Source organism: Mesoplodon mirus (genome assembly GCF_964341445.2).
Source record: "Mesoplodon mirus genome assembly, chromosome: 10".
Classification (NCBI taxonomy): domain Eukaryota; kingdom Metazoa; phylum Chordata; class Mammalia; order Artiodactyla; family Ziphiidae; genus Mesoplodon; species Mesoplodon mirus.
The window spans coordinates 99774968-99919146 of NC_138986.1; the positions used below are offsets into that span (position 1 = coordinate 99774968).

Below are 144179 nucleotides of genomic sequence, written 5' to 3' on the forward strand. Positions count from 1 at the left end.
AGTCTAAGGGAAGGGGCCGCACACATGTGCTGGTTTACCTAATGGCTCTGCAGTTGCATCAAATGGGACACACCCAGCACTAACAAAGGCATTGACCTCTGTTGACGTAAACAAGAAGGTGGAGCCTTTTCCTAGGAGTTTTCTCAGGGTCTGCACGATGGACCTCAACTCTTAGAGGACGTACTGCCAGCAGCTCCTTCTCGGCAGAGAGAGCCAGGAGTGGTCTCAAGAGAGGACAGGGGCTCTTGCAGGACCAGAACTTTGAGGTCTGAGAGCCTTGAGCCTGAGCCGAGATCTCACCCTGACCACTGTACCTAGCCTTCTGTGACAAAGGGGAATAGGAAAGAGAGTCACGTGGAAATGAGGTCCCCCGAGATATGGAAATGTTCCAGAACCTTCGTGGCGTGGTAGTTGATCTGGAGCCAAGCTCACTGTGGTGTGTGTGGCTCTGAGCATTAAGGCAATGCTGGAGGGTAACCCTGACCAGCAGAGCTTGGAGTGCTTCTTGTCTCTTCCTGTTCTACCTCATTTGCTTTATCCCTTCCAGGGAGAAGAAAGGACCCTCGGGAGAGTAGCAGACAGAATGCCGTGGTCTGAAGGAGGATGAAGGGACCGGCACTCAGTCTAACATCATATGACAATAGAAGCGTCCTATGCAATAAAGGGCATTTTCCAAACCTTTCCTGGAGTTTGATTTAATGACATTTTTCTATCTATGCATCTATCTGTCAGCTACATCTGTATCTTTCAAGGTTTGTGAACCAGCTTTCACATAAGCACTAGAGACGTCCGCCAGCATTTTCCAGAAGAGGCCTGCAAATTGCTGGGGACTCCTCACAAATAGGGAACGGCCACAACCCCTGCCACACAGACTCTGCGCGTGGCCCTCCTGACGTACTCCCACTCTCTCTCTGAATTTCCCAACGTCTGAGATGAGGGTGCTGGCTGGAGGCAATGATCACGTGCAGGCTGAACCTTCTCCAGATTCTGATTCTCTTCCTGGGCCTATCGTCCTCAAGCACAGTTTCCATGTCCCTGGCCACACTGATCTCTCTCCTTCAGTCCTTCCCTCCCTCCCTCTCCTGCCTCCCAGTGCAGAGAATACTTTTTTGCATTTGAGACGACATTTAGTTTTTGTTCACAGAATTCTCACCTGTTTTACTGTGGCCTCCGTTGTGAACATTCCAAAGCTGAGAATTTTCTTTTTTTCTCCCTCATTTCTGCTGAGTCTTTACCTTCCTAATGCAGTGAGCTCACAGTGCCTAGCTGACTGGATGAGGAAAAAAAATCCAGGGAGCAAAGAGAAATAATAAAAGAATATATCAGTTAATTTTTCATAGTGTTATCCAACTACATATTTTTAAAATTTTGGAATAATATTAGGAAACTTCTCTTTATAAAAAACTGAATTATTGGGCTTCCCTGGTGGAGCAGTAGTTAAGAATATGCCTGCGAATGCAGGGGACATGGGTTCGAGCCCTGGCCTGGGAAGATCCCACGTGCCACGGAGTAACTAAGCCCGCACGCCACAACTACTGAGCCTGCGCTCTAGAGCCCGTGTGCCACATCAACCGAGCCCACGTGCCACGACTACGGAAGCCTGCGTGCCTAGAGCCCATGCTCCGCAACAAGAGAAGCCACTGCAATGAGAAGCCCGTGCACCACAGCCAAGAGGAGCCCCGGCGCACTGCAACTAGAGAACGCCCGCTAGCAGCAACAAAGACCCAATGCAGCCCAAAATAAATTAATTAATTTTAAAAAATTGAATTAGTTTCAAGGGTACAATGTATAAAAGTACAATAAAAGCCCCCCTTCATAACCCCCCAACCCCACTCTCAAGATGGAATAGATATGCTGTGATACAATTTATAGTCGTAGTACTACTACTCCTCCCACCGCATCCGAAATCCTCTGAGCCAGGTGCAGCAGCTTCCTCTCACAATGCTAGGACCCGCCACAAGACCGATGATAATCCCTTTGGACATTTCAAGGAGCGGCACAAGGCAACAGTACCTGGGAAATGCCACTGACAGCTCAGAATATCCATGGCATTTCTAGAGCCTCGGCACTGCTCTCGCTCTGGGAATGAAGGTCCAAAAAGCACATCGGAGAATGTTCATAGTTGTAAACAAGCTCCACCTTTGAAACACAATCTACATAGAACCACATATACAAGCCTGCACAATGGATGAAGCCAAGGTCTCCTCCATGATTTCCCTTCTGACCACCTTATTGTCTCCTCAACCATAAAAGGTGAACTTGAAACTCAGGACCTTGCCTTGTCACCAGAAACATCCAAGCTTGGATCAGTCTTTCTAAGACCAGATACTTGCTCTCTGAACTATTAGAGACTTGTCACATACACACAGGTAGAACAGGATTATTTCTATCTACCTGGGGACCTGGAGTCTTTCACATTGCTCCTGTTAAAACTCTCACAACAGCAAAACTTTACCTACAAAGGGTTCAAGCTATGACACTCCCAATTTCCACAAACCTCCTCAGCTCTTGTGAGTCACATGCAGCCAATTCCAGGAATTGGAAACATGGTTGTGAGGATGAAACTGACTTTGGGGCTCCCCTTGGATATGGTCTTCCAGACTTACCAAAAGGCCATTAAGAGGAAGGTTTACCCCACCTCAGGGAAACCCGAGGCAGTACTTGCAGTCAAGGGCTGGCCATGGCTTCTGAGCTACATCCAAAAAGAATTTCATACTGTACCTGGATCTGCTGAAGCCATTTCTGACTGTCCGAGAGCCAGCATGTACCGCTCCTCAACTGCCTCCATTGTGGATCATCAGTAGGGCTGTCAGATTTAGTAAATAAAAGTACAGGATACCCAGTTAAACTTGAACTTCACATGAATAATAAGTCATTATTTTTAGTATAAGTAGATCCTATGAACTATTTGGGGCATACTTATCTTAAAAATATACTTGTTGTTTTTCTGACATTCATATTTAACTAAACAGCCTCTATTTTATCTGTCAACCCTACCCTTCAGAAATGATGGAGGCTCATAGAGATCCAGGAGACGCCTCAGCGCCTCCTCAGCTTTTATTTCTACGTCCTGGACAGCGAGCACGCACCTTCCACTCCCAGTCATTGGCTAGAATGGAGGATATTCTCTGTTTTAGAGCTTTTTCTACTTGTCATTGTTATTATCTTCCTTATTTTAAAGAGATGTTTATTTTCTCCCAAACTTAATAGCTCATCCAAAAGTATTTCAAAGTTCATTAGACAAGGGAAAAACAACATGGTTCTGAAAAGTGAAGGAAACCGCCTGGTGTTTAGTCAAGAAGTAGTAGGGAGATTGAAAAAGCCAAACTTAATAAGCAAATCTCTCCAAGGGTATTTTCAGAGCTTGATACCCTCCCACACCCTGAAAATATTATTACATCAAGAATGTAGAACTGCTAACCAAATGTAAGGCTCCCATATGATTCTATCAAATTGAGGATGCTTCTTTACTAAGCAGTGAGCACACTTGCTGCCCCAGGGACCTTGGCAGTTGCAACGTAGGACTCTTCCCTTTGGGATGGAAACAGCAAGTTTTCCTGTGGTCTACACACTGGCCCCCAAAATACTACACTCCCAATACTTGTCAACTTTAAGTATTTTTCTACATATCTCCATTTTTCTGTTACTATTTGGACTACATCCTAGACTTGACACTACGTAAATTGCATTCAAGAAGCTATTTTTAAAAGTTGGTAGGAAACCTTAAATCTATAGCTTGCAGTCCCTGGCTTACTTTCATCCAGGTGCATAAGGGTTTTCAAAAGTAGTCAGGTTAGTTACCCCATATCACAGCCCCACGCTTGTGTCACAGGTATAAAAATGGAACATGCTATTTAAGGTTTTAGTTGCCAACTCATCAAGCCTCCCAGACAGACGCAATAGAGCAAAATGATTACAGAGGCATGGATTTTGATTTGCTCCAGTGTCTTGGGCAAGTCACTTGGCCTCTGTATTTATTTGTACTTATCTGCACTTATCTGTCACTTGGGGGTCATAATTGTACCTGGTCCATGGGTACGTTGTACAAATGATCTGTAAGGTAGTTACAAGAAACCGACACAGAGTAAGCACTCCACAGACATTGGCTATTAGCTATTGGAAATAGTTCTCCGTGAAACAGATGACTTTATCAGTGGATGACACGGTGGGAGACAGTGAATCACAGAATCACAGCATGTTGAAAGTGACCTAGTTCCCACTCTTATGTGAAAAGAAGAAAAGTGTGCATGGGCAGAAAATGTCTGAAACTTTACCTAACAAATAGTTCATCATGTTAGCATGGAGGATTAGAATAAATCAGGAAAGGAGGAAAGAAAAACTTGAGTGTCATTCAATTTCTCTATCATTTGTGTTTCTACACTGAGACTCTGAATACACTGGAAGTGAAATTTTTTTTAATGTGGCGGGATAAATGTTTTCAAGTTTTCCTGATCCATCCATATTATTATCTCAGAATTGCCGGCAGTTCTTGCCATCTTCGGATCTACACCCATGTGAGTCAGTGGGCCATTCTGGACGGAGGAGATAATAGAGCAGAAGTGAAGTGAGAGGAAAGGAGAGAAAATATTTTCTCTTTTCTCTTCAAAGAGGAAAGGTCTTTGGAATGGGAACAACTCACAACCAAACTTTGGGGAAAGGATGTGATGGAAAATGAGACAAACATCCTACCCCTGTGATGAGAAGGATTCCCTGGGCTGGATGGAGGGAGGTCACAGGTGGCTGGACAAGGAAACCAACTAGGGAGAAACACACACAAGTGCAGGGCAAACACCCTGAGGCCACTCAGCCTGACTCCATGCAAACATGTGTCCAGCAGACAGCCCTTCACCTGTGGCTCCCCAGCAAGACAGGTACCTCGGGGGTGCCAACTCATTCTGAGTCCATTATGCCTGGCCATTCAAAAACCTCTGTCTAACGTGTGAGGAATAAACTCTCAATGTTTATGAGGAAATTGGGGAAGGAGATTGAAAGGTTACATAAGCGAAAAAAAAAAAAGAGTTCAGGAAGGCAAGATGGTAGAGAGACAAGAAAAAGACCTTAAAAGATAGAAAGGATTTGCCAAAGAAGAGAAAGAAAAAGAAATGATTCCGAATGGGTTAACCTGCAGCTAGGAAGTTAAGGAAGATGATTGATGGGTGAAGACTATGGAATAAAGTGAATAAAATTTATCAGAAGTTGCTGAGAATATGGTAAGCAGCATGATTATCAAATTATGAATTGGCTGCAATGGCATTCTAGGGGGACACTAGGAAGGGGAAGCAAATGTTCATGAGATGACAGTGGCAGGTGGAAAGTTGTTTCAGGGGAAGATCAGTCTTGCAGAGGGTGTATCAGAGGAGGGCAAGTGTGAGCAAGCAAGGAAATACTAAGTGTATACGGTTCCTTCACTGAGTGCACCCAGCCCTGCGGTCAGCCTTGAGAACAAGCAGGACTTCAGGTACTGGAGCTACATTTCAGTCATCAGGAATTGAGAAGACACCCTTAACTCAGGTCTTCTCTTCAAACTCCATCTTTCCTTCTTGACCTTCATTTGGCCTCTTCCCTTACCCTCAAGCTGTGGACGGAGGCCACAGAGCAAGATGGGTCACTACTGTCCTCCATCCCCTGGCGACTGTGGTTCACATCAGTGGAGTACCAAAGGCAATAACCAAGTAACAGACACAAGAGTGTATGAAGAAGAAGAGATTCTGATAAGGCTTTCTGTGACAGTGTGGGCCAAGTCGGCTCTATATGTCTGGTATCACGTGAATTATGAGCAGCCTTAGGGGAGAAGTTCTCAGAAGGCTGAGCCTGGCTCTCTAGAGGCTCTGCGTGCTCACAGCCCACTCCAAGACCTCAGTTACAGCTTCGGCCCCCAATATCTCTCCCTCTGCCTGCTCACAGTTTTTGAAGTCTTCTTTCCTCCACATTTCTCTTGAGAGGTGGAGGAGGAAGATGAGCTTCAGGCCAGCTCAGACTCCCCTGGGATCCCAGCAGGATGCCTATCATGAACCTCCCACCTTCTAGGAAGCTCCTAAGATCTTCACATTTGGGGCAGTTCTCATTTCAGCTGTGCTTCAAATTGCTGGCTGGAGACGGCCTGTTGGAAGGTGGCTAAAAGCAAGTAGCCATCCTTCGGGCAGCCTGACCCTTCTCGACTATCAGACATCTTCAGGGATATTCTAGGAAATGTTGTTTGTTCTAGAGAAGGGAGGGAAACAATCCAATTGTCCAATAATGCTTGAATGGAAAATAAATGATGCTATATGCATGTGATCAAATAATATCAAACAGTCAAAAATCAAAGACCTAGATCTATATGGATTCACGTGGATAAATCTTGAAAACATAATATTGATTGCAAGAAAATAAGATAAAGAATGTTAGATTGTGATAACAGGTATGTAAGTATTTAAATATTTAAATCAATTCAACATATTGCTTCTATATAGAGAGATGCAAGAAAATAAACTTTATCCAAAGAACACATTATTTACATTTAATATGCTCATTTATTTGGAGACCCAAAAGAACCCACAGATAAACTAGCAGGAACTAATAAGACGGTTCAACAAGGCACACACATACAAGATCAATAAATTTTAAAAGTCAATCAGGCTCCTCTACACTGGCGATAACAAATTAGAAACTGTAAAAAAAAAATAAGAAAAAAAGAAGATCTAAAAATTGTCACAAGAGCCATATAAATTGTTTAGAGCTAAGCATATGTAGAAGGCAATATAACTAACAAACTGAGTACGAACAGATAAACTCCGCCCAACCCAAGGTTAGGAAAAGACTGTTGTTACTTTATGAGAACAGACCCTCTTCTTAAGGAGCAGATCAGTAAGTGAGAGTGAATCAAAGAAACACAGCATTTGAAAAGTCAGCTAGTCCAAGCCTCTTGATCGCACATACAGAAGCTGAAGCCCAGATAGGTTGAGTTACTTGCTAAAGGGCCCAATGTCCTGACTCAAGGACTAGCATTTTTCACTCAGTCGCAAGACACAATCAAATGCAGTACCTTGGAAAGAGATGGGGAAGAAATGAAGAAATCAATTATATAGTTCCTCATCTTTAAGTACAGAAATAGCCGTGACAAAATTACACGTATTGAGGGAAAATTAAAGTGCAGAGTTTAAAATGTCAATAATCCACAGGGAAACTGGAGACCATTTAAAATATTCATATTAAATCTCTCTAGAGAAGACATTAAAAGATCTCCAATCAAAATGTGAATTTTATAATAGACATGGTATGATACAATTTATAATAGATATGGTATGAACCTTTCCCTTTCACGGGAAAGCTTCGGCTGGGAAAAAGGAATTGTTCTTGAAAATGGGGCCTGTGCTACTGCAGACACTGTGCTCAACCTAGGTCCACCGAATGCTCTGATGTCATCACTGAGGTCACAGAATTCCACTGTGCGCCTGGCAACCTTGCAAACATAACAGCCCTGGTGAGCACTAGGCAGTACTGCTGGTTCACTAAGTGGTACAAGTTTTTCAGCCATTTAGGAGACTTGATCATTTTTATTTGTATTGAATCATTTCAACGGATTGCCCAAGAGTCAAGAAGGGCCAACCTGTAGGGAAGAGGAGGAGTTGGACATCTCTTGAGGCATCTTCTAAGGGAGACTTCTAGTTGGTACGATGGAACAGCGACAAAAGAGGAAACATCTGGAAAATGAAGAGTCCCAGGAAACTGCCGAGAACGGAGGAGGTATGTGGGGGGCAACTTGTCTGGGGCACATGGGTTTCTGCCAAACTGAACCTTCTCTAGGAAGCGGGGGACTGAGAACGTGTCACCTGTGAAGCAGGGAGCGAGAGACCTGGTCTCACTGATGCTGCCGTATCTATCTGGAGGGCCCCTGTTGTCTGAGACGGCACAGAAAGGCCAGATGGCCCCTGGGAGATGGGAGGTCAGCTCCGCTGGTCTGAGGACTCTCTCCTGGGGCAGCCGGGCCTGGAGCTTTGTCGGACTCACAGCAGGCTGCATCCTGCTTGCACAGACCTAGAGGTGCAGCTTTCCTCAGTCCCCGATTTCTCTCTTATTCTCTTGGATCTTTCCCTGGGGTCATGAGGTGGGGGATGTGAAGGATGCAAGGATGCTGAGAGAGACCCATGAGTTGCTTGGCCTCTTTTACCAAAGTGGAAAGAGAAGCCCCATGAGTTGAAGGCCCTGTTGAAAAATATCTTGACAAGTGGAATGCACTTTGAAAGAAGATTGTTTGTCTAGGGATGGTGTCATATTGAAAGCAAGGAGGATTTATTCCTTCAACAGGAAGAATTTCCCAAAGGAGATCAAGGGAAGGGAAGGGTTTTCCAGAGACTGAGACCGCGTGAGCGGGGGTGAGAAATGTCCTCAGGGTCCTGCGGGGAGCTCTGAGAGCCACGGGCCACGTGGTGCCTGCGTGCATTAAATGTAGGCGAGTAGCCTGCCCTGGGAGAGGGGTGGTCACCCCAGAGCTCCAGCTAGAGGCCTCTGCCCCAGATTAGAGCCCAGTAGCTCCTACCAGGCGCAGGGCCCTGGAGACTGTAGGATGGGCCCTGGGAATGGAGCTCTAGACAGCACGCAGATTTCCAGGCAGTGGCTGGGACAGGCTGGGGAAGGCAATGACTGCCCCTGACCATTCAGAATATTTTGCTCTATGTTCCTGTGTGTGTGTGGCTGTGTGAGTGTGTGTGTCTGTGTGTGTGTGTGTGTGTGTGTGGTAGTGCAGAGAAGAGCGAGATGAATGGGGGTAGAGTGCTTACCAGATATAAAGTCTGCGTGGTAAAGTTCTTGTCACCCTGCCTGGACCTGGCTGACACTCGGTGTACGTAAGAGTGTATACAGAATTCTTGTTAGGGGTGTTTTATGAGACAGTAACTCATACAACCATGTGCACTCTGATACAGCAAAAATATCACACACCCCACATATAACTTCCTTATTAAACCACACACAGCACATGGAGGTATATACACGCATCCCTCCTATACTACGTTCTCATACAACCCACCTGTATCACAATCCTCTCCTCCAACACCAAACGCTGGAGATGAGATATGTATATAGACACACACACTATATATATAGGACACACACACACACACACACACACACTATATATACATGTATCTCCTCAACTCTTGCACAAACACAGCTAACTTCAGCCATCTCTAAATACCTCTATAAGAACCAGTCACGTGTCATACACACCACACTTATAACACATTCTTGAGTAATGCCAGACCCGCTTTGTACAAACCACCGTAAGCCACAGTCTCAGTAACCCATGTCAGGATTGCCAGAGAAAATATGGGCTATCCAGTTCAATTTGAATTCCAGATAAACAACAAGTAATTTTTCAGTATCCGTATGTCCCACATATTGTATGGGCCCTACTTACACTAAAACTAAGTCAGGCCAAATACTGCATTGGAATACTTACACTAAAAAATTATTCTGGGTTTATCTGAAACTGAAATTTAACTGGGTGCCTTGTATTCTTGTTCGCTAAGTCTGGCAACCCTTATATACTTACCACCAGCTGATGTATTATATATTTATTGTAGTTTTGTTTAGTGTGTGTCTTCCCCTACTAGAATGTGCAGCGTTACCAAAGACTACAACCATGGAAGAGTGCCGGATACACAGGAGTAGCTGCTTACTGAATCTTGGTGAATGAATGAATGAACACGCACCATAAGTACAAGCCACACCATGTAATGAGGAAAAGTTACATGTCCCAGAATTCCTGACTTGTGAACAGAAACCATGCACACAAAGGCCACAGACACAGATAGACACGTCTGCACTGTGCTCCCCATGCCAACCCCACACTTACCACAGACTTAACTGATACACATCACTCACTCTTCCCACACACTCACAGTCACCACCGAGGCCTACATTACCAACAAGACAGTGAGAGAATAAGTATTGATTGGAATTAAATCCTGGAGGATCCACTGGGAACCACACTCTCAACTGTGTGTATTCACTGCACCTGACACGTGTCACACACTCAGTAAATATTTGTGGACAGAGGACTGATGAACCCACCCTGAGCCTTTCATTCCTCCCTCAGGACTCTCGAAGTCACAAGAGGATCCCCCTCGTCTTGGGTCCACTGTGGTGGCCCAAGGCTGCAGCCCAGGGGCAGGGGAGGTCTCCTCTCCACCTAAACACTTCTCCTGTGCTTCTTCTCCGTGCAAGCTCATCTATGCCGGTAAGGGCGCGGGGCTCCTCAGGTGAGGGGGTGCTTGGCTGTGAGGCAGGAGGCACACAGATCCCAGGGAGGCTGAGAGGAAATCCAGGGTCATCAGAGGTGATGAGGGCTCTGTGGAGGAGCCTGGGCAGGATGGCTGAGCTGTTATGAGGGCGTGGATCCCAGCTGAGTCATTGGTGGGGGGCGTGTGTGAATCCTGGTACTACCATGGTGGGGAAGTCAAGGAGCAGGGGCCGGAGAGGTCTGGGCTTGAGGTGGAGGGAAGAGGGACCAGAATAAGCATCTTCAGAGGAAAATGTAGTGTTTCTCTTTGCCTCTGCTTCCAGAGAAGGACAGAGTTCTGCATCATAGTCCTGCAGCCTGAGAGCAGCACCATCCAGCTCAGGTCCACACAGCTCACACACACATGCGCCCTCCAGGCACAGCCCTTCTCAGTGCACACATGAACCCCAAGCACGTGATCCACAGTACTCTCCTCCTGCACCACCGCCCCATTCCACAAGGAATGCACCACCGATATTCCGAAACTCACACTCCTCGTCATACACGCATCCATCCGCATCCCTCACATACCACAGTCCTCACCACTGTACTCCACACCCGTGTGTACAGACACCGCTCCAGTATCCCCCAACACGCAGAAAAAAGCCCACAGATGACACCAGATACACCACTGCCTACAACGGCCAACAGACACCAAGCTCACGACATAGCTACGTCATGCAAATGTCAAACTCTCGTCTACCACACCTTCTCCCTCAGCTTCTGGCATGGCCCATGCATGTTATTATGATTTTCATTTCCTTTTTCAGGAATCCGGAGATCACATCGAGACACTGCCCAGCCTACCGCACCCCTAGCCCAGGTTCAGGAAAAAGGGGAGACCGCTCCCCCATCACACTGTGTCTCCTCCTCACTCTCTTCACCCTGTAAGAACGATCTGCACACAGACAAAGAGGAAAGGGGCATGAAAATATACTACATGCAGGTACAAGTGAACAAGGGTGTAGCTGTCTCCTGGAAGACAAAGAAACCCTTGGAGTTGCCTGAAAAGCAGCTGACAATAGAAGAAGTGACCCTTCCTGAGGATGCGTGCACATTAGGCACTTACCCCTCTGATGTGTCCACCGAAAACCTCCTGTCTGACAGTGAGCCCACTGGGGAGGAGAAAGAGTATGAGGAAAGGGCAGAGCCAGGCAGCCCATCAGGGTCACCTGCCATCGAGGAGACACCCAGGGCCAAGACACCGGACTGGATGGTGACCATGGAGACCGGCTTCAGGTGCATGGCCTGCTGCTGGGTCTTCCCCACCTTGGAGGTCCTCCAGCAGCACGTGAATGGCGGCATCCTGGAGGGCTTCAGCTGCCGTATCTTTCATCTCAACATGGCCCAGTGGATGGGCAATGTGGAATCCGAAATCACCCCGAGGAGGAGGACAAGGAGGACGAGGAGGACGAGGAGGAGGAGGAAGAGAAGCAAGAAGGCCCCAGCCCAAAGAGACCCCATAGGCAGGCTCTTTCATCTCTTTTGATTTCAACACAGCAACTGAGATTCATGGGACAGAAGATCCTGGAGACGGTGTGGTCTTGGAAGAGGTAAGGCTTGAGGCTGGCAGTCTTCTGAGCCTATGTCACGAGGGCCCAGAGGAGTCTAAGGGAAGGGGCCACACACATGTGCTGGTTTACCTAATGGCTCTGAAGTTGCATCAAATGGGACACACCCAGCACTTCCTAAGGAATTGAGCTCTGTTGACTTAAACAAGAAGGTGGAGCCTTTTCCTAGGAGTTTTCTCAGGGTCTGCACGATGGACCTCAACTCTTAGAGGACCTACCACCAGCAGCTCCTTGTCGGGAGAGAGAGCCAGGAGTGGTCTGAAGAGAGGACAGGGGCCCTTGCAGGACCAGAACTTTGAGGTCTGAGAGCCTTGGGCCTGAGCTGAGATCTCACCCGGACCACTGGACCTAGCCTTCTGTGACAAAGGGGAATATGAAAGAGAGTCACGTGGAAATGAGGTTCCCCGAGATATGGAAGTGTTCCAGCACCTTCGTTGCGTGGTAGTTGATCTGGAGCCAAGCTCACTGTGGTGTGTGTGGCTCTGAGCATTAAGGCAACGCTGGAGGGTAACCCTGACCAGCAGAGCTTGGAGTGCTTCTTGTCTCTTCCTGTTCTACCTCAGTTGTTTTATCCCTTCCAGGGAGAAGAAAGCACCCTCGGGATAGTTGGTAGTAAACCAGGGTATATCCTCCCTCAAGGGGACACGGTCTGCCCTTCATTCAAGATGCTCTGGAAATGGGAACTGACTCATGTTATCGAATTGGCTGAGGGAGCACAACTCCCATGTTGATTCCGGTCAGACATGTTCATCAGACCTAGAGCTTTTCTCCTGATTCAAATCAAGTAGGGTATTAGTAGACTTCCCATTTATTTCAGCCCTAGAGATAGCACATGAGCAAATATAAAAAATCTCTGTTTATCAAAGCATTCTAATGAGCCCTTTCATTTTGCTGTTCATTGTGAAAAACACGCTCACTTTATCTCTGCCAATGAAGTGTTTCCAATTGACCCATGATGCCCCACGATCCCATTAGCCTCACTGAATTTAGGGAGGCCATTATGATGACATAATTTCCCTCTCATTCCTGGCCTGCAGAGAAGAGCAGCTACAGAGCATTCCAAGACTGCTAACGCTCCCCTCACAAATACGTTTCTTAAACCTCTGGCAAAGGAAGTGTCCTCTGAGCCCTCCCAGGGCACATAGGGGGTTTGGGTGAGCAGATCTTATGTGATAAACCCACTCCAGTGGTCTGGCATTCCTATGCCTTTGTAAACCTTCTACAGTGGTGGTTCTCAGCTGGGGACACTTTTGGTCCCCCCTCCCAGGAAATATGTGGCAGTGTCTTGAGACTTTTTTTTTTTTTTGTGGTACGCGGGCCTCTCACTGTTGTGGCCTCTCCTGTTGTGGAGCACAAGCTCCGGATGCACAGGCTCAGTGGCCGTGGCTCACGGGCCTAGCTGCTCCACGGCATGTGGGATCTTCCCGGGCCCTGGCACAGACCCATGTCCCCTGCATCGGCAGGCGGACTCTCAACCACTGCGCCACCAGGGATGCCCCTTGAGACTTTTTTCTTTAAGGAGCTGTGTTATGAATGAGCCCCACGTGGCTGGTGCACACGGATGTATCAAGGCACTTTTTTTTTTTTTTTTTTGGTACACGGGCCTCTCACTGTTGTGGTCTCTCCCGTTGTGGAGCACAGGCTCCGGACGCGCAGGCTCAGCGGCCATGGCTCACGGGCCCAGCTGCCCTGCGGCATGTGGGATCTTCCCGGACCGGGGCACAAACCCGTGTCCCCTCCATCGGCAGGCGGACTCTCCTTCACTGCGCCACCAGGGAAGCCCTCAAGGCACTTTTTATTGTTACAACTAGGGTGGCAGGGAAGAGTATGTGCCACTGGCCCATCTTACATTGCACAGGACAGCTCCCAACAACAAAGAGCTATCCAGTTCAAAATGTCAGTCATGCCAACGTCAAGAAATTTTGCTACAACATACTTAGAAAGTCCTGGCATTTTGACTTTAGCATACGCTAACTTTGGGTACAGGTGTCAGTCATTTGAGCAAACTGTTGAAGGCATTCCCAGGTAGCCAAGCTAACACGCTGAGTCTGGAATGGGTGTTGAATGCACTCGTATCAACAAATCCAGCCTAACCCAATATTACATTACTCCCACCTGCTTCAATACCTACAAAATCCACACACATTATTTCTCAGGTTTCTATTGATATAAATTATACAATTCCTTATTTTAGCAGAGAGTGTCTCCTCATGGTCATCCTTTATACCCGGTGGGTACCCACCCCTTCCCTGCTCCCGTCCCCATTTCAAGGACTCTAGTCTGATTACTAGGTCTGGAAAAACGAGAGGTAGTGGAGGCAAGTCTTGAGGATCCACAGACCCCTGCAAGGAAACTATCTCAGAGTAGAGGCAGACTTCCTTCTAATAGCACAGAAGGCTCAACTAAGAGGTCACAGGTCAGAGGTCACAGGCCTCAGCTTTGTTGGAATCTGCCCATGTATTTCCACCTCAAATTTCCAGGATTCTACTCCTTCCCACTGATGCCCTAGGACATAAGAGAATCTACAAGGTTGTGAATCAATGTGTTGTCATTCAGCCACTGACTGAATTTGACTTTGGATCCCCTTAAAAAAATAAATAAATAAAAAGGAAGGAAAGAAAGATAGAAATGCTGATTATAACAAGTCCCCCAAAGTGTTGCTATGTAGCCAAGCTCAAAGCTAAGACAGAAAATCCCCAACGGTAAAAACAGATTTCGAGCTCAAGCTATCAACTGGGAGTTGAAACTGAAGGCCCTACAAAGGCCAATGGAACTGGATACAAAGCTAAAGATTTAGTCTTTAGCATAGGTGGGAGTCAAGGTTAGAGGAAGCCATGCACTGGGAGTGAGTTGTGAACTACTCAACACTAAGAATGGAAGAGCAGCTCTTTCATTGAATGTGAAGAAAGAAACAGGTAGTCCCTAGTTGCTACCACTGTCTTTGAACCAAACTAAAGAACAAGGTCAACCAGAAGGGCAGATATGAGAATCAAAAAGGAAACCTCTCTGGAATCCTCACTGAACCAAGTCTAAGTTCTGCTCTACTTGTGGTCTTTCACTTACAGAGACAAACCTTTTGGGCTTACCACAGGGATCAACAGACTTTTTCTCTCAAGGGCCAGAAAGTAAATATTTTAGGTTTTGTGGGCCATCAGTGCTCGTCACAACCACTGAACACTGTCAGCACAATGGGAAACACTCAAAGATGGTAAATAAATGGATGGGCCAATAAAGAGCTTTTATGTTCCAATAAAGCTTTAAAGGCAATGAGCCAGGTTGGGCTCACAGGAGGTAGTTTTCCAGCCCTTGACTTAACTCACTAAACTACAAATTACCTTGAGAGTTGGTGGTTTGATATCTACCAAACCAAACCAAACAAGAAAGCCCTAGGATTTCTGACATCTAATGCAATGCAATTTGAGGTAGCATGGACTTTACATACACATGTGAAGGTGTGGTCTAGGAAACCAATCTTGGAAACCTGCCTCTCACATTAAATACATCTTTTGCTGAGTAAAGCCCTTTAACCAAGTAAGTGTTAAACATCAGTGAAATGACTAAGAAGTAGGAAATGGTATGCAAACCTCCTCCTTAGCAACTTGTTCCCATCATTCTAGGTTTCTTCCCTATGCACATTTTTCCTTAGGGAATCGTTGATAAATTTTACCTCTAAAACTTACCTATTTCCACTCTCTATCTTCAGGATTTGCCCAATCACTGTTACTTTGTAAACAATTTTAAAAAGTTTTTTTGGGGGTAAGTTCCTTTTTCCCCACAGCTAATGGTTCTCTGTGTCATAGTGTCTGGAACGACCCAGCTACTTCTCCAGTCAGACCAAGCACTTGAAAGGACAAGCCGGTACCCCGAGCTATCCATCCATTCACCCAGTAAGGAAGCCTGATGAGGAGAACTAGGATGTGTAAATTTCTACTGTTGGAATTAAAACAGAATATTCTGGGCTGCATGGATTTATCCTAAACTTCAAATGCATTAATTATAAATAGACCGTTACACTGACTACTATTCTGTATCTTTGAATAACCATATACATTTTTTCTTTTTATAACTGATTTCTAGAGGTCTATTCCTTAATTTTGGCCATATATATGTATACCTCATGATGATAGGATTTCTTACTGTGAGGGATTAATATGTTCTTAGTAATTTTTAATATTATATTTTACATTATTTTACTACCTATGTTACTATAAAAGTAACAGTATTTTACTGGAAAATTGATGCTCAATGAAAAATTTAAAATATGGAAGTTACATGTGGAAAAAATCCCTGAAAACCTTGCCACTGTTTACCTAAGGGTGAATATCCCTTTACAGATGATAGGATGCATTAACACACACACATACATGTTTGATTAAGGTATGTGATGTACCTACCTAAAATACATTAAACTGTTACATGCTTCTGTCATTAAGTTTAAGCCATCATTTTAACAGACCTGTTATTACATAACTATCTTAAAATATAAAGACATTCCTATTGAATATTTCACTTTTACAAAATTTAGTAACATTGACATGCTACTCACCTTTTCTATTTGAATTTCCTAATTATAAGGTCCTATTCTGTGATTTCTATATCAAAGGGACGCACGTTCTATGTTTTGATATGTACTCAGCAACTTCACTTTGAAAATCAATTTTTCAATCCACCGCTAGGAAAAAGTGTGCAAGTCAGTCGTTGAATAAATATGTTTGATGAAATTACCAGATTTCAACAAATAATTTTTTTCTTTTTATCTCAGGCCAGAGAGGAGTAAGGAGATAGAGAACTTGACAAAAGTAATCTACTTCAAACAGCCTCTTTTCTCTACTTAAGAAGTCTTGATGAAAGTAATGCTAAAACCCTTGGGAGACAATCACATCAAAACCTAGACGGAAATGTGGTGAATAAGAAACCAACGATCAGTTCATTTACTAAGAAATGTTTGTCCTCTGTCACTGTCATTAGTAACTCTTTCTGACACTTAAACCTCTGCCTTGACATTCCTGAAAAAAGGGTCAACAGTATGCTTTCTGTATTGCAAGATGAACAATCCATTTTCAGTAAGTCTATACTGTCACAAAAGATAACTAAATTTGTACTGTATAAGATTCACAGAATATTAGATAGACAAAGTCCAAGATAAGATCCAACTTGAAGCGAGGCTGGGGGGAGACAAATGGAGCTCATCATAACAGGACGATGCCACATTAATATTACAAATTGCAATACTGAGTGGTTTTCTAACACTTCAAATTTTTGTCTCCCTGAATTACTTTTAAGGCCAGATTTAGGTTAACTGCTCTGAATACAAATTTTTATGAAATTTTGGAGGGGATTGCAACATAATTTTCAAAAAGTTTTTCCTCATTCATTAACTGAACAAATATCGAGCACCTACAAAGTAGCTGACAATGTTCAGACTGTAGATTCAGAACAAACGTCGCTGCATTCGTGGAATTTACGTTGTAATCGGCATACATTTTGGCATGTTCATCATACTTTTGTACAAGGCCTGCTAAAACTCACACTAAGGCTTCTCCCCTAATATTTAATAGAGGTCAAAGTTCCAACTTACTACACCATTTACCAGAGTTCTCTGCCGTGTGGCCTCCTGACTACTGGGACATGTTGAGCTATGGCTGAAACACCGACTTTAATGAAACAAATGATTTTTTTTTCTTTTGAACTTGATGACTGGAAGAATTCACATGACACCTGAGTTGTTTTTGTTTTTGTTTTAATCATTTTATGGAACTTTTCTCGTGTGTGGGCTCTCTGATGGTCTTACCACTCCTCTCACTTTTATAGGATTTATCAGCAGCATGGATTCTGTGATGAACTGTTAGACTGGAGCGCCAACTGAAGCTCTTACCACAGGTCTCACACTTGTAAGGCTTCTCCCCTGTGTGCACTCTTTGATGAGACTGTAGCTGTGAAGGCCGACTGAAGACCTTACTGCATCTGTCACATCTGTACGGCTTCTCTCCAGTGTGGACGCTTTGATGAAGCTGAAGACTTGAGGCCTGAATGAAATGCTTCCCACACTCCCCACACTTATATGGTTTCTCTCCTGTGTGGACCCTCTGATGCATGTCGAGGTTCAGGCTCCACTTGAAGCCCTTCCCACACTCCTCACATTTGTATGGCTTTTCTCCAGTGTGGACTTTTTGATGGGCTTGAAGGTGTGAACTCCGACCAAAGCTCTTCCCACACTCTTCACATTTGGTTTTTCTCTGCTGTGGACTCTCTCATGGGCCAGAAGATTTGAGGCCTGCCTGAAGACTTTCCCACACTCCTCACAATTATACGGTTTCTCTCCGGTGTGGATTCTGCAATGAATTTTAAGATCTGCTCTACGACTGAATCCCTTCCCACACTCTTCACATTTGTATGGTTTCTCACCGGTATGGATCAGCTGGTGGATCTGAAGTCGTGAACTCTGATTGAAGCCCTGCCCACACTCCTCACACTTGTAAGGTTTCTCTACACTGTGGGCCTTCTGATGGATTTGAAGATATGAACTCTGACGGAAGCCCTTCCCACATACCTCACATTTATAGGGCTTCTCCCCTGTGTGGACAACCAGATGGACTTGATAATGGGAGTTCCTCCTGAAGCTCTTCCCACACTCATTACATGTGTATGGTTTCTCTCCTGTATGGACTCTTTGATGTGCCTGAAGGTTTGAACTCAGAGTAAAGCCTTTACCACACACATTACGTATGTATGATTTCTCTCCAGTGTGGACTCCCTGATGGGCCTGAAGACTTGAAGGCCGACTAAAGCCTTTCCCACATTCCTCACATTTGTAGGGTTTTTCTCCTGTGTGGACCCTCTGATGAATGCATAGATTTGAGCTACAAATGAAGCCCTTCCCACACTCCTCACATTTGTACGGTTTCTCTCCCGTATGGACTCTCTGATGGGACTGAAGGTGTGAATTCCGACTGAAGCTCTTATCACATGTGTCACATTTGAATGGTTTCTCCCCAGTGTGGACTCTCTGATGGTCCTGAAGGTGAGAGGCCTGACTGAAGGCCCTCCCACACTCCTCACAATTATAAGGTTTCTCTCCCGTGTGGACTTTACAATGAATAGGTAAGTGCTGACCTACGGCTGAAGCCTTTCCCACATTCCCCACATTTGAATGGTTTCTCTACAGTGTGGACTTTCTGAGGAGTCTGCAGCTGTGAGCTCTGACTGAACTCCTTGCCACACTCATCACACTCACTGTGTTTTCCTCCCGCGTGAACTCTCTGATGAATATGAAGAACCGAGCTGTAACGGAAGCCTTTTCCACACACACTGCACGTATGAGACTTCTCTTTTGAGTGCAATTGCTGGTGAAGATCAAAGGTGGAGCGATCGGTGAAGGTTTCTTTACGTTCATTACACTGGTAAGGTTTTTGTCCTGTGTGAATCATGATATTCTGATCCAGTGTTGAAACCCTCATGCTATCTTTTCTATAATCACTGTAGCCGTAAGATTTTTGACCCTTGTGTACTCCATGAGCACCAAGGTGATGTGAAATCCAACTGATGGTGTCAACATCCTCTTTACACTGACACAGTTTATTTTTCATGGAAATTTGCTGGTGTCTATGCTGATCATTCTGTGACTCAGCCAATGAAGTTTTCCTCCAAGAATCCTGGGCTCTCAAAGTTGCAAGCCTTGCATTTCCAGTACTACTGGGATCACCTGCTTTATCATTTCATATACGGTTCTCACCTTCAGAAATTTGAATAGAGTCCTGCCCCAATCTGGCAGGGCGAATCACCTTGTTTGTGGAGCTGACAACTATTTATCATGGAGTCTTGGCATCTGGTTAAGTCATTTGCAATTTGTTGCCAGATTTGCCAGCAGGAAAGCTCTTCACGTGATCCTCTGTCTTGAACGGCCCTCAACTCACTTTGATTGTTTTCTTCTAGAAGGACAGAGAATTCAGAGATGTGGACACGTGAAAGCTTTGTTCAAAGATTCAAGATTTTGCACTTAAGACACAGTATGAGACTTTAATGAGCCTCAGGATGGTTCAGCTCATCTTTCGCACGACAAATGAAGTTCTCTGGTTTATATACTAACAGAAACCAAGAGATAGTCTGTTAAACTCCCAAATACTTAGCATTAATGAAACCCATTTAAAACCAAATGACTACTCTGACATACTATTTAAATCATCTTTCAAAAATTACATGTCATTCCTACCATAACACAGTATCAATAAAGACAAGCATTTTGCTGTGCTCACAGCTTTAACAGTGCCTAGCAGTTAGTCAGGGCTCAAGAAATGCATGCACAGGTGAACTCAGTTTGATTTCTAGGATTCTCTACAATTCTGAATCCCAGGTTAAGTTTGAACCAAGTCAGAGAAGCGAAACAGCTTTTACAAGTCAGGTATCAGATACAGGAAAAGGACTGGAAAGTACAGTTTTGCTTAAGTTGAAAGGCTGCACCCGAGGCGGCAGCACACCAAAGCAGTTAGTGCTGAGGAGGATATGAAAGGGGCTAAAAACCGGGACTGCCCCGGTGGCACAGTGGTTAATAATCTGCCTGCCAGTGCAGGGGACACAGGTTCGAGCCCTGGTCCGGGAAGATCCCACATGCCGCAGAGCAACTAAGCCCGTGAGCCACAACTACTGAGCCCACGTGCCACAACTACTGAAGCCTGCGTTCCTAGAGACCGTGCTCTGAAACAAGAGAAGCCACTGCAATGAGAAGCCTGCGCACCACAACCAAGAGCTGCTCCCACTCACCACAACTAGAGAAAAGCCCATATGCAGCAACGAAGACCCAATGCAACCAACAATTAATTAATTTTTAAAAAGGGTCTAAGAATCAGTGGGGTTAAAAAAAAGCATGAAGACCTATGCACTGGATCCTTCTCAGGCATTTGTGCTGCCTAATATGTTCCTCCACTCCCCCTGCCAAGCAGGAGTCAAAATTTAGAGGCTAGGGAAGAATGCTGTCTCTTTAAAAACAGCATGGAAAATTTTTGGACACAGATACATTGGTCTTTAACAAGAATGAGTTCCAAAGTGAAGAATGGGCTTTATGAGTGAGCTGGGAATAAATTCCATAGCCTGTGATAAGTATTGAGAAGAAACAGACTAGAAACTATTAAAGAATGATCAAAGCACTCAAGGTGACATTATCTAAAATGCCTTCTACAAGGTACATACAAATGCACACACACACACACACAAAATGTTTGTAGAGCTAACAAAGATCGATTTCTTATTAGTGAGGTGGGCTTTGGAGGAGGCAAATGGGACGCAGCGGGGCAAATCTTTTAAGGGAAAGGCTAACTCACCAGCTGGCTCTTTTCTGAGACCTGTTCTCCCCTGGTATAAGGGATAAGGAAATAGAAATTTCTTTCCTTCTATGGGAGGGTTACCTAAGAAGTAGACATAAGAATCCTCATTCCAAACACTATTTCCTCCCCAAATGAATTTGCTCTGCTACTGAGAGCTCAAGGAAAGTCACAGGGAAAGCATTTTACTCAGTTTGGTTATAATTACAGGTTCTATACATATTTTTTGTGCAAGTTGATGAGGGCCAACTTGTACAGAAAGGCAAACACACACATACACACATCATGGGCACCTGAGAAGTTAGAATTAGGCTAGGAATTCATTTGAAGACAAAAAACATTTAGCAATATCCCTTATTCACTCGGATTTGTTCACCGCCTACTAGCTATTTTCATGGAAGGCTAATTTCTCTATCCATTAACTCATTCGTTTATTCAAGAAATATTTAAGAGTTCCTGTCATGTACCAAGACTATGCTAAGCACTGAGGCTAGTGAGCAATAAACATATAACAGCCCGAATTCCTCCTGCACTCCTGGATTACCCTCCAGTGGAAGAAAGAGAGGTGAGAAACAGGTGAACAAAATGTACATGAGTGAAACGCTTAGAGACAAAACAAGGCAGGGCAGAGAGAGTAAGAAAGAGAGGACTGTATTTTCCATAGGGTGGTCAGAGGACAGCCACCTCCTCATCTTTAAGGTGACTGACTGAAAGAAGTAGAGGCCTAAAAGATTACAGGTGAAAGAGTATTCCAGGCAGAGAGAAGGACCAGGAAAAGGCTCTGTGGCAGAAGCATCCTTTGCAGGTCTGGAAAAGATAGGGTAAGAGGGAGGAGAGGTGGTGTATTCAGGGAGGTGGCGGAGAACGAACAGCAGCCCACAGAAGGCTCTAGAAGCCACTTTAAGTGGTTTTTATTCTAAGTAAAAGAAGCCACAAGAGAATTTTGAAACAAGAACATAACCTGACTTAAAGTTACAAAAGATCACTTTGCCACCTAAAGAACAAACTGTGGGAGGAGAAGGGTGGCAACAGGTGACCAGTACAAAGACTATGCAATAATCCTGGAAAGAGATTTCCAACTGGGACCAGGTGATGGACAGCACAGGGCTGGTGAGAAGCAAAACAGATAGAGAGCTAACCACAGGAACTCACGGCTGCTTGGTTCTCACCTAAATTTCTATCTGGGTTGCTGAATTCATCAACCAAAGCCTCTCTTCTCTTTCTATATGTTTTGTATCTCGTTTGAAGAATGAGAACATGCAAAGTCACAAGTTCACATGAACGGGCTAGAGCGAAAGTTTACTAGAAATTTGAGTTCCAACTGCATATTCAAGGTATTGAAAGCTGTGTTTTTCAAACTTTGTATCACGACCCACTGAAGAAACAGCATTTATTTCACAACCTAGATACACAGGTAGAAAAGTATACATTACTAAAACGAAGCTTGAATGACCTATATCTAACCAATGTCTCCTTTCATGAAATCTGTTCCCACTGGCTCTCACACCACTCATGCCATCGCCCAGAGTTTCTGCTGCAATGTGTTGTACTCTTCCTAAGAAACTCTGATATTTTCTATACTATTTTATTTCATTAAAAAATCACACGTAGGGCTCAATAAATTGGCTTTATGATCCACTAATGGCGGGGAGGGAAATCTGAAGAAGAATACACAAGGTACAGCAAGATACTGTCGATTTACAGTTCTTTTACAAAATAATTGAAAAGGACCTGAAACACACTGTTTGGAAAGACCAGAGACATCCTCTCGTGTCCCACAGGAATTGCAAAAGTCTGGTCCCCAAACTCAGGGAACCACCTCAAGAGGCCCAAAGCCTTGAAACACCAAGGTCACAAAGACACTCGCAGAGAAAGGCTGTCCTCACCCACTGAGACCAGGTTCCGGAAGTTTTCCACCATCACATCCTGGTACAGCTTCCTCTGGGCCGAGTCCAGCAGCCCCAGCTCCTCCTCTGTGAAGGCCACGGCCACGTCCTTGAAGGTCACCGCCTCCTACGACAAACAACACCACCTCAGTCTTATACCCAGTGGCCAGTGGAAGAGGGGCAGCCCCGAGGAGACGAGGAGGATGGGAAGTTGCTCCGGCTCCTGTGAGGTGTGCAGACTTCCCAGCACCCCCTCCTTCCATCCTGCCAATGCCACACACTGACTTTCCTCAGCCTCACCGGACGTGCAGCTATGAAAGAGAAAGCTTTGTGTATTTACCTGGGGCTCTCAGACAACTCATAAGTAAACTCCCTAGAATTCTAACCACTGGATCCTGAACTAAAAAGCTTTCACTCTTTAATTATTATTGCCAAGTGCCCCAGAAACAGTTACCAATTTAGTCCTGGCAGTATTTGATGGCACCTGCTTTCTCACTGAGGTGGGAACCAGCTGAGAAGGAGTGTTATATGTGGAAACTAACCAAAAGGCCGTGCCAGGTCTCTGAATGAAAACTCTCTCTTTCCCCGTTCCTGTCTTTTGCTTGAATGCAATACTCTGACTCCAGACCCTTGGTTTTCTGGGTGAGTCTGAGTTGGTTCCTCCTTTTCTCACAACCCCGATTCTTTATATTTAAAACAAAGATGAAACCAAGCACCTCTTTATACAATTGTTCTGAGCTGTCTATGCAGTGACAAGTGCTTTAAGTACCACTGGACTTTTTCAACTAAGGTCATGTATTACTCTGATTAGAAAAAAATATAAGATGGAAAAAGAAACAAACCAGTAAATAAAATACACAAAGGGTCTGACTCAAGCATGGGGAAGACTGAATCTAACTCTGGTCGTGAGAAAACTTCTAACAATACATGACTTTTTCTGCGTGAAGCAGCAGTTTGATCCTGCTGTGCTCTGCCGTATTTGGATATTCTACCAAAAAACATCCAAGGCACCACATGTAAAACATACCTCTTAAATTCTGAATACCTAAACCTACTATGTTAAGGGCAAAAAGGGGCAATATGCTTCAGAACAGATATTTTGAGAAACAGGTTAAATCAGGAACACTGTCACTGTAGTGCTCCTAAAACAGGAGAAGTCTTTAAACTAAATGTCTGTGAATGAAGAATAGTTTAAAGAATAGGTGCAGGGCTCCCCTGGTGGCGCAGTGGTTGAGAGTCCACCTGCCGATGCAGGGGACACGGGTTCGGGCCCCGGTCCGGGAAGATCCCACATGCCGCGGAGCAGCTGGGCCCGTGAGCCACGGCCGCTGAGCCTGCGCGTCCAGAGCCTGTGCCCCGCAACGGGAGAGGCCACAACAGTGAGAAGCCCGCGTACCAGAAAAAAAAAAAATAGGTGCATAAGTTTGCAGGAACATGATAAAGCAATTAAAAGTGAATGTTAGCTACTATTAAATAAAAAAAACAATTTAAAACTGTATCTATGTTATAAATACAAATACACATCCATGAATACATATGATGAAGAGATTACAGAAATATAAAAGCAGCTAATTTGTAAGCAGGTAAGTGGTAGACTGGAAGATGTCCTTCATTTCCCTTAATTTTTCTTTTACTTGTAAAATAAAAAAATGATGAAACAAAACAAAAATTAAAACCGAAACCAATTAAATTTAACAGGAATTTTTAAAAAAGCACACATGGCACACTCAGGTCCTCATATGCTTAGACTCTCCTTGAAAGAGAAAACCCATATGGAACCATACCCAATATTTCGTAATAACCTATAAGGGAAAAGAATCTGAAAATATATGTATATATATGTATAACTGAATCACTTTGCTGTACACCTGAAATTAATACATTGTAAATCAGAAAAAGAAAAAAAGAGGAAAACCTGTGTCCAACCTGAGTACAAAAATGGCGTTTTTAACAGCAAGAAAGGCAAGCTCTACTCACCTGGAATGTGCTCATTTTCTCTCTCCTTCTGGGGCAGTGCAGAGTCCTAGCAAAACAGACAGGGAAAGAAGAAGTCAAACTGGAAACTGGTTTAAAGAAAAAGAAGTCACTAACCCACGTGGTGCTCATTGTGAATTACCAAGGCTCCCAGTCCTCGGGGTGGCTACAGCTGATTATGCTTGATGAGCAGAGCCCCACGCAGATACCAGATGCCCCCGTGAACCCCCTCAGTGGCTGTGTGAGGAATGACCTGCCCATCCATACACAGTGGCCCCCTCACAGTGTGCCTGCAGCTTCCACAGGGGTCATTCTTATTCTGGGTATGGTGTAAACAGAGACCATGTAAGTCAGAGTAGGTTTTGGAGTCAATATGCATGGGCTCTGATCAGGCTATGCCATTCACGAGCAGTGTCACCCTGGGCAAGTTATTCACATCTCTTCGCCTCAGTTCTGTCCTCTGCCAGTAGGGGAGAACACGGGCATCCACCTCGTGAGATCGTCATAAGGTAGGAAGCTCTGAGAACACCACTGTCAGGGTTTCTTATTTCTTAGCAACTGCGGTAAAGCAGATGATATTTTAGTGAGAAATTATCCTTAGAGATGTGATTTCTACCAACAGAAGACTGTCAGACATGTGGAGGTCATACGTTGTTGCCCTGTTATGTGAGAGTCTTTATAGACTTCCGAAAATCTCTGCTTGTCTTCCTAAAGATTTTGTGACTGCAACAATAATATTTAAATTGACATGGACAACTTTTTACAAAAGGTATAAAAAGACGTTAAGTTTCTTTTTAAACAGGAAGTACCCTTTTGACAATTATGCACAGAGGTAAAGAGATCTAATAAAAGCCAGGATTCTGCAACAACAGTAAATAATAGTTTGACAGTCCATACCTAATTCAAATGAAAAAAAGACAGGAATCTGAATTGCAATTATATCATTATAAATATAGGAAAGTTTAAGAAATAAATGGGAGACTTCCCTGGTGGTGCAGTGGATAAGACTCCACATTCCCAATGCAGGGGGCCCGGGTTCGATCTAGTACAAAAGATGGCAATGATTCCACTCCCCAAAGCTTGGGAGAGAGATATCTTCACAACTTCTAACGACCTCCATTTTGACTCTACACTTGCTAGCTGTCTTCTGCTCAATTCAGGATTCTGAAAGGGGCCCTGACAGTTGACAATAATTAGTGGGGGAATAAAATCATTGGACTAAGTAGGCCTTTGGTGAATCCAGCTCAGTTTTATCTGTGACATCCAGCAGGGTCGATTTCCTCGGCCTCAGTTTCCAGAAAAGACCCTCTCTTGAGCTTCTCGAATTTTCACGTGCATGTGAATTACTGCGGGATCTTGTTGGAATGCAGCCTCCTGGACCCCCTACGCAGAAATTATAAATCAGAAGGTCTCGAATGGGGCTCAAGGCTGGGCATTTCTATCCAAGTGATGCCAAGGCCGCTGGTTTGTGGACCACAATTTGAGTAGCACTGCAGTGTAACATCAGTCCCACAAAGAACAGCCTCCACGACACAGAAACATACACAAAGAGTAACCAGACAAAAAGGCACGAAAACATTAACAACTGGTATCTTTACATCCTAAAGTTACAGATAATTAAAATTTTTCTTTATGTATATATCTGCATTTTTCCATAATGATTATGCTACTTCTATGATATACATATTATTTGAAATAAAATAAATGACCCAGTTGAGAAAACTATCTTAAAAACTCATAAAATAGCCTACACCTTGCTCTCAAGGTCCCCACAATTAAGTCCCGACCTCCTTTCATGATATGATTCTAGCCAGTACCCTATGCTCAAAGAGAATATACCAAAGGGATTAGCAAACTCAGCTGCTGGACTCAAACTGCCTGGGTCCCAACCCCAGCTCTGCCTCCTACCATCTGGGTGAGGATGGGCCAACAGGGCTGTGTTCCCTGCCCCCAGCTCCTCAGCCTTAAAGTAGAGAAAACAGCAGTACCAATTCACAGAGCCACCGCCTGATGGAAAAGTGTTCATTTGCATAAAGCTTTTAGAATGGAAATTAGTGACCAAGGCTCAGTTATCATCGTTACCCATGTCTCATACGTTCTACAATTTATAGGAATACCTTAAGGAGAAGAATGCCAAGTCCTACTCACGTGGGGCTCTGTTGCCTCTTCCTCCGTGCAGTGCTTTGTGAGAAGCCAGGGCTGGGGAAGGAAAGGAGACTGTGAAATACCAGGGCTGTGTTTCCATCCCCACTAATTCATACCGCACCCCCTTCCGCCCCCGTACCAGCTACAAGTCCTCTCCTCCCAAAACAGGCCAGGAGTCCAGGACAATTCAGCTTCCTGGGCTCACAGAATCCCGCTGCGTAATGGGTGCCTCCCGAATTAGCGTAGTATTAATACCAACCATGTATCAGGCAGTTGTAGACCTTTTACTTGTGCTATCTCGTTTCTTCTCACAACACTATATTAACAAGGCATTCCTTTATCCCCCCTTTTACCGAACAGCAACCGAGGCACAGAGGAGTTAAGCAACTCACCCAGTGTGACGCCGTATGAAGCGGTAGGGCTAGCTCATAGGTGGGGGACGGGGTCAGGTTAGGGGTGAAGAAAACCGGGAGACCCTCAAACCCCAGGAGGCACGACCTGAGCCCACCCCATCCCGGGTACGTTACCAAACGCAAAGAAGCTCCGCCCGCGGGGCGTACATCACCACTCCAGGCCCTCAAACCTCCGCTTTTAGCCGCTCCTCCTCTTTCTCCCCAAATGAAAGGTCTGCAAAGGGGAAGCTTGAATGGGTCGTGAAGAGCGGACCTGAAACACCGTCATCAGGCAAAACATGGCTGCTGCGTGTCCTCCTGGGGCGGAAGTGCCTGCGACTAACCCGGAACTCCTGGACCACATTTCCCAGAATTCCGCGGGTAAACCTTTACAGCGAGGCGTTACTGTAGCTGCAGTATATGTGACTACACGAGTTTACGAGCTCTGGACTACATGTCCCAGAATGCAAGGGTGGTTGCGGGGGTGCCTACCGGCACGAGCTCTGGACTACATGTTTTCACTCTGGTTTTCACTTTCCGGAATCCCTGAGAAGGTCTCAGGCCGTCTTGCCGTTCTACTGTGTAGGCCTCAGAAGAGTGTAGATTCTGTTCATTGAAAGGCGTACAAACTCAGTAGAATTTTGGACGTCTTCCAGAGGCTAAGCGACATAAAAGCATTACCAGCCACGAAGGCTTCCTGGTAAACCCCAAAGAGTTTCACCATTGGAATAAGGGGAGAAGGAAACTGGGCTTTCTTTGGCAGGGACTGAAGCCAAACGCCAAAACACCTCATTCCCTGAAATTGTGTAAAGGTGAACGTGTTTTGTTAGCATCTTACAACCCGTGCAGAAGCAAGGGAAAATCCTTTCTAGAGACAGACATCAACATCCTAGGTCTCAAGTTATTTCTGTAATTATAAAATCTGTGACATTGCTATTTGACCAAGTGAACTTTAAGGGGAAGGAAAAAGCATTACTTGACATACGGAGGGACACTTCACAGTCATAAAAGTTTCAAATTCTCAGAAACTAATAACTTCAGCTGATACTTTATAAAGCAAACATTGACAGAACCATGAAGAGAAACATTCAAATTCACAATTGGATCTGGAGATTTGAACACATACATAGAGGGAAATGTTGAGCCTTAAAAGCATATATTAAAGTAGAAAGGGGGGCTTCCCTGGTGGCGCAGTGGTTGAGAGTCCGCCTGCCGATGCAGGGGACACGGGCTCGTGCCCTGGTCCGGGAAGATCCCACATACCACGGAGCGGCTGGGCCCGTGAGCCATGGCCGCTGAGCCTGGGCGTCCGGAGCCTGTGCTCCGCAACGGGAGAGGCCACAACAGTGAGAGGCCCGCGTACAGCAAGGAAAACAAAAACAAAACAAAACAAAACAAAGTAGAAAGGAAGTTGAAAATTGATTCAGAAAACATCCATTTCAGGAAATTAATAAATGAATAATAAAACTGAAGAAGGCAGATGGAAAAATAAAAGATCAGATGAATGAAATACAAAATAAAGTAGATCCCACACACACCCACAAAACAGAAATTAAAGAAACAAACAAAACAAACAAAAAAAGATCATCCATAGTATAAACAAAGATTTTTTCAAAAATGTGTTCCAAATTCTTTCAGGAAAATATCCTCCAAGAACTATTCCTGACTTAAGCCAACATAGCACACAGGATTTCTTTCCACTACAAGTAAAGTGAAATCTTGGATATAGCATGATGAAATACGGTAACATGATTAAGTTTTATTTATTCACCTCCTGTTCCCTATGGCACCCTCCACTCCCTTCTCTACCCCGTAAGCTACCATTCTAATTTGTTTGATGTGTTTTCTTTTGGGTGTGTTCTTGTGCAAAATGTGCACTTGTGTATAGTTTCAATTCATATAAATAATATTGTGTCATAAAATTCATTCTGGTGTTTATTTCCTTCATTCAGGAGTATATTTTTAAGATTCACCCATCCAGGCTTCCCTGGTGGCACAGTGGTTGAGAGTCTGCCTGCCGATGCAGGGGACGCGGGTTCACGCCCCAGTCTGGGAAAATCCCACATGCTGTGGAGCAGCTGGGCCCGTGAGCCATGGCTGCTGAGCCTGCACGTCCGGAGCCTGTGCTCCGCAGCGGGAGAGGCCACAACAGCGAGAGGCCCACGACCGCAGAAAAACAAACAAACAAAAAAAACATTCACCCATCTATCTAATTTGTTTCATAGAGTTCCATTTTCTGCACCCACATTTTACCTGTACTCTTCCAACTGCCATGCCAATGATAATAAAATAAACATCTTCTTACATTTGTTTATAGACGTATCTGAGAATTTCTTTGGAGTACATACCCGAGGGAAATTATTTCATAGCAAATATGTAAACCTTAATAATATAGCCAGATTGACTTCCTGAACGGCTACACCAGTCCAGATTACCAAAGAGTTGCACGTCAGGTTTTTGTGCAACCACTTACCTTCATTTGGACGACTCATCACCATTTTGCTAGTGTATTAAATGTATAGTAGTATCTTGTTTTAGTTAAATTTCTCTGATTTCTAATAAGTTTGATCTTTTTTCAAATGCTTGGTAGCTTCATCTATAAGTGTCTACTTACAACTTTTGCCCCATTTTCTAATGTGGATGCTATCTTTTTCTTCCTCATTTCTATTACATATTCTGATTATTAATACCTTTTCAGTTTTACCAATTACAAGTATCCTTTCCTAATTGGGCACGTGTTTCTAAAATTTTTCTATTGTGTTCTTCATGGAATAGAAATCTTTAATTATAAGATAATCAACCAATAATTTATTCATATCTGTGCTTCTGAAACTCCTCAGGTGAAAAAATATATTTCTACCTTTTAAAAATTAACTTTCTAGACTTATCTTTCACATGTAGGTCCTTTAAATATTTTGGAGTCTATTTATGTACATTTTATTACATGGGATCCACTTTTATTTTTCTCCAAGAGAAATTCTTAAAAATAGTGATATTCATGGCTTGAAGATTCAATATTACAAAGATATCAGTAATCCTCAAAATGATCTATAGGCTCAATCAAACCCCAATAAAAACATCAGCATTTTTTCCCTTGGAAATTGATGAGATGTTTACAAATATTATGTGGGAAAGCAAAGAGCTACAAGAAGAGCTGGGGGCTTCCCTGGTGGCGCAGTGGTTGAGAATCTGCCTGCTAATGCAGGGGACACGGGTTTGAGCCTTGGTCTGGGAAGATCCCACATGCCACGGAGCAACTAGGCCCGTGAGCCACGTACTGAGCCTGCGCGTCTGGAGCCTGTGCTCCCCAACAAGAAGCCGTGATAGTGAGGCCCACGCACCACGATGAAGAGTGGCCCTCACGATGAAGAGTGGCCCCCGCTTGCCACACTAAAGAAAGCCCTCGCACAGAAACGAAGACCCAACACAGCAAAAATAAGTAAAGAAACTCCTACCCCCAACATCTAAAAAAACATAAAAATAAAAAATAAAAGAAGAGCTGGGACAATCTGAAAGAAGAATGAAAAGAAAGATATGAGTCACATTAAATCTTACTATAAATCTACAATATAAGATAGTCTGGTGTTTGCTCAAGGATAGACAAGATAATAGACATCAAAATCCATGTTGAAACAGACATTATAACAATGTGTAAAAAGAAAACACTGCAGGGAGCTCCCTGGTGGTCTAGTGGTAAGGATTTGGCGCTTTCACTGTGGTGACCCTGGTTCAATCCCTGGTCAGGGAACTGAGATCCTGCAAGCCACGCAGCACGGCCAAAAGAAACAAGAAAGAAAAGAAAACACTGCAGCAGAGAGGGGAAAGAACTCTTGCTAATACAGTTGATCCTTGAACTAGGGTTCAAGGGGGTTAGGGGTGCCAACCCTCTGCTAAGTTGAAAATCCAAGTATAACTTATAGCCAGTCCTCTGTACGTACATGGTTCCTCCATAATCGGCAATTCTGCATCTGAGGATTGAACCAACCTTGGATCGTGTAGTAGTGCAGTATTTACTATTAAAAAAAATCCTCGTATAAGTGCACTTGTGTAGTTTAAACCCATGTTGTCCAAGGGTCAACTCTTGGTTCTCAGTCAGCTGGATATCCATATGGGAAAAATATTAATCATTACTGCATAGGATATAAAAATATAAATTCCAGAAGATCTGCAGACTTAAATTTGAAAAGTAAACAATGATGCTTTAGGAAAGAAACGTAAGATAACAGCCTTTTTGCCTTGGAGTAGGAAGAATTTCTTAAGACCAAAAAAATCACCAACTGTGAAAGAAAAAATTGAAAAATTGGACTATTTCAAAGTTAAGAAACACCGTAAACCCAAACGCAGCACTCTTGGGCCAAAAGTGAGAGAGATTTTAAAAACATCTATGGAATAAAAGACTCAGATGCATCCCTCATGCCCATGCATTCTTCAAGGGTCAACTGTATCTACCAAAGTTGAACATATACCCTATAACCCTTTGGTTCCACCCATAGAAATATCCCTCAAACAAGTGCACAAGGCACATTCTAGATTGCTCACATCACCACTAACTGTGATAGCCAAGAATGGGGAAGCACCCAATACCCACCAATAATGGGATTAATAAATAGATTTTGATATGTTTACACACTGCAATAATATCCACCAATGAAAATGAATCAACGGTATCCACTCCCATCAATATGGATAAATGTCATGGATATACTGTGGAGCAAATGAAGCCAACACAAAATAGCACCTATTACATGACTCCATTTATATCAAGTACAAAATAGGCTAAGTGAATCTACACCATTACAAACTAGTGGCTACCATATGGAAAGGAAGGTTACTAGAAAGAGCCAAAAAGGGATGCTTCTAGGGTTTGGGGTTTGTCCTGGTCCTCCAAGAACTAGACGGCAAAGTGCTGAGAAAGACTTTAATGAACAAATATTTCATTAGGGGAAACATCGGAGAGAAAATGGCAGGGAGCTCTGGAAGGCTGGCAGAACTATCAGCGCATAGTGCAAGTCTGACCCTGAGTGAAGATTTGGAAGAAAGATTTGGTAAATCATCCGAGACTGCCTTGTCATCTACGTAAAATCCTTCAAGGCTGTCAGAGTCCTTGAAAACAGGTCACTGGACAGAGGAATCCTGGTCTCCAAGAAATGGCCTGCCTTAGGATCCCTGCTGTGCTGACTAGGAGCAATCAGGGGCAAGGCCGGCCTCCAGGCAAACGTGGTGATGGATTTAAGAGCAGCAGCTGGGACCTTTGGCCAGTTATGCTCCCTGTGGTCATAACTGTGAAACAGGAGACTCTCAACGTGGATGCTTCCTTGTGATAAGATCGGGTTGTTTATTTCTGTCAGAAATAATCCTGAAGCAACGTTGCGTCCTTCTCAGTATATCATACCCCAGAGATCTAAAACGTTCGTTTGTTCTGTTATTGATAATGTTCACCTCTTGGCTAAGGTAGTGTTCACCAAATTTATACCTTGTTGTGATCAATACTTTGTGGAGAGATATTTTGGGTTTTGTAGCATCCTGCTCCTTGTAAACTTTCAACCAGTAGTTTTATAATTCATTGATTACTCTTGCCAGAACCTATCATTACTATGATGGTTGTAAATAATGATTTTTACATTACGTCATTCCTTCTATATATTTATGGTTTGGCATTCTATTATGAGAGCCCTTCCTTCCCTCCCTTCCTCTTTTTTTATTCATATTCTGTATGATAATTATTTATTTTAGGGTCAAATTGCTCAGATTTACCCAGTGTGAGTCTCTTCAAGCTGGATCTTTTTACACGTCCCACCACTCTTTCCTACTTTCTGGCACAGTAAATTTTCTCCAGGATCATTCTACACTTTCCTTGCTCCAGCCCTGAAATAGAAACGTGGATATACATGCTTATATACATCACATACACATGTGTGTGTTTGTATATCCTCGCACTTCCATATCTACTTCTGTAAATACCTAGCACGTGCACTCACTCCCTCTCTCTCTCTACAGATGGGTGGACGGATGGATGGATGGGTAGACAGATCTGTATAAATAACTTATGGTCAGACTTCCATATCCGTGGTTCCTCTGTATCTGCAATTCTGCAACCATGGGTTCAACCAACCACAGATCATGTAGTACTGTAGCAATTACTATTAAAAAAAAAAACCTGCATATAAGTGGACCTGCCCAGTTCAAACCCATATTGTTCAAGGGTCAACTGTAACTTGCTAAATAAAGCCCTTTAACCAACTATATTAAAAATACCACCATTGGTCTGCGTATGGAATGCCATCCAAACCTGCTTTGTCCTTACTGGTTCCACATCCAGAGGGTCCTCTGCTATTATGCTCAGTTCTCTCCTCATGTGCATCTTTTCAACAAGAGAAACTTTTTTTTTTTAAACCTCCACAATGTAGGTATATCCACTTTTGTTTCTAGCTCCAGGATTTTCCCTCTCCCTATTATGGATCTGTAGTTAAAGCACAGCATAAATAATAAAGCTTCAACTGTTGAAACTCATGAATTTTTCTGTGTATGCAAAATAATCTGAGAACTGTTTTGTTTTTGAAATTGGCTTCCAGAGTTCATACCATAATTTTAATCTTATATGCCTTATGACAATATAGAACAATCATATGAGGTCTTAACTGCAAGGGATAATTATTTAATACTTTTTCAAATTCTATTAAAATAATTTCCTGCTTTGGCAATACCCACTATTCAATGAAAAAAATATAACATGAAGTTATAAAATGGAAAAATATCACAAAATGCTCCTTGCCTAGGAAAACCACTCTGGAAGAGTATCCCTTTACACATGATCTTATGCATGTACACATACGTGTGTGCACATGCACACATACACAAACACTAACAAAGATTTATGGTTGATTATACTATGAAGGCTACAATCTGTGACCTCTCAAAGCCCATATTGTGTATCTCCTGCGATTATGATATGTCATAAATTTTTAAAATAAATTTTTATTTAATTTATTTATTTTTGGCTGCATTGGGTCTTCGTTGCTGCGTGCGGGCTTTCTCTAGTTGCAGTGAGTGTGGGCTACTCTTCGTTGCGGTGCGCGGGCTTCTCATTGCAGTGGCTTCTCTTGTTGCGGAGCACAGGCTCTAAGCACGTAGGCTTCAGTTGTTGTGGCACACAGCCTCAGTAGTTGTGGCACACGGGCTTAGTTGCTCCACAGCATGTGGGATCTTCCTGGACCAGGGCTCGAACCCGTGTCCCCTGCATTGGCAGGCGAATTCTTAGCCACTGTACCACCAGGGAAGTCCCTGTCATCATTTTACCGGCTTCAGATTAATATAGGAATCTATCAAAACTCAAATTCTTACAGCTGTACACTAATTTCCATTAAAAAATTTAGTGACATCATTGATGTGGTGTTCATCTTTTTGGTATTTTAATCTCATAATCAATAACTTCCAATTCTATGATTTCTAAATAAAAGAGATCTAATATATTCTGATATATATACTCCTTTGCTGAAACCATGCTTTACTGCAACCAATAGGGAAAAGCACATAAATGTCAGTCTTGTCTCAATAATACACTGGATAATTTTATCAAATTCCTACAAGTTTTCTGGGTATTTGCCTCATGGATGTGGGGGAAGAATATGGCATAGCCCCTACCTGAGAAGTTTAGAAGAAATGCTACAATAATTAGAAGGCAAACATTTCAAAGTCTGGATGAAAATGCAGAGAAATAGAAATCAGTAAGTTCAAGGTCAACTAAAAGTTTTTTTTCTAGGGACAAACAATTTTTGTGACACTTTCAAAGTGTTACAGTAAACCCTGCCTTAATATTGACAGACAAAAAATCAATTGTATACCATGCAGTTACTGTTGTTGCAAAGTTAATCATGTTTTTTCACTCTGTACCTTCAGAAAAAAAAATCACAAGGTAGTTCAATTTCTACTGAACACAGTCCTTGGAAAACTAGACGGGGTCTCAAATAACCACCCAACTTGAGAACAGAGGCTGCGGGAGGCAAGGAGCCAGTTGCGATAGGCTAATAGCATATTAATATTGAAGACTGGGGGGCTTCCCTTCCCTGGTGGCGTAGTGGTTAAGAATCTGCCTGCCAATGCAGGGGACACGGGTTTGAGCCCTGGTCCAGGAAGATCCCACATGCTGCACAGCAGCTCAGCCGCGTGCCACAACTACTGAAGCCTGCACACCTAGAGCCCGTGCTCCACAAAGAGAAGCCACTGCAATGAGAAGCTCACACACTGCAACGAGAAGTGGCCCCCACTCACTGCAACTAGAGAAAGCCTGCGTGCAGCAATAAAGACCCAAGGCAGCCAAAAATAAATTAAAAAAATATATATTGCAGATTGGTTTTCTGCAGTGGTTTTCAGTATTTCAACAAAAGTTCATGTCCTGAATTAATTTTATTTTGCAGGTTTCCCCATCTGGATACAACTTTCATATATTATACATTTCCCCCTTTTGGTTTATTTAAAACACAAGTACTGAGCACACCTAAAAGCACTAGTCAATGATAAGGTTGTGTAGATTCAGCAGCCAAGTCCCTGCCCTCATGGAGCGCACATTCTCATGGACATCAATTTTGACTAGCTCATCCTTACACTTTTGTTAAAGCCCAGACCAAACTCTTTTCCTTTCTAAGTGCTATCTCCTAAGTGACATCTGATAAATGTCAAAGTTCTGAATGCAGCCCTTACTGCACCACTCAGAAGGGATCTCTGCTGTGTGCTCTGCTGAACACTAGGATCTGTTTAGCTACTGCTTCAACACCAACTAATTTAAAATACTTTCTCTCCTATGAGACCTGACGCTTGCAAGAATTCACGTTGCACGTGAGTTTTTTGAAAACATCATTTTGTAGAACTTCTATCCTCTGACAGTTCCTTGATGTTCTTACCACTCTCGCTGCTTTCATAAAATGTATCCCCAGTATGCATTTTGTGATGACTTATAAGATTGGAGCGCCAACTGAAGCTTTTACCACACGTCTCACACTGGTAAGGTTTCTCCCCTGTATGAACTCGCCTGTGATACTGAAGCTGTGAACACCGACTAAAGACTTTACCACACACATCACATCTGTACGGCTTCTCTCCAGTGTGGATGCTCTGATGAAGCTGAAGACTTGAGGCCTGACTGAAGTGCTTACCACGCTCCCCACACGTATATGGTTTCTCTCCTGTGGGGACCTTCTGATGCATGTCGAGGTTCAGGCTCCACATGAAGCCCTTCCCAGTCTCTTGGGCAAGTCACTTGGCCTCTGTATTTATTTGTACTTATCTACACTTATCTGTCACTTGGGGGTTATAATTGTACCTGTTTTATGGGTACGTTGTACAAAAGATCTGTAAAGTAGTTACAAGAAACTGACACAGAGTAAGCACTCCACAGACATTGGCTATTAGCTATTGGAAATCTTTCTCCATGAAAGAGATGACTTTATCAGTGGATGACTCGGTGGGAGACAGTGAATCACAGAATCACAGCATGTTGAAAGTGACCTAGTTCAGACTCTTATGTGAAAAAAAGAAAAGTGTGCATGGGTAGAAAATGTCTGAAAGTTTACATAACAAATAGTTCATCATGTTAACTTTGAGGATTAGAATAAATCAGGAAAGGAGGAAAGAAAAACTTGAGTGTCATTCAATTTCTCTATCATCTGTGTTTCTACACTGAGACTCTGAATACACTGGAAGTGCAATTTTTTTTAATGTGGAGGGATAAAGGTTTTCAAGTTCTCCTGATACATCCGTATTATTATTTCAGAATTGCTGGCATTTCTTGCCATCTTCGGATCTACACCCATTTGAGTCAGTGGGCCATTCTGGACGGAGGAGATAATAGAGCAGAAGTGAAGTGAGAGGAAAGGAGAGAAAAGATTTTCTCTTTTCTCTTCAAAGAGGAAAGGTCTTTGGAATGGGAACAACTCACAACCAAACTTTGGGGAAAGGATGTGATGGAAAACGAGACAAACATCCTAAACCTGTGATGAGAAGGATTCCCTGGGCTGGATGGAGGGAGGTCACAGGTGGCTGGACAAGGAAACCAACTAGCGAGAAACACACACAAGGGCAGAGTAAACACCCTGAGGCCACTCAGCCTGACTCCATGCAAACATATGTCCAGCAGACAGCCCTTCACCTGTGGCTCCCCAGCAAGACAGGTACCTCGGGGGTGCCAACTCATTCTGAGTCCATTATGCCAGGCCATTCATAAACCGCTGTCTAACGTGTGAGGAATAAACTCTCAATGTTTATGAGGAAATTGGGGAAGGAGATTGAAATGTTACTTAAACGGAAAAAAAAGAAGTTCAGGAAGGCAGGATGGTAGAGAGACAAGAAAAAGACATTAAAAGATAGAAAGGATTTGCCAAAGAAGAGAAAGAAATAGCAATGATTCCGAATGGGTTAACCTGCAGCTAGGAAGTTAAGGAAGATTATTGATGGGTGAAGACTATGGAATAAAGCGAATAAAATTTATCCGAAATTGCTGAGAATATGGTAAGAAGCATCATTATCAAATTATGAATTGGCTGCAATGGCATACTAGGGGGGCGCTAGGAAGGGGAAGCAAATGATCCTGAGACGACAGTAGCAGGTGGAAAGTTGTTTCAGGGGAAGATCAGTCTTGCAGAGGGTGTATCAGAGGAGGGCAAGTGTGAGCAAGCAAGGAAATACTAAGTGTATACGGTTCCTTCACTGAGTGCACCCAGCACCGTGGTCAGCCTTGAGAACAAGCAGGACTTCAGGTACTGGAGCTACATTTCATACATCAAGACTTCAGAAGACACCGTTAACTCAGGTCTTCTCTTCAAACTCCATCTTTCATTCTTGAACTTCATTTGGCCTCTTCCCTTACGCTAAAGCTGTGGACTGAGGCCACAGAGAAAGATGGATCACTACTGTCCTCCATCACCTGGCGACTGTGGTTCACATCACTGGAGAACCAAAGGCAATAACCAAGTAACAGACACAAGAGTGTATGAAGAAGAAGAGATTCTGATAAGGCTTTCTGTGACAGTGTGGGCCAAGTCGGTTCTATATGGCTGGTATCACCTGAAATATGAGCAGCCTTAGGGGAGAAGTTCTCAGAAGGCAGAGCCTGGCTCTCTAGAGGCTCTGTGTCCTCAGAGCCCACTCCAAGACCTCAGTTACAGCTTCGGCCCCAAATCTCTCTCCATCGGCCTACTCAGAGTTTTTGAAGTCTTCTTTCCTCCACATTTCTCTTGAGAGGTGGAGGAGGAAGATGAGCTTCAGGCCAGCTCAGACTCCCCTGGGATCCCAGCAGGATGCCTATCATTAACCTCCCACCTTCTCGGAAGCTCCTAACATCTCCACATTTGGGGGAGTTTTCATTTCAGCTGTGCTTCAAATTTCTGGCTGGAGATGGCCTGTTGGAAGTTGGCTAAAGGCAAGTAGCAATCCTTCGGGCAGCCTGGCCCTTCTCGACTGCCAGACATCTTCAGGGATATTCTAGGAAACGTTGTTTGTTCTAGAGAAGGGAAGGAAACAATCCAATTGTCCAATAATGCTTGAATGGAAAATAAATGATGCTATATGCATGTGATCAAATAATATCAAACAGTCAAAAATCAAAGACCTAGATCTATACGGATTCACGTTTATAAATCTTTAAAACATAACATTGATTGAAAGAAAATAAGATAAGATAAAGAATGTTAGATTGTCATAACAGGTATGAAAGTATTTAACTATTTAATTCAATTCAAAATATTGCTTCTATATATAGAGATGCAAGAAAATAAAATTTATCCAAAGAACACATTATTTACATTTAATATGCTCATTTATCTAGGAGACCCAAAAGAACCCACAGATAAACTAGCAGGAACTAATAAGACGGTTCAACAAGGCACACACATACAAGATCAATAAATTTTAAAAGTCAATCAGGCTCCTCTACACTTGCGATAACAAATTAGAAACTGTAAAAGAAAATAAGAAAAAAAGAAGATCTAAAAATTGTCACAAGAGCCATATAAATTATTTAGAGCTAAGCATACGTAGAAGGCAATATAACTAACAAACTGAGTACGAACAGTTAAACTCCGCCCAACCCAAGGTTAGGAAAAGACTGTTGTTACTTTATGAGAACAGACCCTCTTCTTAAGGAGCAGATCAGTAAGTGAGACTGAATCAACGAAACGCAGCATTTAAAAAGTCAGCTAGTCCAAGCCTCTTGATCGCACATACAGAAGCTGAAGCCCAGATAGGTTGAGTTACTTGCTAAAGGGCCCAATGTCCTGACTCAAGGACTAGCATTTTTCACTCAGTCGCAAGACACAATCAAATGCAGTACCTTGGAAAGAGATGGGGAAAAAATGAAGAAATCAATTATATAGTTCCTCATCTTTAAGTACAGAAAGAGCCGTGACAAAATTACACGTATTGAGGGAAAATTGAAGTGCAGAGTTTAAAATGTCAATAATCCACAGGGAAACTGGAGACCATTTAAAATATTCATATTAAATCTCTCTAGAAAAGACATTATAAGATCTACAAACAAAATGTGAACTTTATAATAGACATGGTATGATACAATTTATAATAGATATGGTATGAACCTTTCCCTTTCACGGGAAAGGTTCGGCTGGGAAAAAGGAATTGTTCTTGAAAATGGGGCCTGTGCTATTGCAGACACTGTGCTCAACCTAGGTCCACCGAATGCTCTGATGTCATCACTGAGGTCACAGAATTCCACTGTGCGCCTGGCAACCTTGCAAACATAACAGCCCTGGTGAGCACTAGGCAGTACTGCTGGTTCACTAAGTGGTACAAGTTTTTCAGCCATTTAGGAGACTTGACCATTTTTATTTGTATTGAATCATTTCAATGGATTGCCCAAGAGCCAAGAAGGGCCAACCTGTAGGGAAGAGGAGGAGTTGGACATCTCTTGAGGCATCTTCTAAGGGAGACTTCTAGTTGGTACGATGGAACGGCGACAAAAGAGGAAACATCTGGAAAATGAAGAGTCACAGGAAACTGCCGAGAACGGAGGAGGTATGTGGGGGGCAACATGGCTGAGGCACATGGGTTACTGCCAAACTGAACCTTCACTAGGAAGCGGGGGACTGAGAACGTGTCACCTGTGAAGCAGGGAGCGAGAGACCTTGTCTCACTGATGCTGCCGTATCTATCCGGAGTCTCCCTGTGGTGTGAGACGGCACAGACGGCCAGATGTCCCCTGGGAGATGGGAGGTCAGCTCCTCTGGTCTGAGGACTCTCTCCTGGGGCAGCCGGGCCTGGAGCTTTGTCGAACTCACAGTAGGCTGCATCCTGCTTGCACAGACCTCGAGGTGCAGCTTTTCTCAGTCCCCGATTTCTCTCTTATTCTCTTGGATCTTTCCCTGGGGTCATGAGGTGGGGGATGTGAAGGATGCAAGGATGCTGAGAGAGACCCATGAGTTGCTTGGCCTCTTTGACCAAAGTGGAAAGAGAAGCCCCATGAGTTGAAGGCCCTGTTGAAAAATATCTTGACAAGTGGAATGCACTTTGAAAGAAGATTGTTTGTCTAGGCATGGTGTCATATTGAAAGCAAGGAGGTTTTATTCCTACAACAGGAAGAATTTCCCAAAGGAGATCAAGGGAAGGGAAGGGTTTTCCAGAGACTGAGACCGCATGGGCAGGAGTGAGAAATGTCCTCATGGTCCTGCGGGGAGCTCTGAGAGCCACGGCCCACGTGGTTTCTGCGTGCATTAAATGGAGGCGAGTAGCTTGCCCTGGGAGATGGGTGGTCACCCCAGAGCTCCAGCTAGAGGCCTCTGCCCCAGATTAGAGCCCAGTAGCTCCTACCAGGCCCAGGGCCCTGGAGTCTGTAGGATGGGCCCTGGGAATGGAGCTCTAGACAGCAGGCAGACTTTCAGGCAGTGGCTGGGACAGGCTGGGGAAGGCAATGACTGCCCCTGACTATTCAGAATATTTTGCTCTATGTTCCTGTGTGTGTGTGTGTGTGGGTGTGTGAGTGTGTGTGTGTGTGTGTGTGTGTGTGTGTGTGGTAGTGCAGAGAAGAGCGAGATGAATGGGGGTAGAGTGCTTACCAGATATAAAGTCTGCGTGGTAAATTTCTTGTCACCCTGCCTGACCTGGCTGACACTCGGTGTACGTAAGAGTGTATACAGAATTCTTGTTAGGGGTGTTTTATGAGACAGTAACTCATACACCCATGTACACTCTGATGCAGCAAAAATATCACACACACCACATATAACTCCCTTAGTAAACCAAACACGACACATGGAGGTATATACACGCATCCCTCCTATACTACGTTCTCATACAACCCACCTGTATCACAATCCTCTCCTCCAACACCAAACGCTGGAGATGAGATATGTATATAGACACACACACTATATATATAGGACACACACACACACACACTATATATATATATATGTATCTCCACAACTCTCGCACAAACTCAGCTAACTTCAGCCATCACCAAATACCTCTGTAAGAACCAGTCACGTGTCATACACACCACCCTTATAACACATTCTTGAGTAATGCCAGACCCGCTTTGTACAAACCACAGGAAACCACAGTCTCAGTAACCCATGTCAGGATTGCCAGAGAAAATATGGGCTATCCAGTTCAATTTGAATTCCAGATAAACAACAAGTAATTTTTCAGTATCCGTATGTCCCACATATTGTATGGGCCCTACTTACACTAAAACTAAGTCAGGCCAAATACTGCATGGGAATTCTTACACTAAAAAATTATTCTGGGTTTATCTGAAACTGAAATTTAACTGGGTGCCTTGTATTCTTGTTCGCTAAGTCTGGCAACCCTTATATACTTACCACCAGCTGATGTATTATATATTTATTGTAGTTTTGTTTAGTGTGTGTCTTCCCCTACTAGAATGTGCAGCGTTACCAAAGACTACAACAATGGAAGAGTGCCGGATACACAGGAGTAGCTGCTTACTGAATCTTGGTGAATGAATGAATGAACACGCACCATAAATACAAGCCACACCATGTAATGAGGAAAAGTTACATGTCCCAGAATTCCTGACTTGTGAACAGAAACCATGCACACAAAGCCACAGACACAGATAGACACGTCTGCACTGTGCTCCCCATGCCAACCCCACACTTACCACAGACTTAACTGATACACATCACTCACTCTTCCCACACACTCACAGTCACCACCGAGGCCTACATTACCAACTAGACAGTGAGAGAATAAGTATTGATTGGAATTAAATCCTGGAGGATCCACTGGGAACCACACTCTCAACTGTGTGTATCCACTGCACCTGACACGTGTCACACACTCAGTAAATATTTGTGGACCGAGGACTGATGAACCCACCCTGAGCCTTTCATTCCTCCCTCAGGAATCTCGAAGTCACAAGAGGATCCCCCTCGGCTTGGATCCACTGTGGTGGCCCAAGGCTGCAGCCCAGGGGCAGGGGAGGTCTCCTCTGCCTCTAAATACTTCTTCTGTACTTCTACTCCACGCAAGCTCAGCTACGCTGGTAAGGGCACGGGGCTCCTCAGGTGAGGGGGTGCTTGGCTGTGAGGCAGGTGGCACACAGATCCCAGGGAGGCTGAGAGGAAATCCAGGGTCATCAGAGGTGATGAGATCTGTGTGGAGGAGCCTGGGCAGGATGGCTGAGCTGTTCCGAGGGTGTGGATGACAGCTGAGTCTGTGGGGGCGGTGTGAATACTGCTAATACCATGGAGGGGAAGTCAAGGAGCAGGGGCCGGAAAGGTCTGGGCTTGAGGTGGAGGGAAGAGGGACCAGATTAAGCATCCTCAGAGGAAAATGTAGGCTTTGTCTTTGCCTTTGCTTCCAGAGAAGGACAGATTTCTGCATCATACACCTCCAGCCTTAGAGCAGGACCATCCAGCTCAGGTCCACACAGCTCACACATACATCTGCCCTCCAGGCACAGCCCTCTCAGAGCACACATAAACCCCAAGCACCACAGCCCCATTCCACAAGTAATGCACCACCGATATTACCAAAATCACACTCCTCGTCGTACACACATCCAGCCGCATCCCTCACATACCACAGCCCTCACCACCATACTCCACACCCCTGTATACAGACACCGCTCCAGTATCCACCACACACACATGAAATGCCCACAGATGACACCAGATACACCTCTCCATCCTACAGCCAACAGACACCAAGCTCACGACATAGCTACGTCATGCAAATGTCCCTCTCTCGTCTACCACACCTGCTCCCTCAGCTTCCGGCATGGCCCATGCATGTTATTATGGTTTTAATTTTCTTTTTCAGGAATGCGGAGATTTCAAGACACTGCCTGGCCTACAGCACCCCTAGCCCACGTTCAGGAAGAAGGGGAGACCGCTCCCCCATCACACTGTGTCTCCTCCTCACTCTCTTCACCCTGTAAGGACTATCTGCACCCAGACAAAGAGGAAAGGGGCATGGAAATATACTACATGCAGGTACAAGTGAACAAGGGTGTCGCTGTCTCCTGGAAGACAAAGAAACCCTTGGAGTTGCCTGAAAAGCAGCTGACGATAGAAGAAGTGACCCTTCCTGAGGATGCGTGCCCAGTAGGCACTTGCCCCTCGGATGTGTTCACTGAAAGCCTCCTGTCTGACAGTGAGCCCACTGGGGAGGAGAAAGAGTATGAGGAAAAGGCAGAGCCAGGCAGCCCATCAGGGTCACCTGCCGTCGAAGAGGGACCCAGCGCCAAGACAGCGGACTGGATGCTGACCATGGAGACCGGCTTCAGGTGCATGGCCTGCTGCCGGGTCTTCCCCACCTTGGAGATCCTCCAGGAGCACATGAAGTTTGGCGTCCGGCAGGGCTTCAGCTGCCGTGTCTTTCATCTCAACATGGCCCAGTGGATGGGCAATGTGGAATCTGAGAGCACCCCTGAGGAGGAGGAGGAGGAGGAGGAGGAAGAGAAGCAAGAAGAAAAGGAGAATGAGGGAGAGCAGCCCACGGGGGAAGGCCCCAGCCCAAAGAGACCCCGCAGGCAGGGTCTTTTCTCTCCTTTGAGTTCCAAACAGCAACTGAGATTCATGGGACAGAAGATCCTGGAAGACGGTGTGGCCGTCCCTTGGAAGAGGTAAGGCTTGAGGCTGGCAGTCTTCTGAGCCTATGTCACGAGGGCCCAGAGGAGTCTAAGGGAAGGGGCCGCACACATGTGCTGGTTGACCTAATGGCTCTGCAGTTGCATCAAATGGGACACACCCAGCACTAACAAAGGCATTGACCTCTGTTGACGTAAACAAGAAGGTGGAGCCTTTTCCTAGGAGTTTTCTCAGGGTCTGCACGATGGACCTCAACTCTTAGAGGACGTACTGCCAGCAGCTCCTTCTCGGCAGAGAGAGCCAGGAGTGGTCTCAAGAGAGGACAGGGGCCCTTGCAGGACCAGAACTTTGAGGTCTGAGAGCCTTGGGCCTGAGCCGAGATCTCACCCTGACCACTGTACCTAGCCTTCTGTGACAAAGGGGAATAGGAAAGAGAGTCAGGTGGAAATGAGGTCTCCCGAGATATGGAAATGTTCCAGAACCTTCGTTGCGTGGTAGTTGATCTGGAGCCAAGCTCACTGTGGTGTGTGTGGCTCTGAGCATTAAGGCAATGCTGGAGGGTAACCCTGACCAGCAGAGCTTGGAGAGCTTCTTGTCTCTTCCTGTTCTACCTCATTTGCTTTATCCCTTCCAGGGAGAAGAAAGGACCCTCGGGAGAGTAGCAGACAGAATGCCGTGGTCTGAAGGAGGATGAAGGGACCGGCACTCAGTCTAACATCATATGACAATAGAAGCGCCCTATGCAATAAAGGGCATTTTCCAAACCTTTCCTGGAGCTTTTATTTAATGACATTTTTCTATCTATGCATCTATCTGTCATCTACATCTGTATCTTTCAAGGTATGTGAACAATCTTTCACATAAGCACTAGAGACGTCCGCCAGCATTTTCCAGAAGAGGCCTGCAAATTGCTGGGGACTCCTCACAAATAGGGAACGGCCACAACCCCTGCCACACAGACTCTGCGCGTGGCCCTCCTGACGTACTCCCACTCTCTCTCTGAATTTCCCAACGTCTGAGATGAGGGTGCTGGCTGGAGGCAATGATCACGTGCAGGCTGAACCTTCTCCAGATTCTGATTCTCTTCCTGAGCCTATCGTCCTCAAGCACAGTTTCCATGTGTCTGGCCACACTGATCTCTCTCCTTCAGTCCTTCCCTCCCTCCCTCTCCTGCCTCCCAGTGCAGAGAATACTTTTTTGCATTTGAGACGACATTTATTTTTTGTTCACAGAATTCTCACCTGTTTTACTGTGGCCTCCGTTGTGAACATTCCAAAGCTGAGAATTTTCTTTTTTTCTCCCTCATTTCTGCTGAGTCTTTACCTTCCTAATGCAGTGAGCTCACAGTGCCTAGCTGACTGGATGAGGAAAAAAAATCCAGGGAGCAAAGAGAAATAATAAAAGAATATATCAGTTAATTTTTCATAGTGTTATCCAACTACATATTTTTAAAATATTGGAATAATATTAGGAACCTTCTCTTTATAAAAAACTGAATTATCGGGCTTCCCTGGTGGAGCAGTGGTTAAGAATATGCCTGCGAATGCAGGGGACATGGGTTCGAGCCCTGGTCTGGGAAGATCACACGTGCCACGGAGAAACTAAGCCCGCGCGCCACAACTATTGAGCCTGCGCTCTAGAGCCCGTGTGCCACATCAACCGAGCCCACGTGCCACGACTACGGAAGCCTGCGTGCCTAGAGCCCATGCTCCGCAACAAGACAAGCCACTGCAATGAGAAGCCCGTGCACCACAGCCAAGAGGAGCCCCGGCTCACTGCAACTAGAGAATGCCCGCTAGCAGCAACAAAGACCCAATGCAGCCCAAAATAAATTAATTAATTTTTAAAAATTGAATTAGTTTCAAGGGTACAATGTATAAAAGTACAATAAAAGCCCCCCTTCATAACCCCACAACCCCACTCTCAAGATGGAATAGATATGCTGTGATACAATTTATAGTCATAGTACTACTACTCCTCCCAGCACATCCGAAATCCTCTGAGCCAGGTGCAGCAGCTTCCTTTCACAATGCTAGGACCCGTCACAAGACAGATGATAATCCCTTTGGACATTTCAAGGAGCGGCACAAGGGGAACAGTACCTGGGAAATGCCACTGACAGCTCAGAATATCCATGGCATTTCTAGAGCCTCGGCACTGCTCTCGCTCTGGGAATGAAGGTCCAAAAAGCACATCGGAGAATGTTCATAGTTGTAAACAAGCTCCACCTTTGAAACACAATCTACATAGAACCACATATACAAGCCTGCACAATGGATGAAGCCAAGGTCTCCTCCATGATTTCCCTTCTGACCACCTTATTGTCTCCTCAACCATAAAAGGTGAACTTGAAACTCAGGACCTTGCCTTGTCACCAGAAACATCCAAGCTTGGATCAGTCTTTCTAAGACCAGATACTTGCTCTCTGAACTATTAGAGACTTGTCACATACATACAGGTAGAACAGGATTATTTCTATCTACCTGGGGACCTGGAGTCTTTCACATTGCTCCTGTTAAAACTCTCACAACAGCAAATCTTTACCTACAAAGGGTTCAAGCTATGACACTCCCAATTTCCACAAACCTCCTCAGCTCTTGTGAGTCACATGCAGCCAATTCCAGGAATTGGAAACATGGTTGTGAGGATGAAACTGACTTTGGGGCTCCCCTTGGATATGGTCTTCCAGACTTACCAAAAGGCCATTCAGAGGACGGTTTACCCCACCTCAGGGAAACCCGAGGCAGTACTTGCAGTCAAGGGCTGGCCATGGCTTCTGAGCTACATCCAAAAAGAATTTCATACTGTACCTGGATCTGCTGAAGCCATTTCTGACTGTCCGAGAGCCAGAATGTACCACTCCTCAACTGCCTCCATTGTGCATCATCAGTAGGGCTGTCAGATTTAGTCAATAAAAGTACAGGATACCCAGTTAAACTTGAACTTCACATGAATAATAAGTCATTATTTTTAGTATAAGTAGATCCTATGAACTATTTGGGGCATACTTATCTTAAAAATATACTTGTTGTTTTTCTGACATTCATATTTAACTAAACAGCCTCTATTTTATCTGTCAACCCTACCCTTCAGAAATGATGGAGGCTCATAGAGATCCAGGAGACGCCTCAGCGCCTCCTCAGCTTTTATTTCTACGTCCTGGACAGCGAGCACGCACCTTCCACTCCCAGTCTTTGGCTAGAATGGAGGATATTCTCTGTTTTAGAGCTTTTTCTACTTGTCATTGTTATTATCTTCCTTATTTTAAACAGATGTTTATTTTCTCCCAAACTTAATAGCTCATCCAAAAGTATTTCAAAGCTCATTAGACAAGGGAAAAACAACATGGTTCTGAAAAGTGAAGGAAACCGCCTGGTGTTTAGTCAAGAAGTAGTAGGGAGATTGAAAAAGCCAAACTTAATAAGCAAATCTCTCCAAGGGTATTTTCAGAGCTTGATACCCTCCCACACCCTGAAAATATTATTACATCAAGAATGTAGAACTGCTAACCAAATGTAAGGCTCCCATATGATTCTATCAAACTGAGGATGCTTCTTTACTGAGCAGTGAGCACACTTGCTGCCCCAGGGACCTTGGCAGTTGCAACGTAGGGCTCTTCCCTTTGGGATGGAAACAGCAAGTTTTCCTGTGGTCTACACACTGGCCCCCAAAAAACTACACTCCCAATACTTGTCAACTTTAAGTATTTTTCTACATATCTCCATTTTTCTGTTACTATTTGGACTACATCCTAGACTTGACACTACGTAAATTGCATTCAAGAAGCTATTTTTAAAAGTTGGTAGGAAACCTTAAATCTATAGCTTGCAGTCCCTGGCTTACTTTCATCCAGGTGCATAAGGGTTTTCAAAAGTAGTCAGGTTAGTTACCCCATATCACAGCCCCACGCTTGTGTCACAGATATAAAAATGGAACATGCTATTTAAGGTTTTAGTTGCCAAATCATCAAGCCTCCCAGACAGAGGCAATAGAGCAAAATGATTACAGAGGCATGGATTTTGATTTGCTCCAGTGTCTTGGGCAAGTCACCTGGCCTCTGTATTTATTTGTACTTATCTGCACTTTTCTGTCACTTGGGGGTCATAATTGTACCTGGTCCATGGGTACGTTGTACAAATGATCTGTAAAGTAGTTACAAGAAACCGACACAGAGTAAGCACTCCACAGACATTGGCTATTAGCTATTGGAAATAGTTCTCCGTGAAACAGATGACTTTATCAGTGGATGACTCGGTAGGAGACAGTGAATCACAGAATCACAGCATGTTGAAAGTGACCTAGTTCACACTCTTATGTGAAAAGAAGAAAAGTGTGCATGGGTAGAAAATGTCTGAAACTTTACCTAACAAATAGTTCATCATGTTAGAATGGAGGATTAGAATAAATCAGGAAAGGAGGAAAGAAAAACTTGAGTGTCATTCAATTTCTCTATCATTTGTGTTAATACACTGAGACTCTGAATACACTGGAAGTGCAATTTTGTTTAATGTGGCAGGATAAAAGTTTTCAAGTTTTCCTGATCCATCTGTATTATTATCTCAGAATTTCTGGCAGTTCTTGCCATCTTCGGATCTACACCCATGTGAGTCAGTGGGCCATTCTGGATGGAGGAGATAATAGAGCAGAAGTGAAGTGAGAGGAAAGGAGAGAAAAGATTTTCTCTTTTCTCTTCAAAGAGGAAAGGTCTTTGGAATGGGAACAACTCACAACCAAACTTTGGGGAAAGGATGTGATGGAAAATGAGACAAACATCCTACCCCTGTGATGAGAAGGATTCCCTGGGCTGGATGGAGGGAGGTCACAGGTGGCTGGACAAGGAAACCAACTAGGGAGAAACACACACAAGTGCAGGGCAAACACCCTGAGGCCACTCAGCCTGACTCCATGCAAACATGTGTCCAGCAGCCAGCCCTTCACCTGTGGCTCCCCAGCAAGACAGGTACCTCGGGGGTGCCAACTCATTCTGAGTCCATTATGCCTGGCCATTCATAAACCGCTGTCTAACGTGTGAGGAATAAACTCTCAATGTTTATGAGGAAATTGGGTAAGGAGATTGAAAGGTTACATAAACGAAAAAAAAAAAAGAGTTCAGGAAGGCAAGATGGTAGAGAGACAAGAAAAAGACCTTAAAAGATAGAAAGGATTGGCCAAAGAAGAGAAAGAAAAAGAAATGATGCCGAATGGGTTAACCTGCAGCTAGGAAGTTAAGGAAGATTATTGATGGGTGAAGACTATGGAATAAAGTGAATAAAATTTATCAGAAGTTGCTGAGAATATGGTAAGCAGCATGATTATCAAATTATGAATTGGCTGCAATGGCATTCTAGGGGGACACTAGGAAGGGGAAGCAAATGTTCATGAGATAACAGTGGCAGGTGGAAAGTTGTTTCAGGGGAAGATCCGTCTTGCAGAGGGTGTATCAGAGGAGGGCAAGTGTGAGCAAACAAGGAAATACTAAGTGTATACGGTTCCTTCACTGAGTGCACCCAGCCCCGCGGTCAGCCTTGAGAACAAGCAGGACTTCAGGTATTGGAGCTACATTTCAGTCATCAGGACTTGAGAAGACACCCTTAACTCAGGTCTTCTCTTCAAACTCCATCTTTCATTCTTGAACTTCATTTGGCCTCTTCCCTTACCCTCAAGCTGTGGACGGAGGCCACAGAGCAAGATGGGTCACTAGTGTCCTCCATCCCCTGGCGACTGTGGTTCACATCAGTGGAGTACCAAAGGCAATAACCAAGTAACAGACACAAGAGTGTATGAAGAAGAAGAGATTCTGATAAGGCTTTCTGTGACAGTGTGGGCCAAGTCGGCTCTATATGGCTGGTATCACGTGAATTATGAGCAGCCTTAGGGGAGAAGTTCTCAGAAGGCTGAGCCTGGCTCTCTAGAGGCTCTGCGTGCTCACAGCCCACTCCAAGACCTCAGTTACAGCTTCGGCCCCCAATATCTCTCCCTCTGCCTGCTCACAGTTTTTGAAGTCTTCTTTCCTCCACATTTCTCTTGAGAGGTGGAGGAGGAAGATGAGCTTCAGGCCAGCTCAGACTCCCCTGGGATCCCAGCAGGATGCCTATCATTAACCTCCCACCTTCTAGGAAGCTCCTAAGATCTTCACATTTGGGGCAGTTCTCATTTCAGCGGTGCTTCAAATTGCTGGCTGGAGACGGCCTGTTGGAAGGTGGCTAAAAGCAAGTAGCAATCCTTCGGGCAGCCTGGCCCTTCTCGACTGTCAGACATCCTCAGGGATATTCTAGGAAATGTTGTTTGTTCTAGAGAAGGGAGGGAAACAATCCAATTGTCCAATAATGCTTGAATGGAAAATAAATGATGCTATATGCATGTGATCAAATAATATCAAACAGTCAAAAATCAAAGACCTAGATCTATATGGATTCATGTGGATAAATCTTGAAAATATAATATTGATTGCAAGAAAATAAGATAAAGAATGTTAGATTGTGATAACAGGTATGTAAGTATTTAAATATTTAAATCAATTCAACATATTGCTTCTATACATAGAGATGCAAGAAAATAAACTTTATCCAAAGAACACATTATTTACATTTAATATGCTCATTTATCTAGGAGACCCAAAAGAACCCACAGATAAACTAGCAGGAACTAATAAGACGGTTCAACAAGGCACACACATACAAGATCAATAAATTTTAAAAGTCAATCAGGCTCCTCTACACTGGCGATAACAAATTAGAATCTGTAAAAGAAAATAAGAAAAAAAGATCTAAAAATTATCACAAGAGCCATATAAATTATTTAGAGCTAAGCATATGTAGAAGGCAATATAACTATCAAACTGAGTACGAACAGTTAAACTCCGCCCAACCCAAGGTTAGGAAAAGAGTGTTGTTACTTTATGAGAACAGACCCTCTTCTTAAGGAGCAGATCAGTAAGTGAGAGTGAATCAAAGAAACACAGCATTTGAAAAGTCAGCTAGTCCAAGCCTCTTGATCGCACATACAGAAGCTGAAGCCCAGATAGGTTGAGTTACTTGCTAAAGAACCCAATGTCCTGACTCAAGGACTAGCATTTTTCACTCAGTCGCAAGACACAATCAAATGCAGTACCTTGGAAAGAGATGGGGAAAAAATGAAGAAATCAAGTATATAGTTCCTCATCTTTAAGTACAGAAAGAGCGGTGACAAAATTACACGTATTGAGGGAAAACTGAAGTGCAGAGTTTAATATGTCAATAATCTACAGGGAAACTGGAGACCATTTAAAATATTCATATTCAATCTCTCTAGAAAAGACTTTAAAAGATCTCCAATCAAAATGTGAATTTTATAATAGACATGGTATGATACAATTTATAATAGATATGGTATGAACCTTTCCCTTTCACGGGAAAGGTTCGGCTGGGAAAAAGGAATTGTTCTTGAAAATGGGGCCTGTGCTACTGCAGACACTGTGCTCCACCTAGGTCCACCGAATGCTCTGATGTCATCACTGAGGTCACAGAATTCCACTGTGCGCCTGGCAACCTTGCAAACATAACAGCCCTGGTGAGCACTAGGCAGTACTGCTGGTTCACTAAGTGGTACAAGTTTTTCAGCCATTTAGGAGACTTGACTATTTTTGTTTGTATTGAATCATTTCAACGGATTGCCCAAGAGCCAAGAAGGGCCAACCTGTAGGGAAGAGGAGGAGTTGGACATCTCTTGAGGCATCTTCTAAGGGAGACTTCTTGTTGGCACGATGGAACGGCGACAAAAGAGGAAACATCTGGAAAATGAAGAGTCCCAGGAAACTGCCGAGAACGGAGGAGGTATGTGTGGGGCAACTTGTCTGGGGCACATGGGTTTCTGCCAAACTGAACCTTCTCTAGGAAGCGGGGGACTGAGAACGTGTCACCTGTGAAGCAGGGAGCGAGAGACCTTGTCTCACTGATGCTGCCGTATCTATCCGGAGGGCCCCTGTGGTGTGAGATGGCACAGAACGGCCAGATGCCCCCTGGGAGATGGGAGGTCAGCTCGGCTGGTCTGAGGACTCTCTCCTGGGGCAGCCGGGCCTGGAGCTTTGTCGGACTCACAGCAGGCTGCATCCTGCTTCCACAGACCTAGAGGTGCAGCTTTTCTCAGACCCCGATTTCTCTCTTATGCTCTTGGATCTTTCCCTGGGGTCATGAGGTGGGGGATGTGAAGGATGCAAGGATGCTGAGAGAGACCCATGAGTTGCTTGGCCTCTTTTACCAAAGTGGAAAGAGAAGCCCCATGAGTTGAAGGCCCTGTTGAAAAATATCTTGACAAGTGGAATGCACTTTGAAAGAAGATTGTTTGTCTAGGGATGGTGTCATATTGAAAGCAAGAGGATTTATTCCTTCAACAGGAAGAATTTCCCAAAGGAGATCAAGGGAAGGGAAGGGTTTTCCAGAGACTGAGACCACGTAGGCGGGGGTGAGAAATGTCCTCAGGGTCCTGCGGGGAGCTCTGAGAGCCACGGGCCACGTGGTGCCTGCGTGCATTAAATGTAGGCGAGTAGCCTGCCCTGGGAGAGGGGTGGTCACCCCTGAGCTCCAGCTAGAGGCCTCTGCCCCAGATTAGAACCCAGTAGCTCCTACCAGGCCCAGGGCCCTGGAGACTGTAGGATGGGCCCTGGGAATGGAGCTCTAGACAGCAGGCAGATTTCCAGGCAGTGGCTGGGACAGGCTGGGGAAGGCAATGACTGCCCCTGACCATTCAGAATATTTTGCTCTATGTTCCTGTGTGTGTGTGGGTGTTTGAGTGTGTGTGTGTGTCTGTGTGTGTGTGTGTATGTGTGCTAGTGCAGAGAAGAGCGAGATGAATGGGGGTAGAGTGCTTACCAGATATAAAGTCTGAGTGGTAAAGTTCTTGCCACCCTGCCTGGACTTGGCTGACCCTCGGTGTACATAAGAGTGTATACAGAATTCTTGTTAGGGGTGTTTTATGAGACAGTATCTCATACAGCCATGTACACTCTGATGCAGCAAAAATATCACACACCCCACATATAACTTCCTTAGTAAACCACACACAGCACATGGAGGTATATACACGCATCCCTCCTATACTACGTTCTCATACAACCCACCTGTATCACAATCCTCTCCTCCAACACCAAACGCTGGAGATGAGATATGTATATAGACACACACACTATATATATAGGACACACACACACACACACACACTATATATACCTGTATCTCCTCAACTCTTGCACAAACACAGCTAACTTCAGCCATCTCTAAATACCTCTGTAAGAACCAGTCTCGTGTCATACACACCACACTTATAACACATTCTTGAGTAATGCCAGACCCGCTTTGTACAAACCACAGTAAACCACAGTCTCAGTAACCCATGTCAGGATTGCCAGAGAAAATATGGGCTATCCAGTTCAATTTGAATTCCAGATAAACAACAAGTAATTTTTCAGTATCCGTATGTCCCACATATTGTATGGGCCCTACTTACACTAAAACTAAGTCAGGCCAAATACTGCATGGGAATACTTACACTAAAAAATTATTCTGGGTTTATCTGAAACTGAAATTTAACTGGGTGCCTTGTATTCTTGTTCGCTAAGTCTGGCAACCCTTATATACTTACCACCAGCTGATGTATTATATATTTATTGTAGTTTTGTTTAGTGTGTGTCTTCCCCTACTAGAATGTGCAGCGTTACCAAAGACTACAACAATGGAAGAGTGCCGGATACACAGGAGTAGCTGCTTAATGAATCTTGGTGAATGAATGAATGAACACGCACCATAAATACAAGCCACACCATGTAATGAGGAAAAGTTACATGTCCCAGAATTCCTGACTTGTGAACAGAAACCATGCACACAAAGGCCACAGACACAGATAGACACGTCTGCACTGTGCTCCCCATGACAACCCCACACTTACCACAGACTTAACTGATACACATCACTCACTCTTCCCACACACTCACAGTCACCACCGAGGCCTACATTACCAACTAGACAGTGAGAGAATAAGTATTGATTGGAATTAAATCCTGGAGGATCCACTGGGAACCACACTCTCAACTGTGTGTATTCACTGCACCTGACACGTGTCACACACTCAGTAAATATTTGTGGACAGAGGACTGATGAACCCACCCTGAGCCTTTCATTCCTCCCTCAGGAATCTCGAAGTCACAAGAGGATCCCCCTCGGCTTGGATCCACTGTGGTGGCCCAAGGCTGCAGCCCAGGGGCAGGGGAGGTCTCCTCTGCCTCTAAATACTTCTTCTGTACTTCTACTCTGCGCAAGCTCAGCTACGCTGGTAAGGGCGCGGGGCTCCTCAGGTGAGGGGGTGCTTGGCTGTGAGGCAGGAGGCACACAGATCCCAGGGAGGCTGAGAGGAAATCCAGGGTCATCAGAGGTGATGAGGGCTCTGTGGAGGAGCCTGGGCAGGATGCCTGAGCTGTTCCGAGGGCATGGATGCCAGCTGAGTCTGGGGGTGTGTGTGTGAATACTGCTACTACCATGGTGGGGGAGTCAAGGAGCAGGGGCCGGAAAGGTCTGGGCTTGAGGTGGAGGGAAGAGGGACCAGATTAAGCATCTTCAGAGGAAAATGTAGGCTTTGTCTTTGCCTTTGCTTCCAGAGGAGGACAGAGTTCTGCATCATATACCCCCAGTCTGAGAGCAGGACCATCCAGCTCAGGTCCACACAGCTCACACATACACGCGCCCTCCAGGCACAGCCCTTCTCAGTGCACATCAACCCCAAGCACGTGCTCCACAGTACTCTCCTGCACCACAGCCCCATTCCACAAGGAATGCACCACCGATATGCCCAAACTCACACTCCTCGTCGTACACGCATCCAGCCGCATCCCTCACATACTACAGCCCTCACCACCATACTCCACACCCCTGTATACAGACACCGCTCCAGTATCCCCCCCCACGCACATGATAAGCCCACAGATGACACCAGATACACCACTCCGTCCTACGGCCAACAGACACCAAGCTCACGACATAGCTATGTCGTGCCAATGTCCCTCTCTCGTCTACCACACCTGCTCCCTCACTTCCGGCATGGCTCATGCATGTTATTATGATTTTAATTTTCTTTTTCAGGAATCCGGAGATTTCATCGAGACACTGCCCAGCCTAGACCACCCCTAGCCCAGGATCAGGAAGAAGGAGAGACCGCTTCCCCATCACACTGTGTCTCCTCCTCACCCTCTTCACCCTGTAAGAACTATCTGAACCCAGACAAAGAGGAAAGGGGCATGAAAATATACTACATGCAGGTACAAGTGAACAAGGGTGTCGCTGTCTCCTGGAAGACAAAGAAACCCTTGGAGTTGCCTGAAAAGCAGCTGAGGATAGAAGAAGTGACCCTTCCTGAGGATGCGTGCACAGTAGGCACTTGCCCCTCTGATGTGTTCACCGAAAGCCTCCTGTCTGACAGTGAGCCCACTGGGGAGGAGAAAGAGTATGAGGAAATGGCAGAGCCAGGCAGCCCATCAGGGTCACCTGCCGTCGAGGAGAGACCCAGGGCCAAGACACCGGACTGGATGGTGACCATGGAGACCGGCTTCGGGTGCATGGCCTGCTGCCGGGTCTTCCCCACCTTGGAGATCCTGCAGCAGCACATGAAGGGCGGCGTCCTGCAGGGCATCAGCTGCCATGTCTTTCATCTCAGCATGGCCCAGTGGATGGGCAATGTGGAATCCGAGAGCACCCCTGAGGAGGAGGACGAGGAGGAGGAGGAGGAGGAAGAGAAGCAAGAAGAAAAGGAGAATGAGGGAGAGCAGCCCACGGGGGAAGGCCCCAGCCCAAAAAGACCCCGCAGGCAGGGTCTTTTCTCTCCTTTGAGTTCCAAACAGCAACTGAGATTCATGGGACAGAAGATCCTGGAAGACGGTGTGGCCGTCCCTTGGAAGAGGTAAGGCTTGAGGCTGGCAGTCTTCTGAGCCTATGTCACGAGGGCCCAGAGGAGTCTAAGGGAAGGGGCCGCACACATGTGCTGGTTGACCTAATGGCTCTGCAGTTGCATCAAATGGGACACACCCAGCACTAACAAAGGCATTGACCTCTGTTGACGTAAACAAGAAGGTGGAGCCTTTTCCTAGGAGTTTTCTCAGGGTCTGCACGATGGACCTCAACTCTTAGAGGACGTACTGCCAGCAGCTCCTTCTCGGCAGAGAGAGCCAGGAGTGGTCTCAAGAGAGGACAGGGGCCCTTGCAGGACCAGAACTTTGAGGTCTGAGAGCCTTGGGCCTGAGCCGAGATCTCACCCTGACCACTGTACCTAGCCTTCTTTGACAAAGGGGAATAGGAAAGAGAGTCACGTGGAAATGAGGTCCCCCGAGATATGGAAATGCTCCAGAACCTTCGTGGCGTGGTAGTTGATCTGGAGCCAAGCTCACTGTGGTGTGTGTGGCTCTGAGCATTAAGGCAATGCTGGAGGGTAACCCTGACCAGCAGAGCTTGGAGTGCTTCTTGTCTCTTCCTGTTCTACCTCATTTGCTTTATCCCTTCCAGGGAGAAGAAAGGACCCTCGGGAGAGTAGCAGACAGAATGCCGTGGTCTGAAGGAGGATGAAGGGACCGGCACTCAGTCTAACATCATATGACAATAGAAGCGTCCTATGCAATAAAGGGCATTTTCCAAACCTTTCCTGGAGCTTTGATTTAATGACATTTTTCTATCTATGCATCTATCTGTCAGCTACATCTGTATCTTTCAAGGTTTGTGAACAAGCTTTCACATAAGCACTAGAGACGTCCGCCAGCATTTTCCAGAAGAGGCCTGCAAATTGCTGGGGACTCCTCACAAATAGGGAACGGCCACAACCCCTGCCACACAGACTCTGCGCGTGGCCCTCCTGACGTACTCCCACTCTCTCTCTGAATTTCCCAACGTCTGAGATGAGGGTGCTGGCTGGAGGCAATGATCACGTGCAGGCTGAACCTTCTCCAGATTCTGATTCTCTTCCTGGGCCTATCGTCCTCAAGCACAGTTTCCATGTCCCTGGCCACACTGATCTCTCTCCTTCAGTCCTTCCCTCCCTCCCTCTCCTGCCTCCCAGTGCAGAGAATACTTTTTTGCATTTGAGACGACATTTAGTTTTTGTTCACAGAATTCTCACCTGTTTTACTGTGGCCTCCGTTGTGAACATTCCAAAGCTGAGAATTTTCTTTTGTTCTCCCTCATTTCTGCTGAGTCTTTACCTTCCTAATGCAGTGAACTCAGAGTGCCTAGCTGACTAGATGGGGAAAAAGATCCAGGGAGCAAAGAGAAATAATAAAAGAATATATCAGTTAATTTTTCATAGTGTTATCCAACTATATATTTTTAAAATTTTGGAATAATATTAGGAATCTTCTCTTTATAAAAAACTGAATTATTGGGCTTCCCTGGTGGAGCAGTAGTTAAGAATATGCCTGCGAATGCAGGGGACATGGGTTCGAGCCCTGGTCTGGGAAGATCCCACGTGCCACGGAGTAACTAAGCCCGCGCGCCACAACTACTGAGCCTGCGCTCTAGAGCCCGTGTGCCACATCAACCGAGCCCACGTGCCACGACTACGGAAGCCTGCGTGCCTAGAGCCCATGCTCCGCAACAAGACAAGCCACTGCAATGAGAAGCCCGTGCACCACAGCCAAGAGGAGCCCCGGCTCACTGCAACTAGAGAATGCCCGCTAGCAGCAACAAAGACCCAATGCAGCCCAAAATAAATTAATTAATTTTAAAAAATTGAATTAGTTTCAAGGGTACAATGTATAAAAGTACAATAAAAGCCCCCCTTCATAACCCCCCAACCCCACTCTCAAGATGGAATAGATATGCTGTGATACAATTTATAGTCGTAGTACTACTACTCCTCCCACCGCATCCGAAATCCTCTGAGCCAGGTGCAGCAGCTTCCTTTCACAATGCTAGGACCCGCCACAAGACCGATGATAATCCCTTTGGATATTTCAAGGAGCGGCACAAGGCAACAGTACCTGGGAAATGCCACTGACAGCTCAGAATATCCATGGCATTTCTAGAGCCTCGGCACTGCTCTCGCTCTGGGAATGAAGGTCCAAAAAGCACATCGGAGAATGTTCATAGTTGTAAACAAGCTCCACCTTTGAAACACAATCTACATAGAACCACATATACAAGCCTGCACAATGGATGAAGCCAAGGTCTCCTCCATGATTTCCCTTCTCACCACCTTATTGTCTCCTCAACCATAAAAGGTGAACTTGAAACTCAGGACCTTGCCTTGTCACCAGAAACATCCAAGCTTGGATCAGTCTTTCTAAGACCAGATACTTGCTCTCTGAACTATTAGAGACTTGTCACATACACACAGGTAGAACAGGATTATTTCTATCTACCTGGGGACCTGGAGTCTTTCACATTGCTCCTGTTAAAACTCTCACAACAGCAAAACTTTACCTACAAAGGGTTCAAGCTATGACACTCCCAATTTCCACAAACCTCCTCAGCTCTTGTGAGTCACATGCAGCCAATTCCAGGAATTGGAAACATGGTTGTGAGGATGAAACTGACTTTGGGGCTCCCCTTGGATATGGTCTTCCAGACTTACCAAAAGGCCATTCAGAGGAAGGTTTACCCCACCTCAGGGAAACCCGAGGCAGTACTTGCAGTCAAGGGCTGGCCATGGCTTCTGAGCTACATCCAAAAAGAATTTCATACTGTACCTGGATCTGCTGAAGCCATTTCTGACTGTCCGAGAGCCAGCATGTACCGCTCCTCAACTGCCTCCATTGTGGATCATCAGTAGGGCTGTCAGATTTAGTCAATAAAAGTACAGGATACCCAGTTAAACTTGAACTTCACATGAATAATAAGTCATTATTTTTAGTATAAGTAGATCCTATGAACTATTTGGGGCATACTTATCTTAAAAATATACTTGTTGTTTTTCTGACATTCATATTTAACTAAACAGCCTCTATTTTATCTGTCAACCCTACCCTTCAGAAATGATGGAGGCTCATAGAGATCCAGGAGACGCCTCAGCGCCTCCTCAGCTTTTATTTCTACGTCCTGGACAGCGAGCACGCACCTTCCACTCCCAGTCATTGGCTAGAATGGAGGATATTCTCTGTTTTAGAGCTTTTTCTACTTGTCATTGTTATTATCTTCCTTATTTTAAAGAGATGTTTATTTTCTCCCAAACTTAATAGCTCATCCAAAATATTTCAAAGTTCATTAGACAAGGGAAAAAACAACATGGTTCTGAAAAGTGAAGGAAACCGCCTGGTGTTTAGTCAAGAAGTAGTAGGGAGATTGAAAAAGCCAAACTTAATAAGCAAATCTCTCCAAGGGTATTTTCAGAGCTTGATACCCTCCCACACCCTGAAAATATTATTACATCAAGAATGTAGAACTGCTAACCAAATGTAAGGCTCCCATATGATTCTATCAAACTGAGGATGCTTCTTTACTAAGCAGTGAGCACACTTGCTGCCCCAGGGACCTTGGCAGTTGCAACGTAGGGCTCTTCCCTTTGGGATGGAAACAGCAAGTTTTCCTGTGGTCTACACACTGGCCCCCAAAATACTACACTCCCAATACTTGTCAACTTTAAGTATTTTTCTACATATCTCCATTTTTCTGTTACTATTTGGACTACATCCTAGACTTGACACTACGTAAATTGCATTCAAGAAGCTATTTTTAAAAGTTGGTAGGAAACCTTAAATCTATAGCTTGCAGTCCCTGGCTTACTTTCATCCAGGTGCATAAGGGTTTTCAAAAGTAGTCAGGTTAGTTACCCCATATCACAGCCCCACGCTTGTGTCACAGATATAAAAATGGAACATGATATTTAAGGTTTTAGTTGCCAAATCATCAAGCCTCCCAGACAGAGGCAATAGAGCAAAATGATTACAGAGGCATGGATTTTGATTTGCTCCAGTGTCTTGGGCAAGTCACTTGGCCTCTGTATGTATTTGTACTTATCTGCACTTATCTGTCACTTGGGGGTCATAATTGTACCTGGTCCATGGGTACGTTGTACAAATGATCTGTAAAGTAGTTACAAGAAACCGACACAGAGTAAGCACTCCACAGACATTGGCTATTAGCTATTGGAAATAGTTCTCCGTGAAACAGATGACTTTATCAGTGGATGACTCGGTGGGAGACAGTGCATCACAGAATCACAGCATGTTGAAAGTGACCTAGTTCACACTCTTATGTGAAAAGAAGAAAAGTGTGCATGGGTAGAAAATGTCTGAAACTTTACCTAACAAATAGTTCATCATGTTAGCATGGAGGATTAGAATAAATCAGGAAAGGAGGAAAGAAAAACTTGAGTGTAATTCAATTTCTCTATCATTTGTGTTTCTACACTGAGACTCTGAATACACTGGAAGTGCAATTTTTTTTAATGTGGCGGGATAAAGGTTTTCAAGTTTTCCTTATCCATCCGTATTATTATCTCAGAATTGCTGGCAGTTCTTGCCATCTTCGGATCCTCACCCATGTGAGTCAGTGGGCCATTCTGGACGGAGGAGATAATAGAGCAGAAGTGAAGTGAGAGGAAAGGAGAGAAAAGATTTTCTCTTTTCTCTTCAAAGAGGAAAGGTCTTTGGAATGGGAACAACTCACAACCAAACTTTGGGGAAAGGATGTGATGGAAAATGAGACAAACATCCTACCCCTGTGATGAGAAGGATTCCCTGGGCTGGATGGAGGGAGGTCACAGGTGGCTGGACAAGGAAACCAACTAGGGAGAAACACACACAAGTGCAGGGCAAACACCCTGAGGCCACTCAGCCTGACTCCATGCAAACATGTGTCCAGCAGCCAGCCCTTCACCTGTGGCTCCCCAGCAAGACAGGTACCTCGGGGGTGCCAACTCATTCTGAGTCCGTTATGCCTGGCCATTCATAAACCACTGTCTAACGTGTGAGGAATAAACTCTCAATGTTTATGAGGAAACTGGGGAAGGAGATTGAAAGGTTACTTAAATGGAAAAAAAAGAAGTTCAGGAAGGCAGGATGGTAGAGAGACAAGAAAAAGACCTTAAAAGATAGAAAGGATTTGCCAAAGAAGAGAAAGAAAAAGAAATGAATCCGAATGGGTTAACCTGCAGCTAGGAAGTTAAGGAAGATGATTGATGGGTGAAGACTATGGAATAAAGTGAATAAAATTTATCAGAAGTTGCTGAGAATATGCTAAGCAGCATGATTATCAAATTATGAATTGGCTGCAATGGCATTCTAGGGGGACACTAGGAAGGGGAAGCAAATGTTCATGAGATGACAGTGGCAGGTGGAAAGTTGTTTCAGGGGAAGATCAGTCTTGCAGAGGGTGTATCAGAGGAGGGCAAGTGTGAGCAAGCAAGGAAATACTAAGTGTATACGGTTCCTTCACTGAGTGCACCCAGCCCCGTGGTCAGCCTTGAGAACAAGCAGGACTTCAGGTACTGGAGCTACATTTCAGTCATCAAGACTTGAGAAGACACCCTTAACTTAGTTCTTCTCTTCAAACTCCATCTTTCCTTCTTGACCTTCATTTGGCCTCTTCCCTTACCCTCAAGCTGTGGACTGAGGCCACAGAGCAAGATGGGTCACTAGTGTCCTCCATCCCCCGGCGACTGTGGTTCACATCAGTGGAGTACCAAAGGCAATAACCAAGTAACAGACACAAGAGTGTATGAAGAAGAAGAGATTCTAATAAGGCTTTCTGTGACAGTGTGGGCCAAGTCGGCTCTATATGGCTGGTATCACGTGAATTATGAGCAGCCTTAGGGGAGAAGTCCTCAGAAGGCAGAGCCTGGCTCTCAAGAGGCTCTGCGTGCTCACAGCCCACTCCAAGACCTCAGTTACAGCTTCGGCCCCCAATATCTCTCCCTCTGCCTGCTCACCGTTTTTGAAGTCTTCTTTCCTCCACATTTCTCGTGAGAGGTGGAGGAGGAAGATGAGCTTCAGGCCAGCTCAGACTCCCCTGGGATCCCAGCAGGATGCCTATCATTAACCTCCCACCTTCTAGGAAGCTCCTACGATCTTCACATTTGGGGCAGTTCTCATTTCAGCTGTGCTTCAAATTGCTGGCTGGAGACGGCCTGTTGGAAGGTGGCTAAAAGCAAGTAGCAATCCTTCGGGCAGCCTGGCCCTTCTCGACTGTCAGACATCTTCAGGGATATTCTAGGAAATGTTGTTTGTTCTAGAGAAGGGAGGGAAACAATCCAATTGTCCAATAATGCTTGAATGGAAAATAAATGATGCTATATGCATGTGATCAAATAATATCAAACAGTCAAAAATCAAAGACCTAGATCTATATGGATTCACGTGGATAAATCTTGAAAACATAATATTGATTGCAAGAAAATAAGATAAAGAATGTTAGATTGTGATAACAGGTATGTAAGTATTTAAATATTTAAATCAATTCAACATATTGCTTCTATATAGAGAGATGCAAGAAAATAAACTTTATCCAAAGAACACATTATTTACATTTAATATGCTCATTTATCTAGGAGACCCAAAAGAACCCACAGATAAACTAGCAGGAACTAATAAGACGGTTCAACAAGGCACACACATACAAGATCAATAAATTTTAAAAGTCAATCAGGCTCCTCTACACTGGCGATAACAAATTAGAAACTGTAAAAGAAAATAAGAAAAAAAGGAGATCTAAAAATAGTCACAAGAGCCATATAAATTATTTAGAGCTAAGCATACGTAGAAGGCAATATAACTAACAAACTGAGAACGAACAGATATACTCCGCCCAACCCAAGGTTAGGAAAAGACTGTTGTTACTTTATGAGAACAGACCCTCTTCTTAAGGAGCAGATCAGTAAGTGAGAGTGAATCAAAGAAACACAGTATTTGAAAAGTCAGCTAGTCCAAGCCTCTTGATCGCACATACAGAAGCTGAAGCCCAGATAGGTTGAGTTACTTGCTAAAGGGCCCAATGTCCTGACTCAAGGACTAGCATTTTTCACTCAGTCGCAAGACACAATCAAATGCAGTACCTTGGAAAGAGATGGGGAAAAAATGAAGAAATCAATTATATTGTTCCTCATCTTTAAGTACAGAAATAGCCGTGACAAAATTACACGTATTGAGGGAAAATTGAAGTGCAGAGTTTAAAATGTCAATAATCCACAGGGAAACTGGAGACCATTTAAAATATTCATATTAAATCTCTCTAGAAAATACATTAAAAGATCTACAAACAAAATGTGAATTTTATAATAGACATGGTATGATACAATTTATAATAGATAAGGTATGAACCTTTCCCTTTCACGGGAAAGGTTCGGCTGGGAAAAAGGAATTGTTCTTGAAAATGGGGCCTGTGCTATTGCAGACACTGTGCTCAACCTAGGTCCACCGAATGCTCTGATGTCATCACTGAGGTCACAGAATTCCACTGTGCGCCTGGCAACCTTGCAAACATAACAGCCCTGGTGAGCACTAGGCAGTACTGCTGGTTCACTAAGTGGTACAAGTTTTTCAGCCATTTAGGAGACTTGACTATTTTTGTTTGTATTGAATCATTTCAACGGATTGCCCAAGAGCCAAGAAGGGCCAACCTGTAGGGAAGAGGAGGAGTTGGACATCTCTTGAGGCATCTTCTAAGGGAGACTTCTAGTTGGTACGATGGAACAGCGACAAAAGAGGAAACATCTGGAAAATGAAGAGTCCCAGGAAACTGCCGAGAATGGAGGAGGTATGTGGGGGGCAACTTGTCTGGGGCACATGGGTTTCTGCCAAACTGAACCTTCTCTAGGACGCGGGGGACTGAGAACTTGTCACCTGTGAAGCAGGGAGCGAGAGACCTTGTCTCACTGATGCTGCCGTATCTATCTGGAGGGACCCTGTGGTGTGAGATGGCACAGAACGGCCAGATGCCCCTGGGAGATGGGAGGTCAGCTCCGCTGGTCTGAGGACTCTCTCCTGGGGCAGCCGGGCCTGGAGCTTTGTCGGACTCACAGCAGGCTGCATCCTGCTTGCACAGACCTAGAGGTGCAGCTTTTCTCAGTCCCCGATTTCTCTCTTATTCTATTGGATCTTTCCCTGGGGTCATGAGGTGGGGGATGTGAAGGATGCAAGGATGCTGAGAGAGACCCATGAGTTGCTTGGCCTCTTTTACCAAAGTGGAAAGAGAAGCCCCATGAGTTGAAGGCCCTGTTGAAAAATATCTTGACAAGTGGAATGCACTTTGAAAGAAGATTGTTTGTCTAGGGATGGTGTCATATTGAAAGCAAGGAGGTTTTATTCCTTCAACAGGAAGAATTTCCCAAAGGAGGTCAAGGGAAGGGAAGGGTTTTCCAGAGACTGAGACCACGTGAGCGGGGGTGAGAAATGGCCTCAGGGTCTTGCGGGGAGCTCTGAGAGCCACGGGCCACGTGGTGCCTGCGTGCATTAAATGTAGGCGAGTAGCTTGCCCTGGGAGAGGGGTGGTCACCCCAGAGCTCCAGCTAGAGGCCTCTGCCCCAGATTAGAGCCCAGTAGCTCCTACCAGGCCCAGGGCCCTGGAGACTGTAGGATGGGCCCTGGGAATGGAGCTCTAGACAGCAGGCAGATTTCCAGGCAGTGGTTGGGACAGGCTGGGGAAGGCAATGACTGCCCCTGACCATTCAGAATATTTTGCTCTATGTTCCTGTGTGTGTGTGGGTGTGTGAGTGTGTGTGTGTGTGTGTGTGTGTGTGTGTGTGTGTGTGTGTGTGTGTGGTAGTGCAGAGAAGAGCGAGATGAATGGGGTTAGAGTGCTTACCAGATATAAAGTCTGCATGGTAAAGTTCTTGTCACCCTGCCTGGACCTGGCTGACACTCGGTGTACGTAAGAGTGTATACAGAATTCTTGTTAGGCGTGTTTTATGAGACAGTAACTCATACACCCATGTACACTCTGATACAGCAAAAATATCACACACCCCACATATAACTTCCTTAGTAAACCACACACAGCACATGGAGGTATATACACGCATCCCTCCTGTACTACGTTCTCATACAACCCACCTGTATCACAATCCTCTCCTCCAACACCAAACGCTAGAGATGAGATATGTATATAGACACACACACTATATATATAGGACACACACACACACACACACTATATATACATGTATCTCCTCAACTCTTGCACAAACACAGCTAACTTCAGCCATCTCTAAATACCTCTATAAGAACCAGTCACGTGTCATACACACCACACTTATAACACATTCTTGAGTAATGCCAGACCCGCTTTGTACAAACCACAGTAAACCACAGTCTCAGTAACCCATGTCAGGATTGCCAGAGAAAATATGGGCTATCCAGTTCAATTTGAATTCCAGATAAACAACAAGTAATTTTTCAGTATCCGTATGTCCCACATATTGTATGGGCCCTACTTACACTAAAACTAAGTCAGGCCAAATACTGCATGGGAATACTTACACTAAAAAATTATTCTGGGTTTATCTGAAACTGAAATTTAACTGGGTGCCTTGTATTCTTGTTCGCTAAGTCTGGCAACCCTTATATACTTACCACCAGCTGATGTATTATCTATTTATTGTAGTTTTGTTTAGTGTGTGTCTTCCCCTACTAGAATGTGCAGCGTTACCAAAGACTACAACAATGGAAGAGTGCCGGATACACAGGAGTAGCTGCTTACTGAATCTTGGTGAATGAATGAATGAACACGCACCATAAATACAAGCCACACCATGTAATGAGGAAAAGTTACATGTCCCAGAATTCCTGACTTGTGAACAGAAACCATGCACACAAAGGCCACAGACACAGATAGACACGTCTGCACTGTGCTCCCCATGCCAACCCCACACTTACCACAGACTTAACTGATACACATCACTCACTCTTCCCACACACTCACAGTCACCACCGAGGCCTACATTACCAACTAGACAGTGAGAGAATAAGTAATGATTGGAATTAAATCCTGGAGGATCCACTGGGAACCACACTCTCAACTGTGTGTATTCACTGCACCTGACACGTGTCACACACTCAGTAAATATTTGTGGACAGAGGACTGATGAACCCACCCTGAGCCTTTCATTCCTCCCTCAGGAATCTCGAAGTCACAAGAGGATCCCCCTCGGCTTGGATCCACTGTGGTGGCCCAAGGCTGCAGCCCAGGGGCAGGGGAGGTCTCCTCTGCCTCTAAATACTTCTTCTGTACTTCTACTCTGCGCAAGCTCAGCTACGCTGGTAAGGGCGCGGGGCTCCTCAGGTGAGGGGGTGCTTGGCTGTGAGGCAGGAGGCACACAGATCCCAGGGAGGCTGAGAGGAAATCCAGGGTCATCAGAGGTGATGAGGGCTCTGTGGAGGAGCCTGGGCAGGATGGCTGAGCTGTTCCGAGGGCGTGGATGCCAGCTGAGTCTGGGGGTGTGTGTGTGAATACTGCTACTACCATGGTGGGGAAGTCAAGGAGCAGGGGCCGGAAAGGTCTGGGCTTGAGGTGGAGGGAAGAGGGACCAGATTAAGCATCTTCAGAGGAAAATGTAGGCTTTGTCTTTGCCTTTGCTTCCAGAGAAGGACAGAGTTCTGCATCATACACCTCCAGCCTGAGAGCAGGACCATCCAGCTCAGGTGCACACAGCTCACACATACACGCGCCCTCCAGGCACAGCCCTTCTCAGTGCACATCAACCCCAAGCACGTGCTCCACAGTACTCTCCTGCACCACAGCCCCATTCCACAAGGAATGCACCACCGATATTCCCAAACTCACACTCCTCGTCGTACACGCATCCAGCCGCATCCCTCACATACTACAGCCCTCACCACCATACTCCACAGCCCTGTATACAGACACCGCTCCAGTATCCCCCCACCACGCACATGAAAAGCCCACAGATGACACCAGATACACCACTCCGTCCGACGGCCAACAGACACCAAGCTCACGACATAGCTATGTCGTGCCAATGTCCCTCTCTCGTCTACCACACCTGCTCCCTCAGCTTCCGGCATGGCCCATGCATGTTATTATGATTTTCATTTCCTTTTTCAGGAATCCGGAGATTTCATCGAGACACTGCCCAGCCTAGACCACCCCTAGCCCAGGATCAGGAAGAAGGAGAGACCGCTTCCCCATCACACTGTGTCTCCTCCTCACCCTCTTCACCCTGTAAGAACTATCTGCACCCAGGCAAAGAGGAAAGGGGCATGAAAATATACTACATGCAGGTACAAATGAACAAGGGTGTCGCTGTCTCCTGGAAGACAAAGAAACCCTTGGAGTTGCCTGAAAAGCAGCTGAGGATAGAAGAAGTGACCCTTCCTGAGGATGTGTGTGCAGTAGCCACTGACCCCTCTTCTGATGTGTCCACCGAAAGCCTCCTGTCTGACAGTGAGCCCACTGGGGAGGAGAAAGAGTATGAGGAAAGAGCAGAGCCAGGCAGCCCATCAGGGCCACCTGCCGTCGAGGAGAGACCCAGCGCCAAGACAGCGGACTGGATGCTGACCATGGAGACCGGCTTCAGGTGCATGGCCTGCTGCCGGGTCCTCCCCACCTTGGACATCCTCCAGCAGCACGTGAAGTTCGGCGTCCTGGAGGGCTTCAGCTGCCGTGTCTTTCATCTCAACATGGCCCAGTGGATGGGCAATGTGGAATCCGAGAACACCCCTGAGGAGGAGGACGAGGAGGAGGAGGAGGAGGAGGAGGAGGAGGATGAAGAGAAGCAAGAAGAAGAGGAGAATGAGGGAGAGCAGCCCACGGGGGAAGGCCCCAGCCCAAAGAGACCCCGCAGGCAGGGTCTTTTCTCTCCTTTGAGTTCCAAACAGCAACTGAGATTCATGGGACAGAAGATCCTGGAAGACGGTGTGGCCGTCCCTTGGAAGAGGTAAGGCTTGAGGCTGGCAGTCTTCTGAGCCTATGTCACGAGGGCCCAGAGGAGTCTAAGGGAAGGGGCCGCACACATGTGCTGGTTGACCTAATGGCTCTGCAGTTGCATCAAATGGGACACACCCAGCACTAACAAAGGCATTGACCTCTGTTGACGTAAACAAGAAGGTGGAGCCTTTTCCTAGGAGTTTTCTCAGGGTCTGCACGATGGACCTCAACTCTTAGAGGACGTACTGCCAGCAGCTCCTTCTCGGCAGAGAGAGCCAGGAGTGGTCTCAAGAGAGGACAGGGGCCCTTGCAGGACCAGAACTTTGAGGTCTGAGAGCCTTGGGCCTGAGCCGAGATCTCACCCTGACCACTGTACCTAGCCTTCTTTGACAAAGGGGAATAGGAAAGAGAGTCACGTGGAAATGAGTTCCCCCGAGATATGGAAATGCTCCAGAACCTTCGTGGCGTGGTAGTTGATCTGGAGCCAAGCTCACTGTGGTGTGTGTGGCTCTGAGCATTAAGGCAATGCTGGAGGGTAACCCTGACCAGCAGAGCTTGGAGTGCTTCTTGTCTCTTCCTGTTCTACCTCATTTGCTTTATCCCTTCCAGGGAGAAGAAAGGACCCTCGGGAGAGTAGCAGACAGAATGCCGTGGTCTGAAGGAGGATGAAGGGACCGGCACTCAGTCTAACATCATATGACAATAGAAGCGTCCTATGCAATAAAGGGCATTTTCCAAACCTTTCCTGGAGCTTTGATTTAATGACATTTTTCTATCTATGCATCTATCTGTCAGCTACATCTGTATCTTTCAAGGTTTGTGAACAAGCTTTCACATAAGCACTAGAGACGTCCGCCAGCATTTTCCAGAAGAGGCCTGCAAATTGCTGGGGACTCCTCACAAATAGGGAACGGCCACAACCCCTGCCACACAGACTCTGCGCGTGGCCCTCCTGACGTACTCCCACTCTCTCTCTGAATTTCCCAACGTCTGAGATGAGGGTGCTGGCTGGAGGCAATGATCACGTGCAGGCTGAACCTTCTCCAGATTCTGATACTCTTCCTGGGCCTATCGTCCTCAAGCACAGTTTCCATGTCCCTGGCCACACTGATCTCTCTCCTTCAGTCCTTCCCTCCCTCCCTCTCCTGCCTCCCAGTGCAGATAATACGTTTTTGCATTTGAGACGACATTTAGTTTTTGTTCACAGAATTCTCACCTGTTTTACTGTGGCCTCCGTTGTGAACATTCCAAAGCTGAGAATTTTCTTTTTTTCTCCCTCATTTCTGCTGAGTCTTTACCTTCCTAATGCAGTGAACTCAGAGTGCCTAGCTGACTAGATGGGGAAAAAGATCCAGGGAGCAAAGAGAAATAATAAAAGAATATATCAGTTAATTTTTCATAGTGTTATCCAACTATATATTTTTAAAATTTTGGAATAATATTAGGAATCTTCTCTTTATAAAAAACTGAATTATTGGGCTTCCCTGGTGGAGCAGTAGTTAAGAATATGCCTGCGAATGCAGGGAACATTGGTTCGAGCCCTGGTCTGGGAAGATCCCACGTGCCACGGAGTAACTAAGCCCGCGCGCCACAACTACTGAGCCTGCGCTCTAGAGCCCGTGTGCCACATCAACCGAGCCCACGTGCCACGACTACGGAAGCCTGCGTGCCTAGAGCCCATGCTCCGCAACAAGACAAGCCACTGCAATGAGAAGCCCGTGCACCACAGCCAAGAGGAGCCCCGGCTCACTGCAACTAGAGAATGCCCGCTAGCAGCAACAAAGACCCAATGCAGCCCAAAATAAATTAATTAATTTTAAAAAATTGAATTAGTTTCAAGGGTACAATGTATAAAAGTACAATAAAAGCCCCCCTTCATAACCCCCCAACCCCACTCTCAAGATGGAATAGATATGCTGTGATACAATTTATAGTCGTAGTACTACTACTCCTCCCACCGCATCCGAAATCCTCTGAGCCAGGTGCAGCAGCTTCCTTTCACAATGCTAGGACCCGCCACAAGACCGATGATAATCCCTTTGGACATTTCAAGGAGCGGCACAAGGCAACAGTACCTGGGAAATGCCACTGACAGCTCAGAATATCCATGGCATTTCTAGAGCCTCGGCACTGCTCTCGCTCTGGGAATGAAGGTCCAAAAAGCACATCGGAGAATGTTCATAGTTGTAAACAAGCTCCACCTTTGAAACACAATCTACATAGAACCACATATACAAGCCTGCACAATGGATGAAGCCAAGGTCTCCTCCATGATTTCCCTTCTGACCACCTTATTGTCTCCTCAACCATAAAAGGTGAACTTGAAACTCAGGACCTTGCCTTGTCACCAGAAACATCCAAGCTTGGATCAGTCTTTCTAAGACCAGATACTTGCTCTCTGAACTATTAGAGACTTGTCACATACACACAGGTAGAACAGGATTATTTCTATCTACCTGGGGACCTGGAGTCTTTCACATTGCTCCTGTTAAAACTCTCACAACAGCAAAACTTTACCTACAAAGGGTTCAAGCTATGACACTCCCAATTTCCACAAACCTCCTCAGCTCTTGTGAGTCACATGCAGCCAATTCCAGGAATTGGAAACATGGTTGTGAGGATGAAACTGACTTTGGGGCTCCCCTTGGATATGGTCTTCCAGACTTACCAAAAGGCCATTAAGAGGAAGGTTTACCCCACCTCAGGGAAACCCGAGGCAGTACTTGCAGTCAAGGGCTGGCCATGGCTTCTGAGCTACATCCAAAAAGAATTTCATACTGTACCTGGATCTGCTGAAGCCATTTCTGACTGTCCGAGAGCCAGCATGTACCGCTCCTCAACTGCCTCCATTGTGGATCATCAGTAGGGCTGTCAGATTTAGTCAATAAAAGTACAGGATACCCAGTTAAACTTGAACTTCACATGAATAATAAGTCATTATTTTTAGTATAAGTAGATCCTATGAACTATTTGGGGCATACTTATCTTAAAAATATACTTGTTGTTTTTCTGACATTCATATTTAACTAAACAGCCTCTATTTTATCTGTCAACCCTACCCTTCAGAAATGATGGAGGCTCATAGAGATCCAGGAGACGCCTCAGCGCCTCCTCAGCTTTTATTTCTACGTCCTGGACAGCGAGCACGCACCTTCCACTCCCAGTCATTGGCTAGAATGGAGGATATTCTCTGTTTTAGAGCTTTTTCTACTTGTCATTGTTATTATCTTCCTTATTTTAAAGAGATGTTTATTTTCTCCCAAACTTAATAGCTCATCCAAAATATTTCAAAGTTCATTAGACAAGGAAAAAACAACATGGTTCTGAAAAGTGAAGGAAACCGCCTGGTGTTTAGTCAAGAAGTAGTAGGGAGATTGAAAAAGCCAAACTTAATAAGCAAATCTCTCCAAGGGTATTTTCAGAGCTTGATACCCTCCCACACCCTGAAAATATTATTACATCAAGAATGTAGAACTGCTAACCAAATGTAAGGCTCCCATATGATTCTATCAAACTGAGGATGCTTCTTTACTAAGCAGTGAGCACACTTGCTGCCCCAGGGACCTTGGCAGTTGAAACGTAGGGCTCTTCCCTTTGGGATGGAAACAGCAAGTTTTCCTGTGGTCTACACACTGGCCCCCAAAATACTACACTCCCAATACTTGTCAACTTTAAGTATTTTTCTACATATCTCCATTTTTCTGTTACTATTTGGACTACATCCTAGACTTGACACTACGTAAATTGCATTCAAGAAGCTATTTTTAAAAGTTGGTAGGAAACCTTAAATCTATAGCTTGCAGTCCCTGGCTTACTTTCATCCAGGTGCATAAGGGTTTTCAAAAGTAGTCAGGTTAGTTACCCCATATCACAGCCCCACGCTTGTGTCACAGATATAAAAATGGAACATGATATTTAAGGTTTTAGTTGCCAAATCATCAAGCCTCCCAGACAGAGGCAATAGAGCAAAATGATTACAGAGGCATGGATTTTGATTTGCTCCAGTGTCTTGGGCAAGTCACTTGGCCTCTGTATGTATTTGTACTTATCTGCACTTATCTGTCACTTGGGGGTCATAATTGTACCTGGTCCATGGGTACGTTGTACAAATGATCTGTAAAGTAGTTACAAGAAACCGACACAGAGTAAGCACTCCACAGACATTGGCTATTAGCTATTGGAAATAGTTCTCCGTGAAACAGATGACTTTATCAGTGGATGACTCGGTGGGAGACAGTGCATCACAGAATCACAGCATGTTGAAAGTGACCTAGTTCACACTCTTATGTGAAAAGAAGAAAAGTGTGCATGGGTAGAAAATGTCTGAAACTTTACCTAACAAATAGTTCATCATGTTAGCATGGAGGATTAGAATAAATCAGGAAAGGAGGAAAGAAAAACTTGAGTGTAATTCAATTTCTCTATCATTTGTGTTTCTACACTGAGACTCTGAATACACTGGAAGTGCAATTTTTTTTAATGTGGCGGGATAAAGGTTTTCAAGTTTTCCTTATCCATCCGTATTATTATCTCAGAATTGCTGGCAGTTCTTGCCATCTTCGGATCCTCACCCATGTGAGTCAGTGGGCCATTCTGGACGGAGGAGATAATAGAGCAGAAGTGAAGTGAGAGGAAAGGAGAGAAAAGATTTTCTCTTTTCTCTTCAAAGAGGAAAGGTCTTTGGAATGGGAACAACTCACAACCAAACTTTGGGGAAAGGATGTGATGGAAAATGAGACAAACATCCTACCCCTGTGATGAGAAGGATTCCCTGGGCTGGATGGAGGGAGGTCACAGGTGGCTGGACAAGGAAACCAACTAGGGAGAAACACACACAAGTGCAGGGCAAACACCCTGAGGCCACTCAGCCTGACTCCATGCAAACATGTGTCCAGCAGCCAGCCCTTCACCTGTGGCTCCCCAGCAAGACAGGTACCTCGGGGGTGCCAACTCATTCTGAGTCCGTTATGCCTGGCCATTCATAAACCACTGTCTAACGTGTGAGGAATAAACTCTCAATGTTTATGAGGAAACTGGGGAAGGAGATTGAAAGGTTACTTAAATGGAAAAAAAAGAAGTTCAGGAAGGCAGGATGGTAGAGAGACAAGAAAAAGACCTTAAAAGATAGAAAGGATTTGCCAAAGAAGAGAAAGAAAAAGAAATGAATCCGAATGGGTTAACCTGCAGCTAGGAAGTTAAGGAAGATGATTGATGGGTGAAGACTATGGAATAAAGTGAATAAAATTTATCAGAAGTTGCTGAGAATATGCTAAGCAGCATGATTATCAAATTATGAATTGGCTGCAATGGCATTCTAGGGGGACACTAGGAAGGGGAAGCAAATGTTCATGAGATGACAGTGGCAGGTGGAAAGTTGTTTCAGGGGAAGATCAGTCTTGCAGAGGGTGTATCAGAGGAGGGCAAGTGTGAGCAAGCAAGGAAATACTAAGTGTATACGGTTCCTTCACTGAGTGCACCCAGCCCCACGGTCAGCCTTGAGAACAAGCAGGACTTCAGGTACTGGAGCTACATTTCAGTCATCAAGACTTGAGAAGACACCCTTAACTTAGTTCTTCTCTTCAAACTCCATCTTTCCTTCTTGACCTTCATTTGGCCTCTTCCCTTACCCTCAAGCTGTGGACTGAGGCCACAGAGCAAGATGGGTCACTAGTGTCCTCCATCCCCCGGCGACTGTGGTTCACATCAGTGGAGTACCAAAGGCAATAACCAAGTAACAGACACAAGAGTGTATGAAGAAGAAGAGATTCTAATAAGGCTTTCTGTGACAGTGTGGGCCAAGTCGGCTCTATATGGCTGGTATCACGTGAATTATGAGCAGCCTTAGGGGAGAAGTCCTCAGAAGGCAGAGCCTGGCTCTCAAGAGGCTCTGCGTGCTCACAGCCCACTCCAAGACCTCAGTTACAGCTTCGACCCCCAATATCTCTCCCTCTGCCTGCTCACCGTTTTTGAAGTCTTCTTTCCTCCACATTTCTCGTGAGAGGTGGAGGAGGAAGATGAGCTTCAGGCCAGCTCAGACTCCCCTGGGATCCCAGCAGGATGCCTATCATTAACCTCCCACCTTCTAGGAAGCTCCTAAGATCTTCACATTTGGGGCAGTTCTCATTTCAGCTGTGCTTCAAATTGCTGGCTGGAGACGGCCTGTTGGAAGGTGGCTAAAAGCAAGTAGCAATCCTTCGGGCAGCCTGGCCCTTCTCGACTGTCAGACATCTTCAGGGATATTCTAGGAAATGTTGTTTGTTCTAGAGAAGGGAGGGAAACAATCCAATTGTCCAATAATGCTTGAATGGAAAATAAATGATGCTATATGCATGTGATCAAATAATATCAAACAGTCAAAAATCAAAGACCTAGATCTATATGGATTCACGTGGATAAATCTTGAAAACATAATATTGATTGCAAGAAAATAAGATAAAGAATGTTAGATTGTGATAACAGGTATGTAAGTATTTAAATATTTAAATCAATTCAACATATTGCTTCTATATAGAGAGATGCAAGAAAATAAACTTTATCCAAAGAACACATTATTTACATTTAATATGCTCATTTATCTAGGAGACCCAAAAGAACCCACAGATAAACTAGCAGGAACTAATAAGACGGTTCAACAAGGCACACACATACAAGATCAATAAATTTTAAAAGTCAATCAGGCTCCTCTACACTGGCGATAACAAATTAGAAACTGTAAAAGAAAATAAGAAAAAAAGGAGATCTAAAAATAGTCACAAGAGCCATATAAATTATTTAGAGCTAAGCATACGTAGAAGGCAATATAACTAACAAACTGAGAACGAACAGATATACTCCGCCCAACCCAAGGTTAGGAAAAGACTGTTGTTACTTTATGAGAACAGACCCTCTTCTTAAGGAGCAGATCAGTAAGTGAGAGTGAATCAAAGAAACACAGTATTTGAAAAGTCAGCTAGTCCAAGCCTCTTGATCGCACATACAGAAGCTGAAGCCCAGATAGGTTGAGTTACTTGCTAAAGGGCCCAATGTCCTGACTCAAGGACTAGCATTTTTCACTCAGTCGCAAGACACAATCAAATGCAGTACCTTGGAAAGAGATGGGGAAAAAATGAAGAAATCAATTATATTGTTCCTCATCTTTAAGTACAGAAATAGCCGTGACAAAATTACACGTATTGAGGGAAAATTGAAGTGCAGAGTTTAAAATGTCAATAATCCACAGGGAAACTGGAGACCATTTAAAATATTCATATTAAATCTCTCTAGAAAATACATTAAAAGATCTACAAACAAAATGTGAATTTTATAATAGACATGGTATGATACAATTTATAATAGATAAGGTATGAACCTTTCCCTTTCACGGGAAAGGTTCGGCTGGGAAAAAGGAATTGTTCTTGAAAATGGGGCCTGTGCTATTGCAGACACTGTGCTCAACCTAGGTCCACCGAATGCTCTGATGTCATCACTGAGGTCACAGAATTCCACTGTGCGCCTGGCAACCTTGCAAACATAACAGCCCTGGTGAGCACTAGGCAGTACTGCTGGTTCACTAAGTGGTACAAGTTTTTCAGCCATTTAGGAGACTTGACTATTTTTGTTTGTATTGAATCATTTCAACGGATTGCCCAAGAGCCAAGAAGGGCCAACCTGTAGGGAAGAGGAGGAGTTGGACATCTCTTGAGGCATCTTCTAAGGGAGACTTCTAGTTGGTACGATGGAACAGCGACAAAAGAGGAAACATCTGGAAAATGAAGAGTCCCAGGAAACTGCCGAGAATGGAGGAGGTATGTGGGGGGCAACTTGTCTGGGGCACATGGGTTTCTGCCAAACTGAACCTTCTCTAGGACGCGGGGGACTGAGAACTTGTCACCTGTGAAGCAGGGAGCGAGAGACCTTGTCTCACTGATGCTGCCGTATCTATCTGGAGGGACCCTGTGGTGTGAGATGGCACAGAACGGCCGGATGCCCCTGGGAGATGGGAGGTCAGCTCCGCTGGTCTGAGGACTCTCTCCTGGGGCAGCCGGGCCTGGAGCTTTGTCGGACTCACAGCAGGCTGCATCCTGCTTGCACAGACCTAGAGGTGCAGCTTTTCTCAGTCCCCGATTTCTCTCTTATTCTATTGGATCTTTCCCTGGGGTCATGAGGTGGGGGATGTGAAGGATGCAAGGATGCTGAGAGAGACCCATGAGTTGCTTGGCCTCTTTTACCAAAGTGGAAAGAGAAGCCCCATGAGTTGAAGGCCCTGTTGAAAAATATCTTGACAAGTGGAATGCACTTTGAAAGAAGATTGTTTGTCTAGGGATGGTGTCATATTGAAAGCAAGGAGGTTTTATTCCTTCAACAGGAAGAATTTCCCAAAGGAGGTCAAGGGAAGGGAAGGGTTTTCCAGAGACTGAGACCACGTGAGCGGGGGTGAGAAATGGCCTCAGGGTCTTGCGGGGAGCTCTGAGAGCCACGGGCCACGTGGTGCCTGCGTGCATTAAATGTAGGTGAGTAGCTTGCCCTGGGAGAGGGGTGGTCACCCCAGAGCTCCAGCTAGAGGCCTCTGCCCCAGATTAGAGCCCAGTAGCTCCTACCAGGCCCAGGGCCCTGGAGACTGTAGGATGGGCCCTGGGAATGGAGCTCTAGACAGCAGGCAGATTTCCAGGCAGTGGCTGGGACAGGCTGGGGAAGGCAATGACTGCCCCTGACCATTCAGAATATTTTGCTCTATGTTCCTGTGTGTGTGTGGGTGTGTGAGAGTGTGTGTGTGTGTGTGTGTGTGTGTGTGTGTGTGTGTGTGTGTGGTAGTGCAGAGAAGAGCGAGATGAATGGGGTTAGAGTGCTTACCAGATATAAAGTCTGCGTGGTAAAGTTCTTGTCACCCTGCCTGGACCTGGCTGACACTCGGTGTACGTAAGAGTGTATACAGAATTCTTGTTAGGCGTGTTTTATGAGACAGTAACTCATACACCCATGTACACTCTGATACAGCAAAAATATCACACACCCCACATATAACTTCCTTAGTAAACCACACACAGCACATGGAGGTATATACACGCATCCCTCCTGTACTACGTTCTCATACAACCCACCTGTATCACAATCCTCTCCTCCAACACCAAACGCTAGAGATGAGATATGTATATAGACACACACACTATATATATAGGACACACACACACACACACACTATATATACATGTATCTCCTCAACTCTTGCACAAACACAGCTAACTTCAGCCATCTCTAAATACCTCTATAAGAACCAGTCACGTGTCATACACACCACACTTATAACACATTCTTGAGTAATGCCAGACCCGCTTTGTACAAACCACAGTAAACCACAGTCTCAGTAACCCATGTCAGGATTGCCAGAGAAAATATGGGCTATCCAGTTCAATTTGAATTCCAGATAAACAACAAGTAATTTTTCAGTATCCGTATGTCCCACATATTGTATGGGCCCTACTTACACTAAAACTAAGTCAGGCCAAATACTGCATGGGAATACTTACACTAAAAAATTATTCTGGGTTTATCTGAAACTGAAATTTAACTGGGTGCCTTGTATTCTTGTTCGCTAAGTCTGGCAACCCTTATATACTTACCACCAGCTGATGTATTATATAGTTATTGTAGTTTTGTTTAGTGTGTGTCTTCCCCTACTAGAATGTGCAGCGTTACCAAAGACTACAACAATGCAAGAGTGCCGGATACACAGGAGTAGCTGCTTACTGAATCTTGGTGAATGAATGAATGAACACGCACCATAAATACAAGCCACACCATGTAATGAGGAAAAGTTACATGTCCCAGAATTCCTGACTTGTGAACAGAAACCATGCACACAAAGGCCACAGACACAGATAGACACGTCTGCACTGTGCTCCCCATGCCAACCCCACACTTACCACAGACTTAACTGATACACATCACTCACTCTTCCCACACACTCACAGTCACCACCGAGGCCTACATTACCAACTAGACAGTGAGAGAATAAGTAATGATTGGAATTAAATCCTGGAGGATCCACTGGGAACCACACTCTCAACTGTGTGTATTCACTGCACCTGACACGTGTCACACACTCAGTAAATATTTGTGGACAGAGGACTGATGAACCCACCCTGAGCCTTTCATTCCTCCCTCAGGAATCTCGAAGTCACAAGAGGATCCCCCTCGGCTTGGATCCACTGTGGTGGCCCAAGGCTGCAGCCCAGGGGCAGGGGAGGTCTCCTCTGCCTCTAAATACTTCTTCTGTACTTCTACTCTGCGCAAGCTCAGCTACGCTGGTAAGGGCGCGGGGCTCCTCAGGTGAGGGGGTGCTTGGCTGTGAGGCAGGGGGCACACAGATCCCAGGGAGGCTGAGAGGAAATCCAGGGTCATCAGAGGTGATGAGGGCTCTGTGGAGGAGCCTGGGCAGGATGGCTGAGCTGTTCCGAGGGCGTGGATGCCAGCTGAGTCTGGGGGTGTGTGTGTGAATACTGCTACTACCATGGTGGGGAAGTCAAGGAGCAGGGGCCGGAAAGGTCTGGGCTTGAGGTGGAGGGAAGAGGGACCAGATTAAGCATCTTCAGAGGAAAATGTAGGCTTTGTCTTTGCCTTTGCTTCCAGAGAAGGACAGAGTTCTGCATCATACACCTCCAGCCTGAGAGCAGGACCATCCAGCTCAGGTCCACACAGCTCACACATACACGCGCCCTCCAGGCACAGCCCTTCTCAGTGCACATCAACCCCAAGCACGTGCTCCACAGTACTCTCCTGCACCACAGCCCCATTCCACAAGGAATGCACCACCGATATTCCCAAACTCACACTCCTCGTCGTACACGCATCCAGCCGCATCCCTCACATACTACAGCCCTCACCACCATACTCCACAGCCCTGTATACAGACACCGCTCCTGTATCCCCCCACCACGCACATGAAAAGCCCACAGATGACACCAGATACACCACTCCGTCCGACGGCCAACAGACACCAAGCTCACGACATAGCTATGTCGTGCCAATGTCCCTCTCTCGTCTACCACACCTGCTCCCTCAGCTTCCGGCATGGCCCATGCATGTTATTATGATTTTCATTTCCTTTTTCAGGAATCCGGAGATTTCATCGAGACACTGCCCAGCCTAGACCACCCCTAGCCCAGGATCAGGAAGAAGGAGAGACCGCTTCCCCATCACACTGTGTCTCCTCCTCACCCTCTTCACCCTGTAAGAACTATCTGCACCCAGGCAAAGAGGAAAGGGGCATGAAAATATACTACATGCAGGTACAAATGAACAAGGGTGTCGCTGTCTCCTGGAAGACAAAGAAACCCTTGGAGTTGCCTGAAAAGCAGCTGAGGATAGAAGAAGTGACCCTTCCTGAGGATGTGTGTGCAGTAGCCACTGACCCCTCTTCTGATGTGTCCACCGAAAGCCTCCTGTCTGACAGTGAGCCCACTGGTGAGGAGAAAGAGTATGAGGAAAGAGCAGAGCCAGGCAGCCCATCAGGGCCACCTGCCGTCGAGGAGAGACCCAGCGCCAAGACAGCGGACTGGATGCTGACCATGGAGACCGGCTTCAGGTGCATGGCCTGCTGCCGGGTCCTCCCCACCTAGGACATCCTCCAGCAGCACGTGAAGTTCGGCGTCCTGGAGGGCTTCAGCTGCCGTGTCTTTCATCTCAACATGGCCCAGTGGATGGGCAATGTGGAATCCGAGAACACCCCTGAGGAGGAGGACGAGGAGGAGGAGGAGGAGGAGGAGGAGGAGGATGAAGAGAAGCAAGAAGAAGAGGAGAATGAGGGAGAGCAGCCCACGGGGGAAGGCCCCAGCCCAAAGAGACCCCGCAGGCAGGGTCTTTTCTCTCCTTTGAGTTCCAAACAGCAACTGAGATTCATGGGACAGAAGATCCTGGAAGACGGTGTGGCCGTCCCTTGGAAGAGGTAAGGCTTGAGGCTGGCAGTCTTCTGAGCCTATGTCACGAGGGCCCAGAGGAGTCTAAGGGAAGGGGCCGCACACATGTGCTGGTTGACCTAATGGCTCTGCAGTTGCATCAAATGGGACACACCCAGCACTTACAAAGGCATTGACCTCTGTTGACGTAAACAAGAAGGTGGAGCCTTTTCCTAGGAGTTTTCTCAGGGTCTGCACGATGGACCTCAACTCTTAGAGGACGTACTGCCAGCAGCTCCTTCTCGGCAGAGAGAGCCAGGAGTGGTCTCAAGAGAGGACAGGGGCCCTTGCAGGACCAGAACTTTGAGGTCTGAGAGCCTTAGGCCTGAGCCGAGATCTCACCCTGACCACTGTACCTAGCCTTCTTTGACAAAGGGGAATAGGAAAGAGAGTCACGTGGAAATGAGTTCCCCCGAGATATGGAAATGCTCCAGAACCTTCGTGGCGTGGTAGTTGATCTGGAGCCAAGCTCACTGTGGTGTGTGTGGCTCTGAGCATTAAGGCAATGCTGGAGGGTAACCCTGACCAGCAGAGCTTGGAGTGCTTCTTGTCTCTTCCTGTTCTACCTCATTTGCTTTATCCCTTCCAGGGAGAAGATAGGACCCTCGGGAGAGTAGCAGACAGAATGCCGTGGTCTGAAGGAGGATGAAGGGACCGGCACTCAGTCTAACATCATATGACAATAGAAGCGTCCTATGCAATAAAGGGCATTTTCCAAACCTTTCCTGGAGCTTTGATTTAATGACATTTTTCTATCTATGCATCTATCTGTCAGCTACATCTGTATCTTTCAAGGTTTGTGAACAAGCTTTCACATAAGCACTAGAGACGTCCGCCAGCATTTTCCAGAAGAGGCCTGCAAATTGCTGGGGACTCCTCACAAATAGGGAACGGCCACAACCCCTGCCACACAGACTCTGCGCGTGGCCCTCCTGACGTACTCCCACTCTCTCTCTGAATTTCCCAACGTCTGAGATGAGGGTGCTGGCTGGAGGCAATGATCACGTGCAGGCTGAACCTTCTCCAGATTCTGATTCTCTTCCTGGGCCTATCGTCCTCAAGCACAGTTTCCATGTCCCTGGCCACACTGATCTCTCTCCTTCAGTCGTTCCCTCCCTCCCTCTCCTGCCTCCCAGTGCAGAGAATACTTTTTTGCATTTCAGACGACATTTAGTTTTTGTTCACAGAATTCTCACCTGTTTTACTGTGGCCTCCGTTGTGAACATTCCAAAGCTGAGAATTTTCTTTTTTTCTCCCTCATTTCTGCTGAGTCTTTACCTTCCTAATGCAGTGAACTCAGAGTGCCTAGCTGACTGGATGGGGAAAAAGATCCAGGGAGCAAAGAGAAATAATAAAAGAATATATCAGTTAATTTTTCATAGTGTTATCCAACTATATATTTTTAAAATTTTGGAATAATATTAGGAATCTTCTCTTTATAAAAAACTGAATTATTGGGCTTCCCTGGTGGAGCAGTAGTTAAGAATATGCCTGCGAATGCAGGGGACATGGGTTCGAGCCCTGGTCTGGGAAGATCCCACGTGCCACGGAGTAACTAAGCCCGCGCGCCACAACTACTGAGCCTGCGCTCTAGAGCCCGTGTGCCACATCAACCGAGCCCACGTGCCACGACTACGGAAGCCTGCGTGCCTAGAGCCCATGCTCCGCAACAAGACAAGCCACTGCAATGAGAAGCCCGTGCACCACAGCCAAGAGGAGCCCCGGCTCACTGCAACTAGAGAATGCCCGCTAGCAGCAACAAAGACCCAATGCAGCCCAAAATAAATTAATTAATTTTAAAAAATTGAATTAGTTTCAAGGGTACAATGTATAAAAGTACAATAAAAGCCCCCCTTCATAACCCCCCAACCCCACTCTCAAGATGGAATAGATATGCTGTGATACAATTTATAGTCGTAGTACTACTACTCCTCCCACCGCATCCGAAATCCTCTGAGCCAGGTGCAGCAGCTTCCTTTCACAATGCTAGGACCCGCCACAAGACCGATGATAATCCCTTTGGACATTTCAAGGAGCGGCACAAGGCAACAGTACCTGGGAAATGCCACTGACAGCTCAGAATATCCATGGCATTTCTAGAGCCTCGGCACTGCTCTCGCTCTGGGAATGAAGGTCCAAAAAGCACATCGGAGAATGTTCATAGTTGTAAACAAGCTCCACCTTTGAAACACAATCTACATAGAACCACATATACAAGCCTGCACAATGGATGAAGCCAAGGTCTCCTCCATGATTTCCCTTCTGACCACCTTATTGTCTCCTCAACCATAAAAGGTGAACTTGAAACTCAGGACCTTGCCTTGTCACCAGAAACATCCAAGCTTGGATCAGTCTTTCTAAGACCAGATACTTGCTCTCTGAACTATTAGAGACTTGTCACATACACACAGGTAGAACAGGATTATTTCTATCTACCTGGGGACCTGGAGTCTTTCACATTGCTCCTGTTAAAACTCTCACAACAGCAAAACTTTACCTACAAAGGGTTCAAGCTATGACACTCCCAATTTCCACAAACCTCCTCAGCTCTTGTGAGTCACATGCAGCCAATTCCAGGAATTGGAAACATGGTTGTGAGGATGAAACTGACTTTGGGGCTCCCCTTGGATATGGTCTTCCAGACTTACCAAAAGGCCATTCAGAGGACGGTTTACCCCACCTCAGGGAAACCCGAGGCAGTACTTGCAGTCAAGGGCTGGCCATGGCTTCTGAGCTACATCCAAAAAGAATTTCATACTGTACCTGGATCTGCTGAAGCCATTTCTGACTGTCCGAGAGCCAGCATGTACCACTCCTCAACTGCCTCCATTGTGGATCATCAGTAGGGCTGTCAGATTTAGTCAATAAAAGTACAGGATACCCAGTTAAACTTGAACTTCACATGAATAATAAGTCATTATTTTTAGTATAAGTAGATCCTATGAACTATTTGGGGCATACTTATCTTAAAAATATACTTGTTGTTTTTCTGACATTCATATTTAACTAAACAGCCTCTATTTTATCTGTCAACCCTACCCTTCAGAAATGATGGAGGCTCATAGAGATCCAGGAGACGCCTCAGCGCCTCCTCAGCTTTTATTTCTACGTCCTGGACAGCGAGCACGCACCTTCCACTCCCAGTCATTGGCTAGAATGGAGGATATTCTCTGTTTTAGAGCTTTTTCTACTTGTCATTGTTATTATCTTCCTTATTTTAAAGAGATGTTTATTTTCTCCCAAACTTAATAGCTCATCCAAAAGTATTTCAAAGTTCATTAGACAAGGGAAAAATAACATGGTTCTGAAAAGTGAAGGAAACCGCCTGGTGTTTAGTCAAGAAGTAGTAGGGAGATTGAAAAAGCCAAACTTAATAAGCAAATCTCTCCAAGGGTATTTTCAGAGCTTGATACCCTCCCACACCCTGAAAATATTATTACATCAAGAATGTAGAACTGCTAACCAAATGTAAGGCTCCCATATGATTCTATCAAACTGAGGATGCTTCTTTACTAAGCAGTGAGCACACTTGCTGCCCCAGGGACCTTGGCAGTTGCAACGTAGGGCTCTTCCCTTTGGGATGGAAACAGCAAGTTTTCCTGTGGTCTACACACTGGCCCCCAAAATACTACACTCCCAATACTTGTCAACTTTAAGTATTTTTCTACATATCTCCATTTTTCTGTTACTATTTGGACTACATCCTAGACTTGACACTACGTAAATTGCATTCAAGAAGCTATTTTTAAAAGTTGGTAGGAAACCTTAAATCTATAGCTTGCAGTCCCTGGCTTACTTTCATCCAGGTGCATAAGTGTTTTCAAAAGTAGTCAGGTTAGTTACCCCATATCACAGCCCCACGCTTGTGTCACAGATATAAAAATGGAACATGATATTTAAGGTTTTAGTTGCCAAATCATCAAGCCTCCCAGACAGAGGCAATAGAGCAAAATGATTACAGAGGCATGGATTTTGATTTGCTCCAGTGTCTTGGGCAAGTCACTTGGCCTCTGTATGTATTTGTACTTATCTGCACTTATCTGTCACTTGGGGGTCATAATTGTACCTGGTCCATGGGTACGTTGTACAAATGATCTGTAAAGTAGTTACAAGAAACCGACACAGAGTAAGCACTCCACAGACATTGGCTATTAGCTATTGGAAATAGTTCTCCGTGAAACAGATGACTTGATCAGTGGATGACTCGGTGGGAGACAGTGAATCACAGAATCACAGCATGTTGAAAGTGACCTAGTTCACACTCTTATGTGAAAAGAAGAAAAGTGTGCATGGGTAGAAAATGTCTGAAACTTTACCTAACAAATAGTTCATCATGTTAGCATGGAGGATTAGAATAAATCAGGAAAGGAGGAAAGAAAAACTTGAGTGTAATTCAATTTCTCTATCATTTGTGTTTCTACACTGAGACTCTGAATACACTGGAAGTGCAATTTTTTTTAATGTGGCGGGATAAAGGTTTTCAAGTTTTCCTGATCCATCCGTATTATAATCTCAGAATTGCTGGCAGTTCTTGCCATCTTCGGATCCTCACCCATGTGAGTCAGTGGGCCATTCTGGACGGAGGAGATAATAGAGCAGAAGTGAAGTGAGAGGAAAGGAGAGAAAAGATTTTCTCTTTTCTCTTCAAAGAGGAAAGGTCTTTGGAATGGGAACAACTCACAACCAAACTTTGGGGAAAGGATGTGATGGAAAATGAGACAAACATCCTACCCCTGTGATGAGAAGGATTCCCTGGGCTGGATGGAGGGAGGTCACAGGTGGCTGGACAAGGAAACCAACTAGGGAGAAACACACACAAGTGCAGGGCAAACACCCTGAGGCCACTCAGCCTGACTCCATGCAAACATGTGTCCAGCAGCCAGCCCTTCACCTGTGGCTCCCCAGCAAGACAGGTACCTCGGGGGTGCCAACTCATTCTGAGTCCGTTATGCCTGGCCATTCATAAACCACTGTCTAACGTGTGAGGAATAAACTCTCAATGTTTATGAGGAAACTGGGGAAGGAGATTGAAAGGTTACTTAAATGGAAAAAAAAAGAAGTTCAGGAAGGCAGGATGGTAGAGAGACAAGAAAAAGACCTTAAAAGATAGAAAGGATTTGCCAAAGAAGAGAAAGAAAAAGAAATGAATCCGAATGGGTTAACCTGCAGCTAGGAAGTTAAGGAAGATGATTGATGGGTGAAGACTATGGAATAAAGTGAATAAAATTTATCAGAAGTTGCTGAGAATATGCTAAGCAGCATGATTATCAAATTATGAATTGGCTGCAATGGCATTCTAGGGGGACACTAGGAAGGGGAAGCAAATGTTCATGAGATGACAGTGGCAGGTAGAAAGTTGTTTCAGGGGAAGATCAGTCTTGTAGAGGGTGTATCAGAGGAGGGCAAGTGTGAGCAAGCAAGGAAATACTAAGTGTATACGGTTCCTTCACTGAGTGCACCCAGCCCCGTGGTCAGCCTTGAGAACAAGCAGGACTTCAGGTACTGGAGCTACATTTCAGTCATCAAGACTTGAGAAGACACCCTTAACTCAGGTCTTCTCTTCAAACTCCATCTTTCCTTCTTGACCTTCATTTGGCCTCTTCCCTTACCCTCAAGCTGTGGACGGAGGCCACAGAGCAAGATGGGTCACTAGTGTCCTCCATCCCCTGGCGACTGTGGTTCACATCAGTGGAGTACCAAAGGCAATAACCAAGTAACAGACACAAGAGTGTATGAAGAAGAAGAGATTCTGATAAGGCTTTCTGTGACAGTGTGGGCCAAGTCGGCTCTATATGGCTGGTATCACGTGAATTATGAGCAGCCTTAGGGGAGAAGTTCTCAGAAGGCTGAGCCTGGCTCTCTAGAGGCTCTGCGTGCTCACAGCCCACTCCAAGACCTCAGTTACAGCTTCGGCCCCCAATATCTCTCCCTCTGCCTGCTCACAGTTTTTGAAGTCTTCTTTCCTCCACATTTCTCTTGAGAGGTGGAGGAGGAAGATGAGCTTCAGGCCAGCTCAGACTCCCCTGGGATCCCAGCAGGATGCCTATCATTAACCTCCCACCTTCTAGGAAGCTCCTAAGATCTTCACATTTGGGGCAGTTCTCATTTCAGCTGTGCTTCAAATTGCTGGCTGGAGACGGCCTGTTGGAAGGTGGCTAAAAGCAAGTAGCAATCCTTCGGGCAGCCTGGCCCTTCTCGACTATCAGACATCTTCAGGGATATTCTAGGAAATGTTGTTTGTTCTAGAGAAGGGAGGGAAACAATCCAATTGTCCAATAATGCTTGAATGGAAAATAAATGATGCTATATGCATGTGATCAAATAATATCAAACAGTCAAAAATCAAAGACCTAGATCTATATGGATTCACGTGGATAAATCTTGAAAACATAATATTGATTGCAAGAAAATAAGATAAAGAATGTTAGATTGTGATAACAGGTATGTAAGTATTTAAATATTTAAATCAATTCAACATATTGCTTCTATATAGAGAGATGCAAGAAAATAAACTTTATCCAAAGAACACATTATTTACATTTAATATGCTCATTTATCTAGGAGACCCAAAAGAACCCACAGATAAACTAGCAGGAACTAATAAGATGGTTCAACAAGGCACACACATACAAGATCAATAAATTTTAAAAGTCAATCAGGCTCCTCTACACTGGCGATAACAAATTAGAATCTGTAAAAGAAAAATAAGAAAAAAAGAAGATCTAAAAATTGTCACAAGAGCCATATAAATTATTTAGAGCTAAGCCTACGTAGAAGGCAATATAACTAACAAACTGAGTACGAACAGATAAACTCCGCCCAACCCAAGGTTAGGAAAAGACTGTTGTTACTTTATGAGAACAGACCCTCTTCTTAAGGAGCAGATCAGTAAGTGAGAGTGAATCAAAGAAACACAGCATTTGAAAAGTCAGCTAGTCCAAGCCTCTTGATCGCACATACAGAAGCTGAAGCCCAGATAGGTTGAGTTACTTGCTAAAGGGCCCAAAGTCCTGACTCAAGGACTAGCATTTTTCACTCAGTCGCAAGACACAATCAAATGCAGTACCTTGGAAAGAGATGGGGAAAAAATGAAGAAATCAATTATATAGTTCCTCATCTTTAAGTACAGAAAGAGCCGTGACAAAATTACACGTATTGAGGGAAAATTGAAGTGCAGAGTTTAAAATGTCAATAATCCACAGGGAAACTGGAGACCATTTAAAATATTCATATTAAATCTCTCTAGAAAAGACATTAAAAGATCTCCAATCAAAATGTGAATTTTATAATAGACATGGTATGATACAATTTATAATAGATATGGTATGAACCTTTCCCTTTCACGGGAAAGCTTCGGCTGGGAAAAAGGAATTGTTCTTGAAAATGGGGCCTGTGCTACTGCAGACACTGTGCTCAACCTAGGTCCACCGAATGCTCTGATGTCATCACTGAGGTCACAGAATTCCACTGTGCGCCTGGCAACCTTGCAAACATAACAGCCCTGGTGAGCACTAGGCAGTACTGCTGGTTCACTAAGTGGTACAAGTTTTTCAGCCATTTAGGAGACTTGACCATTTTTATTTGTATAGAATCATTTCAACGGATTGCCCAAGAGCCAAGAAGGGCCAACCTGTAGGGAAGAGGAGGAGTTGGACATCTCTTGAGGCATCTTCTAAGGGAGACTTCTAGTTGGTACGATGGAACGGCGACAAAAGAGGAAACATCTGGAAAATGAAGAGTCCCAGGAAACTGCCGAGAACGGTGGAGTTATGTGGGGGGCAACTTGTCTGGGGCACATGGGTTTCTGCCAAACTGAAGCTTCTCCAGGAAGCGGGGGACTGAGAACGTGTCACCTGTGAAGCAGGGAGCGAGAGACCTTGTCTCACTGATGCTGCCGTATCTATCCAGAGGGTCCCTGTGGTGTGAGACGGCACAGAATGGCCAGATGCGCCCTGGGAGATGGGAGGTTAGCTCCGCTGGTCTGAGGACTCTCTCCTGGGGCAGCCGGGCCTGGAGCTTTGTCGGACTCATAGCAGGCTGCATCCTGCTTGCACAGACCTAGAGGTGCAGCTTTTCTCAGACCCCGATTTCTCGCTTATTCTCTTGGATCTTTCCCTGGGGTCATGAGGTGGAGGATGTGAAGGATGCAAGTATGCTGAGAGAGACTCATGAGTTGCTTGGCCTCTTTTACCAAAGTGGAAAGAGAAGCCCCATGAGTTGAAGGCCCTGTTGAAAAATATCTTGACAAGTGGAATGTACTTTGAAAGAAGATTGTTTGTCTAGGGATGGTGTCATATTGAAAGCAAGGAGGATTTATTCCTTCAACAGGAAGAATTTCCCAAAGGAGATCAAGGGAAGGGAAGGGTTTTCCAGAGACTGAGACCGCGTGATCGGGGGTGAGAAATGTCCTCAGGGTCCTGCGGGGAGCTCTGAGAGCCACGGGCCACGTGGTGCCTGCGTGCATTAAATATAGGCGAGTAGCTTGCCCTGGGAGAGGGGTGGTCACCCCAGAGCTCCAGCTAGAGGCCTCTGCCCCAGATTAGAGCCCAGTAGCTCCTACCAGGCCCAGGGCCCTGGAGACTGTAGGATGGGCCCTGGGAATGGAGCTCTAGACAGCAGGCAGATTTCCAGGCAGTGGCTGGGACAGGCTGGGGAAGGCAATGACTGCCCCAGACCATTCAGATAATTTTGCTCTATGTTCCTGTGTGTGTGTGGGTGTGTGAGTGTGTGTGTGTGTGTGTGTGTGTGTGTGTGTGTGTGTGGTAGTGCAGAGAAGAGCGAGATGAATGGGGTTAGAGTGCTTACCAGATATAAAGTCTGCGTGGTAAAGTTCTTGTCACCCTGCCTGGACCTGGCTGACACTCGGTGTACGTAAGAGTGTATACAGAATTCTTGTTAGGGGTGTTTTATGAGACAGTAACTCATACACCCATGTACACTCTGATACAGCAAAAATATCACACACCCCACATATAACTTCCTTAGTAAACCACACACAGCACATGGAGGTATATACACGCATCCCTCCTGTACTACGTTCTCATACAACCCACCTGTATCACAATCCTCTCCTCCAACACCAAACGCTGGAGATGAGATATGTATATAGACACACACACTATATATATATAGGACACACACACACACACACACACTATATATACATGTATCTCCTCAACTCTTGCACAAACCCAGCTAACTTCAGCCATCTCTAAATACCTCTATAAGAACCAGTCACGTGTCATACACACCACACTTATAACACATTGTTGAGTAATGCCAGACCCGCTTTGTACAAACCACAGTAAACCACAGTCTCAGTAACCCATGTCAGGATTGCCAGAGAAAATATGGGCTATCCAGTTCAATTTGAATTCCAGATAAACAACAAGTAATTTTTCAGTATCCGTATGTCCCACATATTGTATGGGCCCTACTTACACTAAAACTAAGTCAGGCCAAATACTGCATGGGAATACTTACACTAAAAAATTATTCTGGGTTTATCTGAAACTGAAATTTAACTGGGTGCCTTGTATTCTTGTTCGCTAAGTCTGGCAACCCTTATATACTTACCACCAGCTGATGTATTATCTATTTATTGTAGTTTTGTTTAGTGTGTGTCTTCCCCTACTAGAATGTGCAGCGTTACCAAAGACTACAACAATGGAAGAGTGCCGGATACACAGGAGTAGCTGCTTACTGAATCTTGGTGAATGAATGAATGAACACGCACCATAAATACAAGCCACACCATGTAATGAGGAAAAGTTACATGTCCCAGAATTCCTGACTTGTGAACAGAAACCATGCACACAAAGGCCACAGACACAGATAGACACGTCTGCACTGTGCTCCCCATGCCAACCCCACACTTACCACAGACTTAACTGATACACATCACTCACTCTTCCCACACACTCACAGTCACCACCGAGGCCTACATTACCAACTAGACAGTGAGAGAATAAGTAATGATTGGAATTAAATCCTGGAGGATCCACTGGGAACCACACTCTCAACTGTGTGTATTCACTGCACCTGACACGTGTCACACACTCAGTAAATATTTGTGGACAGAGGACTGATGAACCCACCCTGAGCCTTTCATTCCTCCCTCAGGACTCTCGAAGTCACAAGAGGATCCCCCTCGGCTTGGATCCACTGTGGTGGCCCAAGGCTGCAGCCCAGGGGCAGGGGAGGTCTCCTCTGCCTCTAAATACTTCTTCTGTACTTCTACTCTGCGCAAGCTCAGCTACGCTGGTAAGGGCGCGGGGCTCCTCAGGTGAGGGGGTGCTTGGCTGTGAGGCAGGAGGCACACAGATCCCAGGGAGGCTGAGAGGAAATCCAGGGTCATCAGAGGTGATGAGGGCTCTGTGGAGGAGCCTGGGCAGGATGGCTGAGCTGTTCCGAGGGCGTGGATGCCAGCTGAGTCTGGGGGTGTGTGTGTGAATACTGCTACTACCATGGTGGGGAAGTCAAGGAGCAGGGGCCGGAAAGGTCTGGGCTTGAGGTGGAGGGAAGAGGGACCAGATTAAGCATCTTCAGAGGAAAATGTAGGCTTTGTCTTTGCCTTTGCTTCCAGAGAAGGACAGAGTTCTGCATCATACACCTCCAGCCTGAGAGCAGGACCATCCAGCTCAGGTGCACACAGCTCACACATACACGCGCCCTCCAGGCACAGCCCTTCTCAGTGCACATCAACCCCAAGCACGTGCTCCACAGTACTCTCCTGCACCACAGCCCCATTCCACAAGGAATGCACCACCGATATTCCCAAACTCACACTCCTCGTCGTACACGCATCCAGCCGCATCCCTCACATACTACAGCCCTCACCACCATACTCCACACCCCTGTATACAGACACCGCTCCAGTATCCCCCCACGCACATGAAAAGCCCACAGATGACACCAGATACACCACTCCGTCCTACGGCCAACAGACACCAAGCTCACGACATAGCTATGTCGTGCCAATGTCCCTCTCTCGTCTACCACACCTGCTCCCTTAGCTTCCGGCATGGCCCATGCATGTTATTATGATTTTCATTTCCTTTTTCAGGAATCCGGAGATTTCATCGAGACACTGCCCAGCCTAGACCACCCCTAGCCCAGGATCAGGAAGAAGGAGAGACCGCTTCCCCATCACACTGTGTCTCCTCCTCACCCTCTTCACCCTGTAAGAACTATCTGCACCCAGACAAAGAGGAAAGGGGCATGAAAATATACTACATGCAGGTACAAATGAACAAGGGTGTCACTGTCTCCTGGAAGACAAAGAAACCCTTGGAGTTGCCTGAAAAGCAGCTGAGGATAGAAGAAGTGACCCTTCCTGAGGATGTGTGTGCAGTAGCCACTGACCCCTCTTCTGATGTGTCCACCGAAAGCCTCCTGTCTGACAGTGAGCCCACTGGGGAGGAGAAAGAGTATGAGAAAAGAGCAGAGCCAGGCAGCCCATCAGGGCCACCTGCCGTCGAGGAGAGACCCAGCGCCAAGACAGCGGACTGGATGCTGACCATGGAGACCGGCTTCAGGTGCATGGCCTGCTGCCGGGTCCTCCCCACCTTGGACATCCTCCAGCAGCACGTGAAGTTCGGCGTCCTGGAGGGCTTCAGCTGCCGTGTCTTTCATCTCAACATGGCCCAGTGGATGGGCAATGTGGAATCCGAGAACACCCCTGAGGAGGAGGAGGAGGAGGAGGAGGAGGAGGAGGAGGATGAAGAGAAGCAAGAAGAAAAGGAGAATGAGGGAGAGCAGCCCACGGGGGAAGGCCCCAGCCCAAAGAGACCCCGCAGGCAGGGTCTTTTCTCTCCTTTGAGTTCCAAACAGCAACTGAGATTCATGGGACAGAAGATCCTGGAAGACGGTGTGGCCGTCCCTTGGAAGAGGTAAGGCTCGAGGCTGGCAGTCTTCTGAGCCTATGTCACGAGGGCCCAGAGGAGTCTAAGGGAAGGGGCCGCACACATGTGCTGGTTGACCTAATGGCTCTGCAGTTGCATCAAATGGGACACACCCAGCACTAACAAAGGCATTGACCTCTGTTGACGTAAACAAGAAGGTGGAGCCTTTTCCTAGGAGTTTTCTCAGGGTCTGCACGATGGACCTCAACTCTTAGAGGACGTACTGCCAGCAGCTCCTTCTCGGCAGAGAGAGCCAGGAGTGGTCTCAAGAGAGGACAGGGGCCCTTGCAGGACCAGAACTTTGAGGTCTGAGAGCCTTGGGCCTGAGCCGAGATCTCACCCTGACCACTGTACCTAGCCTTCTTTGACAAAGGGGAATAGGAAAGAGAGTCACGTGGAAATGAGTTCCCCCGAGATATGGAAATGCTCCAGAACCTTCGTGGCGTGGTAGTTGATCTGGAGCCAAGCTCACTGTGGTGTGTGTGGCTCTGAGCATTAAGGCAATGCTGGAGGGTAACCCTGACCAGCAGAGCTTGGAGTGCTTCTTGTCTCTTCCTGTTCTACCTCATTTGCTTTATCCCTTCCAGGGAGAAGAAAGGACCCTCGGGAGAGTAGCAGACAGAATGCCGTGGTCTGAAGGAGGATGAAGGGACCGGCACTCAGTCTAACATCATATGACAATAGAAGCGTCCTATGCAATAAAGGGCATTTTCCAAACCTTTCCTGGAGCTTTGATTTAATGACATTTTTCTATCTATGCATCTATCTGTCAGCTACATCTGTATCTTTCAAGGTTTGTGAACAAGCTTTCACATAAGCACTAGAGACGTCCGCCAGCATTTTCCAGAAGAGGCTTGCAAATTGCTGGGGACTCCTCACAAATAGGGAACGGCCACAACCCCTGCCACACAGACTCTGCACGTGGCCCTCCTGACGTACTCCCACTCTCTCTCTGAATTTCCCAACGTCTGAGATGAGGGTGCTGGCTGGAGGCAATGATCACGTGCAGGCTGAATCTTCTCCAGATTCTGATTCTCTTCCTGGGCATATCGTCCTCAAGCACAGTCTCCATGTCCCTGGCCACACTGATCTCTCTCCTTCAGTCCTTCCCTCCCTCCCTCTCCTGCCTCCCAGTGCAGAGAATACTTTTTTGCATTTGAGACGACATTTAGTTTTTGTTCACAGAATTCTCACCTGTTTTACTGTGGCCTCCGTTGTGAACATTCCAAAGCTGAGAATTTTCTTTTGTTCTCCCTCATTTCTGCTGAGTCTTTACCTTCCTAATGCAGTGAACTCAGAGTGCCTAGCTGACTAGATGGGGAAAAAGATCCAGGGAGCAAAGAGAAATAATAAAAGAATATATCAGTTAATTTTTCATAGTGTTATCCAACTATATATTTTTAAAATATTGGAATAATATTAGGAATCTTCTCTTTATAAAAAACTGAATTATTGGGCTTCCCTGGTGGAGCAGTAGTTAAGAATATGCCTGCGAATGCAGGGGACATGGGTTCGAGCCCTGGTCTGGGAAGATCCCACGTGCCACGGAGTAACTAAGCCCGCGCGCCACAACTACTGAGCCTGCGCTCTAGAGCCCGTGTGCCACATCAACCGAGCCCACGTGCCACGACTACGGAAGCCTGCGTGCCTAGAGCCCATGCTCCGCAACAAGACAAGCCACTGCAATGAGAAGCCCGTGCACCACAGCCAAGAGGAGCCCCGGCTCATTGCAACTAGAGAATGCCCGCTAGCAGCAACAAAGACCCAATGCAGCCCAAAATAAATTAATTAATTTTAAAAAATTGAATTAGTTTCAAGGGTACAATGTATAAAAGTACAATAAAAGCCCCCCTTCATAACCCCCCAACCCCACTCTCAAGATGGAATAGATATGCTGTGATACAATTTATAGTCGTAGTACTACTACTCCTCCCACCGCATCCGAAATCCTCTGAGCCAGGTGCAGCAGCTTCCTTTCACAATGCTAGGACCCGCCACAAGACCGATGATAATCCCTTTGGACATTTCAAGGAGCGGCACAAGGCAACAGTACCTGGGAAATGCCACTGACAGCTCAGAATATCCATGGCATTTCTAGAGCCTCGGCACTGCTCTCGCTCTGGGAATGAAGGTCCAAAAAGCACATCGGAGAATGTTCATAGTTGTAAACAAGCTCCACCTTTGAAACACAATCTACATAGAACCACATATACAAGCCTGCACAATGGATGAAGCCAAGGTCTCCTCCATGATTTCCCTTCTGACCACCTTATTGTCTCCTCAACCATAAAAGGTGAACTTGAAACTCAGGACCTTGCCTTGTCACCAGAAACATCCAAGCTTGGATCAGTCTTTCTAAGACCAGATACTTGCTCTCTGAACTATTAGAGACTTGTCACATACACACAGGTAGAACAGGATTATTTCTATCTACCTGGGGACCTGGAGTCTTTCACATTGCTCCTGTTAAAACTCTCACAACAGCAAAACTTTACCTACAAAGGGTTCAAGCTATGACACTCCCAATTTCCACAAACCTCCTCAGCTCTTGTGAGTCACATGCAGCCAATTCCAGGAATTGGAAACATGGTTGTGAGGATGAAACTGACTTTGGGGCTCCCCTTGGATATGGTCTTCCAGACTTACCAAAAGGCCATTAAGAGGAAGGTTTACCCCACCTCAGGGAAACCCGAGGCAGTACTTGCAGTCAAGGGCTGGCCATGGCTTCTGAGCTACATCCAAAAAGAATTTCATACTGTACCTGGATCTGCTGAAGCCATTTCTGACTGTCCGAGAGCCAGCATGTACCGCTCCTCAACTGCCTCCATTGTGGATCATCAGTAGGGCTGTCAGATTTAGTCAATAAAAGTACAGGATACCCAGTTAAACTTGAACTTCACATGAATAATAAGTCATTATTTTTAGTATAAGTAGATCCTATGAACTATTTGGGGCATACTTATCTTAAAAATATACTTGTTGTTTTTCTGACATTCATATTTAACTAAACAGCCTCTATTTTATCTGTCAACCCTACCCTTCAGAAATGATGGAGGCTCATAGAGATCCAGGAGACGCCTCAGCGCCTCCTCAGCTTTTATTTCTACGTCCTGGACAGCGAGCACGCACCTTCCACTCCCAGTCATTGGCTAGAATGGAGGATATTCTCTGTTTTAGAGCTTTTTCTACTTGTCATTGTTATTATCTTCCTTATTTTAAAGAGATGTTTATTTTCTCCCAAACTTAATAGCTCATCCAAAATATTTCAAAGTTCATTAGACAAGGGAAAAAACAACATGGTTCTGAAAAGTGAAGGAAACCGCCTGGTGTTTAGTCAAGAAGTAGTAGGGAGATTGAAAAAGCCAAACTTAATAAGCAAATCTCTCCAAGGGTATTTTCAGAGCTTGATACCCTCCCACACCCTGAAAATATTATTACATCAAGAATGTAGAACTGCTAACCAAATGTAAGGCTCCCATATGATTCTATCAAACTGAGGATGCTTCTTTACTAAGCAGTGAGCACACTTGCTGCCCCAGGGACCTTGGCAGTTGCAACGTAGGGCTCTTCCCTTTGGGATGGAAACAGCAAGTTTTCCTGTGGTCTACACACTGGCCCCCAAAATACTACACTCCCAATACTTGTCAACTTTAAGTATTTTTCTACATATCTCCATTTTTCTGTTACTATTTGGACTACATCCTAGACTTGACACTACGTAAATTGCATTCAAGAAGCTATTTTTAAAAGTTGGTAGGAAACCTTAAATCTATAGCTTGCAGTCCCTGGCTTACTTTCATCCAGGTGCATAAGTGTTTTCAAAAGTAGTCAGGTTAGTTACCCCATATCACAGCCCCACGCTTGTGTCACAGATATAAAAATGGAACATGATATTTAAGGTTTTAGTTGCCAAATCATCAAGCCTCCCAGACAGAGGCAATAGAGCAAAATGATTACAGAGGCATGGATTTTGATTTGCTCCAGTGTCTTGGGCAAGTCACTTGGCCTCTGTATGTATTTGTACTTATCTGCACTTATCTGTCACTTGGGGGTCATAATTGTACCTGGTCCATGGGTACGTTGTACAAATGATCTGTAAAGTAGTTACAAGAAACCGACACAGAGTAAGCACTCCACAGACATTGGCTATTAGCTATTGGAAATAGTTCTCCGTGAAACAGATGACTTTATCAGTGGATGACTCGGTGGGAGACAGTGCATCACAGAATCACAGCATGTTGAAAGTGACCTAGTTCACACTCTTATGTGAAAAGAAGAAAAGTGTGCATGGGTAGAAAATGTCTGAAACTTTACCTAACAAATAGTTCATCATGTTAGCATGGAGGATTAGAATAAATCAGGAAAGGAGGAAAGAAAAACTTGAGTGTAATTCAATTTCTCTATCATTTGTGTTTCTACACTGAGACTCTGAATACACTGGAAGTGCAATTTTTTTTTAATGTGGCGGGATAAAGGTTTTCAAGTTTTCCTGATCCATCCGTATTATTATCTCAGAATTGCTGGCAGTTCTTGCCATCTTCGGATCCTCACCCATGTGAGTCAGTGGGCCATTCTGGACGGAGGAGATAATAGAGCAGAAGTGAAGTGAGAGGAAAGGAGAGAAAAGATGTTCTCTTTTCTCTTCAAAGAGGAAAGGTCTTTGGAATGGGAACAACTCACAACCAAACTTTGGGGAAAGGATGTGATGGAAAATGAGACAAACATCCTACCCCTGTGATGAGAAGGATTCCCTGGGCTGGATGGAGGGAGGTCACAGGTGGCTGGACAAGGAAACCAACTAGGGAGAAACACACACAAGTGCAGGGCAAACACCCTGAGGCCACTCAGCCTGACTCCATGCAAACATGTGTCCAGCAGACAGCCCTTCACCTGTGGCTCCCCAGCAAGACAGGTACCTCGGGGGTGCCAACTCATTCTGAGTCCGTTATGCCTGGCCATTCATAAACCGCTGTCTAACGTGTGAGGAATAATCTCTCAATGTTTATGAGGAAACTGGGGAAGGAGATTGAAAGGTTACTTAAATGGAAAAAAAAGAAGTTCAGGAAGGCAGGATGGTAGAGAGACAAGAAAAAGACCTTAAAAGATAGAAAGGATTTGCCAAAGAAGAGAAAGAAAAAGAAATGAATCCGAATGGGTTAACCTGCAGCTAGGAAGTTAAGGAAGATGATTGATGGGTGAAGACTATGGAATAAAGTGAATAAAATTTATCAGAAGTTGCTGAGAATATGCTAAGCAGCATGATTATCAAATTATGAATTGGCTGCAATGGCATTCTAGGGGGACACTAGGAAGGGGAAGCAAATGTTCATGAGATGACAGTGGCAGGTAGAAAGTAGTTTCAGGGGAAGATCAGTCTTGTAGAGGGTGTATCAGAGGAGGGCAAGTGTGAGCAAGCAAGGAAATACTAAGTGTATACGGTTCCTTCACTGAGTGCACCCAGCCCCGTGGTCAGCCTTGAGAACAAGCAGGACTTCAGGTACTGGAGCTACATTTCAGTCATCAAGACTTGAGAAGACACCCTTAACTCAGGTCTTCTCTTCAAACTCCATCTTTCCTTCTTGACCTTCATTTGGCCTCTTCCCTTACCCTCAAGCTGTGGACGGAGGCCACAGAGCAAGATGGGTCACTAGTGTCCTCCATCCCCTGGCGACTGTGGTTCACATCAGTGGAGTACCAAAGGCAATAACCAAGTAACAGACACAAGAGTGTATGAAGAAGAAGAGATTCTGATAAGGCTTTCTGTGACAGTGTGGGCCAAGTCGGCTCTATATGGCTGGTATCACGTGAATTATGAGCAGCCTTAGGGGAGAAGTTCTCAGAAGGCTGAGCCTGGCTCTCTAGAGGCTCTGCGTGCTCACAGCCCACTCCAAGACCTCAGTTACAGCTTCGGCCCCCAATATCTCTCCCTCTGCCTGCTCACAGTTTTTGAAGTCTTCTTTCCTCCACATTTCTCTTGAGAGGTGGAGGAGGAAGATGAGCTTCAGGCCAGCTCAGACTCCCCTGGGATCCCAGCAGGATGCCTATCATTAACCTCCCACCTTCTAGGAAGCTCCTAAGATCTTCACATTTGGGGCAGTTCTCATTTCAGCTGTGCTTCAAATTGCTGGCTGGAGACGGCCTGTTGGAAGGTGGCTAAAAGCAAGTAGCAATCCTTCGGGCAGCCTGACCCTTCTCGACTATCAGACATCTTCAGGGATATTCTAGGAAATGTTGTTTGTTCTAGAGAAGGGAGGGAAACAATCCAATTGTCCAATAATGCTTGAATGGAAAATAAATGATGCTATATGCATGTGATCAAATAATATCAAACAGTCAAAAATCAAAGACCTAGATCTATATGGATTCACGTGGATAAATCTTGAAAACATAATATTGATTGCAAGAAAATAAGATAAAGAATGTTAGATTGTGATAACAGGTATGTAAGTATTTAAATATTTAAATCAATTCAACATATTGCTTCTATATAGAGAGATGCAAGAAAATAAACTTTATCCAAAGAACACATTATTTACATTTAATATGCTCATTTATCTAGGAGACCCAAAAGAACCCACAGATAAACTAGCAGGAACTAATAAGACGGTTCAACAAGGCACACACATACAAGATCAATAAATTTTAAAAGTCAATCAGGCTCCTCTACACTGGCGATAACAAATTAGAATCTGTAAAAGAAAATAAGAAACAAAGAAGATCTAAAAATTGTCACAAGAGCCATATAAATTATTTAGAGCTAAGCATACGTAGAAGGCAATATAACTAACAAACTGAGTACGAACAGATAAACTCCGCCCAACCCAAGGTTAGGAAAAGACTGTTGTTACTTTATGAGAACAGACCCTCTTCTTAAGGAGCAGATCAGTAAGTGAGAGTGAATCAAAGAAACACAGCATTTGAAAAGTCAGCTAGTCCAAGCCTCTTGATCGCACATACAGAAGCTGAAGCCCAGATAGGTTGAGTTACTTGCTAAAGGGCCCAATGTCCTGACTCAAGGACTAGCATTTTTCACTCAGTCGCAAGACACAATCAAATGCAGTACCTTGGAAAGAGATGGGGAAAAAATGAAGAAATCAATTATATAGTTCCTCATCTTTAAGTACAGAAAGAGCCGTGACAAAATTACACGTATTGAGGGAAAATTGAAGTGCAGAGTTTAAAATGTCAATAATCCACAGGGAAACTGGAGACCATTTAAAACATTCATATTAAATCTCTCTAGAAAGGACATTAAAAGATCTCCAATCAAAATGTGAATTTTATAATAGACATGGTATGATACAATTTATAATAGATATGGTATGAACCTTTCCCTTTCACGGGAAAGCTTCGGCTGGGAAAAAGGAATTGTTCTTGAAAATGGGGCCTGTGCTACTGCAGACACTGTGCTCAACCTAGGTCCACCGAATGCTCTGATGTCATCACTGAGGTCACAGAATTCCACTGTGCGCCTGGCAACCTTGCAAACATAACAGCCCTGGTGAGCACTAGGCAGTACTGCTGGTTCACTAAGTGGTACAAGTTTTTCAGCCATTTAGGAGACTTGACTATTTTTGTTTGTATTGAATCATTTCAACGGATTGCCCAAGAGCCAAGAAGGGCCAACCTGTAGGGAAGAGGAGGAGTTGGACATCTCTTGAGGCATCTTCTAAGGGAGACTTCTAGTTGGTACGATGGAACGGCGACAAAAGAGGAAACATCTGGAAAATGAAGAGTCCCAGGAAACTGCCGAGAACGGAGGAGGTATGTGGTGGGCAACTTGTCTGGGGCACATGGGTTTCTGCCAAACTGAACCTTCTCTAGGAAGCGGGGGACTGAGAACGTGTCACCTGTGAAGCAGGGAGCGAGAGACCTTGTCTCACTGATGCTGCCGTATCTATCCAGAGGGTCCCTGTGGTGTGAGACGGCACAGAAAGGCCAGATGCCCCCTGGGAGATGGGAGGTCAGCTCCGCTGGTCTGAGGACTCTCTCCTGGGGCAGCCGGGCCTGGAGCTTTGTCGGACTCATAGCAGGCTGCATCCTGCTTGCACAGACCTAGAGGTGCAGCTTTTCTCAGACCCCGATTTCTCTCTTATTCTCTTGGATCTTTCCCTGGGGTCATGAGGTGGGGGATGTGAAGGATGCAAGGATGCTGAGAGAGACCCATGAGTTGCTTGGCCTCTTTTACCAAAGTGGAAAGAGAAGCCCCATGAGTTGAAGGCCCTGTTGAAAAATATCTTGACAAGTGGAATGCACTTTGAAAGAAGATTGTTTGTCTAGGGATGGTGTCATATTGAAAGCAAGGAGGATTTATTCCTTCAACAGGAAGAATTTCCCAAAGGAGATCAAGGGAAGGGAAGGGTTTTCCAGAGACTGAGACCGCGTGATCGGGGGTGAGAAATGTCCTCAGGGTCCTGCGGGGAGCTCTGAGAGCCACGGGCCACGTGGTGCCTGCGTGCATTAAATGTAGGCGAGTAGCCTGCCCTGGGAGAGGGGTGGTCACCCCAGAGCTCCAGCTAGAGGCCTCTGCCCCAGATTAGAGCCCAGTAGCTCCTACCAGGCCCAGGGCCCTGGAGACTGTAGGATGGGCCCTGGGAATGGAGCTCTAGACAGCAGGCAGATTTCCAGGCAGTGGCTGGGACAGGCTGGGGAAGGCAATGACTGCCCCTGACCATTCAGAATATTTTGCTCTATGTTCCTGTGTGTGTGTGGGTGTGTGAGTGTGTGTGTGTGTGTGTGTGTGTGTGTGTGTGGTAGTGCAGAGAAGAGCGAGATGAATGGGGTTAGAGTGCTTACCAGATATAAAGTCTGCGTGGTAAAGTTCTTGTCACCCTGCCTGGACCTGGCTGACACTCGGTGTACGTAAGAGTGTATACAGAATTCTTGTTAGGGGTGTTTTATGAGACAGTAACTCATACACCCATGTACACTCTGATACAGCAAAAATATCACTCACCCCACATATAACTTCCTTAGTAAACCACACACAGCACATGGAGGTATATACACGCATCCCTCCTGTACTACGTTCTCATACAACCCACCTGTATCACAATCCTCTCCTCCAACACCAAACGCTGGAGATGAGATATGTATATAGACACACACACTATATATATAGGACACACACACACACACACTATATATACATGTATCTCCTCAACTCTTGCACAAACACAGCTAACTTCAGCCATCTCTAAATACCTCTATAAGAACCAGTCACGTGTCATACACACCACACTTATAACACATTGTTGAGTAATGCCAGACCCACTTTGTACAAACCACAGTAAACCACAGTCTCAGTAACCCATGTCAGGATTGCCAGAGAAAATATGGGCTATCCAGTTCAATTTGAATTCCAGATAAACAACAAGTAATTTTTCAGTATCCGTATGTCCCACATATTGTATGGGCCCTACTTACACTAAAACTAAGTCAGGCCAAATACTGCATGGGAATACTTACACTAAAAAATTATTCTGGGTTTATCTGAAACTGAAATTTAACTGGGTGCCTTGTATTCTTGTTCGCTAAGTCTGGCAACCCATATATACTTACCACCAGCTGATGTATTATCTATTTATTGTAGTTTTGTTTAGTGTGTGTCTTCCCCTACTAGAATGTGCAGCGTTACCAAAGACTACAACAATGGAAGAGTGCCGGATACACAGGAGTAGCTGCTTACTGAATCTTGGTGAATGAATGAATGAACACGCACCATAAATACAAGCCACACCATGTAATGAGGAAAAGTTACATGTCCCAGAATTCCTGACTTGTGAACAGAAACCATGCACACAAAGGCCACAGACACAGATAGACACGTCTGCACTGTGCTCCCCATGCCAAACCCACACTTACCACAGACTTAACTGATACACATCACTCACTCTTCCCACACTCTCACAGTCACCACCGAGGCCTACATTACCAACTAGACAGTGAGAGAATAAGTAATGATTGGAATTAAATCCTGGAGGATCCACTGGGAACCACACTCTCAACTGTGTGTATTCACTGCACCTGACACGTGTCACACACTCAGTAAATATTTGTGGACAGAGGACTGATGAACCCACCCTGAGCCTTTCATTCCTCCCTCAGGACTCTCGAAGTCCCAAGAGGATCCCCCTCGGCTTGGATCCACTGTGGTGGCCCAAGGCTGCAGCCCAGGGGCAGGGGAGGTCTCCTCTGCCTCTAAATACTTCTTCTGTACTTCTAATCTGCGCAAGCTCAGCTACGCTGCTAAGGGCGTGGGGCTCCTCAGGTGAGGGGGTGCTTAGCTGTGAGGCAGGAGGCACACAGATCCCAGGGAGGCTGAGAGGAAATCCAGGGTCATCAGAGGTGATGAGGGCTCTGTGGAGGAGCCTGGGCAGGATGCCTGAGCTGTTCCGAGGGCATGGATGCCAGCTGAGTCTGGTAGTGTGTGTGTGAATACTGCTACTACCATGGTGGGGAAGTCAAGGAGCAGGGGCCAGAAAGGTCTGGGCTTGAGGTGGAGGGAAGAGGGACCAGATTAAGCATCTTCAGGGGAAAATGTAGGCTTTGTCTTTGCCTTTGCTTCCAGTGAAGGACAGAGTTCTGCATCATACACCTCCAGCCTGAGAGCAGGACCATCCAGCTCAGGTCCACACATCTCACACATACACGCGCCCTCCAGGCACAGCCCTTCTCAGTGCACATCAACCCCAAGCACGTGCTCCACAGTACTCTCCTGCACCACAGCCCCATTCCACAAGGAATGCACCACCGATATTCCCAAACTCACACTCCTCGTCGTACACGCATCCAGCCGCATCCCTCACATACTACAGCCCTCACCACCATACTCCACACCCCTGTATACAGACACCGCTCCAGTATCACCCCCACGCACATGAAAAGCCCACAGATGACACCAGATACACCACTCCGTCCTACGGCCAACAGACACCAAGCTCACGACATAGCTATGTCGTGCCAATGTCCCTCTCTCGTCTACCACACCTGCTCCCTCAGCTTCCGGCATGGCCCATGCATGTTATTATGATTTTCATTTCCTTTTTCAGGAATCCGGAGATTTCATCGAGACACTGCCCAGCCTAGACCACCCCTAGCCCAGGATCAGGAAGAAGGAGAGACCGCTTCCCCATCACACTGTGTCTCCTCCTCACCCTCTTCACCCTGTAAGAACTATCTGCACCCAGACAAAGAGGAAAGGGGCATGAAAATATACTACATGCAGGTACAAATGAACAAGGGTGTCGCTGTCTCCTGGAAGACAAAGAAACCCTTGGAGTTGCCTGAAAATCAGCTGAGGATAGAAGAAGTGACCCTTCCTGAAGTAGTGTGTGCAGTAGCCACTGACCCCTCTTCTGATGTGTCCACCGAAAGCCTCCTGTCTGACAGTGAGCCCACTGGGGAGGAGAAAGAGTATGAGGAAAGAGCAGAGCCAGGCAGCCCATCAGGGCCACCTGCCGTCGAGGAGAGACCCAGCGCCAAGACAGCAGACTGGATGCTGACCATGGAGACCGGCTTCAGGTGCATGGCCTGCTGCCGGGTCCTCCCCACCTTGGACATCCTCCAGCAGCACGTGAAGTTCGGCGTCCTGCAGGGCTTCAGCTGCCGTGTCTTTCATCTCAACATGGCCCAGTGGATGGGCAATGTGGAATCCGAGAACACCCCTGAGGAGGAGGACGAGGAGGAGGAGGAGGAGGAGGATGAAGAGAAGCAAGAAGAAAAGGAGAATGAGGGAGAGCAGCCCACGGGGGAAGTCCCCAGCCCAAAGAGACCCCACAGGCAGGGTCTTTTCTCTCCTTTGAGTTCCAAACAGCAACTGAGATTCATGGGACAGAAGATCCTGGAAGACGGTGTGGCCGTCCCTTGGAAGAGGTAAGGCTTGAGGCTGGCAGTCTTCTGAGCCTATGTCACGAGGGCCCAGAGGAGTCTAAGGGAAGGGGCCGCACACATGTGCTGGTTTACCTCATGGCTCTGCAGTTGCATCAAATGGGACACACCCAGCACTAACAAAGGCATTGACCTCTGTTGACGTAAACAAGAAGGTGGAGCCTTTTCCTAGGAGTTTTCTCAGGGTCTGCACGATGGACCTCAACTCTTAGAGGACGTACTGCCAGCAGCTCCTTCTCGGCAGAGAGAGCCAGGAGTGGTCTCAAGAGAGGACAGGGGCCCTTGCAGGACCGGAACTTTGAGGTCTGAGAGCCTTGGGCCTGAGCCGAGATCTCACCCTGACCACTGTACCTAGCCTTCTGTGACAAAGGGGAATAGGAAAGAGAGTCAGGTGGAAATGAGGTCCCCCGAGATATGGAAATGCTCCAGAACCTTCGTGGCGTGGTAGTTGATCTGGAGCCAAGCTCACTGTGGTGTGTGTGGCTCTGAGCATTAAGGCAATGCTGGAGGGTAACCCTGACCAGCAGAGCTTGGAGTGCTTCTTGTCTCTTCCTGTTCTACCTCATTTGCTTTATCCCTTCCAGGGAGAAGAAAGGACCCTCGGGAGAGTAGCAGACAGAATGCCGTGGTCTGAAGGAGGATGAAGGGACCGGCACTCAGTCTAACATCATATGACAATAGAAGCGTCCTATGCAATAAAGGGCATTTTCCAAACCTTTCCTGGAGCTTTGATTTAATGACATTTTTCTATCTATGCATCTATCTGTCAGCTACATCTGTATCTTTCAAGGTTTGTGAACAAGCTTTCACATAAGCACTAGAGACGTCCGCCAGCATTTTCCAGAAGAGGCCTGCAAATTGCTGGGGACTCCTCACAAATAGGGAACGGCCACAACCCCTGCCACACAGACTCTGCGCGTGGCCCTCCTGACGTACTCCCACTCTCTCTCTGAATTTCCCAACGTCTGAGATGAGGGTGCTGGCTGGAGGCAATGATCACGTGCAGGCTGAATCTTCTCCAGATTCTGATTCTCTTCCTGGGCATATCGTCCTCAAGCACAGTTTCCATGTCCCTGGCCACACTGATCTCTCTCCTTCAGTCCTTCCCTCCCTCCCTCTCCTGCCTCCCAGTGCAGAGAATACTTTTTTGCATTTGAGACGACATTTATTTTTTGTTCACAGAATTCTCACCTGTTTTACTGTGGCCTCCGTTGTGAACATTCCAAAGCTGAGAATTTTCTTCTTTTCTCCCTCATTTCTGCTGAGTCTTTACCTTCCTAATGCAGTGAACTCAGAGTGCCTAGCTGACTAGATGGGGAAAAAGATCCAGGGAGCAAAGAGAAATAATAAAAGAATATATCAGTTAATTTTTCATAGTGTTATCCAACTATATATTTTTAAAATTTTGGAATAATATTAGGAATCTTCTCTTTATAAAAAACTGAATTATTGGGCTTCCCTGGTGGAGCAGTAGTTAAGAATATGCCTGCGAATGCAGGGGACATGGGTTCGAGCCCTGGTCTGGGAAGATCCCACGTGCCACGGAGTAACTAAGCCCGCGCGCCACAACTACTGAGCCTGCGCTCTAGAGCCCGTGTGCCACATCGACCGAGCCCACGTGCCACGACTACGGAAGCCTGCGTGCCTAGAGCCCATGCTCCGCAACAAGACAAGCCACTGCAATGAGAAGCCCGTGCACCACAGCCAAGAGGAGCCCCGGCTCACTGCAACTAGAGAATGCCCGCTAGCAGCAACAAAGACCCAATGCAGCCCAAAATAAATTAATTAATTTTAAAAAATTGAATTAGTTTCAAGGGTACAATGTATAAAAGTACAATAAAAGCCCCCCTTCATAACCCCCCAACCCCACTCTCAAGATGGAATAGATATGCTGTGATACAATTTATAGTCGTAGTACTACTACTCCTCCCACCGCATCCGAAATCCTCTGAGCCAGGTGCAGCAGCTTCCTTTCACAATGCTAGGACCCGCCACAAGACCGATGATAATCCCTTTGGACATTTCAAGGAGCGGCACAAGGCAACAGTACCTGGGAAATGCCACTGACAGCTCAGAATATCCATGGCATTTCTAGAGCCTCGGCACTGCTCTCGCTCTGGGAATGAAGGTCCAAAAAGCACATCGGAGAATGTTCATAGTTGTAAACAAGCTCCACCTTTGAAACACAATCTACATAGAACCACATATACAAGCCTGCACAATGGATGAAGCCAAGGTCTCCTCCATGATTTCCCTTCTGACCACCTTATTGTCTCCTCAACCATAAAAGGTGAACTTGAAACTCAGGACCTTGCCTTGTCACCAGAAACATCCAAGCTTGGATCAGTCTTTCTAAGACCAGATACTTGCTCTCTGAACTATTAGAGACTTGTCACATACACACAGGTAGAACAGGATTATTTCTATCTACCTGGGGACCTGGAGTCTTTCACATTGCTCCTGTTAAAACTCTCACAACAGCAAAACTTTACCTACAAAGGGTTCAAGCTATGACACTCCCAATTTCCACAAACCTCCTCAGCTCTTGTGAGTCACATGCAGCCAATTCCAGGAATTGGAAACATGGTTGTGAGGATGAAACTGACTTTGGGGCTCCCCTTGGATATGGTCTTCCAGACTTACCAAAAGGCCATTAAGAGGAAGGTTTACCCCACCTCAGGGAAACCCGAGGCAGTACTTGCAGTCAAGGGCTGGCCATGGCTTCTGAGCTACATCCAAAAAGAATTTCATACTGTACCTGGATCTGCTGAAGCCATTTCTGACTGTCCGAGAGCCAGCATGTACCGCTCCTCAACTGCCTCCATTGTGGATCATCAGTAGGGCTGTCAGATTTAGTCAATAAAAGTACAGGATACCCAGTTAAACTTGAACTTCACATGAATAATAAGTCATTATTTTTAGTATAAGTAGATCCTATGAACTATTTGGGGCATACTTATCTTAAAAATATACTTGTTGTTTTTCTGACATTCATATTTAACTAAACAGCCTCTATTTTATCTGTCAACCCTACCCTTCAGAAATGATGGAGGCTCATAGAGATCCAGGAGACGCCTCAGCGCCTCCTCAGCTTTTATTTCTACGTCCTGGACAGCGAGCACGCACCTTCCACTCCCAGTCATTGGCTAGAATGGAGGATATTCTCTGTTTTAGAGCTTTTTCTACTTGTCATTGTTATTATCTTCCTTATTTTAAAGAGATGTTTATTTTCTCCCAAACTTAATAGCTCATCCAAAATATTTCAAAGTTCATTAGACAAGGGAAAAAACAACATGGTTCTGAAAAGTGAAGGAAACCGCCTGGTGTTTAGTCAAGAAGTAGTAGGGAGATTGAAAAAGCCAAACTTAATAAGCAAATCTCTCCAAGGGTATTTTCAGAGCTTGATACCCTCCCACACCCTGAAAATATTATTACATCAAGAATGTAGAACTGCTAACCAAATGTAAGGCTCCCATATGATTCTATCAAACTGAGGATGCTTCTTTACTAAGCAGTGAGCACACTTGCTGCCCCAGGGACCTTGGCAGTTGCAACGTAGGGCTCTTCCCTTTGGGATGGAAACAGCAAGTTTTCCTGTGGTCTACACACTGGCCCCCAAAATACTACACTCCCAATACTTGTCAACTTTAAGTATTTTTCTACATATCTCCATTTTTCTGTTACTATTTGGACTACATCCTAGACTTGACACTATGTAAATTGCATTCAAGAAGCTATTTTTAAAAGTTGGTAGGAAACCTTAAATCTATAGCTTGCAGTCCCTGGCTTACTTTCATCCAGGTGCATAAGGGTTTTCAAAAGTAGTCAGGTTAGTTACCCCATATCACAGCCCCACGCTTGTGTCACAGATATAAAAATGGAACATGATATTTAAGGTTTTAGTTGCCAAATCATCAAGCCTCCCAGACAGAGGCAATAGAGCAAAATGATTACAGAGGCATGGATTTTGATTTGCTCCAGTGTCTTGGGCAAGTCACTTGGCCTCTGTATGTATTTGTACTTATCTGCACTTATCTGTCACTTGGGGGTCATAATTGTACCTGGTCCATGGGTACGTTGTACAAATGATCTGTAAAGTAGTTACAAGAAACCGACACAGAGTAAGCACTCCACAGACATTGGCTATTAGCTATTGGAAATAGTTCTCCGTGAAACAGATGACTTTATCAGTGGATGACTCGGTGGGAGACAGTGCATCACAGAATCACAGCATGTTGAAAGTGACCTAGTTCACACTCTTATGTGAAAAGAAGAAAAGTGTGCATGGGTAGAAAATGTCTGAAACTTTACCTAACAAATAGTTCATCATGTTAGCATGGAGGATTAGAATAAATCAGGAAAGGAGGAAAGAAAAACTTGAGTGTAATTCAATTTCTCTATCATTTGTGTTTCTACACTGAGACTCTGAATACACTGGAAGTGCAATTTTTTTTTAATGTGGCGGGATAAAGGTTTTCAAGTTTTCCTGATCCATCCGTATTATTATCTCAGAATTGCTGGCAGTTCTTGCCATCTTCGGATCCTCACCCATGTGAGTCAGTGGGCCATTCTGGACGGAGGAGATAATAGAGCAGAAGTGAAGTGAGAGGAAAGGAGAGAAAAGATTTTCTCTTTTCTCTTCAAAGAGGAAAGGTCTTTGGAATGGGAACAACTCACAACCAAACTTTGGGGAAAGGATGTGATGGAAAATGAGACAAACATCCTACCCCTGTGATGAGAAGGATTCCCTGGGCTGGATGGAGGGAGGTCACATGTGGCTGGACAAGGAAACCAACTAGGGAGAAACACACACAAGTGCAGGGCAAACACCCTGAGGCCACTCAGCCTGACTCCATGCAAACATGTGTCCAGCAGCCAGCCCTTCACCTGTGGCTCCCCAGCAAGACAGGTACCTCGGGGGTGCCAACTCATTCTGAGTCCGTTATGCCTGGCCATTCATAAACCGCTGTCTAACGTGTGAGGAATAATCTCTCAATGTTTATGAGGAAACTGGGGAAGGAGATTGAAAGGTTACTTAAATGGAAAAAAAAGAAGTTCAGGAAGGCAGGATGGTAGAGAGACAAGAAAAAGACCTTAAAAGATAGAAAGGATTTGCCAAAGAAGAGAAAGAAAAAGAAATGAATCCGAATGGGTTAACCTGCAGCTAGGAAGTTAAGGAAGATGATTGATGGGTGAAGACTATGGAATAAAGTGAATAAAATTTATCAGAAGTTGCTGAGAATATGCTAAGCAGCATGATTATCAAATTATGAATTGGCTGCAATGGCATTCTAGGGGGACACTAGGAAGGGGAAGCAAATGTTCATGAGATGACAGTGGCAGGTAGAAAGTAGTTTCAGGGGAAGATCAGTCTTGTAGAGGGTGTATCAGAGGAGGGCAAGTGTGAGCAAGCAAGGAAATACTAAGTGTATACGGTTCCTTCACTGAGTGCACCCAGCCCCGTGGTCAGCCTTGAGAACAAGCAGGACTTCAGGTACTGGAGCTACATTTCAGTCATCAAGACTTGAGAAGACACCCTTAACTCAGGTCTTCTCTTCAAACTCCATCTTTCCTTCTTGACCTTCATTTGGCCTCTTCCCTTACCCTCAAGCTGTGGACGGAGGCCACAGAGCAAGATGGGTCACTAGTGTCCTCCATCCCCTGGCGACTGTGGTTCACATCAGTGGAGTACCAAAGGCAATAACCAAGTAACAGACACAAGAGTGTATGAAGAAGAAGAGATTCTGATAAGGCTTTCTGTGACAGTGTGGGCCAAGTCGGCTCTATATGGCTGGTATCACGTGAATTATGAGCAGCCTTAGGGGAGAAGTTCTCAGAAGGCTGAGCCTGGCTCTCTAGAGGCTCTGCGTGCTCACAGCCCACTCCAAGACCTCAGTTACAGCTTCGGCCCCCAATATCTCTCCCTCTGCCTGCTCACAGTTTTTGAAGTCTTCTTTCCTCCACATTTCTCTTGAGAGGTGGAGGAGGAAGATGAGCTTCAGGCCAGCTCAGACTCCCCTGGGATCCCAGCAGGATGCCTATCATGAACCTCCCACCTTCTAGGAAGCTCCTAAGATCTTCACATTTGGGGCAGTTCTCATTTCAGCTGTGCTTCAAATTGCTGGCTGGAGACGGCCTGTTGGAAGGTGGCTAAAAGCAAGTAGCAATCCTTCGGGCAGCCTGACCCTTCTCGACTATCAGACATCTTCAGGGATATTCTAGGAAATGTTGTTTGTTCTAGAGAAGGGAGGGAAACAATCCAATTGTCCAATAATGCTTGAATGGAAAATAAATGATGCTATATGCATGTGATCAAATAATATCAAACAGTCAAAAATCAAAGACCTAGATCTATATGGATTCACGTGGATAAATCTTGAAAACATAATATTGATTGCAAGAAAATAAGATAAAGAATGTTAGATTGTGATAACAGGTATGTAAGTATTTAAATATTTAAATCAATTCAACATATTGCTTCTATATAGAGAGATGCAAGAAAATAAACTTTATCCAAAGAACACATTATTTACATTTAATATGCTCATTTATCTAGGAGACCCAAAAGAACCCACAGATAAACTAGCAGGAACTAATAAGACGGTTCAACAAGGCACACACATACAAGATCAATAAATTTTAAAAGTCAATCAGGCTCCTCTACACTGGCGATAACAAATTAGAATCTGTAAAAGAAAATAAGAAACAAAGAAGATCTAAAAATTGTCACAAGAGCCATATAAATTATTTAGAGCTAAGCATACGTAGAAGGCAATATAGCTAACAAACTGAGTACGAACAGATAAACTCCGCCCAACCCAAGGTTAGGAAAAGACTGTTGTTACTTTATGAGAACAGACCCTCTTCTTAAGGAGCAGATCAGTAAGTGAGAGTGAATCAAAGAAACACAGCATTTGAAAAGTCAGCTAGTCCAAGCCTCTTGATCGCACATACAGAAGCTGAAGCCCAGATAGGTTGAGTTACTTGCTAAAGGGCCCAATGTCCTGACTCAAGGACTAGCATTTTTCACTCAGTCGCAAGACACAATCAAATGCAGTACCTTGGAAAGAGATGGGGAAAAAATGAAGAAATCAATTATATAGTTCCTCATCTTTAAGTACAGAAAGAGCCGTGACAAAATTACACGTATTGAGGGAAAATTGAAGTGCAGAGTTTAAAATGTCAATAATCCACAGGGAAACTGGAGACCATTTAAAACATTCATATTAAATCTCTCTAGAAAGGACATTAAAAGATCTCCAATCAAAATGTGAATTTTATAATAGACATGGTATGATACAATTTATAATAGATATGGTATGAACCTTTCCCTTTCACGGGAAAGCTTCGGCTGGGAAAAAGGAATTGTTCTTGAAAATGGGGCCTGTGCTACTGCAGACACTGTGCTCAACCTAGGTCCACCGAATGCTCTGATGTCATCACTGAGGTCACAGAATTCCACTGTGCGCCTGGCAACCTTGCAAACATAACAGCCCTGGTGAGCACTAGGCAGTACTGCTGGTTCACTAAGTGGTACAAGTTTTTCAGCCATTTAGGAGACTTGACTATTTTTGTTTGTATTGAATCATTTCAACGGATTGCCCAAGAGCCAAGAAGGGCCAACCTGTAGGGAAGAGGAGGAGTTGGACATCTCTTGAGGCATCTTCTAAGGGAGACTTCTAGTTGGTACGATGGAACGGCGACAAAAGAGGAAACATCTGGAAAATGAAGAGTCCCAGGAAACTGCCGAGAACGGAGGAGGTATGTGGTGGGCAACTTGTCTGGGGCACATGGGTTTCTGCCAAACTGAACCTTCTCTAGGAAGCGGGGGACTGAGAACGTGTCACCTGTGAAGCAGGGAGCGAGAGACCTTGTCTCACTGATGCTGCCGTATCTATCCAGAGGGTCCCTGTGGTGTGAGACGGCACAGAAAGGCCAGATGCCCCCTGGGAGATGGGAGGTCAGCTCCGCTGGTCTGAGGACTCTCTCCTGGGGCAGCCGGGCCTGGAGCTTTGTCGGACTCATAGCAGGCTGCATCCTGCTTGCACAGACCTAGAGGTGCAGCTTTTCTCAGACCCCGATTTCTCTCTTATTCTCTTGGATCTTTCCCTGGGGTCATGAGGTGGGGGATGTGAAGGATGCAAGGATGCTGAGAGAGACCCATGAGTTGCTTGGCCTCTTTTACCAAAGTGGAAAGAGAAGCCCCATGAGTTGAAGGCCCTGTTGAAAAATATCTTGACAAGTGGAATGTACTTTGAAAGAAGATTGTTTGTCTAGGGATGGTGTCATATTGAAAGCAAGGAGGATTTATTCCTTCAACAGGAAGAATTTCCCAAAGGAGATCAAGGGAAGGGAAGGGTTTTCCAGAGACTGAGACCGCGTGATCGGGGGTGAGAAATGTCCTCAGGGTCCTGCGGGGAGCTCTGAGAGCCACGGGCCACGTGGTGCCTGCGTGCATTAAATGTAGGCGAGTAGCCTGCCCTGGGAGAGGGGTGGTCACCCCAGAGCTCCAGCTAGAGGCCTCTGCCCCAGATTAGAGCCCAGTAGCTCCTACCAGGCCCAGGGCCCTGGAGACTGTAGGATGGGCCCTGGGAATGGAGCTCTAGACAGCAGGCAGATTTCCAGGCAGTGGCTGGGACAGGCTGGGGAAGGCAATGACTGCCCCTGACCATTCAGAATATTTTGCTCTATGTTCCTGTGTGTGTGTGTGTGAGAGAGTGAGTGTGTGTGTGTGTGTGTGTGTGCGTGTGTGTGTGTGGTAGTGCAGAGAAGAGCGAGATGAATGGGGGTAGAGTGCTTACCAGATATAACATCTGTGTGGTAAAGTTCTTGTCACCCTGCCTGGACCTGGCTGACACTCGGTGTACGTAAGAGTGTATACAGAATTCTTGTTAGGGGTGTTTTATGAGACAGTAACTCATACACCCATGTACACTCTGATACAGCAAAAATATCACTCACCCCACATATAACTTCCTTAGTAAACCACACACAGCACATGGAGGTATATACACGCATCCCTCCTGTACTACGTTCTCATACAACCCACCTGTATCACAATCCTCTCCTCCAACACCAAACGCTGGAGATGAGATATGTATATAGACACACACACTATATATATATAGGACACACACACACACACACTATATATACATGTATCTCCTCAACTCTTGCACAAACACAGCTAACTTCAGCCATCTCTAAATACCTCTATAAGAACCAGTCACGTGTCATACACACCACACTTATAACACATTGTTGAGTAATGCCAGACCCACTTTGTACAAACCACAGTAAACCACAGTCTCAGTAACCCATGTCAGGATTGCCAGAGAAAATATGGGCTATCCAGTTCAATTTGAATTCCAGATAAACAACAAGTAATTTTTCAGTATCCGTATGTCCCACATATTGTATGGGCCCTACTTACACTAAAACTAAGTCAGGCCAAATACTGCATGGGAATACTTACACTAAAAAATTATTCTGGGTTTATCTGAAACTGAAATTTAACTGGGTGCCTTGTATTCTTGTTCGCTAAGTCTGGCAACCCATATATACTTACCACCAGCTGATGTATTATCTATTTATTGTAGTTTTGTTTAGTGTGTGTCTTCCCCTACTAGAATGTGCAGCGTTACCAAAGACTACAACAATGGAAGAGTGCCGGATACACAGGAGTAGCTGCTTACTGAATCTTGGTGAATGAATGAATGAACACGCACCATAAATACAAGCCACACCATGTAATGAGGAAAAGTTACATGTCCCAGAATTCCTGACTTGTGAACAGAAACCATGCACACAAAGGCCACAGACACAGATAGACACGTCTGCACTGTGCTCCCCATGCCAAACCCACACTTACCACAGACTTAACTGATACACATCACTCACTCTTCCCACACTCTCACAGTCACCACCGAGGCCTACATTACCAACTAGACAGTGAGAGAATAAGTAATGATTGGAATTAAATCCTGGAGGATCCACTGGGAACCACACTCTCAACTGTGTGTATTCACTGCACCTGACACGTGTCACACACTCAGTAAATATTTGTGGACAGAGGACTGATGAACCCACCCTGAGCCTTTCATTCCTCCCTCAGGACTCTCGAAGTCCCAAGAGGATCCCCCTCGGCTTGGATCCACTGTGGTGGCCCAAGGCTGCAGCCCAGGGGCAGGGGAGGTCTCCTCTGCCTCTAAATACTTCTTCTGTACTTCTAATCTGCGCAAGCTCAGCTACGCTGCTAAGGGCGTGGGGCTCCTCAGGTGAGGGGGTGCTTAGCTGTGAGGCAGGAGGCACACAGATCCCAGGGAGGCTGAGAGGAAATCCAGGGTCATCAGAGGTGATGAGGGCTCTGTGGAGGAGCCTGGGCAGGATGCCTGAGCTGTTCCGAGGGCATGGATGCCAGCTGAGTCTGGTAGTGTGTGTGTGAATACTGCTACTACCATGGTGGGGAAGTCAAGGAGCAGGGGCCAGAAAGGTCTGGGCTTGAGGTGGAGGGAAGAGGGACCAGATTAAGCATCTTCAGGGGAAAATGTAGGCTTTGTCTTTGCCTTTGCTTCCAGTGAAGGACAGAGTTCTGCATCATACACCTCCAGCCTGAGAGCAGGACCATCCAGCTCAGGTCCACACATCTCACACATACACGCGCCCTCCAGGCACAGCCCTTCTCAGTGCACATCAACCCCAAGCACGTGCTCCACAGTACTCTCCTGCACCACAGCCCCATTCCACAAGGAATGCACCACCGATATTCCCAAACTCACACTCCTCGTCGTACACGCATCCAGCCGCATCCCTCACATACTACAGCCCTCACCACCATACTCCACACCCCTGTATACAGACACCGCTCCAGTATCACCCCCACGCACATGAAAAGCCCACAGATGACACCAGATACACCACTCCGTCCTACGGCCAACAGACACCAAGCTCACGACATAGCTATGTCGTGCCAATGTCCCTCTCTCGTCTACCACACCTGCTCCCTCAGCTTCCGGCATGGCCCATGCATGTTATTATGATTTTCATTTCCTTTTTCAGGAATCCGGAGATTTCATCGAGACACTGCCCAGCCTAGACCACCCCTAGCCCAGGATCAGGAAGAAGGAGAGACCGCTTCCCCATCACACTGTGTCTCCTCCTCACCCTCTTCACCCTGTAAGAACTATCTGCACCCAGACAAAGAGGAAAGGGGCATGAAAATATACTACATGCAGGTACAAATGAACAAGGGTGTCGCTGTCTCCTGGAAGACAAAGAAACCCTTGGAGTTGCCTGAAAATCAGCTGAGGATAGAAGAAGTGACCCTTCCTGAAGTAGTGTGTGCAGTAGCCACTGACCCCTCTTCTGATGTGTCCACCGAAAGCCTCCTGTCTGACAGTGAGCCCACTGGGGAGGAGAAAGAGTATGAGGAAAGAGCAGAGCCAGGCAGCCCATCAGGGCCACCTGCCGTCGAGGAGAGACCCAGCGCCAAGACAGCAGACTGGATGCTGACCATGGAGACCGGCTTCAGGTGCATGGCCTGCTGCCGGGTCCTCCCCACCTTGGACATCCTCCAGCAGCACGTGAAGTTCGGCGTCCTGCAGGGCTTCAGCTGCCGTGTCTTTCATCTCAACATGGCCCAGTGGATGGGCAATGTGGAATCCGAGAACACCCCTGAGGAGGAGGACGAGGAGGAGGAGGAGGAGGAGGATGAAGAGAAGCAAGAAGAAAAGGAGAATGAGGGAGAGCAGCCCACGGGGGAAGTCCCCAGCCCAAAGAGACCCCACAGGCAGGGTCTTTTCTCTCCTTTGAGTTCCAAACAGCAACTGAGATTCATGGGACAGAAGATCCTGGAAGACGGTGTGGCCGTCCCTTGGAAGAGGTAAGGCTTGAGGCTGGCAGTCTTCTGAGCCTATGTCACGAGGGCCCAGAGGAGTCTAAGGGAAGGGGCCGCACACATGTGCTGGTTTACCTCATGGCTCTGCAGTTGCATCAAATGGGACACACCCAGCACTAACAAAGGCATTGACCTCTGTTGACGTAAACAAGAAGGTGGAGCCTTTTCCTAGGAGTTTTCTCAGGGTCTGCACGATGGACCTCAACTCTTAGAGGACGTACTGCCAGCAGCTCCTTCTCGGCAGAGAGAGCCAGGAGTGGTCTCAAGAGAGGACAGGGGCCCTTGCAGGACCGGAACTTTGAGGTCTGAGAGCCTTGGGCCTGAGCCGAGATCTCACCCTGACCACTGTACCTAGCCTTCTGTGACAAAGGGGAATAGGAAAGAGAGTCAGGTGGAAATGAGGTCCCCCGAGATATGGAAATGCTCCAGAACCTTCGTGGCGTGGTAGTTGATCTGGAGCCAAGCTCACTGTGGTGTGTGTGGCTCTGAGCATTAAGGCAATGCTGGAGGGTAACCCTGACCAGCAGAGCTTGGAGTGCTTCTTGTCTCTTCCTGTTCTACCTCATTTGCTTTATCCCTTCCAGGGAGAAGAAAGGACCCTCGGGAGAGTAGCAGACAGAATGCCGTGGTCTGAAGGAGGATGAAGGGACCGGCACTCAGTCTAACATCATATGACAATAGAAGCGTCCTATGCAATAAAGGGCATTTTCCAAACCTTTCCTGGAGCTTTGATTTAATGACATTTTTCTATCTATGCATCTATCTGTCAGCTACATCTGTATCTTTCAAGGTTTGTGAACAAGCTTTCACATAAGCACTAGAGACGTCCGCCAGCATTTTCCAGAAGAGGCCTGCAAATTGCTGGGGACTCCTCACAAATAGGGAACGGCCACAACCCCTGCCACACAGACTCTGCGCGTGGCCCTCCTGACGTACTCCCACTCTCTCTCTGAATTTCCCAACGTCTGAGATGAGGGTGCTGGCTGGAGGCAATGATCACGTGCAGGCTGAATCTTCTCCAGATTCTGATTCTCTTCCTGGGCATATCGTCCTCAAGCACAGTTTCCATGTCCCTGGCCACACTGATCTCTCTCCTTCAGTCCTTCCCTCCCTCCCTCTCCTGCCTCCCAGTGCAGAGAATACTTTTTTGCATTTGAGACGACATTTATTTTTTGTTCACAGAATTCTCACCTGTTTTACTGTGGCCTCCGTTGTGAACATTCCAAAGCTGAGAATTTTCTTCTTTTCTCCCTCATTTCTGCTGAGTCTTTACCTTCCTAATGCAGTGAACTCAGAGTGCCTAGCTGACTAGATGGGGAAAAAGATCCAGGGAGCAAAGAGAAATAATAAAAGAATATATCAGTTAATTTTTCATAGTGTTATCCAACTATATATTTTTAAAATTTTGGAATAATATTAGGAATCTTCTCTTTATAAAAAACTGAATTATTGGGCTTCCCTGGTGGAGCAGTAGTTAAGAATATGCCTGCGAATGCAGGGGACATGGGTTCGAGCCCTGGTCTGGGAAGATCCCACGTGCCACGGAGTAACTAAGCCCGCGCGCCACAACTACTGAGCCTGCGCTCTAGAGCCCGTGTGCCACATCGACCGAGCCCACGTGCCACGACTACGGAAGCCTGCGTGCCTAGAGCCCATGCTCCGCAACAAGACAAGCCACTGCAATGAGAAGCCCGTGCACCACAGCCAAGAGGAGCCCCGGCTCACTGCAACTAGAGAATGCCCGCTAGCAGCAACAAAGACCCAATGCAGCCCAAAATAAATTAATTAATTTTAAAAAATTGAATTAGTTTCAAGGGTACAATGTATAAAAGTACAATAAAAGCCCCCCTTCATAACCCCCCAACCCCACTCTCAAGATGGAATAGATATGCTGTGATACAATTTATAGTCGTAGTACTACTACTCCTCCCACCGCATCCGAAATCCTCTGAGCCAGGTGCAGCAGCTTCCTTTCACAATGCTAGGACCCGCCACAAGACCGATGATAATCCCTTTGGACATTTCAAGGAGCGGCACAAGGCAACAGTACCTGGGAAATGCCACTGACAGCTCAGAATATCCATGGCATTTCTAGAGCCTCGGCACTGCTCTCGCTCTGGGAATGAAGGTCCAAAAAGCACATCGGAGAATGTTCATAGTTGTAAACAAGCTCCACCTTTGAAACACAATCTACATAGAACCACATATACAAGCCTGCACAATGGATGAAGCCAAGGTCTCCTCCATGATTTCCCTTCTGACCACCTTATTGTCTCCTCAACCATAAAAGGTGAACTTGAAACTCAGGACCTTGCCTTGTCACCAGAAACATCCAAGCTTGGATCAGTCTTTCTAAGACCAGATACTTGCTCTCTGAACTATTAGAGACTTGTCACATACACACAGGTAGAACAGGATTATTTCTATCTACCTGGGGACCTGGAGTCTTTCACATTGCTCCTGTTAAAACTCTCACAACAGCAAAACTTTACCTACAAAGGGTTCAAGCTATGACACTCCCAATTTCCACAAACCTCCTCAGCTCTTGTGAGTCACATGCAGCCAATTCCAGGAATTGGAAACATGGTTGTGAGGATGAAACTGACTTTGGGGCTCCCCTTGGATATGGTCTTCCAGACTTACCAAAAGGCCATTAAGAGGAAGGTTTACCCCACCTCAGGGAAACCCGAGGCAGTACTTGCAGTCAAGGGCTGGCCATGGCTTCTGAGCTACATCCAAAAAGAATTTCATACTGTACCTGGATCTGCTGAAGCCATTTCTGACTGTCCGAGAGCCAGCATGTACCGCTCCTCAACTGCCTCCATTGTGGATCATCAGTAGGGCTGTCAGATTTAGTCAATAAAAGTACAGGATACCCAGTTAAACTTGAACTTCACATGAATAATAAGTCATTATTTTTAGTATAAGTAGATCCTATGAACTATTTGGGGCATACTTATCTTAAAAATATACTTGTTGTTTTTCTGACATTCATATTTAACTAAACAGCCTCTATTTTATCTGTCAACCCTACCCTTCAGAAATGATGGAGGCTCATAGAGATCCAGGAGACGCCTCAGCGCCTCCTCAGCTTTTATTTCTACGTCCTGGACAGCGAGCACGCACCTTCCACTCCCAGTCATTGGCTAGAATGGAGGATATTCTCTGTTTTAGAGCTTTTTCTACTTGTCATTGTTATTATCTTCCTTATTTTAAAGAGATGTTTATTTTCTCCCAAACTTAATAGCTCATCCAAAATATTTCAAAGTTCATTAGACAAGGGAAAAAACAACATGGTTCTGAAAAGTGAAGGAAACCGCCTGGTGTTTAGTCAAGAAGTAGTAGGGAGATTGAAAAAGCCAAACTTAATAAGCAAATCTCTCCAAGGGTATTTTCAGAGCTTGATACCCTCCCACACCCTGAAAATATTATTACATCAAGAATGTAGAACTGCTAACCAAATGTAAGGCTCCCATATGATTCTATCAAACTGAGGATGCTTCTTTACTAAGCAGTGAGCACACTTGCTGCCCCAGGGACCTTGGCAGTTGCAACGTAGGGCTCTTCCCTTTGGGATGGAAACAGCAAGTTTTCCTGTGGTCTACACACTGGCCCCCAAAATACTACACTCCCAATACTTGTCAACTTTAAGTATTTTTCTACATATCTCCATTTTTCTGTTACTATTTGGACTACATCCTAGACTTGACACTATGTAAATTGCATTCAAGAAGCTATTTTTAAAAGTTGGTAGGAAACCTTAAATCTATAGCTTGCAGTCCCTGGCTTACTTTCATCCAGGTGCATAAGGGTTTTCAAAAGTAGTCAGGTTAGTTACCCCATATCACAGCCCCACGCTTGTGTCACAGATATAAAAATGGAACATGATATTTAAGGTTTTAGTTGCCAAATCATCAAGCCTCCCAGACAGAGGCAATAGAGCAAAATGATTACAGAGGCATGGATTTTGATTTGCTCCAGTGTCTTGGGCAAGTCACTTGGCCTCTGTATGTATTTGTACTTATCTGCACTTATCTGTCACTTGGGGGTCATAATTGTACCTGGTCCATGGGTACGTTGTACAAATGATCTGTAAAGTAGTTACAAGAAACCGACACAGAGTAAGCACTCCACAGACATTGGCTATTAGCTATTGGAAATAGTTCTCCGTGAAACAGATGACTTTATCAGTGGATGACTCGGTGGGAGACAGTGCATCACAGAATCACAGCATGTTGAAAGTGACCTAGTTCACACTCTTATGTGAAAAGAAGAAAAGTGTGCATGGGTAGAAAATGTCTGAAACTTTACCTAACAAATAGTTCATCATGTTAGCATGGAGGATTAGAATAAATCAGGAAAGGAGGAAAGAAAAACTTGAGTGTAATTCAATTTCTCTATCATTTGTGTTTCTACACTGAGACTCTGAATACACTGGAAGTGCAATTTTTTTTTAATGTGGCGGGATAAAGGTTTTCAAGTTTTCCTGATCCATCCGTATTATTATCTCAGAATTGCTGGCAGTTCTTGCCATCTTCGGATCCTCACCCATGTGAGTCAGTGGGCCATTCTGGACGGAGGAGATAATAGAGCAGAAGTGAAGTGAGAGGAAAGGAGAGAAAAGATTTTCTCTTTTCTCTTCAAAGAGGAAAGGTCTTTGGAATGGGAACAACTCACAACCAAACTTTGGGGAAAGGATGTGATGGAAAATGAGACAAACATCCTACCCCTGTGATGAGAAGGATTCCCTGGGCTGGATGGAGGGAGGTCACATGTGGCTGGACAAGGAAACCAACTAGGGAGAAACACACACAAGTGCAGGGCAAACACCCTGAGGCCACTCAGCCTGACTCCATGCAAACATGTGTCCAGCAGCCAGCCCTTCACCTGTGGCTCCCCAGCAAGACAGGTACCTCGGGGGTGCCAACTCATTCTGAGTCCGTTATGCCTGGCCATTCATAAACCGCTGTCTAACGTGTGAGGAATAATCTCTCAATGTTTATGAGGAAACTGGGGAAGGAGATTGAAAGGTTACTTAAATGGAAAAAAAAGAAGTTCAGGAAGGCAGGATGGTAGAGAGACAAGAAAAAGACCTTAAAAGATAGAAAGGATTTGCCAAAGAAGAGAAAGAAAAAGAAATGAATCCGAATGGGTTAACCTGCAGCTAGGAAGTTAAGGAAGATGATTGATGGGTGAAGACTATGGAATAAAGTGAATAAAATTTATCAGAAGTTGCTGAGAATATGCTAAGCAGCATGATTATCAAATTATGAATTGGCTGCAATGGCATTCTAGGGGGACACTAGGAAGGGGAAGCAAATGTTCATGAGATGACAGTGGCAGGTAGAAAGTAGTTTCAGGGGAAGATCAGTCTTGTAGAGGGTGTATCAGAGGAGGGCAAGTGTGAGCAAGCAAGGAAATACTAAGTGTATACGGTTCCTTCACTGAGTGCACCCAGCCCCGTGGTCAGCCTTGAGAACAAGCAGGACTTCAGGTACTGGAGCTACATTTCAGTCATCAAGACTTGAGAAGACACCCTTAACTCAGGTCTTCTCTTCAAACTCCATCTTTCCTTCTTGACCTTCATTTGGCCTCTTCCCTTACCCTCAAGCTGTGGACGGAGGCCACAGAGCAAGATGGGTCACTAGTGTCCTCCATCCCCTGGCGACTGTGGTTCACATCAGTGGAGTACCAAAGGCAATAACCAAGTAACAGACACAAGAGTGTATGAAGAAGAAGAGATTCTGATAAGGCTTTCTGTGACAGTGTGGGCCAAGTCGGCTCTATATGGCTGGTATCACGTGAATTATGAGCAGCCTTAGGGGAGAAGTTCTCAGAAGGCTGAGCCTGGCTCTCTAGAGGCTCTGCGTGCTCACAGCCCACTCCAAGACCTCAGTTACAGCTTCGGCCCCCAATATCTCTCCCTCTGCCTGCTCACAGTTTTTGAAGTCTTCTTTCCTCCACATTTCTCTTGAGAGGTGGAGGAGGAAGATGAGCTTCAGGCCAGCTCAGACTCCCCTGGGATCCCAGCAGGATGCCTATCATTAACCTCCCACCTTCTAGGAAGCTCCTAAGATCTTCACATTTGGGGCAGTTCTCATTTCAGCTGTGCTTCAAATTGCTGGCTGGAGACGGCCTGTTGGAAGGTGGCTAAAAGCAAGTAGCAATCCTTCGGGCAGCCTGACCCTTCTCGACTATCAGACATCTTCAGGGATATTCTAGGAAATGTTGTTTGTTCTAGAGAAGGGAGGGAAACAATCCAATTGTCCAATAATGCTTGAATGGAAAATAAATGATGCTATATGCATGTGATCAAATAATATCAAACAGTCAAAAATCAAAGACCTAGATCTATATGGATTCACGTGGATAAATCTTGAAAACATAATATTGATTGCAAGAAAATAAGATAAAGAATGTTAGATTGTGATAACAGGTATGTAAGTATTTAAATATTTAAATCAATTCAACATATTGCTTCTATATAGAGAGATGCAAGAAAATAAACTTTATCCAAAGAACACATTATTTACATTTAATATGCTCATTTATCTAGGAGACCCAAAAGAACCCACAGATAAACTAGCAGGAACTAATAAGACGGTTCAACAAGGCACACACATACAAGATCAATAAATTTTAAAAGTCAATCAGGCTCCTCTACACTGGCGATAACAAATTAGAATCTGTAAAAGAAAATAAGAAACAAAGAAGATCTAAAAATTGTCACAAGAGCCATATAAATTATTTAGAGCTAAGCATACGTAGAAGGCAATATAACTAACAAACTGAGTACGAACAGATAAACTCCGCCCAACCCAAGGTTAGGAAAAGACTGTTGTTACTTTATGAGAACAGACCCTCTTCTTAAGGAGCAGATCAGTAAGTGAGAGTGAATCAAAGAAACACAGCATTTGAAAAGTCAGCTAGTCCAAGCCTCTTGATCGCACATACAGAAGCTGAAGCCCAGATAGGTTGAGTTACTTGCTAAAGGGCCCAATGTCCTGACTCAAGGACTAGCATTTTTCACTCAGTCGCAAGACACAATCAAATGCAGTACCTTGGAAAGAGATGGGGAAAAAATGAAGAAATCAATTATATAGTTCCTCATCTTTAAGTACAGAAAGAGCCGTGACAAAATTACACGTATTGAGGGAAAATTGAAGTGCAGAGTTTAAAATGTCAATAATCCACAGGGAAACTGGAGACCATTTAAAACATTCATATTAAATCTCTCTAGAAAGGACATTAAAAGATCTCCAATCAAAATGTGAATTTTATAATAGACATGGTATGATACAATTTATAATAGATATGGTATGAACCTTTCCCTTTCACGGGAAAGCTTCGGCTGGGAAAAAGGAATTGTTCTTGAAAATGGGGCCTGTGCTACTGCAGACACTGTGCTCAACCTAGGTCCACCGAATGCTCTGATGTCATCACTGAGGTCACAGAATTCCACTGTGCGCCTGGCAACCTTGCAAACATAACAGCCCTGGTGAGCACTAGGCAGTACTGCTGGTTCACTAAGTGGTACAAGTTTTTCAGCCATTTAGGAGACTTGACTATTTTTGTTTGTATTGAATCATTTCAACGGATTGCCCAAGAGCCAAGAAGGGCCAACCTGTAGGGAAGAGGAGGAGTTGGACATCTCTTGAGGCATCTTCTAAGGGAGACTTCTAGTTGGTACGATGGAACGGCGACAAAAGAGGAAACATCTGGAAAATGAAGAGTCCCAGGAAACTGCCGAGAACGGAGGAGGTATGTGGTGGGCAACTTGTCTGGGGCACATGGGTTTCTGCCAAACTGAACCTTCTCTAGGAAGCGGGGGACTGAGAACGTGTCACCTGTGAAGCAGGGAGCGAGAGACCTTGTCTCACTGATGCTGCCGTATCTATCCAGAGGGTCCCTGTGGTGTGAGACGGCACAGAAAGGCCAGATGCCCCCTGGGAGATGGGAGGTCAGCTCCGCTGGTCTGAGGACTCTCTCCTGGGGCAGCCGGGCCTGGAGCTTTGTCGGACTCATAGCAGGCTGCATCCTGCTTGCACAGACCTAGAGGTGCAGCTTTTCTCAGACCCCGATTTCTCTCTTATTCTCTTGGATCTTTCCCTGGGGTCATGAGGTGGGGGATGTGAAGGATGCAAGGATGCTGAGAGAGACCCATGAGTTGCTTGGCCTCTTTTACCAAAGTGGAAAGAGAAGCCCCATGAGTTGAAGGCCCTGTTGAAAAATATCTTGACAAGTGGAATGTACTTTGAAAGAAGATTGTTTGTCTAGGGATGGTGTCATATTGAAAGCAAGGAGGATTTATTCCTTCAACAGGAAGAATTTCCCAAAGGAGATCAAGGGAAGGGAAGGGTTTTCCAGAGACTGAGACCGCGTGATCGGGGGTGAGAAATGTCCTCAGGGTCCTGCGGGGAGCTCTGAGAGCCACGGGCCACGTGGTGCCTGCGTGCATTAAATGTAGGCGAGTAGCCTGCCCTGGGAGAGGGGTGGTCACCCCAGAGCTCCAGATAGAGGCCTCTGCCCCAGATTAGAGCCCAGTAGCTCCTACCAGGCCCAGGGCCCTGGAGACTGTAGGATGGGCCCTGGGAATGGAGCTCTAGACAGCAGGCAGATTTCCAGGCAGTGGCTGGGACAGGCTGGGGAAGGCAATGACTGCCCCTGAGCATTCAGAATATTTTGCTCTATGTTCCTGTGTGTGTGTGGGTGTGTGAGTGTGTGTGTGTGTGTGTGTGTGTGTGTGTGTGGTAGTGCAGAGAAGAGCGAGATGAATGGGGTTAGAGTGCTTACCAGATATAAAGTCTGCGTGGTAAAGTTCTTGTCACCCTGCCTGGACCTGGCTGACACTCGGTGTACGTAAGAGTGTATACAGAATTCTTGTTAGGGGTGTTTTATGAGACAGTAACTCATACACCCATGTACACTCTGATACAGCAAAAATATCACTCACCCCACATATAACTTCCTTAGTAAACCACACACAGCACATGGAGGTATATACACGCATCCCTCCTGTACTACGTTCTCATACAACCCACCTGTATCACAATCCTCTCCTCCAACACCAAACGCTGGAGATGAGATATGTATATAGACACACACACTATATATATATAGGACACACACACACACACACTATATATACATGTATCTCCTCAACTCTTGCACAAACACAGCTAACTTCAGCCATCTCTAAATACCTCTATAAGAACCAGTCACGTGTCATACACACCACACTTATAACACATTGTTGAGTAATGCCAGACCCACTTTGTACAAACCACAGTAAACCACAGTCTCAGTAACCCATGTCAGGATTGCCAGAGAAAATATGGGCTATCCAGTTCAATTTGAATTCCAGATAAACAACAAGTAATTTTTCAGTATCCGTATGTCCCACATATTGTATGGGCCCTACTTACACTAAAACTAAGTCAGGCCAAATACTGCATGGGAATACTTACACTAAAAAATTATTCTGGGTTTATCTGAAACTGAAATTTAACTGGGTGCCTTGTATTCTTGTTCGCTAAGTCTGGCAACCCATATATACTTACCACCAGCTGATGTATTATATATTTATTGTAGTTTTGTTTAGTGTGTGTCTTCCCCTACTAGAATGTGCAGCGTTACCAAAGACTACAACAATGGAAGAGTGCCGGATACACAGGAGTAGCTGCTTACTGAATCTTGGTGAATGAATGAATGAACACGCACCATAAATACAAGCCACACCATGTAATGAGGAAAAGTTACATGTCCCAGAATTCCTGACTTGTGAACAGAAACCATGCACACAAAGGCCACAGACACAGATAGACACGTCTGCACTGTGCTCCCCATGCCAAACCCACACTTACCACAGACTTAACTGATACACATCACTCACTCTTCCCACACACTCACAGTCACCACCGAGGCCTACATTACCAACTAGACAGTGAGAGAATAAGTAATGATTGGAATTAAATCCTGGAGGATCCACTGGGAACCACACTCTCAACTGTGTGTATTCACTGCACCTGACACGTGTCACACACTCAGTAAATATTTGTGGACAGAGGACTGATGAACCCACCCTGAGCCTTTCATTCCTCCCTCAGGACTCTCGAAGTCCCAAGAGGATCCCCCTCGGCTTGGATCCACTGTGGTGGCCCAAGGCTGCAGCCCAGGGGCAGGGGAGGTCTCCTCTGCCTCTAAATACTTCTTCTGTACTTCTAATCTGCGCAAGCTCAGCTACGCTGCTAAGGGCGTGGGGCTCCTCAGGTGAGGGGGTGCTTAGCTGTGAGGCAGGAGGCACACAGATCCCAGGGAGGCTGAGAGGAAATCCAGGGTCATCAGAGGTGATGAGGGCTCTGTGGAGGAGCCTGGGCAGGATGCCTGAGCTGTTCCGAGGGCATGGATGCCAGCTGAGTCTGGTAGTGTGTGTGTGAATACTGCTACTACCATGGTGGGGAAGTCAAGGAGCAGGGGCCAGAAAGGTCTGGGCTTGAGGTGGAGGGAAGAGGGACCAGATTAAGCATCTTCAGGGGAAAATGTAGGCTTTGTCTTTGCCTTTGCTTCCAGTGAAGGACAGAGTTCTGCATCATACACCTCCAGCCTGAGAGCAGGACCATCCAGCTCAGGTCCACACATCTCACACATACACGCGCCCTCCAGGCACAGCCCTTCTCAGTGCACATCAACCCCAAGCACGTGCTCCACAGTACTCTCCTGCACCACAGCCCCATTCCACAAGGAATGCACCACCGATATTCCCAAACTCACACTCCTCGTCGTACACGCATCCAGCCGCATCCCTCACATACTACAGCCCTCACCACCATACTCCACACCCCTGTATACAGACACCGCTCCAGTATCACCCCCACGCACATGAAAAGCCCACAGATGACACCAGATACACCACTCCGTCCTACGGCCAACAGACACCAAGCTCACGACATAGCTATGTCGTGCCAATGTCCCTCTCTCGTCTACCACACCTGCTCCCTCAGCTTCCGGCATGGCCCATGCATGTTATTATGATTTTCATTTCCTTTTTCAGGAATCCGGAGATTTCATCGAGACACTGCCCAGCCTAGACCACCCCTAGCCCAGGATCAGGAAGAAGGAGAGACCGCTTCCCCATCACACTGTGTCTCCTCCTCACCCTCTTCACCCTGTAAGAACTATCTGCACCCAGACAAAGAGGAAAGGGGCATGAAAATATACTACATGCAGGTACAAATGAACAAGGGTGTCGCTGTCTCCTGGAAGACAAAGAAACCCTTGGAGTTGCCTGAAAATCAGCTGAGGATAGAAGAAGTGACCCTTCCTGAAGTAGTGTGTGCAGTAGCCACTGACCCCTCTTCTGATGTGTCCACCGAAAGCCTCCTGTCTGACAGTGAGCCCACTGGGGAGGAGAAAGAGTATGAGGAAAGAGCAGAGCCAGGCAGCCCATCAGGGCCACCTGCCGTCGAGGAGAGACCCAGCGCCAAGACAGCAGACTGGATGCTGACCATGGAGACTGGCTTCAGGTGCATGGCCTGCTGCCGGGTCCTCCCCACCTTGGACATCCTCCAGCAGCACGTGAAGTTCGGCGTCCTGCAGGGCTTCAGCTGCCGTGTCTTTCATCTCAACATGGCCCAGTGGATGGGCAATGTGGAATCCGAGAACACCCCTGAGGAGGAGGACGAGGAGGAGGAGGAGGAGGAGGATGAAGAGAAGCAAGAAGAAAAGGAGAATGAGGGAGAGCAGCCCACGGGGGAAGTCCCCAGCCCAAAGAGACCCCACAGGCAGGGTCTTTTCTCTCCTTTGAGTTCCAAACAGCAACTGAGATTCATGGGACAGAAGATCCTGGAAGACGGTGTGGCCGTCCCTTGGAAGAGGTAAGGCTTGAGGCTGGCAGTCTTCTGAGCCTATGTCACGAGGGCCCAGAGGAGTCTAAGGGAAGGGGCCGCACACATGTGCTGGTTTACCTCATGGCTCTGCAGTTGCATCAAATGGGACACACCCAGCACTAACAAAGGCATTGACCTCTTGACGTAAACAAGAAGGTGGAGCCTTTTCCTAGGAGTTTTCTCAGGGTCTGCACGATGGACCTCAACTCTTAGAGGACGTACTGCCAGCAGCTCCTTCTCGGCAGAGAGAGCCAGGAGTGGTCTCAAGAGAGGACAGGGGCCCTTGCAGGACCGGAACTTTGAGGTCTGAGAGCCTTGGGCCTGAGCCGAGATCTCACCTGGACCACTGTACCTAGCCTTCTGTGACAAAGGGGAATAGGAAAGAGAGTCACGTGGAAATGAGGTCCCCCGAGATATGGAAATGTTCCAGAACCTTCGTGGCGTGGTAGTTGATCTGGAGCCAAGCTCACTGTGGTGTGTGTGGCTCTGAGCATTAAGGCAATGCTGGAGGGTAACCCTGACCAGCAGAGCTTGGAGTGCTTCTTGTCTCTTCCTGTTCTACCTCATTTGCTTTATCCCTTCCAGGGAGACGAAAGGACCCTCGGGAGAGTAGCAGACAGAATGCCGTGGTCTGAAGGAGGATGAAGGGACCGGCACTCAGTCTAACATCATATGACAATAGAAGCGTCCTATGCAATAAAGGGCATTTTCCAAACCTTTCCTGGAGCTTTGATTTAATGACATTTTTCTATCTATGCATCTATCTGTCAGCTACATCTGTATCTTTCAAGGTTTGTGAACAAGCTTTCACATAAGCACTAGAGACGTCCGCCAGCATTTTCCAGAAGAGGCCTGCAAATTGCTGGGGACTCCTCACAAATAGGGAACGGCCACAACCCCTGCCACACAGACTCTGCGCGTGGCCCTCCTGACGTACTCCCACTCTCTCTCTGAATTTCCCAACGTCTGAGATGAGGGTGCTGGCTGGAGGCAATGATCACGTGCAGGCTGAATCTTCTCCAGATTCTGATTCTCTTCCTGGGCATATCGTCCTCAAGCACAGTTTCCATGTCCCTGGCCACACTGATCTCTCTCCTTCAGTCCTTCCCTCCCTCCCTCTCCTGCCTCCCAGTGCAGAGAATACTTTTTTGCATTTGAGACGACATTTATTTTTTGTTCACAGAATTCTCACCTGTTTTACTGTGGCCTCCGTTGTGAACATTCCAAAGCTGAGAATTTTCTTCTTTTCTCCCTCATTTCTGCTGAGTCTTTACCTTCCTAATGCAGTGAACTCAGAGTGCCTAGCTGACTAGATGGGAAAAAAAAATCCAGGGCGCAAAGAGAAATAATAAAAGAATATATCAGTTAATTTTTCATAGTGTTATCCAACTATATATTTTTAAAATTTTGGAATAATATTAGGAATCTTCTCTTTATAAAAAACTGAATTATTGGGCTTCCCTGGTGGAGCAGTAGTTAAGAATATGCCTGCGAATGCAGGGGACATGGGTTCGAGCCCTGGTCTGGGAAGATCCCACGTGCCACGGAGTAACTAAGCCCGCGCGCCACAACTACTGAGCCTGCGCTCTAGAGCCCGTGTGCCACATCAACCGAGCCCACGTGCCACGACTACGGAAGCCTGCGTGCCTAGAGCCCATGCTCCGCAACAAGACAAGCCACTGCAATGAGAAGCCCGTGCACCACAGCCAAGAGGAGCCCCGGCTCACTGCAACTAGAGAATGCCCGCTAGCAGCAACAAAGACCCAATGCAGCCCAAAATAAATTAATTAATTTTAAAAAATTGAATTAGTTTCAAGGGTACAATGTATAAAAGTACAATAAAAGCCCCCCTTCATAACCCCCCAACCCCACTCTCAAGATGGAATAGATATGCTGTGATACAATTTATAGTCGTAGTACTACTACTCCTCCCACCGCATCCGAAATCCTCTGAGCCAGGTGCAGCAGCTTCCTTTCACAATGCTAGGACCCGCCACAAGACCGATGATAATCCCTTTGGACATTTCAAGGAGCGGCACAAGGCAACAGTACCTGGGAAATGCCACTGACAGCTCAGAATATCCATGGCATTTCTAGAGCCTCGGCACTGCTCTCGCTCTGGGAATGAAGGTCCAAAAAGCACATCGGAGAATGTTCATAGTTGTAAACAAGCTCCACCTTTGAAACACAATCTACATAGAACCACATATACAAGCCTGCACAATGGATGAAGCCAAGGTCTCCTCCATGATTTCCCTTCTGACCACCTTATTGTCTCCTCAACCATAAAAGGTGAACTTGAAACTCAGGACCTTGCCTTGTCGCCAGAAACATCCAAGCTTGGATCAGTCTTTCTAAGACCAGATACTTGCTCTCTGAACTATTAGAGACTTGTCACATACACACAGGTAGAACAGGATTATTTCTATCTACCTGGGGACCTGGAGTCTTTCACATTGCTCCTGTTAAAACTCTCACAACAGCAAAACTTTACCTACAAAGGGTTCAAGCTATGACACTCCCAATTTCCACAAACCTCCTCAGCTCTTGTGAGTCACATGCAGCCAATTCCAGGAATTGGAAACATGGTTGTGAGGATGAAACTGACTTTGGGGCTCCCCTTGGATATGGTCTTCCAGACTTACCAAAAGGCCATTCAGAGGACGGTTTACCCCACCTCAGGGAAACCCGAGGCAGTACTTGCAGTCAAGGGCTGGCCATGGCTTCTGAGCTACATCCAAAAAGAATTTCATACTGTACCTGGATCTGCTGAAGCCATTTCTGACTGTCCGAGAGCCAGCATGTACCGCTCCTCAACTGCCTCCATTGTGGATCATCAGTAGGGCTGTCAGATTTAGTAAATAAAAGTACAGGATACCCAGTTAAACTTGAACTTCACATGAATAATAAGTCATTATTTTTAGTATAAGTAGATCCTATGAACTATTTGGGGCATACTTATCTTAAAAATATACTTGTTGTTTTTTTGACATTCATATTTAACTAAACAGCCTCTATTTTATCTGTCAACCCTACCCTTCAGAAATGATGGAGGCTCATAGAGATCCAGGAGACGCCTCAGCGCCTCCTCAGCTTTTATTTCTACGTCCTGGACAGCGAGCACGCACCTTCCACTCCCAGTCATTGGCTAGAATGGAGGATATTCTCTGTTTTAGAGCTTTTTCTACTTGTCATTGTTATTATCTTCCTTATTTTAAAGAGATGTTTATTTTCTCCCAAACTTAATAGCTCATCCAAAATATTTCAAAGTTCATTAGACAAGGGAAAAAACAACATGGTTCTGAAAAGTGAAGGAAACCGCCTGGTGTTTAGTCAAGAAGTAGTAGGGAGATTGAAAAAGCCAAACTTAATAAGCAAATCTCTCCAAGGGTATTTTCAGAGCTTGATACCCTCCCACACCCTGAAAATATTATTACATCAAGAATGTAGAACTGCTAACCAAATGTAAGGCTCCCATATGATTCTATCAAACTGAGGATGCTTCTTTACTAAGCAGTGAGCACACTTGCTGCCCCAGGGACCTTGGCAGTTGCAACGTAGGGCTCTTCCCTTTGGGATGGAAACAGCAAGTTTTCCTGTGGTCTACACACTGGCCCCCAAAATACTACACTCCCAATACTTGTCAACTTTAAGTATTTTTCTACATATCTCCATTTTTCTGTTACTATTTGGACTACATCCTAGACTTGACACTACGTAAATTGCATTCAAGAAGCTATTTTTAAAAGTTGGTAGGAAACCTTAAATCTATAGCTTGCAGTCCCTGGCTTACTTTCATCCAGGTGCATAAGGGTTTTCAAAAGTAGTCAGGTTAGTTACCCCATATCATAGCCCCACGCTTGTGTCACAGATATAAAAATGGAACATGCTATTTAAGGTTTTAGTTGCCAAATCATCAAGCCTCCCAGACAGAGGCAATAGAGCAAAATGATTACAGAGGCATGGATTTTGATTTGCTCCAGTGTCTTGGGCAAGTCACTTGGCCTCTGTATTTATTTGTACTTATCTGCACTTATCTGTCACTTGGGGGTCATAATTGTACCTGGTCCATGGGTACGTTGTACAAATGATCTGTAAAGTAGTTACAAGAAACCGACACAGAGTAAGCACTCCACAGACATTGGCTATTAGCTATTGGAAATAGTTCTCCGTGAAACAGATGACTTGATCAGTGGATGACTCGTTGGGAGACAGTGAATCACAGAATCACAGCATGTTGAAAGTGACCTAGTTCACACTCTTATGTGAAAAGAAGAAAAGTGTGCATGGGTAGAAAATGTCTGAAACTTTACCTAACAAATAGTTCATCATGTTAGCATGGAGGATTAGAATAAATCAGGAAAGGAGGAAAGAAAAACTTGAGTGTAATTCAATTTCTCTATCATTTGTGTTTCTACACTGAGACTCTGAATACACTGGAAGTGCAATTTTTTTTAATGTGGCGGGATAAAGGTTTTCAAGTTTTCCTGATCCATCCGTATTATTATCTCAGAATTGCTGGCAGTTCTTGCCATCTTCGGATCTTCACCCATGTGAGTCAGTGGGCCATTCTGGACGGAGGAGATAATAGAGCAGAAGTGAAGTGAGAGGAAAGGAGAGAAAAGATTTTCTCTTTTCTCTTCAAAGAGGAAAGGTCTTTGGAATGGGAACAACTCACAACCAAACTTTGGGGAAAGGATGTGATGGAAAATGAGACAAACATCCTACCCCTGTGATGAGAAGGATTCCCTGGGCTGGATGGAGGGAGGTCACAGGTGGCTGGACAAGGAAACCAACTAGGGAGAAACACACACAAGTGCAGGGCAAACACCCTGAGGCCACTCAGCCTGACTCCATGCAAACATGTGTCCAGCAGCCAGCCCTTCACCTGTGGCTCCCCAGCAAGACAGGTACCTCGGGGGTGCCAACTCATTCTGAGTCCGTTATGCCTGGCCATTCATAAACCACTGTCTAACGTGTGAGGAATAAACTCTCAATGTTTATGAGGAAACTGGGGAAGGAGATTGAAAGGTTACTTAAATGGAAAAAAAAGAAGTTCAGGAAGGCAGGATGGTAGAGAGACAAGAAAAAGACCTTAAAAGATAGAAAGGATTTGCCAAAGAAGAGAAAGAAAAAGAAATGAATCCGAATGGGTTAACCTGCAGCTAGGAAGTTAAGGAAGATGATTGATGGGTGAAGACTATGGAATAAAGTGAATAAAATTTATCAGAAGTTGCTGAGAATATGCTAAGCAGCATGATTATCAAATTATGAATTGGCTGCAATGGCATTCTAGGGGGACACTAGGAAGGGGAAGCAAATGTTCATGAGATGACAGTGGCAGGTAGAAAGTTGTTTCAGGTGAAGATCAGTCTTGTAGAGGGTGTATCAGAGGAGGGCAAGTGTGAGCAAGCAAGGAAATACTAAGTGTATACGGTTCCTTCACTGAGTGCACCCAGCCCCGTGGTCAGCCTTGAGAACAAGCAGGACTTCAGGTACTGGAGCTACATTTCAGTCATCAAGACTTGAGAAGACACCCTTAACTCAGGTCTTCTCTTCAAACTCCATCTTTCCTTCTTGACCTTCATTTGGCCTCTTCCCTTACCCTCAAGCTGTGGACGGAGGCCACAGAGCAAGATGGGTCACTAGTGTCCTCCATCCCCTGGCGACTGTGGTTCACATCAGTGGAGTACCAAAGGCAATAACCAAGTAACAGACACAAGAGTGTATGAAGAAGAAGAGATTCTGATAAGGCTTTCTGTGACAGTGTGGGCCAAGTCGGCTCTATATGGCTGGTATCACGTGAATTATGAGCAGCCTTAGGGGAGAAGTTCTCAGAAGGCTGAGCCTGGCTCTCTAGAGGCTCTGCGTGCTCACAGCCCACTCCAAGACCTCAGTTACAGCTTCGGCCCCCAATATCTCTCCCTCTGCCTGCTCACAGTTTTTGAAGTCTTCTTTCCTCCACATTTCTCTTGAGAGGTGGAGGAGGAAGATGAGCTTCAGGCCAGCTCAGACTCCCCTGGGATCCCAGCAGGATGCCTATCATTAACCTCCCACCTTCTAGGAAGCTCCTAAGATCTTCACATTTGGGGCAGTTCTCATTTCAGCTGTGCTTCAAATTGCTGGCTGGAGACGGCCTGTTGGAACGTGGCTAAAAGCAAGTAGCAATCCTTCGGGCAGCCTGACCCTTCTCGACTATCAGACATCTTCAGGGATATTCTAGGAAATGTTGTTTGTTCTAGAGAAGGGAGGGAAACAATCCAATTGTCCAATAATGCTTGAATGGAAAATAAATGATGCTATATGCATGTGATCAAATAATATCAAACAGTCAAAAATCAAAGACCTAGATCTATATGGATTCACGTGGATAAATCTTGAAAACATAATATTGATTGCAAGAAAATAAGATAAAGAATGTTAGATTGTGATAACAGGTATGTAAGTATTTAAATATTTAAATCAATTCAACATATTGCTTCTATATAGAGAGATGCAAGAAAATAAACTTTATCCAAAGAACACATTATTTACATTTAATATGCTCATTTATCTAGGAGACCCAAAAGAACCCACAGATAAACTAGCAGGAACTAATAAGACGGTTCAACAAGGCACACACATACAAGATCAATAAATTTTAAAAGTCAATCAGGCTCCTCTACACTGGCGATAACAAATTAGAATCTGTAAAAGAAAATAAGAAACAAAGAAGATCTAAAAATTGTCACAAGAGCCATATAAATTATTTAGAGCTAAGCATACGTAGAAGGCAATATAACTAACAAACTGAGTACGAACAGATAAACTCCGCCCAACCCAAGGTTAGGAAAAGACTGTTGTTACTTTATGAGAACAGACCCTCTTCTTAAGGAGCAGATCAGTAAGTGAGAGTGAATCAAAGAAACACAGCATTTGAAAAGTCAGCTAGTCCAAGCCTCTTGATCGCACATACAGAAGCTGAAGCCCAGATAGGTTGAGTTACTTGCTAAAGGGCCCAATGTCCTGACTCAAGGACTAGCATTTTTCACTCAGTCGCAAGACACAATCAAATGCAGTACCTTGGAAAGAGATGGGGAAAAAATGAAGAAATCAATTATATAGTTCCTCATCTTTAAGTACAGAAAGAGCCGTGACAAAATTACACGTATTGAGGGAAAATTGAAGTGCAGAGTTTAAAATGTCAATAATCCACAGGGAAACTGGAGACCATTTAAAACATTCATATTAAATCTCTCTAGAAAGGACATTAAAAGATCTCCAATCAAAATGTGAATTTTATAATAGACATGGTATGATACAATTTATAATAGATATGGTATGAACCTTTCCCTTTCACGGGAAAGCTTCGGCTGGGAAAAAGGAATTGTTCTTGAAAATGGGGCCTGTGCTACTGCAGACACTGTGCTCAACCTAGGTCCACCGAATGCTCTGATGTCATCACTGAGGTCACAGAATTCCACTGTGCGCCTGGCAACCTTGCAAACATAACAGCCCTGGTGAGCACTAGGCAGTACTGCTGGTTCACTAAGTGGTACAAGTTTTTCAGCCATTTAGGAGACTTGACTATTTTTGTTTGTATTGAATCATTTCAACGGATTGCCCAAGAGCCAAGAAGGGCCAACCTGTAGGGAAGAGGAGGAGTTGGACATCTCTTGAGGCATCTTCTAAGGGAGACTTCTAGTTGGTACGATGGAACGGCGACAAAAGAGGAAACATCTGGAAAATGAAGAGTCCCAGGAAACTGCCGAGAACGGAGGAGGTATGTGGTGGGCAACTTGTCTGGGGCACATGGGTTTCTGCCAAACTGAACCTTCTCTAGGAAGCGGGGGACTGAGAACGTGTCACCTGTGAAGCAGGGAGCGAGAGACCTTGTCTCACTGATGCTGCCGTATCTATCCAGAGGGTCCCTGTGGTGTGAGACGGCACAGAAAGGCCAGATGCCCCCTGGGAGATGGGAGGTCAGCTCCGCTGGTCTGAGGACTCTCTCCTGGGGCAGCCGGGCCTGGAGCTTTGTCGGACTCATAGCAGGCTGCATCCTGCTTGCACAGACCTAGAGGTGCAGCTTTTCTCAGACCCCGATTTCTCTCTTATTCTCTTGGATCTTTCCCTGGGGTCATGAGGTGGGGGATGTGAAGGATGCAAGGATGCTGAGAGAGACCCATGAGTTGCTTGGCCTCTTTTACCAAAGTGGAAAGAGAAGCCCCATGAGTTGAAGGCCCTGTTGAAAAATATCTTGACAAGTGGAATGTACTTTGAAAGAAGATTGTTTGTCTAGGGATGGTGTCATATTGAAAGCAAGGAGGATTTATTCCTTCAACAGGAAGAATTTCCCAAAGGAGATCAAGGGAAGGGAAGGGTTTTCCAGAGACTGAGACCGCGTGATCGGGGGTGAGAAATGTCCTCAGGGTCCTGCGGGGAGCTCTGAGAGCCACGGGCCACGTGGTGCCTGCGTGCATTAAATGTAGGCGAGTAGCCTGCCCTGGGAGAGGGGTGGTCACCCCAGAGCTCCAGATAGAGGCCTCTGCCCCAGATTAGAGCCCAGTAGCTCCTACCAGGCCCAGGGCCCTGGAGACTGTAGGATGGGCCCTGGGAATGGAGCTCTAGACAGCAGGCAGATTTCCAGGCAGTGGCTGGGACAGGCTGGGGAAGGCAATGACTGCCCCTGACCATTCAGAATATTTTGCTCTATGTTCCTGTGTGTGTGTGGGTGTGTGAGTGTGTGTGTGTGTGTGTGTGTGTGTGTGTGTGGTAGTGCAGAGAAGAGCGAGATGAATGGGGTTAGAGTGCTTACCAGATATAAAGTCTGCGTGGTAAAGTTCTTGTCACCCTGCCTGGACCTGGCTGACACTCGGTGTACGTAAGAGTGTATACAGAATTCTTGTTAGGGGTGTTTTATGAGACAGTAACTCATACACCCATGTACACTCTGATACAGCAAAAATATCACTCACCCCACATATAACTTCCTTAGTAAACCACACACAGCACATGGAGGTATATACACGCATCCCTCCTGTACTACGTTCTCATACAACCCACCTGTATCACAATCCTCTCCTCCAACACCAAACGCTGGAGATGAGATATGTATATAGACACACACACTATATATATATAGGACACACACACACACACACTATATATACATGTATCTCCTCAACTCTTGCACAAACACAGCTAACTTCAGCCATCTCTAAATACCTCTATAAGAACCAGTCACGTGTCATACACACCACACTTATAACACATTGTTGAGTAATGCCAGACCCACTTTGTACAAACCACAGTAAACCACAGTCTCAGTAACCCATGTCAGGATTGCCAGAGAAAATATGGGCTATCCAGTTCAATTTGAATTCCAGATAAACAACAAGTAATTTTTCAGTATCCGTATGTCCCACATATTGTATGGGCCCTACTTACACTAAAACTAAGTCAGGCCAAATACTGCATGGGAATACTTACACTAAAAAATTATTCTGGGTTTATCTGAAACTGAAATTTAACTGGGTGCCTTGTATTCTTGTTCGCTAAGTCTGGCAACCCATATATACTTACCACCAGCTGATGTATTATCTATTTATTGTAGTTTTGTTTAGTGTGTGTCTTCCCCTACTAGAATGTGCAGCGTTACCAAAGACTACAACAATGGAAGAGTGCCGGATACACAGGAGTAGCTGCTTACTGAATCTTGGTGAATGAATGAATGAACACGCACCATAAATACAAGCCACACCATGTAATGAGGAAAAGTTACATGTCCCAGAATTCCTGACTTGTGAACAGAAACCATGCACACAAAGGCCACAGACACAGATAGACACGTCTGCACTGTGCTCCCCATGCCAAACCCACACTTACCACAGACTTAACTGATACACATCACTCACTCTTCCCACACACTCACAGTCACCACCGAGGCCTACATTACCAACTAGACAGTGAGAGAATAAGTAATGATTGGAATTAAATCCTGGAGGATCCACTGGGAACCACACTCTCAACTGTGTGTATTCACTGCACCTGACACGTGTCACACACTCAGTAAATATTTGTGGACAGAGGACTGATGAACCCACCCTGAGCCTTTCATTCCTCCCTCAGGACTCTCGAAGTCCCAAGAGGATCCCCCTCGGCTTGGATCCACTGTGGTGGCCCAAGGCTGCAGCCCAGGGGCAGGGGAGGTCTCCTCTGCCTCTAAATACTTCTTCTGTACTTCTAATCTGCGCAAGCTCAGCTACGCTGCTAAGGGCGTGGGGCTCCTCAGGTGAGGGGGTGCTTAGCTGTGAGGCAGGAGGCACACAGATCCCAGGGAGGCTGAGAGGAAATCCAGGGTCATCAGAGGTGATGAGGGCTCTGTGGAGGAGCCTGGGCAGGATGCCTGAGCTGTTCCGAGGGCATGGATGCCAGCTGAGTCTGGTAGTGTGTGTGTGAATACTGCTACTACCATGGTGGGGAAGTCAAGGAGCAGGGGCCAGAAAGGTCTGGGCTTGAGGTGGAGGGAAGAGGGACCAGATTAAGCATCTTCAGGGGAAAATGTAGGCTTTGTCTTTGCCTTTGCTTCCAGTGAAGGACAGAGTTCTGCATCATACACCTCCAGCCTGAGAGCAGGACCATCCAGCTCAGGTCCACACATCTCACACATACACGCGCCCTCCAGGCACAGCCCTTCTCAGTGCACATCAACCCCAAGCACGTGCTCCACAGTACTCTCCTGCACCACAGCCCCATTCCACAAGGAATGCACCACCGATATTCCCAAACTCACACTCCTCGTCGTACACGCATCCAGCCGCATCCCTCACATACTACAGCCCTCACCACCATACTCCACACCCCTGTATACAGACACCGCTCCAGTATCACCCCCACGCACATGAAAAGCCCACAGATGACACCAGATACACCACTCCGTCCTACGGCCAACAGACACCAAGCTCACGACATAGCTATGTCGTGCCAATGTCCCTCTCTCGTCTACCACACCTGCTCCCTCAGCTTCCGGCATGGCCCATGCATGTTATTATGATTTTCATTTCCTTTTTCAGGAATCCGGAGATTTCATCGAGACACTGCCCAGCCTAGACCACCCCTAGCCCAGGATCAGGAAGAAGGAGAGACCGCTTCCCCATCACACTGTGTCTCCTCCTCACCCTCTTCACCCTGTAAGAACTATCTGCACCCAGAAAAAGAGGAAAGGGGCATGAAAATATACTACATGCAGGTACAAATGAACAAGGGTGTCGCTGTCTCCTGGAAGACAAAGAAACCCTTGGAGTTGCCTGAAAATCAGCTGAGGATAGAAGAAGTGACCCTTCCTGAAGTAGTGTGTGCAGTAGCCACTGACCCCTCTTCTGATGTGTCCACCGAAAGCCTCCTGTCTGACAGTGAGCCCACTGGGGAGGAGAAAGAGTATGAGGAAAGAGCAGAGCCAGGCAGCCCATCAGGGCCACCTGCCGTCGAGGAGAGACCCAGCGCCAAGACAGCAGACTGGATGCTGACCATGGAGACTGGCTTCAGGTGCATGGCCTGCTGCCGGGTCCTCCCCACCTTGGACATCCTCCAGCAGCACGTGAAGTTCGGCGTCCTGCAGGGCTTCAGCTGCCATGTCTTTCATCTCAACATGGCCCAGTGGATGGGCAATGTGGAATCCGAGAACACCCCTGAGGAGGAGGACGAGGAGGAGGAGGAGGAGGAGGATGAAGAGAAGCAAGAAGAAAAGGAGAATGAGGGAGAGCAGCCCACGGGGGAAGTCCCCAGCCCAAAGAGACCCCACAGGCAGGGTCTTTTCTCTCCTTTGAGTTCCAAACAGCAACTGAGATTCATGGGACAGAAGATCCTGGAAGACGGTGTGGCCGTCCCTTGGAAGAGGTAAGGCTTGAGGCTGGCAGTCTTCTGAGCCTATGTCACGAGGGCCCAGAGGAGTCTAAGGGAAGGGGCCGCACACATGTGCTGGTTTACCTCATGGCTCTGCAGTTGCATCAAATGGGACACACCCAGCACTAACAAAGGCATTGACCTCTTGACGTAAACAAGAAGGTGGAGCCTTTTCCTAGGAGTTTTCTCAGGGTCTGCACGATGGACCTCAACTCTTAGAGGACGTACTGCCAGCAGCTCCTTCTCGGCAGAGAGAGCCAGGAGTGGTCTCAAGAGAGGACAGGGGCCCTTGCAGGACCGGAACTTTGAGGTCTGAGAGCCTTGGGCCTGAGCCGAGATCTCACCTGGACCACTGTACCTAGCCTTCTGTGACAAAGGGGAATAGGAAAGAGAGTCACGTGGAAATGAGGTCCCCCGAGATATGGAAATGTTCCAGAACCTTCGTGGCGTGGTAGTTGATCTGGAGCCAAGCTCACTGTGGTGTGTGTGGCTCTGAGCATTAAGGCAATGCTGGAGGGTAACCCTGACCAGCAGAGCTTGGAGTGCTTCTTGTCTCTTCCTGTTCTACCTCATTTGCTTTATCCCTTCCAGGGAGAAGAAAGGACCCTCGGGAGAGTAGCAGACAGAATGCCGTGGTCTGAAGGAGGATGAAGGGACCGGCACTCAGTCTAACATCATATGACAATAGAAGCGTCCTATGCAATAAAGGGCATTTTCCAAACCTTTCCTGGAGCTTTGATTTAATGACATTTTTCTATCTATGCATCTATCTGTCAGCTACATCTGTATCTTTCAAGGTTTGTGAACAAGCTTTCACATAAGCACTAGAGACGTCCGCCAGCATTTTCCAGAAGAGGCCTGCAAATTGCTGGGGACTCCTCACAAATAGGGAACGGCCACAACCCCTGCCACACAGACTCTGCGCGTGGCCCTCCTGACGTACTCCCACTCTCTCTCTGAATTTCCCAACGTCTGAGATGAGGGTGCTGGCTGGAGGCAATGATCACGTGCAGGCTGAATCTTCTCCAGATTCTGATTCTCTTCCTGGGCATATCGTCCTCAAGCACAGTTTCCATGTCCCTGGCCACACTGATCTCTCTCCTTCAGTCCTTCCCTCCCTCCCTCTCCTGCCTCCCAGTGCAGAGAATACTTTTTTGCATTTGAGACGACATTTATTTTTTGTTCACAGAATTCTCACCTGTTTTACTGTGGCCTCCGTTGTGAACATTCCAAAGCTGAGAATTTTCTTCTTTTCTCCCTCATTTCTGCTGAGTCTTTACCTTCCTAATGCAGTGAACTCAGAGTGCCTAGCTGACTAGATGGGAAAAAAAAATCCAGGGCGCAAAGAGAAATAATAAAAGAATATATCAGTTAATTTTTCATAGTGTTATCCAACTATATATTTTTAAAATTTTGGAATAATATTAGGAATCTTCTCTTTATAAAAAACTGAATTATTGGGCTTCCCTGGTGGAGCAGTAGTTAAGAATATGCCTGCGAATGCAGGGGACATGGGTTCGAGCCCTGGTCTGGGAAGATCCCACGTGCCACGGAGTAACTAAGCCCGCGCGCCACAACTACTGAGCCTGCGCTCTAGAGCCCGTGTGCCACATCAACCGAGCCCACGTGCCACGACTACGGAAGCCTGCGTGCCTAGAGCCCATGCTCCGCAACAAGACAAGCCACTGCAATGAGAAGCCCGTGCACCACAGCCAAGAGGAGCCCCGGCTCACTGCAACTAGAGAATGCCCGCTAGCAGCAACAAAGACCCAATGCAGCCCAAAATAAATTAATTAATTTTAAAAAATTGAATTAGTTTCAAGGGTACAATGTATAAAAGTACAATAAAAGCCCCCCTTCATAACCCCCCAACCCCACTCTCAAGATGGAATAGATATGCTGTGATACAATTTATAGTCGTAGTACTACTACTCCTCCCACCGCATCCGAAATCCTCTGAGCCAGGTGCAGCAGCTTCCTTTCACAATGCTAGGACCCGCCACAAGACCGATGATAATCCCTTTGGACATTTCAAGGAGCGGCACAAGGCAACAGTACCTGGGAAATGCCACTGACAGCTCAGAATATCCATGGCATTTCTAGAGCCTCGGCACTGCTCTCGCTCTGGGAATGAAGGTCCAAAAAGCACATCGGAGAATGTTCATAGTTGTAAACAAGCTCCACCTTTGAAACACAATCTACATAGAACCACATATACAAGCCTGCACAATGGATGAAGCCAAGGTCTCCTCCATGATTTCCCTTCTGACCACCTTATTGTCTCCTCAACCATAAAAGGTGAACTTGAAACTCAGGACCTTGCCTTGTCGCAAGAAACATCCAAGCTTGGATCAGTCTTTCTAAGACCAGATACTTGCTCTCTGAACTATTAGAGACTTGTCACATACACACAGGTAGAACAGGATTATTTCTATCTACCTGGGGACCTGGAGTCTTTCACATTGCTCCTGTTAAAACTCTCACAACAGCAAAACTTTACCTACAAAGGGTTCAAGCTATGACACTCCCAATTTCCACAAACCTCCTCAGCTCTTGTGAGTCACATGCAGCCAATTCCAGGAATTGGAAACATGGTTGTGAGGATGAAACTGACTTTGGGGCTCCCCTTGGATATGGTCTTCCAGACTTACCAAAAGGCCATTCAGAGGAAGGTTTACCCCACCTCAGGGAAACCCGAGGCAGTACTTGCAGTCAAGGGCTGGCCATGGCTTCTGAGCTACATCCAAAAAGAATTTCATACTGTACCTGGATCTGCTGAAGCCATTTCTGACTGTCCGAGAGCCAGCATGTACCGCTCCTCAACTGCCTCCATTGTGGATCATCAGTAGGGCTGTCAGATTTAGTAAATAAAAGTACAGGATACCCAGTTAAACTTGAACTTCACATGAATAATAAGTCATTATTTTTAGTATAAGTAGATCCTATGAACTATTTGGGGCATACTTATCTTAAAAATATACTTGTTGTTTTTCTGACATTCATATTTAACTAAACAGCCTCTATTTTATCTGTCAACCCTACCCTTCAGAAATGATGGAGGCTCATAGAGATCCAGGAGACGCCTCAGCGCCTCCTCAGCTTTTATTTCTACGTCCTGGACAGCGAGCACGCACCTTCCACTCCCAGTCATTGGCTAGAATGGAGGATATTCTCTGTTTTAGAGCTTTTTCTACTTGTCATTGTTATTATCTTCCTTATTTTAAAGAGATGTTTATTTTCTCCCAAACTTAATAGCTCATCCAAAATATTTCAAAGTTCATTAGACAAGGGAAAAAACAACATGGTTCTGAAAAGTGAAGGAAACCGCCTGGTGTTTAGTCAAGAAGTAGTAGGGAGATTGAAAAAGCCAAACTTAATAAGCAAATCTCTCCAAGGGTATTTTCAGAGCTTGATACCCTCCCACACCCTGAAAATATTATTACATCAAGAATGTAGAACTGCTAACCAAATGTAAGGCTCCCATATGATTCTATCAAACTGAGGATGCTTCTTTACTAAGCAGTGAGCACACTTGCTGCCCCAGGGACCTTGGCAGTTGCAACGTAGGGCTCTTCCCTTTGGGATGGAAACAGCAAGTTTTCCTGTGGTCTACACACTGGCCCCCAAAATACTACACTCCCAATACTTGTCAACTTTAAGTATTTTTCTACATATCTCCATTTTTCTGTTACTATTTGGACTACATCCTAGACTTGACACTACGTAAATTGCATTCAAGAAGCTATTTTTAAAAGTTGGTAGGAAACCTTAAATCTATAGCTTGCAGTCCCTGGCTTACTTTCATCCAGGTGCATAAGGGTTTTCAAAAGTAGTCAGGTTAGTTACCCCATATCACAGCCCCACGCTTGTGTCACAGATATAAAAATGGAACATGCTATTTAAGGTTTTAGTTGCCAAATCATCAAGCCTCCCAGACAGAGGCAATAGAGCAAAATGATTACAGAGGCATGGATTTTGATTTGCTCCAGTGTCTTGGGCAAGTCACTTGGCCTCTGTATTTATTTGTACTTATCTGCACTTATCTGTCACTTGGGGGTCATAATTGTACCTGGTCCATGGGTACGTTGTACAAATGATCTGTAAAGTAGTTACAAGAAACCGACACAGAGTAAGCACTCCACAGACATTGGCTATTAGCTATTGGAAATAGTTCTCCGTGAAACAGATGACTTGATCAGTGGATGACTCGGTGGGAGACAGTGAATCACAGAATCACAGCATGTTGAAAGTGACCTAGTTCACACTCTTATGTGAAAAGAAGAAAAGTGTGCATGGGTAGAAAATGTCTGAAACTTTACCTAACAAATAGTTCATCATGTTAGCATGGAGGATTAGAATAAATCAGGAAAG

General features: G+C 45.7%; 1 protein-coding gene and 1 long non-coding RNA gene across 2 annotated transcripts; one reads left to right on the forward strand and one right to left on the reverse strand.

Annotated features, from left to right (window-relative positions):
- Nucleotides 1–7655: 7655 nt before the first annotated feature.
- LOC309811210 (protein FAM170A-like) lies at nt 7656–69607 on the forward strand (the record flags this gene model as incomplete). Its single annotated transcript, XM_082633798.1, has 5 exons — nt 7656–7725; nt 11032–11500; nt 44300–44520; nt 55847–56404; nt 69582–69607. 5 exons carry the CDS (start codon nt 7656–7658, stop codon nt 69605–69607), a joined length of 1344 nt encoding a protein of 447 aa, XP_082489924.1.
- Nucleotides 23039–27959, reverse strand: LOC309811365. Its single transcript, XR_014295140.1, has 4 exons — nt 27712–27959; nt 27155–27205; nt 25010–25055; nt 23039–23159 (listed from the first exon to the last, which is right to left on the reverse strand). It is a non-coding gene; the product is annotated as an uncharacterized lncRNA (long non-coding RNA).
- Nucleotides 69608–144179: the final 74572 nt, after the last annotated feature.